This window comes from Heterodontus francisci, chromosome 36 (genome assembly GCF_036365525.1).
Source record: "Heterodontus francisci isolate sHetFra1 chromosome 36, sHetFra1.hap1, whole genome shotgun sequence".
Lineage (NCBI taxonomy): Eukaryota > Metazoa > Chordata > Chondrichthyes > Heterodontiformes > Heterodontidae > Heterodontus > Heterodontus francisci.
The window spans coordinates 36932498-37060322 of NC_090406.1; the positions used below are offsets into that span (position 1 = coordinate 36932498).

The 127825-nt window shown below is 43.5% G+C and overlaps 2 protein-coding genes across 7 annotated transcripts in view; one reads left to right on the forward strand and one right to left on the reverse strand.

The window, feature by feature from the left end:
- Positions 1–23757, forward strand: part of LOC137351752 (endophilin-A2-like) — a 151239-nt gene extending 127482 nt beyond the window's left edge. Inside the window, exons 7-11 of one of the 2 annotated variants that reach the window (XM_068016547.1) lie at positions 192–295; positions 12234–12361; positions 13470–13475; positions 16395–16445; positions 19992–23757. In XM_068016547.1, the coding sequence (XP_067872648.1) occupies positions 192–295; positions 12234–12361; positions 13470–13475; positions 16395–16445; positions 19992–20188 (486 nt within the window). In that variant the 3' untranslated portion in view covers positions 20189–23757. The remainder of the gene's footprint in view (positions 1–191; positions 296–12233; positions 12362–13469; positions 13476–16394; positions 16446–19991) is intronic. The other variant, XM_068016546.1, reaches the window with a different exon arrangement.
- Positions 23758–34233: 10476 nt separating this feature from the next.
- On the reverse strand, positions 34234–118328 carry mpnd (MPN domain containing). Of its 5 annotated transcripts, none has more exons than XR_010969566.1 (15): positions 117920–118328; positions 117229–117282; positions 70588–70799; positions 69524–69754; positions 68711–68867; positions 66931–67015; positions 65839–65935; positions 64871–64943; positions 57271–57347; positions 51924–52092; positions 48535–48605; positions 42006–42095; positions 40674–40766; positions 40080–40232; positions 34234–35664 (listed from the first exon to the last, which is right to left on the reverse strand). XR_010969566.1 is itself a non-coding variant. In XM_068016548.1 (14 exons), the coding sequence occupies exons 2-14, from the start codon at positions 117260–117262 to the stop codon at positions 40146–40148; spliced, it is 1476 nt and encodes a 491-aa protein (XP_067872649.1). In that variant the 5' UTR covers positions 117263–117282; positions 117920–118328; the 3' UTR covers positions 34234–40145. The 5 variants fall into 5 exon arrangements, 3 of the variants coding, with proteins under 3 accessions (XP_067872649.1, XP_067872650.1, XP_067872651.1); XR_010969565.1 differs by having other exon boundaries at positions 34234–35678; XM_068016548.1 differs by having other exon boundaries at positions 34234–40232.
- Between the last annotated feature and the right edge of the window lie 9497 nt (positions 118329–127825).

The window sequence follows — 127825 nt, forward strand, 5'->3', positions numbered from 1 at the left end:
CTGAAGCTCAGCAGAATTTATAAATGTAAAAGAGTTTAGACATGAATCAGTCTTGCCTCTGTAAATGAATATTGGACAGATGTGCCTCTCAGGATGGGAGACATTCACTTTATGGGGGATTATGTCACCTATTGATATCAAATTTCTACATACTTTAAAATAGCCTAAACCAAATATGAATTTTCTTACAGATCGAGCAGGTCAGTCAAATGTCAGCCCTGGTGGAGGCACAACTTGATTATCACAGACAAGCTGTACAAATTCTGGAGGAGCTCTCTGATAAGCTAAAAGAAAGGTAAGAAACCAAATATGTACAACCCCAGTCAGCTGTCCAATGGGATAGGGATGTTTCCCCTGATTTGGGAGCCCTTAGCCTAAATGTACGGATACATTTTTGTGGTATTGGGACCACTACGTGCAGGACATATTCTTCTCACCTGTCTGATTGTAACTTGTGCTCTGTTCACTGGCACTTTAAATATCATGCTCTAAACAGCTGTACATTTAAATGGTGGAGAGTGAACATTATGTAACACAGGTCATTACTGGTAACCATTATCAGAATCAAGTGGGCAGGAAGAGGTGGCGACTGGCAAATAATGTTTGTGGTAATTAAAATGTCATGGTACTGTTGCAATTTAAGAGCATAGAAAATTTATTTTATTAGCTAATTTATTTTTGCTTTTGAGCGATCTCTCTGGGAAAGTACCACTCTGATATCCTAAAATAAACCACTTATAAAAGGAACACTTAGGTTTAAATCACACATTTCGTAACCTTAGGATGTCCCAAAAAACTTTACAGCCAATGAAGTATTTAAGTGTAGTCACTGTTACAGGATATAACTTTTGGGATATGAAGGAATGGTGAAGCATGTTGCTAAAATGATAGCGATCAATTCTAGTCCCATTATGAGATGCTTTAAGCAGCAGTCATATCAGTGCACAAGTGGATGAAAATTGTGCCAGCCTGCCACAGACAATTGTGTTGCTAAAAGCCCAGATTTAAATACTATGGTCATTAGAATAATTTTTATATTGCATCTTAATAAGGTGTTGGGCCATTGATTTCCACCATTTAGGTTTCTTGCAGCAGCTGGAACCTCAGAAAAATTTGTCTTTCCGATGGTTGGTCTTAGCAAATCAAGCAAGAGTACTGAGGTAGCCACAGTGTTGTTCATGATCTCCCTTGAGAGCTGGTGGCCCTACAATCCCACTAAGTGGAATGTAAAAATTGCATAAATGAGTACTGAGCTTGAAGTTGTTAACTAATTAAAATTCACTTCAGGATTCGTTTTTTTTATTTTGTCTTGTGTCCAGCCAGAGGGGGGGTGTCCATTAACTGGAGGCCAGTATGTTGAATTTAGAGCACGGTGTGTTATTCTTCGGCTTTGCACAGAGTCCATTTCTATCTGATAAATACGCTGTGCTTTCTGAGATTCTCAGAATGCCTGCTGTTGGACAGTCTGGAATCTGTTTCCTTGGTAACGGATCTCTTTCTAAAAGCCTGATTCATTGCAAACATTTCATTCTGGTGGTAAGGTTGTTGGCCAGGAAAGGTTATTTCAAAAACTGGGAGGAAAATGGCACAGCTGCTCAGAGCAAGTAGCTCTAGTTTGTGTGTGATCTTTGAACGTTGAGGAAATTTCCGCATGAAGCACATCCTGGCTGTCCCATTGTGAAAGTGCCATGTGTCGGCTTTTCAAAGGAAACATCCCACAGTTCCAAATGGATGTAGTTAGAAATACAATGGTTTCACTTCAGTTTATTCCTTCCCCTCCCCCAGTGTTTGTTTTTCTTGTCTCCCTCTCCCTCTCCCTTCCTTCCTCTACATCAAACTCTGGTGAAGAGGAAGCTTTTTACTTTTGTTGGTAAGTGCAGCGATTTGCAACTTGTAGAAAATGAACAGTAGGACGGAGGCCCTTTTTTTTTGCTGTGTCTGACAGAAGCACAAGAAGTCAGATTGTAGATAGGTTTGGAGGTTTAAAGGTTTCCTCCTTTTTGTTAAGAATGTGCTGACAGCACCAGAGGTACATGTAAATTGTTGGCATCAAACTAATAATATAAACACATCATTAAGATGCCTTGGCTATTCATCAGAGCCACCTAGTGGCTAAAAGCACACCCTTATTTACTGTGTACAGGCAAGAAAACCCAAATTTGATTGCAGATCTATCTGGAGCAAGAGATATCAGCGAGAGCAGTTGTTGGTTTACTGCAACTGACTATGCTATCTCTAAGCCAGGAAACGGTCTCCCTCTCCTCATCACTATCCACCAATCCTTACTGGAAAGTGTGCATGTGGACAAGATAGGTCTTGGCTGTGATAGTCCAGTGGTAAATCAAAGCTCATTGTCTTGACTGACAAATAAGTGATCCTTGAATGAGATCCTGTAGCAGGGGGCATAGATTTAAGGTAAGGGACAGGAGGTTTAGAGGAGATTTGAGGAAAAGAATTTTCACCCAGAGGGTGGTTGCAATTTGGAATGCACTGTCTGAAGGGTTGGTAGAGGCAGGAACCCTCACAACATTTAAGAAATATTTAGATGAGCACTGTTTCTGTGCTGTATAACTCTGACTGCTGGTGCCTCTGAAATTGTATCTCAGCTGGAGTCCACCACCTTCAGAAGAAGGACAAGGGATCGAAGAGGGATGGAGAATCTTTTTTTTCTCTCTCTGGCTGAGGAGCTGTGACATCATGCCAATTCAGGTGTTCTCCAGATACTTTCGCTCATGCCCAAAGTGAAAAACTACTTCCACAGGCAAAACTACACTTCCTGTGAGCCATAATCTGACCTTTTGCCTGAAGTAATCTGGTAGCAAGCTGCAGGTTGCACAATGAATCACTTCACCAATAAGCTAAGAGCTGAAGATAATATAGATTCTGACTATAAATTCCTGACTCCTCAGAACGATGAGTAAATAATTCTTGACACTATATCTCAGGTTAAATATTGAATCAGGTTTATTAAGTAAGGTTTAAGAGAAATATGAACAAGCCGTGCAGGTTTCACTAGGTTGCAAAACTTTGCTTAATTCACTCCCCCCTGCTCTCATGCTCACACCTCTATCCTGGGATTGCTGCAGTGTTCCAGTGAGCATCAACGCAAGCTCCAGGAACAACATCTCATTTACCGATTAGGCACGCTGAAGCCCGCTGGACTGAACATTGAATTCAATAATTTCAGAGTATGATGGGTCCCCCTTTTTATGTTTATTTTTTATTTGGTTATTTTATTTTAGGTTTTTTAGTATGTTTAGTTTGTTTCTGCTGTGCCTACCCACTCTTTGTGTTTTTAAATTTTTTTTTAATGTTTGTGCTTGGAGTGCTTTGTGCTTTACTGTCTGTTCACACCCTCTCTGTACTAACGCTTTGTCTTTCAGCACACTATTAACATACCGTTTGCCTTTGTTCCATGACCTTCTGATCAGTTATTCTCTGTGACCTTGTCCTATCAACATCTTCTGTTTTGTTATCTCTTGCCCCACCCCCTGCTTTACTTAAAATATTTTACATTTCTAATATTTTTCAGTTCTGAAGAAGGGTCACTGACCTGAAATGTTAGCTGTGCTCCTCTCTGCACAGATGCTGCCAGACCTGCTGAGTATTTCCAACATTTCTTGTTTTTATTTCAGATTTCCAGCATCTGCAGTATTTTGCTTTTATATTACCTTAATTCACTCTCCCCATTTCAAAAAAAATACAGAAATCAGTCATTTTTGTAACTTAACATGTTTATGAAGAAAAGTGTTACATGTTGCATGAAACTAAAATCCTCCATTACCGTGAACCGTGCAACAGTGTACCAAGGAGGTGACTGTGAAATCAAGAAAAGGCTCCAATTATTTTCTCAAGTGGACTCTGAATATAGAGCTGTCAGTCAACACCATCAAATATCCTGGCTGAAATGTCTGCTACAACAGACTGGTCAACCAGCAAACTCAAAATATTGGCTCTGCCTCTTTCTTGTAGCCTGGACATTGATGTTAACTGTTTCTATCACCTGGGTGAACTTTGTGTCCAACACTAGTTAAGCAGTCCATCTCGACAGAGAGGTGATTCATGACCATTGAAGTGACATAGGCACATGATCCTCAAATTGTGTGCATTTCATGTACATATAGATGGGCTCCTTTTTAGCAAGTAGTAATTAAGGAGGCCACAAGCTGGCCAGCTATCATAATCCTATAAAGGTGCATTAAAAATGTAAAAATTGACAGATCTATCACAGTGCCAGCGTAACCCTGTAACCACACTTGTGACAACTTCCTTTGAGTATAAAACCCAGAAGTTGTAGCCTTGATAAATCACTTACTAGTTTTTGCAGGATTTGGTTGACTCTGTGTTTGAACACAGAAGAATTGATTAACTTTCATGTAAGCCATATCGACCCACCATAGCATATCGGAAGTTTGAGCAAGCTTGAACTAATGACCCCAGAATAGGCCATAAATGATGCAAGCAAAATGGGAAATTTGTTAAATACCACAAACATTGATTTTATAGGATGTGTTTCAGAGCATTCAGAACATTACTCAGCAATAATCTGTTCACCAATGCTCAGTTTGAGTTCCAGCTCAACTCCAGACCTCATTACAGCCTTGGTCCAAACATGGACAAAAGGCTTGAATTCCAGAGGTGAGGTGGGAGTGACTGTCCTTGACATCAAGGCAGCATTTGACCGAGTGTGGCAGCAAGGAATCCTAACGAAATTCAAGTCAATGGGAATTGGAGGGGAAACTCTCCACTGGTTGGAGTCATATCTAGCACCTAGGAAGATGGTTGTGGTTGTTGGAGCCCCAGGACATTGCTGCAGGAGTTGCTCAAGGTAGTGTCCTAAGCTCAACCATCTTCAACTGCTTCGTCAATGACCTTCATTCCAACATAAGGTCAGAAATGGGGATGTTCGCTGATTGATTGTACAATGTTCAAAACCATTTGCAGCTCCTCAGAAACTGAAGCAGTCCACGCCTGTATGCAGTGAGACCTGGACGACATTCAGGCTCGGGCTTAGTTGAGTTGAGTTGAGAGATACAGCACTGAAACAGGCCCTTCGGCCCACCGAGTCTGTGTCGACCATCAACCACCCATTTATACTAATCCTACACTAATTCCATATTCCTACCACATCCCCACCTGTCCCTATATTTCCCTACCACCTACCTATACGAGGGGCAATTTATAATGACCAATTTACCTATCAACCTGCAAGTCTTTGGCATGTGGGAGGAAACCGGAACACCTGGAGGAAACCCACGCAGACACAGGGAGAACTTGCAAACTCCACACAGGCAGTACCCAGAATTGAACCTGGGTCGCTGGAGCTGTGAGGCTGCGGTGCTAATCACTGCGCCGCTGTGCCGCCCTGATAAGTGGAAAGTGACATTCATGCCACACAAGAGTCAGGCAATGACCAACTCCAACAAAAGAGAATCTAACCATCTCCTCTTGATATTCAGCAACATTACCATCACCAAATCCCCCACCATCAACATCTTGGGGGGTTACCATTGACTAGAAACTTAACTGGACCAGCCATATAAATACTTTGGCTACAAGAGCAGGTGAGAGGTTGGGAATTCTGCAGTGAGTAACTCACCGCCTGACTCCCCAAAGCCTATCCACCATCTACAAGGCATAAGTCAGGAGTGTGATTGAATACTCTCCACTTGTCCGCCTGAGTGCAGCTCCAACAACACTCAAGAAGCTTGACAGCATCCAGGACAAAGCAGCCTGCTTGATTGGCACCCCATCCACCACCTTAAATACTCACTCCTTCCAACACTGGCACACAGTGACAGCAGTGTGTGCCATCTACAAGATGCACATCAACTTACCAAGACTACTTAAACAACACCTTCCAAACCCGCGACCTGTACCACCTAGAACAGAGGTCTGCAACCTGCTGCTCCTGAGCCGCATGCAACTCTTCAATATGTCTTAGGGCTAAAGGGATCAAGGGATACAGGGAGAAAGCGGGAACAGGGTACTGAGTTTGGATGATCAGCCATGATCGTATTGAATGGGCGGTGCAGGCTCTAAGGGCCGAATGGCCTACTCCTGCTCCTATTTTATCTGTTTCTATGTCATTTGCAGCTCCCAACCTTTTCCAGTTGCAACCATTATTGTTTCTAGTATAGCTGAGACAATAAATTATTAATATGCTTTTAGAAGCTTTTTTTATCACGTGTATCAATAGTTCAATAGTTGAAATAATTGTATGCATCTTAAGTTATAGCTGGTTTCAAAGATGACTTTGACAAAATTATAGTTTTAGAAATTGATAATTCAATGTTAGGTCTACTTTAGTTTTGATTCTTTTCTATTAATGCATAGATAAAATACATATATTTATTATATATGCAAATTATGCATTCTACCAGAGATACTTTGCAATTTGCCACGTTCAGTTTAAAAATGCCGAAAATTCATTTTGCAGCAAATTCCACAAATTTTTATTTTAAATGGCTCTTCAGGTTAAAAAAAAAAATTTGCTGACCCCTGACCATGAAGAACAAGGGCTGTAGACGCATGGGAACATCACCACCCGCAAGATCTCCTCCAAGTCCCACACCATTCTGACTTGGAACTATATCGCCATTTCTTCATTGCCACTGGGTCAAAATCCTGGAGCTTCCTCCCTAACAGTACTGTGTGTTCCTACACCACATGGACTCAGCGGTTCAAGAAGGCGGCTCACCACCACCTGCTCAAGGGCATTTAGGAATGGGCAATAAATGCTGGTCTTGTCAGTATGCACACATCCTAAGAAAAGAAAAAAAACTTGTCCAATCTAATTTTTAATGTTGACAGTTTCTGCCTCAACCACTAACTTCACAACTCTTTGTATAGAATTTTTCTCCTGTTCTCTGTTCACTGTGTGGCGCAGTGGTTAGCACTGCAGCCTCACAGCTCCAGCGACCCGGGTTCGGTTCTGGTTACTGCCTGTGTGGAGTTTGCAAGTTCTCCCTGTGACCGCGTGGGTTTCCACCGGGTGCTCCGGTTTCCTCCCAGAGCCAAAGACTTGCAGGTTGATAGGTAAATTGCCCATTGTAAATTGCCCATTGTAAATTGCCCTTAGTGTAGGTAGGTGGTAGGAGGATTGAGTGAATGTGGGATTAATGTAGGATTAGAATAAATGGGTGGTTGATGGTCGGCACAGACTCGGTGGGCTGAAGAGCCTGTTTCAGTGCTGTATCTCTCTGACTCTATAAATCTCTTGTGTTTAATCTTGTATCGATGACCTCTTGTTCTAGGCCCCTCAACTAATGGAAATAACTACTGTCTACCTTATACCATCTCAAACACTTCTATCATATTGTCTCATAATCACCATTTGTCTGACAATAAAGGCCCTATTTTCAAGTCTTTGGTATTTGTATTTCCTCGTACAAGACAGCTTCCTGGTGAATCTGCATCGTACTTTATTTAAAAGCTCCTCATCCTAACTAAAGATTTGGGTCTTTTATCATTACCTCTTATTTTTTAAATTGTATACTTGTGATAAGCCTAAAAATTCATTGCTTCTATTTTATGGCTTTATCAACTTGAGGTGCTGCTGTTAATGTCCAGTGAACCTGTACTCCCAAATGCCTCTGCTCTTCCACAACACCAGGCCTACTTCAATTCAGACTATAAGTCCTGTTTTTTGTTCAGCAGAATGTATTACCTCACACTTACAAACATTAAATTCCACCTGCCATCTTATCAATACCCTTTTGCAGCTTCCTTCAGCTTTTTGTTTTGGTATCTCCTGCAAATTTCAGCACCAGTCCCTCTTGGGTATATCCAAATACACGGTCAACAGAAGTGAACTCAGACTCCACTATCTTCTGCCGACCACTTGCAAAGTATCCCTTTGCCTCCCACTTTCTGTTTTTTTACATTCCAACCAATTTTTAATCTGGTTTTTCATCCTCTCCCCAAATTCCATATCCCTTAATCTGCTCTCATAATTTTCCATGTCTTAAAAGTCATGCACACTACATCCACTGCATTTCCCCCATCTACCATATCTGTTCTCTCTGCATAAAAAAGAGGTTTCTCAGGTCTGATTGTCCCTTTGGAATCCATGCTGGGCAACTTCTAGCTATAGTCTTTTTATCTAGATCGGTGGTAATTTCAAATTGAAGACTCTAAAATTTTTCCTTCCACAGGTGTTAAGATAGCTAACTTGTAATTACCTAGATTACCCCTCTCTGCATTTTAAAAAATTGATACTATACTTACCAACCATACCTCCAGTCCTGCGGGACACATGCACACTCAATAAAGTCCTGAAATGTAATTTTGAGGGCCTTAGCAATTTCTTGCCTCATCTTCATTATCCTAGAATTTATCCTTTCAGATGATTGCACTTAGTCTCCTTTTAGCCTTAGTAAGTTTGTAAAATTTTACTAAATTCTCTCTCGATCATTTCAGGACTCACTTCTCTGATACCCTTTTCTTTACTAAATTGCTTATTAAATACTTCTGCCATTTACAAATTGATGATCCTCTTCTCTTAGGCCTAACCTTGGTTTTAATGATTCTATTTTTTAACTGATATACTAGTAAAATAGTTGACTGTTCCTTTTGGTGCTTTTTTTTTCCTCATGCTCTCTCATGGTTTTCCTTATCCTGCTCTTAACCACTTTGCTTATTATCTCACATTCTCCTTAACATTTTCATCATTTTTATCGTCACTATAAGCCCTCCTCTTGCTCTTTAATTGGTTTCTAATTTCTTTATTTCTCTGTGGCATCCTGCAACTACTTGCCAACGTTCCGAATAAGTATAATCCAGTTTCTTTTTCTTTTCTTTAAAAACATGCCATTGTTTAACTCCAAGCAAATATAATTTGTTGCAGATGTTGGAGTTTTGGAGCTAGTGACTCATGACGCATGTGCAGTATATAGTGTTTTTGAATATATGATTACAGCTGCAATCTGTTTTTATGTAATTTAAATTAGGTTTTCTAATGTTGGAGAAGGCATGGAGAGATACTGGTTAAGGGAAGGGAGAGATTTAAAACTGGGTTTTCTTTGACAAGACCTTGATAAAGTGCAAGTTAACACTCAGTGTGATCTGGTTTTATCTTTCACATCCTTCCCATCTAGGATGTTTCATGGGTGAGTACAAGAAAGCAATGCCAGTTTTTTGGCAGTGCCATTCTGCAACATCCTTGAGATCCTTTGTTAGCTCAGTTGGAAGTGCTAGTCGGTTAGTGAGCCATTCAGCATTAGTCCCTACAGTTGAATTTCAACACTGCCTGATCTAAGCTGGGAGTTAACACGGTGCTGTATTTGGCCCTCAGTGACCCTGCGTTGGGGAATGAAAAATCAGTTCCTGTACCTGATCAGTATTCAGTGACCCCTGCAAGTGTATGAATGACAGGTGGGCAAGATCAGTTAGATCTGTGATGCCATCTGTGGAGGAATAGCCTATTAATACAAACTTGTCAGCCTCATGCACAAAGAATTTCCACTTGAGCAAGGTATAGGAAGCTGTTTGATTTATACTGGGGTATACTACTGTGCTGTAATGGAGAAGAGTAGCGGCAGATGGAAATGAAGGAATTATGCAAGTTTGGTAAATGTTGTGCAGAGTTTGAGTTAATTTGGCAGCACAGTACTGTAACTTCCTCATATTGGAAAATGAGAAGTGATGGTGTGTGGTTCAGGCCTAACAATTGGACAGTGTATTCTCAATCACTGTTGAATTTAATTTGCAGTTTGTTGCAAAGATGCATCGATGAGGCCAATGGAATTCAAGTTTCTATTGATTATATGTGCCATTGTGTTCTGACCATAGAGGAGATTGGAACAGTTATATAAATGTTGGTCATGTTCTCTGCAATTTAATTTTAATGTGCAGCTAAATTAGCAGGATTGTATGGAAAACATTTATCTTGGCATTTTGATAGTTCACTAACCTCGTTTTGTATAAGAGGGAATTTCATCGTCTTATAAACCACATCATTGTGCTGTTGACTTTCAAATTTACAAATAAAAAAAGTGAAAAATGTACTTGTTTTAACATTTGCTGTCCTGAAACAAAATACTTTTTAATAATGCAACCAGCATTCCAAATCCTACCCATTTTCCAGTAGCGGTTACTGGATGTCTGGTAAGGGCAGGATAAGACTCTTGTCTGGGGCCGCTCTCATGGTTGAATCGGCTGCAGATACTCAGTGTAGTCGTGCACATGAAGCATGGAACCATTGTGGTGGAGGGAAGTGTTGACAGTAGAGTAGGATGACATGTTGGTCGATGCAACCAGATTCCAGACCATGTTAGCACCTTCAGAACAGAAGGAGAAAATAAATTGTAAGACAAACGCTTGACAATTCTTGAGCTTGTCTGCTTAAAACCTGAGTGGAAAAATATAGGCTAATGGAAAGCTCTGCATCCTGCTGAGAAAAACTACTGCAGGGCTCAAAATTTATTGCAACACTGCAATTTTTTCCCTCACTTGCCTGTCACAATTCTTTAAGAAAAAAAAAATGTGAATGTTGGAATTGGCTTTTGTGGAGTATAAACATTGGCATGGATCTGTTGAGCTGAATGGCCTGTTTCTGTGCTGTAGATACTATGTAAAATCGACTTCACTTGTGCATGTCTGCAGCACAAACAATGTATGATTAGGGAAACCAGACGGAGCAAGGTGCTGCAGTGCAGTTTATCCTAAGAATAGAAGTGATTTACTGAGGTCACTCATACTTTTTTAACTGCAGTCAGTTTCTATTAACAGATCAGAAATATTACTATGTGCCTTGTCTGTTTGTAAACCCAGTGTTTGTTTTGAGAGCTGCTTCTGCTAAGGAATACTTTAGAAAGAATGGAAGTTGTTGGTAATTAATGGTGTGCAAAATAATGTGTACATTTAAAGTGCGTCAACTTGCCTCAGTAGGGAGGGTGCACATTTTTGGATCACAACGTGCTGGGTTCCAAGTGTACTTTAGTGTTTAAACTCGTGATCTAGATTGACACTCCTGTGGTGCCGAAGGTGTGTTGCATTGTTGGAGTTGTCAACCTTTGGATAAGAGGTCCTGTCTGCCTGTTTAGGTGTTTAAAAAGATCCCATGACACTAGTTGAAGAAAAACTAGGGGTTTTCCAGGTGTCCTGACCAACATTCATCCCCCAAACAACACTACCTGAAGCTAATTAATCATTCATTCTCATTGTTATTTTAGGGATCTTGTGCACAAATTGACTGCAGGTTTGTTGGCATAAGCCATTGCACGTCAAAGCAATTAGGTGTACGTGCAGCCTCCTGAGGTGTTTGAGAGATCTGATTAAATTCTGGTAAATTCCACGTCAAGCGTAAGATGTTGAGTATCACTTGGTCATCACTGCAATCATCTGGGTGCAAGCGTGGTGTTTAGAGATGGGAAGAAACATTTGAAGTAAATAGTAGTACACAGGGTCCATTCACAAACCTAAATAAATGTGTAGTCGTTGGAGCCTGCTGCACATTGCCTTTCATCACTTTTCTTTCAAAATGTATTTTTGGTGGTGTCTTAGTTACATGGAATATACAGCACAGAAACAGGCCATTTGGTATTTATACTCCACTTGAGTCTACGTTAAGATGGGGCTAAGAGTTTATTTCAGGATTGAAATCTTGTAGGTCTTTGTTTTAGTAAGTAGTCATGGCATCATTGATCGACTACTGACTTTAGCCTGGCCTGTTTTTTTTCCTTGCTTGGTTTATATTGAAATATTGCTCTGGATTTACTTTATACCATTTAGTCTCTCCCTCTCCCCCGCGCGCGCGCACATCTTGTTTCAAGATTAAAGTTCCCAAGTTTCTCCAACCTTGAGAGCTCAGTCCTCTGATATTGAGAGTCAGCCTTGTGGCTGTTCTTGGACTCTGTGGTCTGAATGTTTCCATTGTGACTTGGTATCAAAAGACTTAATGTTCAATTGCTTAGATTCAATGTCCTTTTAAGCCTTTTTAATAGCCAGCTGCCTAAAAGGGTATTTTGAGTATTCAGCATTCCCCTACCTTCCCCACCATCCTCTACAAGCAAGTGATAGCGTACGATGAATATATAGTTAAAAGTAATGGGATCTTACACAGCTACTTAAAATAGGTTTTCAGCACTTCACATTTATGCTACCAGCCCCACAAGTAGGGTTGGTGAAGTAAATTGATAATATATTCTAATGATTCCATTATACAATGTGGCAAGTACTAATCATCTTATTAATTGTGCACCTTATCTGATACTACAAATTGTTACACATAGGATACGGGATGCATCGGGCCGCCCCAAACGTGAATACCAGCCCAAGCCTAGAAGCAGTTACACTGAATATGGAGAGACAGACCATTCCAATGGAGGTTTTTCCTACAGCGGGTCAACAAAATCACAAGGTAAGCCTTTGCTTTTTATTTAGCTATTATTAGTGAGCCATGAGATGCCATGCACAACAGTGTGAATAGACCTTAACTAGCTAGTCAATCCTCCCACAAACTCAAACCACCACACCTCCTCTTTGTGAATCCTTTGCTTCCTTTGAGCTGGACTTCTGTAAAACAGATGAGCGTGCTGAGCAAATGGAGGATTCACACTCAGTTCCATGCAACATCAAGGTTTTCTCCAAGTTGAGTCAAGTTACAGAGGGTTGCAGCTCCCTCTGACTTAGCCTGGTACTGAACCATACAAACCAGGGAGTGCCCAATTTGATCCCCGTCTCTACCAAGATACCAGATCTCATCTTGACTGGCAATTGAGGCAATGCAATTAACCTCAGCAGTCCTAGACTAGGAAGAGAAAAGATCAACCAAAATTACTGCTCCTGATTGCTAAACAGGGATCTCCTACTGGAAAGTGTAACTGTGGATGCATAATGGGCTCAGAACCAGGCCAGGCTGTGATGCAGTCCATTGCCAAACCACTTTGCTGACATTAACAGTTTAGATTTGTGCATGAAGAACAGCCACTTGGGTAAGGTACTAGAGAGTAGCCATTGTCTGTGGAACTGTGTCCCTTTGTGTGAAGAGGGGAGTAACTTGGGAGGAAGCAAGAATTGAAGTAGGCCCTCAATCCCTAACCAAAATCAGACCAGCTGAGGGCTGCTGAATGAATTGCTTATGTGGTTTGTGGTTGGATATTGGGCTCAATACCAGTAACCAACATTTAATAAATAGGTTATCTTTGATTTTTTTCTTGGTCAGGAGTTCAGGTTTCTGTTCAGATACTGATACCTCCACTACCATATAGTTAGTCACAAAGACCAAAGAATTTGCCAGTGCTTCACAGAGTCACAGAATCGTTACAGTACAAGAAGGAGGCCGTTCAGCCCATCGTGTCTGCACCGGCTCTCCAAAACAGCAATTCGCTCACTTCTATTCCCTTGTTTTTATAAACTATCAGCACACTTAGGGTTTGACTATGACAAAGGAAAGAACTGACCAGAGCTAAACTTTAGCTGCTTTTATACTTTACTAGGACCTCAGCTGGAAAACTTAAGGTTAGGAGCTAGCAGTATTAGCACAATATAAAAGTGGCTTCTGTTTTTTTATATATGTGTCCATTGGTTTGTACTACTAACCAGCAGGAGATAGTGAAGAATGTATCTCTGGTGAACGCATCAATCAATCTTTCACTCTCTTGAACAGACTTCTTTTTCTGTTGAATCCGAATCTAGGTTAACTTTTCTTCCCTATAGAAAAAAAATTTGTTCCATCCATTGATCTAATTTCAGAGATTATTTTCCTGGTTTACTTACAATTTTTGTCTTTTAAGCTTTAACTGAGCTGTAAATTTGTGTAGGGATTTTGCAAAAATCAAATTAATGTTAGGCTGGCACAAAAATAAAATCTCATTTCCCAAGTGTCAGGTTCTGCTTCTGAGCAGGACATTGCTGCTGTGTGGTTCACTTATGCTGCACAACAGGAAGAAAGATAAATATGTAAATTACTTGAAGACTGTACTTTAACAGTTTTCCCCCACTCGATCATTTTTTTTTTAGAACCATTGAGTAACTTATCCAGAGCAGAAGGTTCTTGGTCTGTCCTGAGTTGGTGTTTGAGGCCGGTATGATGGTCACTACATATACTTTGGGCTTGATGCTGTGCAGTCAAATAGCCTGTCAGCATTTGCTATCTTGACTTACTTATTGAGAATTTTTGAGATATTGAAGCAATGGAGAAATAGATCCCCCCCCTTGGTTCTGGATCTGGGATTTTTGTAATGTGGCATAGATTTACAAATTTGCCATAGCTCTGAGCTTTTTCATGGCCATCACCTTTTACATACCCATCTTTATATGTGTTTTACTAATTTTTGCACTCTCACCTACCTCCTCCCCCCCACACTAATTTTGTCCCTCCTATTCCAAAGGCTACTAGGTTATGCTGGAATCAGCAGCCTCCTGGTTAATGTACCCTTTTTTTTATGGTGTGTGGGCTATTTGTTTAAGTGTGCAAGCCCTTTAAATTTCTTTGCACACACCGACGCACAGCTTCGAGGGAATATTGCTCCTGGTACTTTACTCAATTAACTATTCCTCGTGTGTGAACCTAAGCAGTGAGTATCAGCAAGTTAATCTGACCATGGAACTCATTACAGCTCAGCTTGCTCCTGTTTTTACCCAGAGCCTAAGTGTTCAGTGTAAAGTATTGCTTCCTCCCCCACTCCTGTTCTTACAGAATGCACTTTAAGTTTTTGTATGTTTCTACCATGACAGTTAGTAAGCCATTCTCAAGTACCTCGTAAAAATCCACAGTGCCAGAATCTTCCAACTTCATGACTTACTCAGCAACTGTATCTCTGGCTGACGTCATGGCATTGAGGAAGAACAGGCCTCTTTTCTGGCTTCCAGTTGCCAGTCTTGGTGCAATAATGCTATTGAAATGCTCTGTTACAAACCAGAGAACTTCAGGATTGGTCCCTGGCCTATCAGACAGGGTGGCACTGGTAGTGCTACATTTGGCCTCGATTCCAGAATTTGAGGGGTTAAAATAAGTCCTGGTTCACTCCGAATCGCTATCTTGTGATTCTCCTGTTGGAAATCCCTTGTTTGCTGCCTTCTAATGATGCTCAGTTGTGATGCTTTCAACTTTCAATTAGCCTGCCAGTACTTACTATAAAGGCTCTCCATTTGGCAAGGTACCAGGACTGCGGGCGCCAGTGGATCCATATATCAGCCAAAGTCAACAATTGCAAGAGCAGGAGGGAAAAAAAACAATAAAACTAACATGCATCGTTGTTATGTTTAAAAAAAAGTGTTATGTTGGGAGGAATAGCACTAATTTCAGTATAAACTATTGCCCTGATTCATCTATCCCTAAGCTAGTTGAATGAATGTGTCTTTCTTGACAATAATATTTTTTTTCATGTCACAGAATTAGCAATTTGTTTATTATATTGCATCTATATACTGCCTGTCAGTAGCAATTCAGATGATTAAATGACTAGCCATAGGAAAACAGTAAATTCTCCTAGCACTGCGTGCTGATCTAAGCCATACACAGTTGCTGTTCATCAGTGTTGTTACCAAGTCCGTTTAGTGCTTTAGTTATGATGCTCAATGTATTCAAGCCTGTACCCAGTGCTTGCGGCGCACTCTGTGTGATGCTCATTTCCTCAAATTGCTCTGGCTCCTGGTGAAAGACCTGCGTCCATCAATATCTGACCTTAGTGTTATACGGCTCAATGTGTTGCCTTCAGACACTTTTTATATTATGTTCGCTGATCACTGAATTGATAGCAAGAAAAAACTTAGGATTAGTACATAGGGGGCAATTTAGAACTTTTTTTCTACAGAAAGACCTTGAGTGTGGAAGACATTAACATATCTAGTTGTTAAAGCTCGGTTGATCCCTTTTAAAAGGGAATGCATTATCAGGTGAAAGAGCAGGGAAATGGGATTAGATAGATCACTCTGATGGAGTAACGAGCCCTGGCACAGGCCTAACTCTGCACAAGAATTTGACTTCCAAGTACTGTGCACATTTGAGGATATTTCAAAGAAAAATGTTGTGTCTCTCCAGCATACAAAAGTGGATGTCACGAGCAACCCAATATTGTATCAGAGCGTAATCTACAAAACCCCCATTCTCGCAGTTCTTGACACTAATTTTGGATCTTGGAGGAGGGAAGGTTTCTCTAATTTTGGTGGGAGTTGGAGGGGAGGATGAATGAAGAAAGTTAAGAGCAGCCCCACTGTATAGAACTTGTGATGGCCCCATGACGAGTTCGGGGTCACACAACCATGTCAGTCTGACTGCGGGAAGGTCTTGACTGCTGGGTGAGGCGGATGAGAGGGAGCTGAAAACGATGGCTGCTATCTGTTAACAAAGCTTTCATCTTCAGTCAATAATAGTGCAGTTGATTTACTAATTATAGGGAAGATTTATACATTATATTGAATTTATTTTGCATTAACTTTCCCATGAACAGCCTCCTTCCATTCAGACAAGCCCAATAGGATGCCAGCCAGCAGATCCCCCTGTGAGTAGGGTAGCTATTGCCCAATTTTTAGTTCTGATGGATAAAATGTCAGTTGTTCTGTTAAAGGAGTTATCGCAATTTAATAAGGATCAATGGTTGTATATTTAACTTTGATCAAAAACTCTAAGAGCAATAATTTAAAGGATTTTTGTTTTGTCACTGAAAGTAGCCATAATTATCTGTATATCCCTATCACCTGGTTTTAGGAAGAGCTGTTTGTCCCACTGTTTGAGAGTGTGAGGGCAATGTAGGAAAATTCTGTTTTTTATAGTGATTAGTATTGATTGTACCTCTAGCATCAGCTTCCTCTTCTGTGCCAAAATGATATTTTCCTTCTCCTGTATATCAATGGTTTCCAAACTTTCCTGCCAACATTCATAATCATGGAATGCCACAGAACTGAAACAAGTCCCCTGGGGTCCATTAAGTCTATGCTCGTGATTTTTTTTTTCACACGAACCACCAAGTCTCATCCCATTTTCCTGCTTACTCCCAATGCCCCATTAACATTTCCCTCTTTCAAGCATCTGAATAATTCCCTGTTTGTCTTAAGATGTTCAGGTGTAAAGAGGGCATACTCCCGGGCACCATTTGTCCTAAAATTTCTGAAAAATGTCAATGATCCAAAAGGTGACACTACAGCCAGTACAGAAAAAATTGGCACCAAAACTAAAGAATTAAAAAAACACTTGCAGAATTCTCAAGTTTGTCTTTGTGGATCTAAGCTCTAGTGTGTTGTCAGGGTGGAGCTGTACTTGCTCGTCCCTGCACAATATGTTGCTAATTGCATCAATCTTGGTGCCATCACTGACCACGACACTGACTGACATACAGCTTTCACATTAGGAACTCCCTGATCCCCAAAGATCTGTGACCTGCCAGTTTGAAGACTACTGCTGTACACCAGAGTCGTCATTCTGCTGAAACTCTAATAATGATTAAGAACTGTAATGTAGTGGTAATGACTGAAATATTTTTTCACAACAGAATGTTGTTGAAACAGTTTTCATCTATGACTCTATGGTTCAAATCGCTGGCACAGGCATGATGGCCTTTTGTGCTGTACTGTTCTATAACTCACTATTCAAACATTTACTTTTTCCAGTATTTACTGACGTTTTTTGAATAAGACTGTTGTATTTTACTCGTGTGATTAACTTTCTGTTATTGCCACTACATTTGTTGGAAAATGATTTCTCATTTGTGTTAAAATAATATCACTATGCTGTTATAATGATTAAAACAAACCATCAGACATTAATGTGGAGTAATCGTGACAGGCGTTGCTAGTCTTGCATGTATTGGTGATCAAGGTCTGCTGTATTTAGTCTGAAGTTGCCACATGTACATTCTGTGGCTCATCTAGAAGCTTTAATGTAGTAAAATGTCTCAAGGTTCTTCACAAAATGCGAGTGAATGAACCCTGAGGAGCAATAAGGAGAGGGAACCAATTAAAAAAAATATTCAGGATGCTTTTGAAGGTGGATAGCAATGGGTAGGAGTTCAGAGACTTGTGGCTTGATGACTATGTCTGCACGGTGGGGAAGAGATTGAAGGGGTGCTCGGTCAGCAAGAGCCTGAAGGACAGATGGAAACTGGCATGTAAGCCAGGTGGAAGCTGCAGAGGTAGGGTGCTGGTGAAGGTGAACAATCTTATAAATGAGGATTTCAAAGCTAATAGGTTAGAGCCGGTACAAGATGATGAAGAGGAGGTTGATAAATCAGTAGGATATGGTACAAGATTAGATGCAGTTAGAGGCATTTTGGATATGCCAGAGTTTCTGTAGGGTAGAACTTAGGGGAGCGATGGAACATGAAGATGATAAAGCATGAGTAAAAGTTTTAACAGTGCTGAAGGTGAGGTAGAGCTGGAGACAGATTTAAAGAAAAGGTTCCCAGTAATTTGCTCCTGTATCCTTATTCGAAGGAAGGTTCCGATGCGATTGAGGTACCTGAATGGTATCTCAGTTCTGCTGGCTGATGGCAGTAGATTTCTTTCTGTGTGTTTAGTGTTGTGGTGCATCAAGTTTGAGGAAACCAGACCACTGTCTGTATGTGGCCCATTTTATTTGTGCATCCACATTTAACCTGGTGAATCTAGTAGAATGTGGTAGAGGGATTTGAGTCACATTGGTTGATGAGAGTTTCACAGTTGATGTCATGACATGTGCTGGCTTCTGCTACACTGCAGCCAGCAAAGTGCCAGCCTGGTGTCAGACTGCCCTTTTAGCTGCATCTTGCCGGATGCAGTTTTCTCCATTCAGTAGTTCAATGCCATGCAATGCACCGTGGCACTTTTAACATGAATTCATGGTGTAACAAAAGAATTTAAATGCACTGATTTAGCAACCTTGTTCCAAATGTTCTTTTCCCTCATTAAGATTCCAACACTTTTAGAATATACTATATTCTAGTTCAACCATTTGTACTGATTTCTTGAGTGGAAGTTTGGGAGAAGTGTAAATACAGCACAGAGCAAGAGAGAATTGGTGCTCTGGATTAGTTCAGTGTCCTAAAGTCAAACCCAGCCCAGGTTTTATGGTTTTCTCCCTATGATTCAAAATTGCCAAAATGATTTTAGATAGTTTCAACCAAGCTGCCAGTGGCTTTATTTAATAGCGTGGCATTAAATTCATAGTTTGAACATGCAGTTTCAACAGTTTTTTTTTTAGGAATCCTCTACTTTTTCCCCTTTCTGCTTTTCCCTCTTGATTTTTAATTTTAGTAAGCCACTGCCCTCCTGTGACCAAGAGAGCAGGTGATTTGATCCCAGCTTTTACCAGAGCAGCTATTCAGTGACACCTTTTGATTCCCCACCCAAAGCAGCACAGCTGAGATTCGGAACGCAATGGAATGAACAGATTGAATCCATGTCACTCTTTCGGGGGTTCATAGGTGTTCCAGTATGATCTATCTTCCTGTCTCTCCACCCTTTAGCTGTAGGTGTCCTTTACACTCTAGTTGAATTTGCTGCATTGTTTTATAGTAATAATCCCACTTCCTGTTTGCTACTAAAAGTGATCTTTGGATGTTAATGAAGTATTATTGCTCCCAGTAGAGTAGTTTCTGAAGTACCCCTCCTACATCTTGTACTGTCTAAGGAGATTCTTCCCTTTCTTTCTACTGACTCGGTTGCTAAATGCAATGTCCAAAAAGGTCCCAGATTCAAACTTTAGTCTGTGATGTGTTACCTATCTCACCTGGAGCAACACCTGAGCCTTTGAATTGGTCTCAGTGCTCTTGAGTTACAGGGGGAAAGATTAGCCAGTGTTCCTGCAGCTGACCATTATCCAGTGACTCTTGCTGGAATGTGGGCCTGTATAGATTTTGGGTGAGGGTGGGATGACTATTAGCTGTGATGCTACAGTCAGATAGCCTGACACCCATTAATCTGGACATGCACCTAAATCATAGCCACTTGGGTGAGATACCAAGGGGCAGCTGATATCCTTGAACCTTACCCCAACAAGAGCCAATGCTGTCAAAAGAAGAGGGAAGGGAAAAAAGTTATTTTACTCACAGACTGCATTTTCTTGTTGTGTGTAGCACACCTAGACCAGCCATGCTGCAAGGCGCTGTATGATTTTGAGCCAGAGAATGAAGGAGAGCTTGGCTTCAAGGAAGGAGACACCATCACATTGACCAATCAGATCGACGACAACTGGTATGAAGGAATGCTGCACGGCCAATCGGGATTCTTCCCTGTCAACTATGTGGAAGTGCTGGTCCCATTACCTCAGTAAAGTTGCTGAACTGGACACCAGATACAGATGTGGAGAGAGGGAAACTTTCAACATTCCTTTTAATTTAAAACACTAGTCCACTTCCATGGGTTGTTTTTCACAGTGCAGTGTTACATTGCGTGCAATGCCATCATTTTTTTTATTTTGAATTGACAATTTTTTTTTCTGTGTTAATGTAAGATGCAGCTCCAGTTACTCTGCATGTATTGCAATATGGTTGTGAGAGGTCAGCATTTACTTCAGAGGAATCCTTTTATGTAAGCTGTCCAGTGCGAGCAAAGTGAAAGGGCTGAAATTAGACATTTGCTTTGTAGAAGGAATGGCTGTGACAGTGTTATCACTCCCAGTGTATGAGGTACCCGTCCTATACTGCTCATCAAAAAGTTAGTTTCTACTGCGCAGTTACTGCTATGGAAGCCACGTGATCTTGGGTCACGTACATCACCATTTTTACAAAGTGTTTTTATAATTTCTTTTGTTCCCAATTCACACTAACATGGGGGTTATATTGAAATAATTCACACTGTACAGGACTTGGGTGGCATAGTGGGTCAGACACCAGCCTTTCAGTTCTGGCATCTAGATTCATATTCAGCCTGAACTGATGGGGTGATTGTCTCCTCTGTCTGCAGATGGCAATCTCATTTCACAGGGCACAGGGATGGCTGGTGTGGGAATTGGGCAAATGTCACAATGGTGCAGAAGGGGACGCTGCTCTGAGGTTGGGACTGAGTTGCATAGTCAGAGCCCAGTAAATACAGCATAACCTTGCTGTGCCAGATCTCTCTGACCCACTGGGTGCCTGAAATGGAAAGTGTTCCATTCCCAGCACCAGTTACTATTCATGTAGTGACGCCAGGCAGTACAACTTAAGTCACTGAGTTTACTTACTTTGTCTAACCCACCACTGCCCTCTGTTTGCCCCATGTTTACATTAACTATCCTCTGTGCAAGATCCTAAGTTTAAGATGTGAATCAAAACAGGACTTTTGTCCCTCTCTATTTTAGACTTGACTTTTTCCAGGAAAATCCTGTCCGCTGGTTCGTGACAGACATGCATTTTCTTCCCTCAGAGGTTATGACCTTGTATAGTTAGCTGAGGAGCTTTGTGCTTCTGTTCAAATCAATCATCAACTTCCCTACAACAGGGAGAGGGGAAAACAAGCCAGGGTCCCTGCTCATGATCGCTGTCCTATTGAAGAATCTGTATTTGCATTTGATGAGATGAGGACAGAATGGGATCATGCTCTGCTTTGATACCGCCATAGACAAATAGTCCATTGACACTTATGAGTGAAAGAATAGCTCCTTGGTTGAAGCAGTTCTAGGTGCCTGGTGCCCATGGAACTTCACCCCAGTAAGAGTCAGCACTTTGAAGAGAGGATGAAATGAGGGAGGGAGTCAGGCATTTTAAAAAAAGGTTCATGAGGCATGTTCTCCACAACACATCCAGCTATCTGAAAGTTCATTTTTCTCAGTTTTAGAACCATTGAAGGTGTTTAAGTGTTAGTGGTGTGAATCCAAGTAATTTAATTTGACTTGGAAAACATATACAGTGACTACTGTTGAACTGTAGTATGTCTGCAGTTGTTAAGTGAAAGCTATAAATCTTTAGACCAACTGGTTTAAAAGTACATGTTTAAACAGTACTTCATTTCTGTGAACCACTGTTATGTAGAAGGGAAGACCCTAGTAGAGAACAGGTGTTGAATCCAATAAAAGGAGGAGCAGCTTAAACTTCCCATCTGCCAACCTTTGTTCATGCTCTGTCTCTGGAGGCATCCTGTAGCATAAATGAGTTGGTGTACACGCTAGTGGAGGAAGCACTGTAATTTAAATGAACGAGCATACATGTCTTTCGAGATACAGGATGTGCCTGTGAGATGGTTTTGTCCCCTGCCTCTGCAACCAAAACACTGGTGGATAGAAATGCCTGGACGCAGGTCGCTCAGGCCACTATTTAGTCTTGCTCATGGGTGAGCTGAACTCTCAGCCCCCATCTCTCATCCATCCTCCAACCTAAACAGGCTACGGTCAGATTGCTGGCCTGTAAAACCTTATGTTGAGGTTCGAAGTTGTCTGCAGCTAAATTGTTAGTCACGTTCATAACTTTTGAACAATTTGCACATTGAAGCTGGTGCTATGAATGTCATCCTATGGTGTAAACACAGCAGATCTGAAATGGCCCTGATCTGCAATATAAATGAGGCACAATTCAATCTTTCGGGGAAGTGGAGATAGTGAGCAAGGGGTTCCTGTTGCACACTCATTGACTTCCCTGAGTCCTTATCACATTGCTGCTGCATGGATCCAAAAAAAGGATGTGCACAATAACAATTTTCAAATCCTGGCATCCTTCACCCTCTCCCCTCTTTTGGCAAGCACACAGATAACTGGAATGAATTTAGTTTTCTGAGAGACTTGAATCGTCCTCACTATTATTTTCTAAGGTCTAACTTTGGCTCTCTGTTTAATGAAGAGCAAGTTCAAGCTTTAAGTAATTGTTCCTGTTTTGACCTCCACGATGTTGAATGATAACCTGGTACAACACGTGCAGCATGTATCTGGCAGGTATCATGCTGTAGCACTCCCATATTGACACTAGCTCTTTAACACTAATCATGATGTACCATGTATCTGTCTAGTACTTTTTGATAGTGTTGTCAACTCATCGTGAAAATTAGAAGATTGTGACCATACCTGTACTAATGCTTTATGAATTTTGATCTATCTTTTGATAATTATAACTCAAAATATGTATCTTTTTTACTGTTTAATCCTGCATGTAGATTTATGTTTAGTATAGTTATAAACTATGTAGTGTTTTGTTCAGATTATGTAAAGAATAAACAAATAGCAGGTGATAACTGAGCTGGGATTTGCATAAATCTAAAGTTTTTTTTTTGAGTGGGTTTGTTTCAAAACAAAATGTCAAATATGAAATAATTTTTAATTCCTTACAAGGCAGTATGGCTTAGTTTGTGTCAGCTTTGGATAGTAGCATTCTTGTCTTTGGGTCCCCACTCCAGGACTTGAGCACTTAATCTCAGCTAACATTCCAGTGCAGGACTGAAGGAGTGCTATATTGTTGGAAATGCCATCTTTCAGATGAATCGTTATATCAAGGTCTCATGTGCCTGCTCCGGTAGACATAAAAGATCACGTAGCACAGTTTAAAGAAAGACAAGTTTTCCAGTGTCATGCTTAACATTCCCCACCTCAACTAATGTCACTTAAAGCAGAAAACAGAAGATCTCATTTGCTGTATGCGGTTGGCCTCTGTGACTGCATTTCAGAAGTAATTTTTCTATGAAGCATTTTGGGACATCATAAAGATGTGATGAAGTACTAAGAAAATGTAAGTTCCTTGTAAGAGGTTGGGTTATTTGCTGTTAGACACTTGTCCCATGTTCTAAACAGATGAGGTTCTGTTTAAAATCATGGAGTGCAGTTTGGTCTGCACTGAGAGCTGGTGAGAAGGGGTTTTAAAGGTTAATTTCTATCTAAAGTCTAGTTTTTTTTCTTCAATTTAGAAATTAACTAAAAATTACTCATTAAGTTCAGAGTTTTATTCCAGCCTTAAAAAAAAAAGGGGGTATACAAGCTCTCTGGAAGCAACTGCAGCTAGTTACTTACGTAGCTGACTTAAATTGGTTTTCAGAAGCTTGAATCAGTTGTTTTTCAGAAAGTATTGTCATGCAGACCCCCAACTGCCAAGAATGAGGCATATTAATTTTGTCATATGAACATTGATTTTAAACTGTTGCTGGAGTGAAGAAATGACTTGTTAAAGAGATCACCAAACCTTTGACTGGAGGGCATTTGCATACTAAGAGATGGTGCTTGTGGAGACAAAAGACTATTCCCTGGTCCAATTGACCCAAATGGATTTTGATCACCAGACATTGAAGGTGTAAGGAAGGATATTACAGGGGCTAAGATGACATCCACAAAGCCAAGACTGGTTAAACCAGCTGCTCACATGACTAACTGGCTGGTCCAGGTTTTTTGAACTAGCCACAGGACAGTTTGATAGAATTCAGAAGGCAGTGTGCAACTGAAGCTGGAACAAGAAAGCCTGTCTCTCCTGGCTTTCTCTCTTTCACTTTCTTCCAAGCCACCGGACCCACGGAAGACGTAAACCTCAAGAGAGAAAAGACTCCGACATCGAAACAAGTTGAAGCGTGAACTGGGCCCCAACCAACAGCAGGATTTAATGGCTACCAAAGACTCCACGTTGAACTCAAAGGAAGTACTGTAATTATAATCCCGATATTGCCTCGAACTTTTTCCCTTTATTCTTTTCTACTTTTTCTGTCTCTATCTGCGTGTGCCTTTATCGTGTATGCATGCTAGTGTGGTCACGTCACATATTGGTAGTCGTTAACTGCATTAGAGTTTAAGATTAATAAACTTTTACCTTGTTTAAATCGAAGGAAACCTGTCTGATTTCTTTGCCTTATAATTGGAGCAGTGAACAAGGATTCACTGAGAGGGAGCTAAAACCACGGTGTTTCTAAAATTAAACCCTGTTACGGTTAAACCAGGCAAAGGCTGAGAGGGAAACCCTAGACCCCTTCTCACCTGGTCGTAACAGTATAAAAGCAGGCTTCCTCAGTGCTGCTTTGAGTGCTCAGAGTGTAAAGTGGGAGTTTGGTGAGGGAGGTGCTCCTTTTTCTACCTTTTTTCAGCCTCCAGTAGCTGACTCTTTCTTCAGTACAGGGGAAGAAGCTGATTGGTGAGCAACTGCTAAGTTATTCTACTTGTTCTAATTGTAATAAATAGTTTTTAAAGTTACGGTATGGCAGGTCAGCTCGGCCAAGTGGAATGCACATCCTGCGGTATGTGGGAAGTCATGGACGCACCACATATCCTAGACGAACACATCTGCAGGAAGTGTCACCAGCTGCAGAAGCTTGAGTTCCGGGTTTCAGAACCCGAGCGGCAGTTTGAGTCACTGTTGTGCATCGCAAGGTGGAGGACTACGTGGATAGCATGTTTAGGGAGGTGGTCACACCGCAGGTTAGGAGCATGCAGGCAGAGGGGGAATGGGTGACCACCAAGCAGTCTAAGAGAACCAGGCAGCTCGTGCAGGAGTCCCCTAGTCTATCTTGCTTGCAAATCGGTTTTTCATTTTGGATACTGGTGAGAGTGATGATTCCTCAGGGGAGTGCAGCCAGAGCAAATTCTGTGGTACCATGGGTGGATCAGTTGCACAGGAGGAGAGGAAGAAGCGTGGAAGAGCAATAGTGATCGGGGATTTGATTGTCGGGATCAGACAGGCATTTCTGTGGCAGTAAGCGTGACTCCAGGATGGTGTGTTGCCTCCCTGGTGTCAAGGATGTCACTGAGTGGCTGCAGGACATCCTTCCGGGGGAGAGTGAACAGCCAGATGTTGTGGTCCACATTGATACCAATGACATAGATAGGAAGAGGGATGAAGTCCTGAAAGCAGATTTTAGGGAGTTAGGAAGGAAATAAAAATGCAGGACTTCAAGAGCAGTAATCTCGAGATTACTCCCAGTGCTATGTGCTACTGAGTATAGGAATAGGAGGATTGATTGTTTGAACACGTGGCTGGAGAATTGGTGTCAGAGGGAGGGCATCAGATTTCTGAGGCATTGGGACCAGTTCTCGGGTAAGTGGGACCGGTACAAGATGGGCTACACCTTAACAGGACCGGGACTAATATCCTCGCAGAGAGATTAGCTAGTGCTCTTGGGGAGGGTTTGAACTAGCTTGTCAGGGGGATGGGAACCTAAGGCGTAGCTCAAATTGGAAGGAAGTAAAGCTTGCAACCGGAAGTAGAAAAGTGGCAGGCGAAACAAAGGTGAGTATCAACTAGGCTTAGAATGCAGAGTAATGTCAAGAAGACAAGGTTAGGGCACTCTGACTGAATGCATGCAGCATTCACAAAGTAGATGATTTAAAGGCACAAAGAGGTAAATGGGTATGATCTAATTGCCATTACGGAAATATGGCCACAGGATGACCAAGACTGGGAACTGAATATTCAAGAATATTTGACATTTAGGAAGGACAGGCAAAAAGGAAAAGGAGGTGGTGTAGCGCTGATAAGGGATGGGATCAGTAACTTAGGAAGGGAGGACCTCAGATTGGAACAGCAAAACTTGGAATCTGTTTGGGTGGAGCTAAGAAACTGCAAGGGGCAGCAAACATTGGTAGGAGTTATTTATAGGCCATTAAGCAGTAGTGGTAGTGTGGGGTAGAATATTAATCAGGAGATTAGAGAAGCCTGTGTGGAGTTTGCAAGTTCTCCCTGTGTCTGCTTGGGTTTCCTCCCACATGCCAAAGACTTGCAGGTTGATAGGTAAATTGGCCATTAGCAATTGCCCCTAGTATAGGTAGGTGGTAGGGAAACATAGGGACAGATGGGGATGTGGTAGGAATATCGAATCAGTGTAGGATTAGTATAAATGGGTGGTTGATGGTCGGCACAGACTCGGTGGGCCGAAGGGCCTGTTTCAGTGCTGTATCGCTAAAACAAGGACCTGGGGACTTGTCAGCCCGCAGCTCCATCAGTTTGGTCAGTACTGCTTCCGCAGCAATTGTAATTTCACCAAGTTCCTCCCTTCCATCTCCTGATTTACAGCTATTACTGGAATGTTTTTTGTATCCTCTTTGGTGAAGATAGAAGCAAAATATTTGTTAATTTCATCTGTTTCCTTATTATCTATACTAACTCCCCATTCTCACTCTCTAGAGGACCAATCACTTTACCTACTCTTTTCCTTTTTAAATACCTGTAGAAACACTTTTTTACATTTCTAGCTAGCTTCCTCTCATACTCGAATTTCTTTCTCCTGATTAATCTTTTAGTCATTGGTTAGAATATAAGGAATGGCAGACAATCATCTGACCTGCCACTCATCTTTGCGCAACTATTTGCCTTTTCCTTACGTTTGATGCTTTCTTTAACTTCTTTTGTTAACAACGGATGGCGAGTCCTCCCCTTAGAACTTTTCTTTATAGTAGGAATATACCTATCCTGAGTATTCTGAAATATCCGCTTGAATGGCTGCCACTGCTTCTGTATTGATGTACCTCCTAGCTTAGTAACCCAGTTCACTTCAGCTAGCTCAGCTTTCATGACCACATGGTTGCCCTTATTTAAGTTTAAAATACTAGTCTTAGACCCACTCTTCTCTCTTTAAAACTGGATGTAAAATTCATGATGTGCTTCCCATAGTTGAATAGCTTGCAGCATGTGCAAGATGTGAGTGTGAAGCTTCCAGCAATGCTAAGCATCTGAGGGTGAGGTGAAGCATATGAATGTGAGGTTTGAGTCATGATTGATATAGTCATATTGTATTCGCTGCTACCTAGAGGTGCCTTTACTCTGAGGTCATTAATTAATCCTGTCACATTACATCATACCAAGTCTAATATAACCTGCTCTGTGGTTGGTTCCAGAATGTGCTGCTCTAAGAAACTATTTCAAATGCATTCTGTGAACTCCTTATCCAGGCTACTATTGCCAATCTGATTTTCCAGTTTATATGTAGATTAAAATCACCCATGATTACTGCCGTCCCTTTTATCACAAGCACCAAATATTTCTTCTTGTATACTTTGTCCTACATTATGGTTAACTGTTAGGGGGCCTGTAGACCACTCTCACTAGTGACTTCTTTCCCCTACCATTCCTCATCTCCACCCAAACCGATTCTACATCCTGATGATCTGAACCAAAGTCATCTCTAACTATTGCACCGATGCCATCCATGATTAAGAGTGCTACCCCTCCACCTTTACCTAGTTTCCTATTCTTCTTGAACGTCATATACCCCTCAATATTCAGGACCTAATCCTTGTCATCCTGCAGCCACATCTCTGTAATGGCTATCAGATCATAGTTATTTACTTCAATGTGCGCTATCAGTTCATCTACTTTGTTATGAATGCTACATGCATTCATATACAGAGCCTTTAGTTTTGTCTTTTTGTTACGTTTGTCTTGACTGTTGGTGTGTTATTAGGTTTTTTCTCTGTCCCTTCCTGCCATTGTCTGACCTTCATTTCCCATATTACTATTCTGCTCTCTTGGTTTGCTACATCTAACCCAGGCTTGATCTCTCATTCCTCCCCCCCCCCCCCCTTTTAGTTTAAAGCCCTGTCTACTTCCTTAGTTATACAGCTTGCTAGAACACTGGTCCCAGCACGGCTCAGATGCAGACCATCCCAATGGTACAGGCCCCATTTTCCCCAGTACTTGTGCCAGTGCCCCATGAGCTGAAACCCACTTCTCCCACACCAGTCTTTGAGCCATGTATTCATGTCACTAATCTTATGTGCTCTCTGCCGATTTTTTTTTATTCATTTGTGGGATATGGGCGTCGCTGACAAGGCCAGCATTTATTGCCCATCCCTAACTGCCCTTGAGAAGGTGGTGGTGAGCTGCCAATTGGCATGTGGCTCAGGTAATAATCCAGAGATTGTTACCCTTGAGGTTCTACTCTTCAAGTTGGTGCCTAGCTCCTCATCCCATCCAGTAGCTCCATCAGTTTAAGTTGTTAAACTTCTTTCCTAGTCCTACCTATGTTGTTGGTACCTACATGGACCACAGCAACTGGATGCTTCCCCTCCCACTCCATGTTCCTGTACAGCCCTCAGCAGATGTCCCGAACCCTGGCACCGGGTAGGCAACACAACCTTCTGAACTCTCACTCTCGGCTGCACAGAAGTGTCAATCCGCCTCACTATACTATCCTCCACTACATTTCTTTTTGCTCCCCCCATGAATGGCTTCCTGCATCACAGTGCCATGACCAGTCTGCTCATCCACCTTGCAGACCTCACTTTCGTCCACACAGGTTGAGAGCACCTCAAACCTGTTTGACAATTACAAAGCCTGAGGCTCCTAAACTACTGTCTGCTCAGTTCCTTTACCTACCTCACTCACAGTCACATTCTTCTGTCGCTCACTGCTGACCAAAACAGATGACCCTGTTCCAAGAGGTGTGAAAATCTTCTGGAATAAAATGTCCAGGTATGCCTCCCCCTCCCTTATGTGGCGCAGTGTTTGCAGTTCAGCTTCCAGATGAATAATCCTGATCCAGAATTCCTCTAGCTGCTTACGCTTTAGTGGCGCAATCGGTTAGCGCGTGGTACTTATACAACTTTCTGCAGACGTGTTTGCCCTGGATCGCCTCGGCATCCAAAAGCTCCCACGTATCACAGCTGCAGCCATAACACCTGTCCTTCCATTATTACTTATGCTATTAGTTAATTCATTTTAATTACTTAGTCACTTTCTTAATTAACTCTCACTGTTTCCCAATATTCTAAGCTTAATTAGTAATACCAAATAAAAACCTTATAATTTCTAAAATTACCTGAGTTTTGAAAGATAAATGATAAAACACTCACCAACCAATCACCTACCTTGGAGTCAAAAGACGAAGACTCACCAGCTGCTGGAGGCTAAAAAAGATAGGAAAAGGAGACCCTCTTGCCCCTTCTGCACTAAATTCCCACGTGCACCAAATTCCAGCTTCACTCTGGCAATGTCTCTGACTCAGGCAAGTATCTCATCTCGCTGCGTCCAGTTAAGAACGGGTCTGCTTTATATACAGATTCTGATGACTCACCAGCTCAGCTTCTGCTACAATAATTAGCACCTATTGAACCTAATTACTTTCAACTGATTGACAGATAACTGCCACTGCTGGCTACTTCTTGTTTAACTAGGCTATTTCCCTAACCAAGAGATTTTAAAGCCTCTTAATCTAAAATTTAAGCTTGACAAACTTACCAGAACTTACCACGTGCATCAATTTTCAGCTTCATTCTGGCAACGTCTCTCACTCAGGCAAATGTATCTTCTCACTGGGTTCCCTCACTCACAATAGTGGGGAAAATACTGGAATGTATTCTAAAGGATGTGATAAATGGGCACTTGGATAATAATGATCTGATTAGGCATTGTCAACGTGGATTTATGAATAGAAAATCATGTTTTACAAACCTGGAGTTTTTTGAGGATGTTAATAACATTGATAAAGGGGAGTTGATGGATGTAGTATACTTGGATTTTCAGAAGGGTTTTAATAAAGTCTCCCACAGGAGGTTGATTAGCAAAATTAAAGCATATGGGATAGGAGTTAATATACTGGCACAGATTAAGGATTGGTTAACATGCAGAAAACAGGTCATTCTTGCGTTGGCAGGCTGTGATGCATGGGGAACTGCAAGGATCAGTACTTGGGGTCCCAGCTGCTTACAATATATATCAATGACTTGGATGTGGGGACTAAATGTAATCTTTCCAAGTTCGTGGATGACACAAAATTGGGTGGGAATGTGTGTTGTGAGGAAGATGCAAAGTGGCTTCAAGGGGATTTGGACAGACTTGGTGGGCAAGAACATGGCAGATGGAATATGATGTGGAAAAATGTGAGGTTATCCACTTTGGGAGGAGGAATAGATGAGCAGAGTGTTTCATAAATGGTAAGAGATTAGAAAGTGTAGATGTACAAAGGGACCTGGGTGTTCTTGTCAATAAGTCACTGAAAGCTAACATGCAGGTGCAGCAAGGAATTACGAAGGTGAATGATATGTTGGCCTTTACCACTAGAGGATTTGAGTACAGGAGTAGCGAAGTCTTGCTTCAATTGTATAGAACCTTGGTTAGACCGCATCTGGAGTGATGTCTGTAGTTTTGGTCCCCTTACCTTAGGAAGGATATTATTGCCATAGAGGGAGTGCAACGAAGGTTCACCACACTTGTTCCCGGGATGTCCTGTGAAGAGAGATTGGGGAAACTGGGCCTGTATTCTCTAGAGTTTCGAAGAATGAGAGATAATCTCATTGAAAGCTACAAAATACTTACAGGGATTAGACAGGGTAGGTGTAGGTAAGATGTTTCCCCTGGTTGGGGAGTCTAGAACCAGGGGACACAATTTCAAAGTAAGGGGAAGCCACTTAGGACGGAGATGAGGAGAAATGTTTTTACTCAGAGGGTTGTGAAACTCAGTCATTGAGTGTAAAGCAGAGATTGACACATTTCTAAATACCAATGACATAAAGGGAGATGAGGATAGTGTGGGAAAAGGCATTAAAGTGGGTGTTAAGCCATGATCGTATTGAATGGCCTACTCCTGCTCCTAAGTTCCTGGATTTCTCACCTGCTTTAATGGTGAGAATGAAAGTATCTGGAGCAAATTTAAATGGTAACACCTGATTCAAACAAGAGGCCTTCAGACCAGGTGGAAATAAATAAAAACTCATGTTCTTGATCATATTGCATTGGCCCAATTTTGATGACTGTGCTCAGGGGCCCCATAGTTGCTCAGTTCTACATTACACAACACCTTAAGATGTAACGGTACCAGTGAAAGCACAGATCCTAAAGAACAGTAAACTCAATTAGCCAACTTAAAGTTGTTTTGAGTGGTTGATGTATATATGAAATAGCCTGCTGTTGCCTTGTAATACAGTCAAAGATCACTCATAATCACTAAATACAGATAAGGAAGGCAATATTCAATTTTCCAGAAAACCATTCTAAAGAGGGTTATGCACCTGAAAGGCTAACCGGTCTATTCTCTTTTCAGGTGCTGAATGATCTGCTATGTATGTCCAGCACTTCTGTTTTCAATTCTGATTTCCAGCAATGCCAATTTTTTTTTTCTGCAGAAAGATCAAGCTGCTTGCTCCCTCCCTCATATTGGCAGCATCCAACTGCATCTTAAATAATTCAAGATTTTTTTATTTCCGCTTCCCTACTGGGTAGTTTGTTGCTCATGTTGATCACTCTGTGTTAAGCGTTGCCATCAGCCTTTTGGCAGTTTGTATCTGTGCCCTTTCCACATTCAGTTTGAAGTTACTTTCTCGATTTGCTTTTTTTTCTTTCTTCACCTGAGATGTTTTTAAAACTGAAGAGCCCAAATTAATCCATTCTACCCTCTAAACTCAATTCTCTTTTCTGCCCTAGCTTATTTCTGCTAAGAACTGGAATGCGACTATTTTCTGTCAGACCTTTCCAACCCCAGGAAGAAGCTGTTAACTGACTTTTTTTCACCAAAGCTGTCCCAGGGTGAGACTCTGCTGTACGGGAATCAAGTGTGGGTAATTGCAGTCCAGTTCCTGGCACATGATGATGTGTAAAATTCCTCCTAATTTAGCATAAAATTAGCAATTTTATTCACCGCCAGAATGGATTGTCTTCTATAATAAGTACTGTTCTCCTGAGGTTGTGGATCAGACAGAGCCAACCCAGTATATGTCCAACTTACAAAAAGCTTAACACTGACACAGTGCATCAAAGGTGGAAAACTGTTATTGCCCCTGTTCTATCATCCCTGGTAAGTACTTTGCCACTGAGCTGCTCTAAGACTGCAGAATTGTGGTACTTGGGTAACAATTTGCACTACAGGCATTCATTAGGTATGTATTGAATTTGACAATTTGTCAGGCAGGATTGAACAGTTTCACTGCTATCTTGATGCAAGTGGAGCATTACAAATCCTGATTTTGTTACAGATTAAATATTTGCAATTTTCCTGAATCTGCTGGGGACCTACAGTAACTCTATCCAAGCCACTGATCCAACAATGGAGAAACAAAGCCGCACTTTTTTTCTCAATCACATCTTTTGCAGTTGTGATTCAATAAGAGCATTGAAGACAGGCCCAAATCTGCACACTTTTAATCCATCTATTAGTCATTTGTTATTACCAGAACTTGGAAATTGCCAATATTTAAGCAGTCTAGAGTCCCACATGTCAAAGCTTTGAGCTTAAATGGCTGTAGCTTGCTGGTTGGTCTCCTGGAGCAATCTAATCAACTGCATTATCTTGCTGTTCTCAAACCATAGTCTTCAGAGAATTCCGATGCCAGTAACACCCACGAGTCAAAGACTAGTTTTTTCCTGGTTGGAAAAAACAGATTTATTTTTGTCTGTGGCCAGCAGTATAATTATTGTAGTTTGTGACTTCACTCTGTGTATGTCATTTTTTTCACCCACTTCTGGAACTCTTCTCAATTGATGTGAAATCCATTTTTAATATGCATTCAACACTGCAACTGTAGTGTTACAATTCATGCTGTTGTCACACGTTAAATATCTTCCATCTTCTGCATCTGTTGATAGTTCTTCATTTACACTATCCCAATGCCCATTCTATGTGTGAGGAGGCAGTGGTGTGGGATGTCTATTTGACCATGAGTAGCATCACAGTGAATACCCTCTCTTGAAGGTCCAAAATTACCTTCTCCTGTTTTTCATTGGGAATATGTCTTTGTCTGTACTAATGCCTTTCTGATGAAATTGCAGCCATGAACTCAGATTTTATTGCTGGATTAATTACAGAAAAAGTGCACTAATCTTTTAACGATTTCAGCCCCACCTATCCACATTTCTGTTTTTCCCAGACAGGGACCTGTTGCATATTTAGGCCTGCAATCTGGGGCACTGCCCTCATTGTCCAGTTAACTCAGTACAAACCAGCTATCCTGAGCTCTTCGAGGTCACTTTCACCCTGGGCAGTTCATTTACCAACCAGGCCATCAATTAGAAACTGCAAATGGAGCAGCAGTTATAAGACTCCATTTTAAGATCAATTACGTAGAAGTTCAAACCTTCCACATATGGGAAAGCTGGAACACATCAGGATCTCTTTTTGCACGTACTGCTGGCTGGAATGTCGGGCTACAGTAAGCTCCCATTAGGTTCCAGGAATCAGGAAAGACAGCTGGAAAAAATTACTAACTGGGAGAGAGTAAACTGGATTAAATCCAAATTTCCAATTCACAGGGAAAAATAATTTAATAAGCTTTTATGTAAGCTCTTAGTCACTGTTGCTGCCCCTCTAGTCTTGTCCAAGTTGTTGTTGTATATGGGTCGACCACAGTGAGGGAGTTTCCTGATCTCTCAGGGTATCAGACTGGGAAATGCACTTAAATACAGTCCTCAGGAAGCATCTTAAAACAAATTCAGTTGAACAAACATTAGATTTTCAAAACCATTTTATTAGTGAAAACTAAAACTTAAAAATTATATTTTAGATTTTAAAAAAAGTGTCTACATCTGGGTTTCTCAACATAATTGCAATTCATAAAACAGTTTATGAATATTTACAGCACTTTTACATTAAATTCACTTGGTCTATTCAGTAACAAGAAGCCACATATCCTGTTTCGGCCATGACTTGAAAAGATGATCTTTAAATAGGCCTGTTGCTCCTTTGAAGACACTGCACAGTACAGTAATGGGTGTGATGCACCCAGTGTTGAGCCACAATCTTAATAACCTCTTCTGTGCTCATGAAGGTGAAGGAGCTTAGTGTCAGCATTAATCAATTCCAGGTTCGGTACATTTATGGATCGTTGAAGTGTAAAGCTTCTACTCTTTTCCAACAAAGTGCCTCAACCTCCTAACACCTTTTACTGCACCAATGTTTTCGTATCAGCCTCTGGTGGTCTGACTGAGATCGCCTGACTAGTGCCACTAACTGGTTGTTCTGTACACTGGGCCCTTACACATTAACTGCCCCAAACTCATTTCACAGGGACCCCTCACTGGCCAGTTGCCACAGCAGAAATTTCATCCCAACAGTCTTGGTTGAGTGTTAAATATCATGTGCATGTATGAAAGAGACATCTCAGGTATCATTTGCCTCCAATTTACTATTCCATAAACAGCCTCTGCACAATCTGAGGATTGTAGGTAGCTCTTTTGGTATTTTATTTCTCATGAACATCAGCCATTTAGGACCAATTAAACAAACACTTGTAGAGTTTAACTATACTGTTGATTATTAAAGCAACATCCAGGCTACCTTAAATTCTAATGAAAGGTCACACACCTGAAACAACTCTGTTTCTCACTCCGCAGATGCTGCCTGACATGAGTATTTCCACTATTTTGTTTTTATTTCAGATTTACAGTAACTGTAGTATTTTGCTTTTGTACCTTAAATTATTGTTGGACTACTAGTCAAAAGCTAGACAACTGCCAACTCTCACTGAACTTCAGATCCATATATATAGGTTTCATCCAAGTTACCATGCATCAGTGCTGAGCCTGATCCTGTCCTCGCCCATTGTCAAACTTTGCAGTATGAATATCTGGATAGTGATGCTGACTGCTTTCTCCTAGTCTCCCTACCTATTCCAGAGATGTGGGCCAATTGTAGTATCTCTACTACCCTGTCCCAGCTGCGATCAGCTAGCACAGTACAAACTAGGGATTGACTATTCTCCAGTTTATTCATTATGGTATTGGAAAAAGCTGGAAGAAGTGTCTTCAGTCAGGCACCTGACTCCGAACATTGGTCTCAGTGCTGGGTGGCTTTGAAACTTGAGAATGAACACTCGCAACTCCAGATCTCATACTTGGAACACTGAGGGATGTGCAATGATGGAATTCTCCATCACAAAAGGCAGAGACAGCAGGGGAGCAGAAATGGACAGTCAAAATGCGAATCTGAGTGGCTCATTTAGCAGTTCACAACCTATAGAACATATACTCCAGGAAGAAAATCAAACAGAATTAAGTAGAAAAATAAAACTTATTGAAAATATAACAAAATAAGTTCTGTTATGAAAAGCCAACCCAAATTTGTTTGTACAATGTCTGTTCTGATTAACTTGAGACTGTTGGGAGCCACGTTCATCCCAATGAAATCCAAAGATAGAAGTTTGCTTTTTTTCTGGAAATATTTCCCCATTCCACAAATGCCTGCAGCCACTCTAGTGCCTGGCCTCTGACTCTTCCTCCCCTCTAAATCTAGGCAGTAAGTATTAGAAAGCCAATTGCTGATGCGTGGCAACAAATACTGTCCTAATTGCCTGACCTCCACACACAAATGTTCCAGCAGGGGTCAGGATAGGAAGTGGGAATCCTGGCTGGTTTTCCCTCTTCCTTACTCAGCGAGACTAGCTGTAGCAGCCTTACTGTTTCTCTCTCTTCCCACACTGCCCCCCCCCAGCTAAAATCTATTAACATGAATAAGTAAATCAAACACTAGGTTTGTATGATGCAGACATCTGAAATGATTGAGAAATAGAACTTTTTTCCCTTAAAAACTGGTGACTCTTTAAAGTGCTACAAGAAAAATTCATATAAAAATATAATCACTAATGCCCAGAACCATGTGTAATCACAACACACAATACAGACAGACAAGAATTCCAGTAATTGAAGCATTTTTCAGGTTTATGTTCCACAGTCCCCGAAAGGTGGCTGTAAGTTGGTCTATTAAACACAGTTGACAAGGACTGAAAATCAGAACTTTCACTAGGATTCAGGTTAAGCATAATGGATGGAAGGGTCTGCAAAGTTTTCAAGCAGCGAGCAAATCCCACTAGGGTCCTTTACATTAAGTCAGAGGGTGCACTGCTAAGGACAGGAGTATTATACCATGTAAAACACATTATTCTGCTGCTAAAATACCACTGTGTCCCCCTTTTAAAGGTCACAAAGTGCAATTGCTATACATTAGAGGTCAATTAGAGGCTAAATGCTCTTAACAGCTCCTCAGATCAATGAGAGATCATTAGTGACATGTTAAAGTCAAATTAAGCTATTTTCTGTTGGTGCAACAGTTTATAGATTGAAAGTGATTCTTTTTTTCAAATACTCTCCTGCAACTTTCAAATGTCACAGATGGTTGTCTGGAGAAGCCATTTTTAACTGTGCAACACTAGTTGTTACAGGCTTTCTCACTGCTGGTGGGGAAAATCTGAAGTTGAATTACCAGCGTCACACAATCAGGTAAATATCTGAACAAGCACTCCCAACACAGAGCCTTGCCTGCTGGGGCAACTCAGGCACACTTCATGCATAACTGTTTTCTCCATTCATGAGGGCATATTACTTTGATTCCAAGCACCTTTATTGCTACCAATATGAGCAGTAGGCCTAGTGACAGCATGAACAGTGATAAAGGAAATAAAAGGGTCACTAATTCCAAGTGAATCTCTACATTTCAGTTGAAGGCCATGCCCTGATCTCAGGGCCTGTTGACCCACAAGGGTGTTGTTCTTGTGCAAACATGTGATGTATTTGTACCAAATTCTCCTTTGTGCTATGTTTACCATGGGTGTTAACCAGTTAAACTTCCCACATTTAGATAGCGTACAAGGAATTTTGGTAATACTGTGTTAAGCATTTGCAGAAGACCATCAACAATTTGAAATCTATCCCACACGGAACAGCAGCAGCCTTACTGGCAAAAGTGGCTTCACTCAGGTAAGCAACTGCCATATTCTCTGTCCCCATAACATGTTCATACTGGGGAGCTCCTCCCTGTGCTATGTCAGGTAATGGCTTATACACCTTTGGTAAACCTCAAGTACTGCAGCATGACTGATACAAGGACCTGCATCTGCTCATGAAAAGCTGTAGACCTCCTCCTAATGTCAGGGAAATGTCTGTAAACACGTTTGTAAAAACAAATTTGCACTGCTGGTGTGCATAGGTGACATGATCAGCCAGCCCTCGCTTAGCCAGGTAAAATGGCAACAGTGCTCTACTCATTTGCTGGCAGAAATGCTTTGTTTTTTTGGAAACCCGCCTTGTGAAAGCTGTCAGGGCCTCTGGGCAAAACAGCGTAATATAATCGTGATATCACATTTGCTAAAAAAAGATTGCTAGAACTACAGCCACGGGCAAACACAAGCACCCGGATGCAGCAGTGTCATCTAGTGGCCAAAGTAAATGCTTCTGTTGGTGCCAAACACTATTTCTTGGTATTCATATGTTTCTATGGGACTGTGGAATTCTATAGCCCAAGCAACCTATAACTTATAGCACACTAGCATCAGAGAGTACACAGTGTGTGATGGGGAAAGTTTTACTTTACAAGGAATATTGTTGGGGGCGTGATGAATCATCACAGTTAACAGCTGGAGTAGAGCAAGTGGACTGCAATCTGTTCAAGAACTCAGACTGCAATAGGTAAGAGCTTCTGCAGCACATGAGTATGATTTGAACTGGTTAATAAGTCATCTTGAAAAGATCACAGTAATGTCTGAGGCCACTGCTATTTTAGATGCAATCATTTCTGGTTTAACCCTGAACTGTCCCAGATATTCCTTCTGCCCCTACTCCTCAGAAGGCATTAACTCCCGTGCCAGGCACTTGCCCGTACGCAGGAGCGGGACCTGTAGCTGGACTTCCCACTTTCCAGCCCCGGGGATGCGGAGGCCAATTTGCTCCATCCTGGGTAAGATCAGCAACAGATCTGGATGGAGCCTGGAATCCTCTGGTTTCTACAGCTATAGAACACAAAGTGGTTCATTTATTAACCAACTGATGACAATGACCTGTTGATATCCAACCAGAGATTGGAATTACAAAGTTGACAGGATAGTGTTTTGTTCATCAGGAGGAGGATTTGCTGAACATTTGTAAAACCTTCAGGATTTTTTTTCTGCAGGCTGTCAGTGGGTGAGGTTTTTAGTTTTTAAAAGCACCTCCCAATTATTATTTTTAAAAGAACCATCTAATGGCTCATGACAGTAAAGCCCTGAATGACTTACAAATCACTCGTATCTGGCTCACCAGAATTAGTCACCTTATTTGAGCTTGGAATTGCTGTATTTAGGTTCTTGTCTAACTAGGTATGAGAATGAGACAAAAGTATGGCCCCCAGCTCTATGGATGTGAATTTTTTTTTTACTAGCTCTACTGTAGGCTAAGTAGAATCTTGGTTAAAGGAATGCGTCGATGCTGACTATGCATAGTGTGTGTCTCAAATTCCCTGCAGGTTGAGCTCCTGCCTTGAAACCCCAAACATGGCACCTGTTAAGTATGACTCCTGCCAGCTGCTCATCGGAAGGGGGGAGTGCATATTGGTTCTATAGTTGTAATAGGGGGCTTTCATCTGCTCATTGCATGCTGGGATAGTGCCACCTAAATTATATCCCTTGTTTTCTATCACAGGACAGCAAGAAGAAAGGGAATCATGTTAAATTTCCACTAACAGCAGTGTTCAGCTGAGTACTTCATGGGTGTGAACACCAAGGCACAGGAAGCATCTGGTGTGCTGGGAATCAGAGAAATGGGAAGGCAGGTTCTAAATACACCTCTTCCCCAGGTTCTGTTATGAATGTGCTTTAGGCAGATTCCAAATCAATGCAACAAGACCGCATGGAGTTAGAAAGTTTACATTCTCTAGGAGGGGTGAGCGGTGGTGATAGGGTTGCATATGTTGGGGTTCCCAGCAACATAGATTGCTGGTATTTTTACAGTTTCAACACTTGGAGGTCCCCAACACAGCTATGCACATGTGCAAAGGAGCAGAAGTGAGACTATCTGCCAGCTATTCTTACGGTGGCAGACCAATGAAACTCAGGTTAAACCCCTGTAGATGTCTAACTTTGTACTTAAACAATTAAAAAACACATGACTCCTCATCAGAAACACTTCAAGTTTTGTGGCAATCCTGTCATTTCTCCCCCTCATTAACCAATACTGTGCAGCTATCTCCTTGCAGCTTTTAATTTTGTTACTGTGGCCCTGTTTCCAACCTCCAATAGCATACTTTTAATTAGGGTTCTGGCCTTTCTGTTTATGTCAACAACAGGATTCCAGCTCATCCTGCAAGCTTGTGAAAGTCAAGACACGGAGATGGCGCATGAGAGAAAAAAAAAAGAGTTAAATAAATCACTCCCGCAACATTCTTCAATTCATTACTTGAATGTAGTGTCTCTGAAGGTCTCAATATTTAACATTTTGAATTCCCGATGGCATTTTATCATGAAGCTCGGCACCAACAGTCTACAAATTGAAACTGGTGTCAACATTCAGCCACTTTGAGGCAAATTTGTTTCTGTTTCTACCACAAAAACTATTCAAAACAGAAAACACTAAATAATCACATTCCGATTACCCTGATCTCTTCTGAATAATTTCCACATTCACCTTTTTCAGTTCTTTTTTCCAGCTTTGTTCCTTTTCCAGAGATGCTAAGAATCCAGCTGAAGTTAACTAACTGCAGGCACCCAGCTGGTTAAAAATGTGTTCCAGAACTTTTACAAAGGTTTGGTCCTTAGGTGTTTTATTGGCCAGGGATCCCTTCAATACAAAGAAATAAAAAAAAAGTGGTTAAGTTAATAAATAACCATGTCAGCAAATCGCAGTAACTGGTTGAATTTCCTTATGCCTCTGCGAAGCATCCTGGGAGACACTGAAGGTTCTGTATAAATACAAGCTGTTATTGTTGGTGCATACAAACAGATTAGAGTTACCTACATGCCAAAGCTCAACAATGGGCAGTCAAAGTATTTGGCAATAGGAAACATGTCTTCAGGAAAGCTTTGCAATTGCACACAGCTTGTGCCTGAGAATGCTTACTGATGATCTCCATTAATGAAAAATCTCATCACCCCATTCTTCAATCCGCATTTCCTGTATGTTGCTGGTCTGAGGTGCACATGGAAACCAAAACACACTAAAATAAACTATCTGGGATCCTCAAATACAAATAAGAACATTCGGGGAGAAAAGCCGACTTACTTTAACTTTATCTAAATATGTCATCTCCTCATTCCATTTGTCTTTGAACTTCACAATGTCTGGAGCTGCTTTGTAATATTCCAAAAGTAACATCTGCAAAGGGAATTCCAACAAAACCTATAGATTATTAAAATCATCACGTCTGTCCCATTTTCCACCACCTTCCTCACTTTGAACAGACTCGAAGAGAGGTTTCAATTTAAGATGTGTCCACACCTACCTGTGATGTTTTCAGCATTGCCCCATTAATGTGACAGCCTGTGACATTGGAAAACTTTTAACAACTGCTCTGAGTTTGCATGCACTTGCAGATTCTGGTCACTGGGTGGGACTAGAGGGCATTATTGAAATGTTCCTGAAAGCTCGGGAAACAACACTGGATTTTTCCCTCCAGATCTTTTCCCCTTTGGCAGGTGTTATTTGTTAAAACTTTAGAATTTTATACTATATATGTTAATGATATTTTTCTCCTTTAGGTTTTTCCTCTTCAATCCTCAATGTTTGACTCCAATCGGGAGGTTCCCAATAGTGAGTCTTGTCTGCCTCCCAACGCCCAAGGGCCTCACAGCTCCAGCGACCCGGGTTCGGTTCTGGGTACTGCCTGTGTGGAGTTTGCAAGTTCTCCCTGTGACTGCATGGGTTTCCGCCAGGTGCTCCGGTTTCCTCCCACAGCCAACGACTTGCAGGTTGGTAGGTAAATTGGCCATTATAAATTGCCCCTAGTGTAGGTAGGTTGTAGGAGAACTGTGGGGATGTGATAGGGAATATGGGATTAATGTAGGATTAGTATAAATGGGTGGTCGATGGTCGGCACAGACTCGGTGGGCCGAAGGGCCTGTTTCAGTGCTGTATCTCTCTATGACCCATAATTTGTTGCCATTTGTGTTCAGAAGAGTATCTCTTATACAAGGAGAAGGACATGGAGCAGGCAATGGGAAAGAAGGGACAGGGCGGGAAGCAGACCAAAAGGAGAAATTATTTTTAAGGAGGCTCCTGAAGGATGAGCTTCATGCTGAAGTGCTTTAGTTCAGGGCAGTCACTGCATGATAGGCCCCTGAAACTGACACTCACTTTCTAGAGACACAATGGGAGAAACTGGGATGGAAGTGGGCAGGAGTTAGAAACAAAATCATAAAACCACTTTAGTGTTTTAAGCCGCAATGTCATCTGAGCCCCAACAGTGTTCAGCTTGTAACAGACTACCAGGAATCCAATTCCAGTGGGTCATGCTACAGCTTGCAGTGCATAGGCGGGAATACTGAAGAGCATACATCAACGTTCAAAGGTATATTTTCAGTATGTGAAGCCTGGTAGTCATAAAATTAGAAGTACCATTTCATGTAGGACGTCAGAGGTTAGAAACGTATCCTGCACGTAGGTCATCTCTACCTCCATGGGAACACCATAATCGTTGGGCTTTTGCTAGAAGAGATGAAAATAGATTAAAAGCAGAGATGACAGCAAAGCAGAAACAAATGGAGATGATATGGACTCATCAGCAATAAGATGGCCAAACTTTCAGCCCACCTCTACAGCACCAATGCTGCAGGTCAAGTACTCTATCATGTTACAACATCCCTGCTAATTTCTAAACCCAGTGTCCACCCACAATTCACTGCCCAACTTTGGAATCAGAGGCAGAGAACTTCCACACCTGCCCGAAGTGGGCACGAGGTCAGCGCAGCCCCTGTTCTGCCAACCAGTTCCTGCAGACGTGAGGCCTGAACTTAATCCAGGCTCAAGTACATACCATTGGCGAGCTGTGTATCCTAAATGGACACCCGCTATAGTTCACTGATGGTGGGAGTTTTGCATTGGATTTCATTTTGCATATTTAAGCAGTCTCAAGTACATTTCAGACATGCAGGCTGCTTGCCTGAATATTGCATCAGGCAGACTTTAGGCATCAGAGGTGGGGCTGAAGGTCACTCCTGCCCAGCTCGCAGCTGAATGTGCAAGTGCAAAACAGGCAACCATGAGTTGAATTTCTACCTCATAGAATTTTATAGGACTACGGAATAGAAAGAACTGATATTAATATCTCATGTTCATGTCCTTTGGATGTCCCAAAGTGCTTCACAGCCAATGGAGTACTTTGGAAGTGTGGTCACTGTTGTTTAGTAGGCACACAGTAAGATCCCACAAACAGCAAGGAAATAAATGAAATCTGTTTTGGTGGTATTGTCCCAGAGATAAAATGATCCAAATCATGCAATGGGACTTGAAGCTTAACCTTCTGATCTCTGATCCAAGTTGACACTCAAATGAGACTATTTGGCCGTGTGCTGGCTCTCTCAGATATCCGTTATTCCCATTACCCACACTTAGTTTTATCTTTTTCAAATATTGATCAACAACACATTTTAAAGCTATTATAGTGTCTACTTTCACCATTGTCTCTGGTAGGTCATCCCTTGTCCCAATAACCCTCTGCATTAAAAACAATTTCTCCTAACCTTTGTTCTTAATTATAAACCTTCTAATCAGCACTGACAATAGTTTTCCCTATTTATATAATCAAAACTCCCTAAATAATTTTGAACATTATCTCTTGTTAATCCTTTTGTTCCAATGGTTTCTCCAGATTCTGTGGTAACACCTTAGTAAATTTCTTCTGTAGCTTCTTTTATTATTTGTTTTTGGATGTGGGTGATTCTGGCCAGCTAGTTAAGGATTGTCCACCCCTATTTGCCCTGAGAGCATTAAGGGTCAACTACTTAGTGTGGGACTAAAGTCACATCTAGGCCAGACCAGGAAGAGGCAGCAGGTTCTCTTCTGTGAAGGACATCAGTGAACCTGTTGAGATTTTACAACAATCCACCAACTTACATGGTCATTTTCTGGTGCCAGATTTATTGAATTTGATTATAAAGCACCTAATCCAGGCTGACACCTCTGTGCTGTTCTGAGCAAGTGTTGTGTTGTCAGATGTGGCGTCTTTAAGGTGAGACATTAAACCAAAGCTCCATCTGTCCCCTCAAGTGAAATGTAAAAAATCCCATGGTACCAATACAGGAGGAGCAGCGTCCTGGCTAATACTTATCCTTCGGCCAATATCACAAACATTTGATCTGGTCATTATCATATTGCAGTTTGGACCTTTCTGTACATAAATTGGCAGTCACATTTCCTAAGTTCAACAGTGACTACACTTCAAAATACTTAGCTCTTTAGGATGTCCTGAGATCATGCAAGGTGCTATAGAAATGCAAGTTCTTTTAAGAATCCATATAAAAAAGTATCCACTACATTTCCTTTTGCAGTATAATCTCCTATTTCCTAAAAAGTATTACATTTTTCATGCATGACTTTCCTTTTACACATCCATATTTGATTAGAGTCCCAGAGGTAGGGAAAATGTACCTGGTGATAAATGACACACCTGAGACACAGGCAGTGGAGTGTGAGAACAGGATTGTGGGTGGTTTTCTAAAGCATTTTAAATGAATCAAATGAAGATTAGTTTAATAGTGCTGATTAATAATAATGTGGTGCTGCACATTTCCACTTTAAATCATCAGAAACCTACAGAAAATCTGCTTTTGCAAATGATTAACAAAAGAAAAAGCACTTTCTTTGTGCTTAAAAGATCCAATCATACAGTGCTGTCTTGCCATTGGATTTTTGAGGTGTCAAATATCTCTATGTGGATATTCTGGTCTCTAAAGTACTAATTACAGAAAATTAACTGACATATTAAAGTTTTTCTACTGTTTTACTATGTACGGTGCAGTTAGAGTACAAGGAAAGAGGCTTTACCAGGGTAAGGTGTGCGGGGTACAGCACAATCGGAAGTAATGGCACACTAGAATTAGCAGCAGCACACATGCGCACGTAAAAATACTTGAATCCCCAATAGCTTCAGATCAAATGGAGTCCCTGGAGGTCAAGTTGACAGAAGATCTCAAAGGTTTATTACAGCTAGATTATATACAGTAGAGCTAACTATTTAGAGAACCTTATTCTGGGTGTTACAGATGCAGAGTGACTCAGGCTTGTAGTCACATGACTGCATACTAGCACATAGCTCAGAAAGGGACATCACTCTTAAAGTCAATCACACAATATCCCTTTTCTTTCCAAAGATAAGTCTCGTATGCTAAAAGTAAAAATACATAAAATTAGATATCAAAATTATTTACACATGGATAGAGATTATGAACTTTACAAATATAGAGGCTCAAAGGTCCATATATTGTCTTGGTGTTTTGACAATTCTTGCTCGGGAGTTTGCGTCTCATCTGTTGCGGTTCTTTCTGAAGTTTCTCCCTCTCTGCATTCAGTTTCTGTTCTTCTGCCTTCAGCCTGCTAAAATACTCTGTTGCTCTTCTCAAGATGACCACCTTTGGGGCCTTGTCATTCTTGGAAACTTCCGGCACCACATCTCAAAAAACCAACAGACAATGCTTCAACTCATTTCTCCTCTGCCTCTTCAGGACATTGCATGTCCTTTGCTTCTCCTTATCCTCCGTGTCTGAAGGCTTGGGGCTCAAAGTCGAGGACTTGTTGGGGAAGAGTACTTGGTCTCATGGAGATACCTGTCCATTCTGCCTCGTTGTAGTACTGGGGTTCTCTAGAGAGATGTGAAGGCTCAGCATAGTTGTGCTGTAGCTGGGTTTCCAGATTGTGCCATTTGATGCTGGCCAGAGTCTGCAAGCAGGTTCCGGTCCTTGGGGATTTCTCCTTGGCACTGCTCTCGTGGATAGTTATGATGTCGAGGTCCTTACACTCTGGTAGACCTGCCACTGCTGGTCTGCTCATGTCTACCAAGTAGAATACTTGTAGTTTCCATGCCAACTTGCCATAGCTGCACTGCATTGTCAGTGTGCCACTGCAAGGGATGGGTGACACATTGTATGCAGATAACTTTGCATTTATTAGTTGTATTATTGACTACCAACGATTCCAGTATACATCCTTCAGGATTCGGACTGGTAGGATATTTGCACTCGCGCTGGTGTTGATCTTAATCCTGAAAGCGTGTTTGCCAGGTTTCTTTGGGCACGTGATGATCATAGTGGCGAAAGCTTCCAGTTGCTTGACTTCATTAATATGTGTCAGGTTCACAATGTGGAACGCTTGCTCGTCCTCTGACTTGAGAATTACTTCTCCGAGTCTTGTCTCAGGTCTGTTTCGCTGTGGACTTTGTGTATCGGCTTGCTTTTACGCAGGTCTCTGGAGCTCTCCTTGCTGCTGTTGCCCTGTTTCTGCGTCTCTCATCTGTTTGTCTGCACCCTACTGTGATTTCTAGCTGCATCTTCGGAGCCAGATTTCTTGCATAGGCGGGCCCAGTGTCCTTTTGCACTGCACGCCTTACACAGGTCTTGAAATGCAGGACAACATCTTGCTGGCTCTTTTCGACCTGGTTATGGTGTTGATATTGTTGGCTGCACCTAATGCTTGCAGGTGCTGTTGTCCAGTACAATGGCTTCATATTTCCTGCAATCTTCCAGTAGTGCATCAATGCTGTGACCTTTCTTCTTCCCCAATAGGTCTTTCTGAAACACTTCAGTGGATGTTGATACAATCACCAATTCCATTATTCAGTCTGACAGCTCAGCTTCTGAAAAGTCGCATTCATTTCCCTTACTACAGTATCTGCTGACGAACTGGTCTATTGATTCCTGTGGCTGTTGCCTGTAGGAGATTAATTCCAGGCAGTGAATTCTGAAATTCACTTTTAATCGGAGTCGATCTTCCAGCACTTTCCATATCTTTGCGGGATCTTTCTGGTCCTCTTCAGACAAGCCAGAGGTATTGATTATGTGTAATCCCTCATTTCCAACTGCTATTAGTATTTTTACAGCCTGTTTTTCTGGTTCTGCAATTACTTGGTCTGTAAAGCATAACTGCATTCTTTGTTTGAACAGTTGGAACTCGGATAGGATATCCATGGCTTTCTGGGAAATATGGTATCATCTTTCTGCTGTTCACTTGCTTTAAGACTTGGTTCTGTGACACTGTACTGCTTTCACTTTTAAAAACTCTCTTGGCTGCTTTGATTGACGGGAGCAGATGTTTAGCAGTGCTTGTCTGTTTATCTAGCTTCCAGCACTCTAGTCTGTCTGTTTACAGTGCAATAGGCATTTCAAGTGCTCTTTTTTCTCTGCTAGAGTTTTTTTTATACAGCCGTCCAATAGGCAATTCTTCATACTTGAGTGGATTTATGGTGTTTGTTTAAACTCTGTATGAGTGAATGAAAAGTCTTCACACTTGAGTGGTTTGATGATTTTTTTAAAGCTTTAGCTACAAGAATGGAGGATTCATGCGCTTTTTGTGCCATAGAAAAGTTATGGCAAAGAAAAAGGCCATTCAGCCCATCATGTCTGTGCTGGCTGAAAAAGCTAGCCGCCCAATCTAATCCCACCTTCCAAAACCTGGTCCATAGCCTTGCAGGTTACAGCACTTCAGGTGCAGGTCCAGGTACTTTTTAAAATGAGTTGAGGGTTTCTGCCTCCACCACCGATCTGGGCAGTGAATTTCAGACACTCACCTCCCTCTGATCCTTCTACCAATCACCTTAACTCTGTGCCCCCTGGTAACTGACCTCTCCGCTAGGGGAAACAGGTTCTTCCTGTCAACTCTATTTAGGCCCCACATAATTCTGTACACCTCAATTAAGTCACCCCTCAGCCTCCTGGAAACAACCCTAACCTATCCAATCTTTCCTCATAGCTGCAATTTTGCAGCCCTGGCAACATTCTAGTAAATCTCCTCTGTACTCTCTCCAGAGCAATTATGTCCTTCCTGTAATGTGATGACCAGAACTGTACGCAATACTCCAGCTGTGGCCTAACCAGCGTTTTATACAGTTCCAGCATTACATCCCTGCTTTTGTATTCTATACCTTGGCCAATAAAGGAAAGCATGCCATATGCCTTCTTCACCACTTTATTCAACTGTCCTTCCACCTTCAGGGACCTGTGGATATGCACTCCAAGGTCTCTCACTTCTTCTACCCATCTCAATATCTTTGGGTGCCGACTTCCATCAGCCTGGGAGGGGAGCCTTTGAAAACAATTGATGAGCTTGAGATAGGGATTGGGTTTTCCCTGTTCTTGTTTCTTTTACTGAGCCTTTAAAAAAAAAAAATCAGTTTTGCAAGCATCTCAAAGCTTTCTTTTTTAAGAATGGAGATTCCTGGACCATCGGGTCAATGACTCACCCAATCGTAGTGATTGATTTACAGCCTGTCGTTCAGTGCTCTGTCGTCGACAACTTGAGGTAAATGTTTTCTTCTTTCACAGTTTGGGCCAGTATTTTCTTTTTAAACTTTCTCTCTTTTAGCTGTGGGTAGGTAGTTCTTAAAAGCTGTTTTCCCTGTGGTCTTCAATTTAGATTTGGTCTTCTCACCACAGCTGCCACCATGTAATGAGTTCCTTTTATGTTGTCTGATGCAACATTAAGGAGATGCGTGGAGTCCAGTTGGTTGAAGATCTCAAACAGGTTTATTACAGCTAGACTATTATATACTGTACAGAGCTAACTATTTACAGAACCTTACTCTGGGTATTACAGATACAGAGGGACTCAGGCTTGTAGTCACATGACTGCGTCCTGGTACGTAGCTCATTAGTATACTAAGATCTTAAAAGCAATCACAAAACAGTAGGAAATGGGATCAGTCGCACCATTATTCCTACATTAACGCGAGCCGGGTTCAGATTCTAAAAGAATCAAGGCCCATCTTCAGAGGACTTCATCAACTATGATTCCAGCATATAGACAGGTTACAGGTGCAATACAGTGCTCGCAGGATAGCTTGCTGACTCCATCAGCTACAGTCGAATGTTGCGATGTTACCAAGGATCCTGAAAATAGCCATCCCACTTGAAAACATGATGGGGGTAGGATCACTTACCTCTGGAGGAGGCAGAACCCAGAATGGAGTAATTTTTGATTCCAAGTTGGTGCTTCCATGATGATAAGGCCCTTAAGTAAAGAGAGAGTCAGTTAGAATGTTTTCCCCTGCCTTGGAGATTGGTGTTAACAAATACAAGACGACAGAGATGCTTTCGATTAGCACAAACAGCATCGCCTGTCCAGCGTGGTTTTGAGCTCCAAGGAATGACTGCAGCTGCCACTGTGGTCACCTCAATACAGCCCCGGGGCTTGTAGTCCACTTGCAGTCCGCCCTCTCTTCTTACGACCTTGAGCTTTTAATACCCCTTTGCCCTGATTTTTAGATTTCTAGTTTGTTCTGCCTCGTCCTAATTTTACTTGCGCTTAGTGCTGTCCTGCCAACTAGAGTTTTCCAAACAATTTTCCTTCCCCCTCCTCTGAAGACACAGATTCTTTCCGGGTTTCAAATTTCATGGCTGACAGCTCCCCCGGCACCAACTTTCTCCAGTAGATATTTCTCATGTGTGTGCCTAGACATCAAATGTCAATGTCCTATACAACCATAAGAGTCATCACAGCCCAGCCTGAACCAACATCCATAGATGCACTTTCTAGCATGGGTCACAGGATAGTGATCAGGAACAGGTATCCTGCCTGACTTTCCCTCACCACTCCTAGGGAACTGTGGCCAATTGTGACTCCCCAACTGCCACCCTTGACAGAGCTGAACTAACTTGACAGAACCACAGGAATGAAGGTGGGACCTTTTCTGCTCTGTATGGTTCAGTATGACACTGATTCATAGAATGATTACAGCAGAGGAGACCATTCGGCCTTTCGTGCCTGTGCTGGCTCTCTGGAAGAGCAACTTCCCCGATCCTTTCCCTGAAGCCCTGCAAATTTTTTCTCCAGAGAATTTCCAATTCTCTTTTGAAGGCCATAATTGAATCTGTCTCCAGCACACACTCAGGCAGTGCATTCCAGGTTCTAACCACTTGTGTTAAAAAAAAAAATTCCACATCGCCATTGGTTCTTTTGCTATTCACCTTAAATAAGTGTCCTCTGGTTCTCAGCCCTTTTGCCAATGGGAACATTTTCTCTCTATCTGCTCTGTCTCGACCCCTCATGATTTTGAACACCTCTATCAAATCACCTCTTGACCTTCTCTAAGGAGAACAAACCCAGCTTCTCCAATCTATCCATGCAACTGAAGTAATCCTTGGAACCATTCTTCTAAGTTTTTTCTGCACTTTCTCTAATGCCTTCATATCCTTCCTGGTGTGGCACCCAGAATTCGACACAATATTCCAGTTAAGACCAAAGCAGTGTTTTTCTCAGGGTTCATCATAACCTCCTTGTTTTTTTCACTCTATGACTCTATTTATAAAGCCAAGGATCCCATATGCCTTTTTAGCCACTTTCTCAACCTCTCTGTTCCTGCACCCCCTTTAGAATTGTGTCCTTTATTTTACATTGCCTTTCCTCATTCTTCCTACCAAAATAGAACCAGAGAAAAATTACGGCACAGAAGGAGGCCATTCAGCCCATCGTGTTCGTGCCATCTGAAAATACTAGCTGCCCAATCTAATCCCACCTTCCAGCACCTGATCCATAGCCTTGCAGGTTACAGCACTTCAAGTGCATGTCCAAGTACCTTTTAAAAGAACTGAAGGTTTCTGCCTCCACCACGGTTCCTGGCAGTGAATTCCAGACATCCACTAACCTCTGGGTGAAAAAGTTTTCCTCATGTCCCCTCTAAACCTTCTATCAATCACCTTAAACCTGTGCCCCCTGGTAATTGACCTCTGCACTAAGGGAAACAGGTCTTTCCTGTCTACTTAATCTAGGCCCCTCATAATTTTGTACACCTCAATTAAATCACCCTCAGCCTCCTCTGTTCTAAGGAAAACAACCCTAGCCTATCCAATCTCGCCTCATAGCTGCAACTTTCAAGCATTTTCAATTTTCAAGTATCACTTCAAGCTCCTTCGCATTAAATTTCATCTTCTATGTGTCTGCCCATCCCACCAGCCTGTCTATGTCATCTTGAAGTCCATCACCATCCTTCTCACAGTTCACAATAATTCCAAGTTTTGTGTCATCAGCAAATTATGAAATTGTGCCCTGCACACCCACGTCTAGGCCATTAAGATACATCAAGAAAAGCAGTGGTCCTAACACTGACCCTTGGGGAACCCCAGTGTATACCTTGCTCGAGTCTGAAAAACAACCATTCACCACCACGCTCTGTTTCCTGTCACTCAGCCAACTTCGTATCCATGCTGCCACTGTCCTTTTTATTCCACGGGCTTCAACTTTGCTGGCAAGCCTGTTATGTGGCACTTTGTCAAATGCCTTTTGGAAATCCATATACACTACATCAACCCTCTCTGTTACCTCATCGAAAAACTCAAGCAAGTTTGTTAAACACGATTTGCCTTCAACAAATCCGTGCTGGCTTTCCCTAATTAATTCACATTTGTCCAAATGACTTAATTTTGTCCTGGATTATTGTTTCTAAAAGCTCTCTCACCACTGAGGTTAAACTGACTGGCTATAGTTGCTGGTTTTATCTTTACATCTTCTTTGAACAAGGATATAACATTGGCAATTTTCCAGTCTTCTGGCACCACCCCTGTATCTAAGGAGGATTGTAAGATTGTGGCCATGCCTCCGCAATCTCCTCCCTTAGTTCCCTCAGTAACCTCAGATGTATCCCATATGGTCCTGGTGACTTACCAACTTTAAGTACAGCCAGCTTTTCTAAAACCTCTTCTTTATCAATTTCATGCCCATCCAGCGTCTCAACTACCACCTCTTTCACTACGACTTTGGCAGCATCTTCTTCCTTGGTAAAGACAGATGCAAAGTACTCATTTAGTACCTCAGCCATGCCCTCTGCCTCCATGCGGAGATCTCTTTATGGTCCTTAATCGATCCCACCCTTTTTACTATTTATATGCCTATACAGCAGTCCATTTAACCACAAAGACACAATAAAGATTGAATAATAAGTTAAAGAATGAGGCAACAAATTGCTTTAAATCATTGGTATTCAGGCTTTTCATCTCTGTGGGCTGCACAGATGGAGTCTCAGGACCTAGTACAAAGTTTACATCCACACTCTTACTGATACAAACAGATCTTGGTGCTATGATTTATGATTTATCCACTAGTGAAGCAACAGCACTTTCCAAATGTCCCAAACAATTCAAACAGAACAAACCAGTACTAGAGAGATATAAGCCCAAAAAGGACCGAATTGTCTCAGCTAGACTGCCAGGACTTCAGGGACATATAAGACCATAGACTGAAGTTTGTAAATGCCCCAGTTTTACCACATTACAACATTAATCGTCTGCCTCCTTAATGCAGAGCTCAGAGCCTTATGCACAATGAATTTCTTACCACAGACAAGCGCTAGACAGGGCTGGAAACTGTTGGTGGTTCCCTGTAGTTTCAGCTGATAGTCCATCTGAGAATCAATGTCTTGCAGAGAGGGCAGAGCATATGTGTATGGGTGACTGTGGTACCATCCAACCAACGACAACCCCCGCAGGAACAGGTTCTGGCAAATCTGTGGAAGAGAAATTGTGTTCAGTTCAGGGATGATACAAAGTCAGGTGCAGCTACATTGCACAAACCGGCTCAAGACCAGCATATGTTTGAGTGTGCAGATACCGGACAAGTGCTGTGTTGCATTTTTGTACTGAAGGCCTATTCCAGGTCCCAGGACATGCACATTGACGCTTTCACAGACGTGCCATGTGTAAAGGAGGTTGAAATGCATTTGCATTTGAAGGGACACCAAGGAGAAACAATCAGAAAGTTGCTTCTGCTACGCCTGACAGTAATAATGTGTGTATTTATAGACAGTCCTTTAGGTTACAAAAACACGTTGCATTTATAGAGCGCATTTAACATAGTAAAATGTTCCAACGCACTTCACAGGAACATTATCAAACAAAATTTGACATCGAGCCACTTAAGGTGATATTAGGACAGATGACTAAAAACTTGTTTAAAGAAGTAGATTTTAAGGAGCGTCTTAAAGGAGGAGAGATAGGTAGAGAAGTGGAGAAGTTTAGGGAGGGAATTCCAGAGCTTGGGGCCTAGGCAACTGAAGGCACGGCCACCAATGGAGGAGCGATTAAAATCATCAAGGCACAAGAGGCCAAAATTGGAGGAATGCAGATATCTCGGAGGGTTGTAGGGCTGGAGGAGGTTACAGAGATAGGGAGGGGATGAGGCCATGGAGGGATTTGAAAACAAGGATGAGAATTTTAAAATTGGGGTGTGGCTGGACTGGGAGCCAGTGTAGGTCAGTGAACACAGGGGCGATGAGTGAATGGTGCAAATTGGGATACAGGCAGCAGAATTTTGGATGAGCTCAGGTTTACAGAGGGTAAAAGATGTGAGTCCAGCCAAGAGAACATTAGAATAGTCAAGTCTAGAGATGTCAAAAGCATGGATAAGGGTTTCAGCAGCAAATGAGCAAATGTTGGAGGTGAAACTGGGCGGTGTTGGTGATGGAGCAAATATGTGATCGGAAGCTCATCCTGGGGTCAAATTTGACACCAAGGTTGTGACCTTCTGGTTCGACCTTAGACAGTTGCCAGGGAGAGGATGGAGTCAGTGGCTAGGAAACAGAATTTGTTGCAGGATCCAAAGACAATGGTTTCAATCTTCCCAATAATTAGTTGGAGGAAATTTTCTGCTCACCCAGTACTGGATGGCAGACAAGCAGTGTGACAATTGGAAGGATTGAGAGATGTAGTGGTGAGGTACATGTGGAACCTGACGTGCCTTCGGATGATGTCGCCAAGAAGCAGCATATAGGTGAGAAACAGAAGGGGGCTAAGGATAGACCCTTTTAGGACTCCAGAGGTAATGATGCAGCAGCGGAAGAGAAGTGGGTGATTCTTTGTCTATGACTGGATAGATGAAGAATAGAACCAGGTGAGAGCAGCCCCACCCAGCTGGACGACAGTAGAGAGGCATTGGAGGAGGATTGTGCCGTCAACCATGTCAAAGGCTGCAGATAGGTTGAGAAGGATGAGGAGGGATAGTTTACCTTTGTCACAGTCACATAGGATGTCATTTGTGATTTTGATCAGAGCCATTTCTGTACCGTGACAGTGGCGGAAACCTGACTGAAGGAAATGGTGGGCATGGATTTGGGAGAAGCCAGCACATTCAAGGACTTAAGAGGAAAGGGATGTTGGATATGGGGTGATAGTTTGCAAGGACAGAGGGTGCCAAGAGTGGGTTGTTTTTTTTTATATAAAAGAGGGGTGATGATGGCAGATTTGAAGGAAAACGGGTCAGTAGCTGAGGAGAGAGAATCATTAACAATATTAGCTTACATGGAAGTCAGGAACAGAAGTTGGGTGGTCAGTAGTGTAGTGGGAATAGGGTTGTGGGGGTGCCGTGAACCAGATGAGCTTGGAGAGGTTAGGTTAGATTAGAACTCTTATATTAGCTTGAGACTAATATAAGAGACAATCCCTGGCAATGTTCCAATTCAGAAACCAGTTTGAGGCAGACTCCTGTAGCCAGGGACTAAAGATGGAGGTAGTTAGCAGAGATTGAGTTGCTATGTACGTCGTTTTTAAACGTGGAATTAAAAAAGTTGAAAATAGTGTCAGGGAACCGTATTTATTTTCTCCTCGGATTAAAACAGTGTGCCTTTAAGACTCAGTTTAAAAACAGTGTGCCTTTAAAAACTATGAGGCACAGTGTGCCAGCAGCTGCACCTGCTCCTAGGCCACAGCAGGAGAGCGAGGTCACATGCTGTACTGTAACAGTTTAACTGTGTAAAAACTGACTAAAACCAGTTTTGAGACTCACCAGCGAAGAGTGCTACTGAAGAAAAAAGCTGTCTATTTCTCTCAGCAAAAATTCTACAAGGAGCTACAGGCTAAGTTAATTGCCTAAGGAGGAAAAAACCCTTTGAAGAGACCATTTGTATTGCTGAAGTAAAGTTTCGACTGAGAGACTGTTGGTTTTAAAATTCAAGTAGACCTATTGCTGTGCTCATCATTGAAAGAATTGTTTGATGCCTGCTGCAGCCAAAGTGTTTGAATGCCTATCTACTAAGAGACTATTTCATCAAATCCGCATGGAGACTTCGAGTAGCATTTGATTATTTTCACATTAGAGTACCTCACCCATCAGAACGTAACCCACAAAGATTTATATGCCAGTTATTTATTTATTCTTAAGAAACAGCTAATTTTTTCAACAACATTCTTTTTAAAAAACGGTTAACCATGATTTTTGAGTGTATGTGTGTTAATGGGGGAGTTAGGTTAATTTAAGTTATAAGGTCTTTAGACACAGGTTTATCTTAATAGTGTTTAAGATTTAGTGTTTAATAAATAGTTAATTTGTTATTGTCTAAAGATACCTGGTTTGGTCTGTTTTATTCTGGGGGTTACTAGCATGTTTAATTTGTCTGTTTTCCGGTTGAGTGAGAAAACTTTAATAATATACTGCGACCTGTGGAGTGATGGGACTGAATTGACATCGCGTTGCTCCCGCCTCGGTTGTAACGATAGGAATGATATCCGACACCTTGCTTTATCAGATTCTAGTAGGTCTGACATGGACTGTCTCCTCCTCACTGGAGGATAGACCTGAAACTCTCAACTGAACGTATAGTGAAGGCAGACAGTCATGAAGCAAAAGCGACCTTTAGTCTACAGCTCTCTATGATCAACATTCTGTCTAAATAATAAATCCAGGAAATTTGCTGTGGATTGCTACAAAGCCTGACAGTTTTAGTTAAACAGTAGGTTATGTCACGCACTATAGTAACTGGTTCAACAAGGTTGACATTAGTAAAAACGGAAAGTGCTGGAAATACCCAGCAGGTCAGGCAGCATCTGTAAAGAGCAAACCAGAATTAGCATTTCAGGTCAGTGACCTGTCATCATAACTGGGAAAAGTTTGAGATGTAACAGGTTTTAAGTACAGAGGCAGGGAAAGGGGGAGAGAAGAGCAAAGATGGTAGGTCTGTGATAGGGTGGCTATCAGGAAAGATTAAAAGGGATGATGATGCAAGGCAAAAGATGATAATGGGACAAGTAAAGAAACAAAAGATGAATCTAAAGCAGGTGTAAATGGGAAAGCAAAATCATCAGCAGCTGCCATCCAAAAAAAGAATGGGGACAGAGGTTAGGATCTGAAATTATTGAACTCAATGTTCAGTTCGGAAGGCTGAAAAGTGGCAAACTGAAAGATGAGGTGCTGTTCCTGGAACTTCCGTTGAGCTTCATTGGAACAGTGTTGGAAGCCAAGGATACAGAGATCAGAGTGGGAGTGAGGTAGAGAATTAAAATAAAAGGAAACCAGAAGCTCGGGGTCATGCTTGCGAATTGGCAGAGGTGTTCTGCAAAGAGGTCACCCTATCTGCGTTTAGTCACCCCAATGCAAAGGAGACCGCATCGTGAGCGGCAAGTTGAAAGTATAATTAATTTGCTGTTTCACCTGGAAGAAATGTTTGGACATCTCCTGCGCTTGCACGGGAAGGTGCTGTGGAAAGAGGACAAGGTGTTGGGGGTGATCAAGGAGTGGAACCATGTGTCACGGAGTGAACGGCCCCTTTGGAAGGCTGATCGGGGAAGATGTGTTTAGTAGTGTTATCATGCTGGAGGTGGGGCTACCTGTGGACGATGATCCAATGAATGTGGAGGCTGATGAAGTGAAAAATGAGTACAAGGGGCACCCTATTGTGGTTCCGGGAGGGTGGGGAAGGGGTGAGAGCAGAAGTGCGGAAGATAGAACAAACACGGCCAAGGGCCCGGTTAACCACTGTGGAGGAAAAAAAGATACATCAGACGAACTCCCGATAGAAGGTGACGTTGTCCAAGCAGATATGACGGACAGAGAAACTGGGAGAATGGAATAAAGTCTTTACAGGAAGTAGGGCAGGAAGAAGTGTAGTCTAGGTAGCTGTGAGAGTCAGTGTACTTATTGTGAATATTGGTTGATAGCCTATCTCCAGAAATAGAGACAAAGAAGTCGAGAAAGGGGAGGGAAGGGTCAGACGTGGACCATATGCAGGCAAGGAAAGGGTAATAATTGGAAGCAAAAGTTGATGAAATTTGCTAGATTGGGGCAAGAACAGGAAATGGCACCAATACAGTCATCAAGATATCAGAAAGAGAGGGGACAGAGGGACCCGAGTAGAACTGGATCAAAGAAAGCCCCACATATCCCACAAAAAGGCAGGCATAGCTAGGAACTATATGGGTTCCCATAGCAACAGCTTTTATTTGGAGGGAGTGAGTGGGATCAAAGGTGAAGTTGTTCAATTTTGCTTTTGACTTTGGTAAGATAGTTCCCTTGATATTGAGGAAAAGGAGGGGAGTCGCCTAAAGTGGAACAGAGAGCAATTCACAAATTGGTCAGAAAAAAAAAACAATTACTGTGGAATAGAAACATAGAAAATAGGAGCAGAAGTAGGCCATTCGGCCCTTCAGCCCTGCTCCGCCATTCAAAAAAGATCATGGCTGATCGTCTAATTCAGTACCCTGTTCCCACAGATAGACGTGCTAGTGGAAGGGGACAGATTTGGGCTCAACTGTATTGTATCTTGAAGTCAGGTAGCTTGCCAACACTTTATCTACCCCACAAATTAATAATGGCCCTTGGGTGATCTAACATTGAGCTGTATCTCAGTCAAAAAGCTAAGATCCTCAGGAGTGGAGGAAAGGAGGAGAAATTTGGGGAAAACAATGGTAAGCTTTACCTCCTCTTCAACCGCAGAGGCAGACTCCTTGTCGGAAAGCCGGATTCGACATGGAAAAGCTCGGAGAATTGTCAGCACTGTCAAAACAGACAGAACAGTCAGCGGGGAACTGTACTGTAAACAAGGGTGGAACAAGATATTACAGATCGCACATAACAGTAAGGAGGCAAAATGACTGGAGCATCTATTCAAATCGGGATTCTCAGAGATTTGGGCGTTCTTACCAAGGCGTCAACACACTTTCAGCAAAACAGTGAAGAGACAGAAAGAGGGAAGGACAAAGAACGGGGGAGTGAGAGAATGAAGGGAGCAAAAGAAAGGCAGAGGACGCAAGGGAATAGCGCAGCTTTTTTTAAATCATTACACAAAAAACAAATGGTATTTATTGAACTGTGGATGTGACCAAACTCTTACTCTGTGTCTTCATTCACTATGAAATAAAGCAGCTTAGTGATTCATATTAAACTTTGCTTTATTAAATATTTGCTCAATTCACCTATGAGGAGACTGCTGCATTTGTGTGAAAGACATGAATATCTGTGTTTGAAATAAGGTGGCATTTTTGTTGTATGCAGAGGTTACACTATTCTGCAAGTAGATTTATGGCTGTGAGACAAAATTCCAATAAAAATAAGGTGCTTAAAAAATGAGTGTGAGAGCAATTAAAGCTACTGAATCTGTAAAGTTATCCGGCAAGACTGGAATATGTACCACCCAGTCTTTTGGAAAAGGCCATGAGCTTAAATAAAGGCATAAAAATGATAATAGTAGGTCGATGTCATATACATGGATTTTCATAGGGCCTTCAGTAAATTACCACATGGTAGATTCAAGACCAAGGTTACAGCGTGTGGAGTCTGAATGGAGAGCAAATTGGCCAAATAATAGAAAGCAGAGAGTAGGAATGAAGAGTAGTTTTTTACTGAACAAATGGTTGGAGCTGCAGGCTGACAAGTCCCCGGGTCCTGATGGACTTCATCCTAGGATGTTAAAAGAAGTGGCTAGCGAGATAGTTGATGCGTTAGTTTTAATTTTCAAAAATTCCCTAGATTCGGGGAAGGCTTTGTTAGATTGGAAAATATTCAAAAAGGGAGGGAGACAGAAAGCAGGAAACTACAGGCCAGTTAGCTTAACATCTGTTTTAGGGAAAATGCTAGAAGCTATTATTAAAGACATTAAAGCAGGGCATTTAGAAAAATTCAAGCTAATCAGGCAGAGTCAACATGGTTTTGTGAAAGGGAAATCATGTTTAACCAATTTATTGGAATTCTTTGAGGGAGTTATATGTGCTGTGGATAAAGGAGAACCAGTGGATGTATTGTACTTAGATTTCCAGAAGGCATTTAATAAGGTGCCACATCAAAGGTTATTGCAGAAAATAAAAGTTGGTGTAGAGGGTAACATATGGCATGGATAAAAGATTAGCAAGCTAACAGGAAACAGAAAATAGGCATAAATGGGATATTTTCAGGTTGGCAAGATGTAACGAGTGGTGCGCCACAGGGATCTGTGCTGGGGCCTCAGCTTTTTACAATTTATATAAATGACTTAGAGGAAGGGACCGAAGGTATGGTTGCTAAATTTGCTAATGATGACGCAAAGATAGATAGGAAAGTAACTTGTGAAGAGGATATAAGGGGGCTACAAAGGGATATAGATAGGTTAAGTGATGGGCAAAGACCTGGCAAATGGAGTATAAAATGGGAAATTGTCCACCTTGGCATGAAGAATAACAAAGAAGCAGATTATCTAAATGGTGAGAGATTGCAGAGCTCGGGAGATGTAGAAGGATCTGGGTGTCCTCATGCATGAATCGCAAAAGTATGCAGGTACAGCACGTAATTAGGAAAGCTAATAGAATGTTATTGGTTATCGTGAGGGGAATTGAATACAAAACTAGGGAGGTTATGCTTCAGCTGTACAGGGCACTGGTGAGACCACATCTGGAGTACTGTGTACAGTACTGGTCTCCTTATTTAAGGAAGGATGTAAATGCTTTGGAGGCAGTACAGAGAAGGCTTACAAGACTAATCCCTGGAATGGGCAGGCTGTCTTATGAGGAAAGATTGGACAGGTTTGGCTTATATCTGTTGGAATTTAGAAGAGTAAGAGGCGACTTGATTGAAATGTACAAGATCCTGAGGGGTCTTGACAGGGTGGATGTGGAAAGGATGTTTCCCTTGTGGGAGAATCTAGAACTAGGGGTCCCTGTTTAAAAATAAGGGGTCGCCCATTTAAGACAGAGATGAGGAGAATTTTTTTCTCTTAGAATTCTCTTCCTCAAAAGGCGGTGGAAGCAGAGTCTTTGAATATTTTTAAGGCAGAGGTAGATAGATTCTTGATAAACAAGGGGGTGGAAGGTTATCAGGGGTAGGTAGAAATGTGGAGTAATCAGTTCAGCCATCAACATCTTAAATGGCGGAATAGGCTCGAAGGGCCAAGTGGCCTACGCCTGCTCCTAGTTCGTATGTTGGTAGTTATTCAGATTGGAGCAAGGTAAAATGCGGTGCTCCATAAGGACTACAGTTATCCATAATTTACATTCATGATTTGGATTTAGGAATAAGTAACTGAATATCAAAATTTGCATATGATACCAACTGGGGCTATAGCTAACCTGAGGAAGAATGGAACATATTATGAGAAGATTTGGCAAACTTGCAAGCTGGGCAGTTAAGTTGCAAACAAACTTTAATATCAATCAAAGTAGGGTGATGCACTTTGGCAGGAAAGATAGAAAAGGATAGAAGAGCAGAAAGGAATCTAGGGATATCAGTGAACAAATCATTAAAAGCAACATCACAAGTCAGCAAAGCAATTAAAAATGTGAACAAAACACTGGGATTTATTTCTAGTAGTATAACATTCAAAAGTAATGAAGTTATGTTAAACTTGTACAGGAGCTTGGTCAGGCCACCTGGAGTACTGTGCACAGCTCTGGTCTCCATACTATAAAAAGGACATAGAAACCCTGGAGAAAGGGCTGTATGTACCATCTACAAGATGCATTGCAGCAACTCACCAAGGCTCCTTCGACAGCACCTTCCAAACCAACTACCTCTACCACCTAGGGCAGCAGTTGCATAGCAACACCACCACCTGCAAGTTCCCCTCCAAGCCACAGACCATCCTGACTTGGAACTGTAACGCCATTCCTTCACTGTCTCTGGGTCAAAATCGTGGAACTCCCTCCCTAACATCACTGTGGGTGTACCTACACCCGAAGGACTGCAGTGGTTCAAGAAGGCAGCTCACCACCACCTTCTCAAGGGCAATTAGGGATGGGCAAAAAGTGCTGGCCTAGCCAGCGATACCCACATCCGCCGAACAAATAACAAAATAAAGTGCAAAAAAGATTTACAAGGATGGTACCAGAACAGAGATTACAACTATCGGAAAGAGTGGAACAGGTTGGGACTTTTTTTTCTTTAGAACAGAGAAGACTTAGAGGTGACCTGTTAGGTCTTTAAAATTATGAATGGGTTGGATAGAGTAGATGTGGAAAGAATATGGACAGAATCGAAAACTAGGGCCCATAAATACAAGATAATGACTCATAAATCCAATTAAGAAATAAAGATAAATTTCTTCACTAAGAAAGTAGAACTTTTTTTTTATTCATTCATGGGATGTGGGCGTCAAATGGACCCCAAATGGACTGCAGTGGTTCAAGAAGGCAGCTCACCACCACCTTCTCAAAGGCAACTGGGATGGGCAATAAATGCTGGCCTGGCCAGCGTCGCCCACATCTCATGAATGAATAAAAAAAAAAAATTTGGGGTAGGTATACCCACAGTGTTGTTAGGAAAGTAGTTCCAGGATTTTGACCCAGCGACAGTGAAGGAACAGCGATACAGTTCCAAGTCAGGATGGTGTGTGACTTGGAGGGGAACTTGCAGGTGGTGGTGTTCCCAGGTATTTGCTGCTCTTGTCCTTCTAGTTGGTAGAGGACGCAGGTTTGGAAGGTGCTGTCTAAGCAGCCTTGGTGCATTGCTGCAGTGCATCTTGGTACACACTGCTGCCACTGTGCGTCGGTGGTGGAGGGAGTGAATGTTTGTGGATGGGTTGCCAATCAAGCGGGCTGCTTTGTCCTGGATGGTGTCGAGCTTCGAGTGTTGTTGGAGCTGCACCCATCCAGGCAAGAGGAGAGTATTCCATCACACTCCTAACTTGTGCCTTGTAGATGGTGGACAGGCTTTGGGGAGTCAGGAGGTGAGTTACTCGTCTCAGGATTCCTAGCCTCTGACCTGCTCTTGTAGCCACGGTATTTATATGGCTACTCCAGTTCAGTTTCTGGTCAATGGTAGCCCCTAGGATGTTGATAGTGGGGGATTCAGCGATGGTAATGCCGTTGAATGTCAAGGGGAGATGGTTAGATTCTCTCTTGTTGGAGATGGTCATTGCCTGACACTTGTGTGGCGCCAATATTACTTGCCACTTATCAGCCCAAGCATGGATATTGTCCAGGTCTTGCTGCATTTCTACACGGACTGCTTCAGTATCTGAGGAGTCACGAATGGTGCTGAACATTGTGCAATCATCAGCGAATATCCCCACTTCTGACCTTCTGAGTGAAGGAAGGTCGTTGATGAAGCAGCTGAAGATGGTTGGTTCTAGGACACTACCCTGAGGTACTCCTGCAGTGATGCCTGGAGCTCAGATGATTGACCTCCAACAACCACAACCATCTTCCTTTGCTCTAGGTATGACTCCAGCCCGTAGAGGGTTTTCCCTCTGATTCCCATTGACCTCAGTGTTGCTAGGGCTCCTTGATGCCATACTCGGTTAAATGCTGCCTTGATGTCAAGCGCAGTCACTCTCACCTCACCTCTTAAGTTCAGCTCTTTTGTCCATGTCTGAACCAAGGCTGTAATGAGGTCAGGAGCTGAGTGGCCCTGGCAGAACCCAAACTGAGCGCCACTGAGCAGGTTATTGCTAAGTAAGTGCTGCTTAATGGCACTGTTGATGAGACCTTCCATCACTTTACTGATGATTGAGAGTAGGCTGATGGGGCAGTAATTGGCCGGGTTGGACTTGTCCTGCTTTTTGTGTACAGGACATACCTGGGCAATTTTCTTCATTGCAGGGTAGATGCCAGTGTTGTAGTTGTACTGGAACAGCTTGGCTAGGGGCGCGGCAAGTTCTGGAGCACAGGTCTTCAGTACTATTGCCGGAATATTGTCAGGGCCCGTAGCTTTTGCAGTATCCAGAGCCTTCAGTCGTTTCTTGATATCACGCGGAGTGAATCGAATTGGCTGAAGTCTGGCATCTGTGACGCTGGGGACTTCAGGAGGAGGCCGAGATGGATCATCAACTTGGCACTTCTGGCTGAAGATTGTTGCAAATGCTTCAGCCTTATCTTTCGCACTGATGTGCTGGGCTCCCCCATCATTGAGGATGGGGATATTTGTGGAGCCATCTCCTCCAGTTAGTTTTATATTTAATTTTAGAGATACAGCACTGAAACAGGCCCTTCGGCCCACCCAGTCTGTGCCGACCAACAACCACCCATTTATACTCACCCTGCAGCAATCCCATATTCCCTACCACCTACTTACACTAGGGGCAATTTACAATGGCCAATTTACCCATCACCTGCAAGTCTTTGGCTGTGGGAGGAAACTGGAGCACCCGGCGAAAACCCACACGGTTGCAGGGAGAACTTGCAAACACCGCACAGGCAGTACCCAGAATTGAACCCGGGTCCCTGGAACTGTGAGGCTGCGGTGCTAACCACTGCGTCACTGTGCTGTTGTTTAACAAGTTTTTCAATTGTCCACCACCATTCACGGCTGGGTGTGGCAGGACTGCAGAGCTTAGATCTGATCCGTTGGTTATGGGACCGCTTAGCTCTATCGCATGCTGCTTACGCAGTTTGGCATGCAGATAGTCCTGTCGTGTAGCTTCACCAGGTTGACACCTCATTTTGAGGTATGCCTGGTGCTGCTCATGGCATGCCCTCCTGCACTCTTCATTGAACCAGGGTTGGTCTCCTGGCTTGATGGGGGGATATGCCGGGCCATGAGGTTACAGATTGTGGTTGAGTACAATTCTGCTGCTGCTGATGGCCCACAGCGCCTCGTGGATCCCAGTTTTGCATTGCTAGATCTGTTCGAAATCTATCCCATTTAGCACGGAGATAGTGCCACACAACACGATGGACGGTATCCTCAATGTGAAGGCGGGACTTTGTCTCCACAAGGACTGTGCGGTGGTCACTCCTACCAATACAGTCATGGACAGAAGCATCTGCGGCAGGCAGATTGGTGAGGAATAGGTCAAGTATGTTTTTCCCTCGTGTTGGTTCCCCCACCACCTGCCGCATATCCAGTCTAGCAGCTATGTCCTTCAGGACTCGGCCAGCTCGGTCAGTCGTGGTGCTACCAAGCCACTCTTGGTGATGGACATTGAAGTCCCCCACCCAGAGTACATTTTGTGCCCTTGCCACCCTCAGTGCTTCCTCCAAGTGGTGTTCAACATGGTGGAGTACTGACTCATCAGCTGAGAGAGGGCAGTAGGTGGTAATCAGTAGGTTACCTTGCCCATGTTTGACCAGATGCCATGAGACTTCATGGGGTCCGGTGTCAATGTTGAGGACTCCCAAAGCAACGCCCTCCCTACTGTATACCACTGTGCCACCACCTCAGCTGGGTCTATCCTGCCGGTGGGACAGGACATACCCGGGGATGGTGATGGCAGTGTTTGGGACATTGTCTGTAAGGTATGATACCGTGAGTATGACTATGTCAGGCTGTTGCTTGACTAGTCTGTGGGACAGCTCTCCCAACTTTGGCACAAGCCCCCAGATGTTAGTAAGGAGGAGTTTGCAGGGTCGACAGGGCTGGGTTTGCCATTGTCGTTTCCGGTGCCTAGGTCGATGCCGGGTGGTCCATTCGGTTTCATTCCTTTTTATTGACTTCGTAGCGGTTAGGTACAACTGAGTGGCTTGCTAGGCCATTTCAGAGGGCATCTAAGAATTAACCACATTGCTGTGGGTCTGGAGTCACATGTAGGCCAGACCAGGTAAGGGCAGCAGATTTCCTTCCCTAAAGGACTTTAATGAACCAGATGGGTTTTTACAACAATCGACAATGGTTTCATTAGACTAGTTTTAATTCCAGATTTATTAATTAAATTCAAATTCCACCTTCTGCTGTGGTGGGATTCGAACCCATGTCCCCAGAGAAATACACTGGGTCTCTGGGTTACTAGTCCAGTGATAATACCACTACGCCATCGCCTACACTTCCTTGTTACCACAGGAAGTGGCTGAGGCAAACAGCTTAGATGCTTTCAAAAGGAAACTAGAGGAGTACAGGAGAAAACGCAATAGAAAGATATGCTGAAAAGCTAAGGTAGATGGAAGGAGGTTCATTGAGCATAAACATCAGCACAGACTAATTGGGTCAAAACAGCTGTCTCTATGTAACTCTAAGTAAACCATTCAAAAGACAATTAAATGGATTAATGTAATAATTTGATCATGAAATGTGTTTCATTTTGTTTTTACACCCAAGTATTTTCTCTATACAACACCATACCTACAAATAATAATGTATCTATACAGAAATTATATGCATATGAATTATGAGATACTTACACTGTGTGCTTGTGTCCCACCTCCCTCCAAGGTAGCCCACCACCTCACTGGTGGTCAGGTGGCAATGAAAATCCTGAAGGACAAAAAGAAACTTTCAGAAATATGAATAACGAACAATGAGTTCAGCACTGCTGAACACCCAAGTGTGCCTGTTCAATTCAATTAGCATTACAGAGTAAAACCTATTTGTATCACTTTCAATTTCTGTTCTAAAATTATGGTGGAGAACATTCAAAATTAATCTCTCCATCATAAACTTTTCTTTTCTCTCTTATCTACTGGTCATTGCTCTTTTGAACCTTCCTCTTTTGTTCCTCATAAGCTGTGGCCACAGCAACAACTTGCATTCATATTCTATCTCCTCACGTACAGGAATATTCAGAGTGTTTTACAAAGGGGAAGACGCGTGCTAAGCAGGAGAGGGATGGATTAAGAAACAGTACTCAAGGATTTCAAGAGGCTTTTGAAGAGAATGAGGAAGAAGTAATAAAGTGAATGTTTTAGGGACAGTTGCTGTAGTGATCGGCAGATTAATCTCTGATGGTAAAGTGAAGGGAGGATGGATGGGCAGTAACTCAGTCAGCAGTCCAGCGTATGGCTAGAGCATGTAACTAGAGAAGATTATTCAGATAAGATGGACCAAGACCATTGAGGAATTTGCAGAGATAGGCTGTTCTATGCACATTCTCTTCTTTGAATCCTCACTCTTATTAATTCATTGCACCAGCTCCTACTCTAACTCATTCCTTCACAGAACCACAAAATGTTAAATGCCGATAAAGTTTGTGGGAAGAAAAGCACCCTTTTTGTTGGCTGGTTAGAGACCAGCATTGGTTGAGACTTGAGGACTGAATGCCTAGTAGTCCTCGGTCAGGGAATAATGGGTAGAGCAGGTTAAGGCAGGGGCTGAGAGAAGAAGTATAAAACATTTATTCCAAGTGTTTACATCCAGTCAGTTGAACACCTACCACCAGCAGCAGCACGTTGCTTGATATCGCAACATTAAAGGGCTGGAATTTGTTCACAGATGTGAATGATGTCAGTTCAACGAGTGTATGAGGATCCCTGCAGCAAGAGGAGAGAAACAAGTTAGTACATCACTCAGAGCATTCACAGTAGCGGCACTCGATTTCAGTGGAACAGTGAAGAACAAATATTAGCTTAGACACTGGGAAGATCTCCCCTGCTCTTGTATGTTCACTTAAGAGGCAGATGGGGCCTCGGTTTAAAGTTGCATCCAAAAGACAGGTGAGGGTGGACTAGATGTCCATGTCCTTTCTGCAGCATGGACATCTCTCATCAGTATGAGCACAAAGCAGAATAAATGATTTAAATTATTAATTCTAGGCGTTCCCAACGGATCAGAAATTAGGGTTTATGTCTCTCAGCTACGTAGATTAGGAAGCTCACAGGTTCTCAGTTTGCACTGCATTTGCTAATCTCAGACAGGGCAGTGGCACGGACTCTAGAACTGGATACAACACACCTGGATTATGGAAAGGAGAATTTACCAGAATTCCTGCTTCCCAATGCTGTTCTCGCCTTATGCTGGGAAGTGTATGTATGGACATCAAGTGAACACAGGAAATAGGAGACGCTTGGCTATGATGCTGTCCAAAAAGGCAACCTTCCCTCTTGTCTGTCTGCCCCACCCTCTATTCCACCTTTTGCAGCAGTATTTTCTGCAGCCTCAGCAGCTCCCATTCTAACCTCTTTTATGTTTCTCTACCTCCCCTCCCACACTTAAAAGGCTTTCCCAAAACTCATCTCTTTGGCTGAGCTACTGTCACCTCATCTAACCTTCCCGAAAGGTTCCATGCCCACTCCATTCCTCCTCTGTGCAGCACCTTGGGGTGTTTATCAATGTTGAAGGCACTATATAAATGCATCAACACACAGGAATAATGATCATTTGGGTAAGATCAGGAGGCAGCATGGAACTGTACTCTAGAGAGTCAAGCCTTCAGGATATAAATATAAATTATGCCATTAATTTAATTATCTAATCAACTGAAAACCAGATAAAAATCAGATCATGAACAGGTTAAATAAACACCTACCTCCCTGAGTCTCTGCTCCCAATCGCAGAATATTGAACAGGGCCTAAGTCTTTATTGGCAGTTTTCTTTATGCTGTGCCCATTGCCTTAAGGGTGAGAAAGCAGAACACAGTTAAGACAAAAAGTACAAATAGTGTTTTAATAACATATCGTTACATAGTCTCGAGATCACTGTTTGCATTCCACCCACCATGATAACAAGGCAGCATCAATGCCTCTAGAGAGATTAAGAGCCACTTCACCAGCTGGTTTCCCGCCTCAGACATAGAGTGATGTTGGATAGCATTTCCACTGGGCCTTCACTGGAGGTGGTCAGTGAAGGGTCAAACTGAAGGAGAAAGGGACAGCCTGTGCCACATACTTACGCCCAACAGGTGCCAAGGCTGCCAAGAATGCAAAGGGCCCAGCTCAACAGGGTCTGATCAATCCCGCCAAGCTTTCTGACACCCCCTCCATCAGAAAGCATTTGATGGAAGCAAAATTCTCCTAAAACAAAGAAAAAATTCTGGACGTACACAGCAAGTCTTGCAGCATTGATCAGCTCATGTTTTGGATGGGATATTTTCATCTGTTTGTATTATGTGCCAAAATATTAATCTTAACAAAAGCTGGCTGGCCTCCTGGCTACTTCCAGCATTCTCTTTTTACCTCTGCGCTGTAATAGATATTTGTAAGTGTAAGCCAAGGATTCCACAATTAGATGTTAATGCCACAATGTATTTTCAATGCCTGCTTCAAATCCAACCATTCAGGACGATGGTCCAGGTACCACAGAGATACTAATCCCCTCAGATCCACTTCTTGTCTTCTGGTCTTAATCCCAGAGGACAGAAGAAACTGTAACACATAGATCATTACAGTTTCCGCTGCTAGTGACAAAAAGATCCACTGCAATGCTGTCGAGCCCATTACTCCAACACAAACATGTGAATTCAGCAACTGTGGGACACTGATGGTCACAGTGAGTGGTGTATGGCCACTGACCATATTTGGAAAGCTGTCTAAGTTTGCAAATGACATCAAATTGAAGGGCATTGAAACAATAGAAAACAGACAAACCAAATCGACAGGGATCAGGATAATTTGGGAAGAAGAGCTAATGTGCAGCAAAAGGGACTTAATGCGGATATAGAGGTAATGAGACAAGGAAAGGAAATTAAGCAGTAACAATATAAACCAAATGGTTCGAGGTTACATGACACCATAGGGATGGAATCTGGCTGTACTGGTGGACAGCTCACCAAAATCAATAGCACAGTACGTGACAGTAAGGAAAACAAACCAGATCTTGGGACGTTCACATCCAGAGACAGAGTACAAATACCTGGAAGTGATAATGGGCCCAATTTTAACTCGCTCAAATGCTATTCACTTACACAGAGTTAAAACTGGGCCCAATGAGTCTGTACAAAGCACTGGCATGGCCACTCTGACAGTAATGTATACAATTCTGGTCACTATAGTACAGTAAGGAGACTCAATCACTGGAGCTGTGTGGCAGGCAGACTTCAGCTGTTTTGTGCAACCCTTCTCCAATACCACAGACCAAGAGGGGAGGTGGGAATATACCCCCAACTGTTCCAGCCAAAAGATGATCCAAAGCTGATACGATAGAGTAGCCACTCCTCCCCTCACCTCCTTTAAATATGTTAAACGGTTTCATAAGTATTTACTGTAAAAATGAGTCAGTGTGACAGTCTGTGCTCCTGTCAAAGGAAAACATGCAACAATTACACCAAAAGGTAAAATTCTGCATAACAATAATGAAAGAGATGTGGTACCCGTCATGCTAGTCTCTCGAGAGCTTTTAGCTTGCAGTTTCCTGCTTTTTTCTTCCACCTTCTTGACCTGATTAACCGATTTAGGGATCTTTCTGCCACGGTTTTTAAAGTCTTCCTCTTCAGGAATTTCCTCATCTTCTCCTTCACTGGCCAAATTCTGAGGGGAAAATGAAACCGTTAAGTGACTGCTTCATCCACTAAGTGAGGTAGGCCAGGCAGTTCCAGGTTCAATTTGCAGTCTCTGATCTCAGCTGGCCTCACACGCCCACATGCCAGCACAAGAGTCACTCAACAGTAATAGCAGGCGCCCTGGAGGATTTTTCTCCTTCCTAGGCCAGGCATACTGAGGTCAGCTGAGATCAGAGACTGCCTTACTGGGTGCCGAGTTTAAATCCAGAACAAGGTGATGGGATGAGTCTTGTCTGTCTGCTGGCAGTGCACACCATCCAATAAAAAATTCCACCTGAAACAGTTATGTGTCTCCTCGCCCCACAGGTGCTGACTGACGCTGGCCGAGTGCTACCAGCATTTTCTGTCTGCGTATTTAATTTTTAAAAATTTATTAATTGTACTTTGGGCTTACTGCGGTCTCCACAATTCTAGCTAACAGCCCTATAGAACATGGAGGAACAGGGCTGGAGATTGCACAAACTCACCAGACTCTTACAACCAGTGGGCAGAAAATTTTCATTCCATTTAAGTTTGAGGTGGGCTTGAATCCCCTCCCCTCGCCACCAGTCCCAGAAAATGAAACTCCAGTGTCTAAACCCTGCAGCGTTTTCTGTTGAACTGGGTTACAATTGTGGACCGTACCATTTCCACAGCCTGCAGTGGCGGCTGCTGCTTCCTCAGCCACATGGTCTTGTACTGATCCAGCTTTTGTCCCTTGTACTTCACAGAGGCCCAGCCACAGCCAGATTTCTTGGCTGGATTGACTAGTTTTTTGCAGTGTGTGGCCCAGGCACTGGGAGAGTTGAAAACCTGGCTCGTTTCTTGCCATCTGATCTTCCCGTCAGGCAACAGGTCCCCCACAAACGTCTTCCCCTATGAAAAACAGGGTGGAAAATATCAATACATAACAGGTCATTGACACAACACAAAAACTTTTAAGGCATTTGATGAGTCACATGAATTTTTTAGATGGCTGATAAAGTTAAGAGACTTTCAACTAAATAAAAAGGAAATATTGTTGCCCTCATGAAGTGTATGAACTGGTATAGAAATGAGCCATAAGTTTGGACTCTAGGTTATGCTGAACTACACTATATTACAAATTGCCTCAGTGTCCCTGGAATAGGGATGAGTAAAATAGCAAACAACTTCCACCAGCAGCTCTTCTGCTGGAAAGTGGATGCTAGAAAGAACAGAGTAGGGCTTCGCTGTGATACCCACCATGGTCAAATAGCCCACTGGCATTGTCCTGTGCTGGGTTGCGCTGCCCTTGAAGCCCAGGCAACATAGTCCTGTTTGCACTTGTTGCTATTTGTCCTATTGGAGGATTTTCTGCCTGGAGGTTTGAAAACGGCCCTTGCTGGTGCTGTTTCCTCATTGGTAGATAAGTCCTAGATCAGAAAACAAGGATCTAATGGCATCGACCACTCACACAAATTGATGAGATTATGGAATCAAACTTTAGACACGACTCCTGAGGCTCCGAGATACACACCCAAGTGATCCACAAAACCAGAAGCCTCAGACACTCCAATTCCAGGCTCAGACATGGAAATGAAGCCTGTGTGAGGTATCAGAGGGTCGCCAAGCTTGTGGAAATGTACCCCAAGAGCCAAGATCTTCACGAACCAGGGAGAAAACTTGCAAGGGAGGGGGATTGGTGCGGTGTTGGCAAAAGGTAGGTTTATTTCAGTGAGAATCCTTACTAAATAGTGAATGGAGAGCAGGCCTTCTCCTGGCTGGATGACTCTGTCTTTGAGCAGCACCCGCAGTGTAATCCCACGGCGAGTGAGCAAGGTCCCCCGGGGACTGTGCATTTTTACAGCAGTCCCATTCTCCGCCTCTTCCAGGTTCACGTCCACTTCATCCTCCTCATCCTCAACTCCCTCTTCCACTGCAGGTGATGAGGGATCAGAAGCTAAGGGCAAACACATTGGAAAAAAAGTTAACGGTGATCAGACCTCAGCGTTGGTAGATAACTGCATCACCCAGTGTGGTACTGAGCCATTAAGACCAGGTAAGTCGCAATTTTGATTGCTGGTCTGTACTGGGTTAGCTGATTTCAGCTGTGCCAGCAAATGGATCTTGCAACTAGCCTCGGTGCCTTCGGGACAATGAGAGAGAAAGGAACGTATCCAGTTAGACCGCTACAAATCTCTTCCTAGTGGCCTCATCTGGAGAGTGTGTGGGGGTGAAGACTGTATTAGACTCGGCTGTGTTGGTCCCATGATTGAATAACCTGCCAAAGAATGGCCACTTAAAAGACGTACCAGAAGGCAGCCAGAGCCCCGTAACCCCGCACAGGTCAGCGTCTGTGGAGCCCCGTAACCCCGCACAGGTCAGCGTCTGTGGAGCCCCGTAACCCCGCACAGGTCAGCGTCTGTGGAGCCCCGTAACCCCGCACAGGTCAGCGTCTGTGGAGCCCCGTAGCCCCGCACAGGTCAGCGTCTGTGGAGCCCCGTAACCCTGCACAGGTCAGCGTCTGTGGAGCCCCGTAGCCCCGCACAGGTCAGCGTCTGTGGAGCCCCGTAACCCCGCACAGGTCAGCGTCTGTGGAGCCCCGTAACCCCGCACAGGTCAGCGTCTGTGGAGCCCCGTAACCCCGCACAGGTCAGCGTCTGTGGAGCCCCGTAACCCCGCACAGGTCAGCGTCTGTGGAGCCCCGTAGCCCCGCACAGGTCAGCGTCTGTGGAGCCCCGTAGCCCCGCACAGGTCAGCGTCTGTGGAGCCCCGTAGCCCCGCACAGGTCAGCGTCTGTGGAGCCCCGTAGCCCCGCACAGGTCAGCGTCTGTGGAGCCCCGTAGCCCCGCACAGGTCAGCGTCTGTGGAGCCCCGTAGCCCCGCACAGGTCAGCGTCTGTGGAGCCCCGTAGCCCCGCACAGGTCAGCGTCTGTGGAGCCCCGTAGCCCCGCACAGGTCAGCGTCTGTGGAGCCCCGTAGCCCCGCACAGGTCAGCGTCTGTGGAGCCCCGTAACCCCGCACAGGTCAGTGTCTTTGTGAAAGGAGAAGAAAACATAGGACAGGGAAAAAATAAAGAAAAGTTCACCACTATGATGAATTCAATTTCTGCATTTCAGTCAATACCGGAGAGAACACTGTTACTGACTTAAAGCAAGATGACATTTTCTTAGCATTCCTACAGGTATAAACGAAATCTCTCAACTGGTCAGCAATTTGCAAAATAAACATTCAGATACTTTACAGAACTATGAATTAACCACTTCCTGTATGAAACCAACTGTTGCTGCAGTTCAATTTCAGAACCTCTGTCTCTGGATAAGGAGTTTGTGGATTGTGAACTTTAGGCTGACACTCCAGTACAAGTAGTAAGAGAATGCTGCATTTCTGGTGACACTCTCCTTTCAACAAGAGGTAAAATTAAGGCTATGTCTCATTCATTTCTGTGCTCGCTGACCTACATTGTATCTGTGTCCAGCAATGCCTCGATTTTAAAATTCTCATGCTAGTGGTCAAATCTCTCCATGGCCTCACCCTGCCTCATCTTTAACCTCCTCCAGCCCGACAAATCCCCAGCCTCCCACCCTCGCCCAAGATCGCTGTGGCCCTTCAATTCTAGCCTCTTATGTATCTCTGATTTTCATCACTTGGAGATTGGCAGCAAAGCTTTCATCTGTTTAGGCCCCCAGGCTCTGTAATCCCATCCCCAAACCACTCCGCCTCTCTCTCTCCTCCACTGTTGTCAGCTGTGGCTCTGTTGGTAGCACTCCCGCTTCTCAGTCAAAAAGGTTGTAGGCTCAAGTCCCACTCCAAACACTGGGGCACTAAATCTAGGCTGCCACTTCCAATGAAACTTTAAACCAAAGTCTCATCTGCCTTCTCAGGTGGGCCTAAAGAAAATCCCATGGCACTATTCAGACAAATAGCAGGGGAGTTCTCCCATGTATCCTGACCAATATTTATCTCTCAACCAACATCACTAAATCATCATCATCATGTTGCCGTTAGAGGGATCTTGCGGTGTGCAAATTGATTGCCACATTTCCTACACTAGAGAAGTGCTTCATTAAGTGGAAAAGTGCTTTGGGAATTTGAGGTCGTCAAATCCTCTATAGAAATCCAAGTTCTTTCTTTCTCTTTGAAATATGTCAATGCAAATTACTGGATATTTTGCACATTGTACAGCAGATAGAACACAAATCTTGATGGTGCAACAACAACCTATCATTATGGGCACATCTTAATCTCCAAATCCCATAGAGCTATCCAATGCAATGTGAAACTGTTGGGGATGTTTCACAGGATGTTGAAAGGGATGCTCAACTTAACTGGCACCAGCATTGTTACAGTACTGGTATGTAGTTAGAAAACTAAAGCTCCTTTAATGGAATAGGAACATAGGAACAGGAGGAGGCCATTTAGCCTCTCAAGCCTGTTCTGCTATTCAACGAGATTATGGCTGATCTGCAACCTAACTCCCTATACCTGCCTTTGTCCCTTATCCCTCAATACCTCTGGCTAACAAATATCTACCGATCTCAATCAATATTTATAAAATTAATAATTGATCTAACATTAATTCCTGTTTGCGGAAGAATGTAGAGGTGTTTCCTAATTTCACTCCTAAAAGGTCCAGCTCTAATTTTTAGACTATGCCCCCGAGTCCGAGACTCTCCAATGAGTGGAAATAGTTTCTCTCTCTCTACCCTATCGCTTAATATCTCTCTATCTACCCTATCGCTACCCTTAATATCTTGAAAACTTTGAACAAATCTCGTTGCCACAGGATACAACCAACTTCAATATTCTCATTGCTGTAGGATGCAGCCATTCAGGACCGAGGACACGAGATACAATGTTGCCGACTGACATTTGAAACTAGCTGAAAAACTGGCTTTTGAGACACAGTTAACAGATACACACACAGACTATCTGCCAGGATATACTGAAGGAAACAAGAGCTCTCTTTCGGTTTATTTAAACCCTATTTATTATACTCTCAGAATTCTGATGTCAAGCCAGATCAATTTCTTAAAAGAAAATAACCAAATTCGTTTAACTACTGAACTATAATTGCTGAAATTCATTGCTGGAAAAGAAGGGCATCAATTCAACTGCTGAATTAGACTACGTACTGTTCTACTGTTGAAGAACCTTTTTTCCCCCCATCGCACGGCTGAGAGAACTTCAAGCAACCTTGGACTGCTCCACATTGGAAGATTTCACTTTGTCAGGAGTGTAAATATGCAAGCTCACTAATTTTTCTATTTTAAATGTTGTTTATATCATAGTAGTGTTTTAAGAATTTAGTTTTTCTAATTAAACAGTTAATTTGTTGATCTAAAGACACCTGGTTTGGTTAGCCTCATTCGGGGGTTTACAGATGGTACAATTTGGCTAGGTCTTTCTCTAATTTGGAAAGTTTAAAATGATACATTAGGCAATCTGTGGAGGGATGAGACTGAATCAACAGTGCGTTTCTCCCACCACAATCAGAATCATATATTTTGATTGGGGGCTTTGTCTTGAGCGGTCGGTCGTAACATAGTAATTGGGAATTAATTGGAAATGAGGATAGCCTGTGAAACACAAGGATATCACAGCCATTCTAAATGGGTTCAGCCAGGTGGTGGAGAGAGGGTTACATATAAACACAGGAATTAGGAGCAGGAGTAGACCACTCGGCCCCTCGATCCTGCTCCGCCAATCAACAAGATCATGGCTGATCTAATTGTAACCTCGACTCCACATTCCCGCCTACCCCCAATGACCTTTCACCCCCTTGCTTATCAAGAATCTATCGACTTCAAAAATATTCAATGATGTTGCTTCCACTGCCTTTTGAGGAAGAGAATTCCAAAAACACACGACCCTCAGAGAAAAAAATTCTCATCTCTGTTTTAAATAGGCAATCCCTTTTTTTAAAAACAGTGACCCCTAGTTCTAGATTCTCCCACAAGAGGAAACATCCTTTCCACATCCACCCTGTCAAGACCCCTCAGGACCTTATATGTTTCAATCAAGTCGACTCTTACTCTTCTAAACTCCAGTGGATACAAGCCTAGCCAGGGCTATGAATGGCCTCAGCAGTTCTGGGCTAGAATAGGGGAAAATCAGCCAGTGCTCATGATCATTATCTAGCAACACCCATTGGGAAAGGGCTTGTGCATGCAGGTAATGTATCTGGGGTGGGGAGACAAGGTAGAAAACCCAGTAAATGGTAGGATACTGAGACGTATAGAGGAAACAAGGGACCTTGGAGTGCATGTCCATAGATCCCTGAAGGTACAGGACAGGTAGAAAAGATAGATAACGTCACTGAGGGGAGGGCATACAGGTTAGTTTCCTTTATTATCTGCGGCATGGCACAATTTATGGGCGGCGCAGTGGTTAGCACCACAGCCTCACAGCTCCAGCGACCCAGGTTCAATTCTGGGTACTGCCTGTGTGGAGTTTGCAAGTTCTCCCTGTGTCTGCGTGGGTTTTCACTGGGTGCTCCAGTTTCCTCCCACCACCAAAAACTTGCAGGTTGATAGGTAAATTGGCCATTATAAATTGCCCCTAGTATAGGTAGGTGGTAGGGAAATATAGGGACAGGTGGGGATATGGTAGGAATGTAGGATTAGTATAAATGGGTGGTTGATGGTCGGCACAGACTCGGTGAGCCAAAGGGCCTGTTTCAGTGCTGTATCTCTAAATAAAAATTTAAAAAAATAAAAAATAAAAAGAGCAGGAACTGTATAAAACAGAGTTCTGGGCACCACATTACAGGAAGGATGTGATCACAGTAGAGGGTACAGAGGAGATTTAAGAGGATGTTGCCAGGATTGGACAATTTTAATTATGAGGAAAGATTGGATAGGCTGGGGTTGTTTTCTTTGGAAAAGAGAAGGCTGACGAGCGTTTTAATTAAAATTAAGACATAAAATTATGAGGGGGTCTATCTTTGGCCCCCTATTTCTCATCTATATGCTGCCCCTCAGCAACATTATCCAAAAATCACACAGCATTAATTCACATAAATGCTGATGACACCCAGATCTGCCTCACCACTGCCTCTCTCGACTCCTCCGCTGTTGTAAAATTATCAGACTGCTTATCCGATACCCGGTACTGGGTGAGCTAAAATTTCCTCCAATTAAATATTGGACAGACTGAAGCCATTGTTTTCGGTCCCGCTTCAAACTCCATTCCCTAGCAACTAACCCCATCCCTCTCCCTGGTAACAGTCTGAGATTAATCCAGTCTGTTTGCAACGTTGCTGTCACATTTGACCCCGAGATGAACTTCCGACCTCATATTCATGTCATCATGATGACCTCCTACTTCCACCTCCCTAACACCGCCCAGTCTCAGCTCATCTGCTGCTGAAATTCTCATTCATGGACTTCATTAGTTCTAGAATTGACTACTCCAATGCACTCCTGGCTGTTTTCCCACATTCTATTCTCCATAAACTTTGAGGTCATCGAAAATTCTGCTGCTTATGTCTTAACTTGCGACAAGTCCCTATCACTGCTGAGCTTGCTGACTAACATTGGCTCTTGGTCAAGCAATGACTGAATTTTAAAATTCTCATCGTTGTTTTCAAATCCCTCCAGGGCCTCACCCCGCTTTATCTCTACGATCTCCTCCAGCCCCACAACCCTCCAAGATATCTCCACTTCTGTGCATCGCTAATTTTAATCGCTCCATCATTGATGGCCTTGCCTTCAGTTGCCTAGGCCCCAAGCTCTGGAATGCCCTCCCAACATCTCTCCGCCTCCTTTTAAGAGACTCCTTAAAACCTACCTCTTTGCCCAAGCTTTTGGTCATCTGACCTAATATCTCCTTTTATGGCTCGGTGTCATAGTTTGTTTTATAACGTTCCTGTGTTGGGGAACGCATCAGGGCATTTTATCACCTTAACGGCGTTAGGTAAATATAAGTTTTTGTTGTCTAGAGTGAATAGGGAAAACCTATTTCCCTGAGCAGAGAGGTCAATAACCAGGAAGCATATACTTAAAGTAATTGACAAAAGGATTAGAGGGGAGTTGAGGAGAAATCTTTTCACCCAGAGGGTGGTTGGGGTCTGGAACTCACTGCCCAAATGGCAGTAAAGGCAGAAACCCTCAAATGCATTAAAATGTACTTGGATATGCACTTGAAGTGCCATAACCTACAGGACTATGGACCAGGAGCTCGAAAGTGGGAATAAGCTGGATAGCTTTTTCGGCTGATACAGACACAATGGGCAGAATGTACTCCTCCTGTGCTGCAAATTATTTATGTTTCTAAGTAGGTGAGCTTGTGACCAGGCTCACTTTTTATGTTGTCCGAGTCCAAGAACACAGTTCACAAGTGAAGAACAATCATTTCAAAGAGCACCAGGGGCCTTGTGCGCCTCTGGAACTGTAACCTAGCCTGAGTCACTGCCTTCAGGAAATGAAGGGAGAAAGTTGAATGAATCTAGTCTTAGATTTACTCAGCTCATGATCTTGCTTCTGAATCAGAAGCCTCTCGCCTGAGTGCATAATCTAGGCTGACATTCTAGGACAGTAATGAAGGAGGACTATATTGTCAGAGGTGCCAATTTTCAGATAAGACATTAAACAGAAAACTCGTCTATTTGATAGGAATTCAAAGTTGTAATGGGAAGTGGTAAGGCTGATGGAAGGATAGGATCCGATGGACCAATAGTCCTTCATCTGAACTAATCTCAAGTATACTTAAAGTGCAACCTATTATAGCATTGTATTCACCCATTCAATAAACAAACAGATAATCAATAGGCTTTAATACACATTTGGGATTTATAATCATGAGTGCATTCTGCAAATTGAGTTTAATAATCTGGCCAGATTGAAACCTCTTCAAAAAACCACAGAACCAAACAAGAAAATGTTCCACCAACTCCACTTCCTTGACATCAAGTAACCCTTCATAGTCAGGTGGCAGCCGTGGCTCAGTCAGTAGTACTCCTGTAAATGAGGTAAAAGGTTGTGGGTTCAAGTCCTACTCAGAGACTTGAGCACAAAAATCAAGTTTGATGCTCCAATGCAATACCAAGATAGTGCTGCACTTTGGATTAAACTGAGACCCTGTCTGCCCTCTCAGGTGGATGTAAAAGATTCCATGACACTATTTTGAAGAAGAGCAGGGGAGTTATCCTCAGTGTCATGGCCAATACTTATCCCTCAATCAACATCACAAAGACAAATTACCTGGTCATTATCACATTGCTATTGCTGTGTGCCGACTGGCTGCTGCATTTCCTACATTACAACAGTGACTAAACTTCAAACGTACTTCATTGGCTGTAAAGCACTTTGTGACATCCTGAGGTTGTGAGAGGTGCTATATAAATGCAAGTCTTCTAAAATATATAGTGCAAAAAGTGCCCTACCTGCTCCAGCAGGAATGTAAGTAGTTAAAGCATTGAGAATTTTTTTTTTTGAAGTACAGCACCAAAACAATGATAGTTTGCACCACTTCAAAACTATTTCAGTTTTTTAAGGCAGTTGATTTCCCCTTTTTTACTGACCTACTGGAATAAATGAGCACAGATGGAGGAGAACTTCCTGTGCTTATGCATTCTAAACGATTTGTCTAGAATTAACTAACCTTGCAGCTGTGTGTTCTGAATAAACTGAATTCTAAAAAGCTTCAAAATAAAACATCCCCACAAAATAAAAAAAACCCCAGTCCTTTGACAAAAGGAAGTTAATCAAAGGAATGGGTTTCAAATTTAATCTGTTGTACACAAGCTCAGAACGATTAAGAGAGACATTGTCTGGAATAATAAAAGCCCAGGACACAAACACCACTGCCTGCACCGCAACCGAACTTGATTAAAACGGAAAGCCCGCCCACCCCAGCACACATTCATTGGCCGCCCAGAACAGTTACAGCCCGCAGCCCGGCGCGTTGATTGGTTGAGGACGCTGTCAATCTGGTACTCGCCCTCAGAACCATCAGGTTAGGATGCGCCCTGCGTCTTCCCTTTGTAACAAACTGGGGAGACACTTAACTCATCTTGGTTTCACTTTTAAATTGTGAGTGGGAAAGGAAAACCTTAAGACAACAAATCCCAAAAGCTAAAAACACAAACCACGCAGAGGATGGCGGCCCTGAAAGAAGTAAGAGTAAGAATTAAAATTAATTCTAATGATTAATATTGCAGATACAGTAAGACTTACCCATTCCTGTCAGAGGCTTCTTTCTTTGGTTTTGTACTTGAGCAGGTTGCTCCCCCTCTTTGGAGCTTTAGCTTTGGTGAAATGTGAGGGAGACAGCCTGTGAGCAGTGAGTGTGAGGGGATTTGCACTGAAAGAGCTGATTTGTTGCTCAGAGAGAGCCAGAGACAGCCAGGCAGTGGGAGGATGTTCAGCAATCTGCCACTGTATCACGTGAACACACAGCAAACACCCCACGTGTCTCATTCATCTCACAAACACACTGGAGCCTGTCGCTCCACACACTCAGCAGACAGCACTGGCCTCCAGTTGCCAAAGTGCAACAATGCCTTAATGCACAAAAGCAAAATACTGCGGATGCTGGAAATACTCAGCAGGTGTGGCAGCGCTGGTCTGGGAGAGAGAAACAGAGTTAACGGGATAAATTTTCCCGGGTCATTCGCGATCCTGCCGTCAGCCTCAATTCCGGGTCGGGAACCCGGTAGTAGCCGTGGCGGGACGTCTGCCGCGATCTTCCCGGAGTCAGCCAATTAAGAAGCCTTCAGGAGCCCCGTCCAATTAGGGACGGTGGCCAGGTTCCAACATTGGGAGATTTTTTATTCTTTCATGGCATGTAGACTGTTGTCTGGAAAGGAAGAATGTGCAGCGTTATGGGGAGAAGGCGCGGGAATAGCGTTAAGTGAATTGCTCAGTCGGAGAGCTGGTGCAGACACGATGAACCAAATGGCCTCCTCCTGTGCTGTAACAATTCTGTGATGTGAGCGTCACTGGCAGGCTAGCATTTGTTGTCCATCTCTAATTGCCTTTGAACTGAGTAGCCATTTCAGTGGGCAGTTAATAGTCAACCACATTGCTGTGGGTCTGGAGTCCCATGTCGGCCAGACCAGGTAAGGTTGGCAGATTTCCTTCCCTAAAGGCAATGAGTGAAGCAAATGGGTTTTTATGACAATCGATGATAGTTTCATGGCACCATTTCTGAGACTAGCTTTCAATTCCAGATTTTTATTAATTAATTGAATTTAACCAGTAGGGCCGCTGGCCACCTTCGCAATGTGGGCGCTGCTGAGGACCCAGCAACAGAAGCACAGCAGCGCCACGGAGGTACCTTCAGTTGGAGGGGAGCAGCTGCCAGTGCAACAGGTACAACATTAGCAGAGACATCAGTTGCCAAGAAGTGGCTGCAATAGCAGTCTTTCTGCTTGGGGAGACCTGAGCATTGTGATTTACTGCTGGCAAATTATTAGAGGCCTTAAAAGTTTCACATCAGCACGTTGGTGGGGCTGAGCGGGGGTGTTGGCTGGTGGTGTGGGCCTGTGCACCATCAGAAAAATTTCAATCCATTGCCAGAATAGGGAATGGTTCCCCCATTAAGTACCCTAATTGGCTATCCACCACTGCTGGACAGGCAGCTGTTGCCGCTGGGAGCCCGTCTCCGGGAAAAGCACACACAGCAGGAAGGTGTCACAGACCTGGCCTGATGCGACTCCACTGAAATTTTCACTTTCCCAGCCTCCCCAACCACCTTCGTGGGGCTGGGGGAGTTCAGCCCAATGTTTCAGGTTGATGACCTTTCATCAGAGCTGAGAAAAGTTAGGTGTAATATCTGCCCTTTTACCTCCTCTCTCCTCACCATCCAAGGCCCCAAACATTCCTTCCAGGTGAAGCAGCGATTTACTTGTACTTCCTTCAATTTAGTATACTGTATTCGCTGCTCACAATGCAGTTGCCTCAATGTTGGAGAGACCAAATGCAGATTGGATGATCGCTTTGCGGAACACCTCCGCTCAGTCTGAAAGCATAACCCCGAGCTTCCGGTTGTTTGCCATTTCAACACCACCCCTTCCCCCACCCCCTGCTCTCATGCCAACATTTCTGTCTTTGGCCTGTTCCAGTGAACATCAGCGCAAGCTCGAGGAGCAACACCTGATCTTTCGATTAGGCACTCTACAGCCTTGCAGACTGAATGTTGAGTTCAGTAACTTGAGTGCATGATTCTGGCCTTTTTAAATTTTATTTTTTAACCATGTGCCTGTTTTTCATGTAGACAGGGCTGCTTATTATTCTGCTATTAACAGTTTCTCTGGGCTAATGCTTTGTCTTTCACCACAAGCATTAACACACTTTTTGCCTTTGTCCCAGGACAGCTTTGTTATGTAATCTCTCCTGCCCTCTGCCCTATCACGCACCTTCCCTTTTGTTCTCTTCCCCACCAACTGCACCACCCCCCCCACTCCCTTCACTTGCTTAAAATCTAATTCTTTTCTAACCTTTGCCAGTTCTGATGAAAGGTCATAGACCTGAAACATTAACTCTGCTTCTCTGTCCGCAGATGCTGCCTGACCTGCTGAGTATTTCCAACACTTTCTGTTATTATTTCAGATTTCCAGCATCTGCAGCATTTTGCTTTTATTTCAGTGTTTAATTCATTGCCACTTCTCTTCCAGGAATGCCTACCTTGAAGAAGTTCTGCTCTTCTCTCCGATGGGATTTCCGTTTGTCTCTTTTACCTTATTCACCTTCATTGCTTTCTGTTTCCCTCCTGGTATTTGATAAGCTGTCGACCAAAACTCGTTTTCACAGCCAAATCTCCTTCCTCAGTGGCTGTCTCCTGCTCCGACTTATTCCACATGGATTCAAACAAATGTTCCATCCTTCATGTTTTGAATCCACCCAGGATTACAGGTATCTCCGAGAAATACAGCATTCCTCGGACTGCTGTTCTCGCCGCATCCTGAGATCCACTGGCCACCTTCGCAATGTGGGCGCTGCTGAGGGCCCAGCAATAGAAGCACAGCAGTGCCATGGAGGTGCCTTTAGTTGGAGGCGGGCAGCAGCCATTGCAGCAGGTACAACATTAGCGGAGACATCAGTTGCCAAGAAGTGGCTGCAGTAGCAGTCCTTCTGCTTGGGGAGACCTGTGCACTGCACAGCCACATGTACACACTGGACCTCTCTCTCCAGAAGTACCACCTCACCTTAGCTCAAAGCTGCTCTACTCTGCAGTTTCATTTCATCCTTTGTCTTATCCAGCACATAAACAAAAAACTTTTTCTCTTCTTTTCAAGTGTTAAGGAATGCAAGCTCCAGCAGCTCATGGGTACCAACGCCCCTCCAGATCCTTCTTCCCCTTCACCTTCCTCTGACCCCATCCCTTCTCCTAATCTGACCCCTTGCCGTGTATTCACAATACCCTCTGACCTTCCCATCTCTGACGCTGAACAATCTGTACTTAACAAAGGACTCAGTTTTATCCCCTTACAGCCCCACATCAATGAATTTCACGCTTGGCATGACGTTGAGTTCTTCTTCTGTCGTCTTCGCCTCCGGGCTCACTTCTTTGACCAAGAGTCTTCCCCCGACCAGTGGACCCTTTCACCTGTCTCCAGTACTCCACCTCCACCTGGGCCCCGCCCTCTGGCCTGTTACTCACTCTTGATCTTTTCATTGAGAACTGTCGGCATGACATCGGCTGTCTCAATTTCTCCGCTTCCCTTACTCACTCTAACCTGTCTCCCTCTGAACTTGCCGCACTCCGTTCTCTCAGGTCTAACCCCAACATTGTCATCAAACCTGCTGACAAGGGTGGTGCTGTTGTTGTCTGGTATACCGACCTCTACCTTGCAGAGGCTGAGCGCCGACTCTCAACATCAAGCCACGATCTCCAGAACTGTCGCTGACCTCATCTCCTTCGGAGATCTTCCCTCCACAGCTTCCCACCTCATAGTCCCAGAACTACGGACAGCCCACTTCTACCTCCTACCCAAAATCCACAAACAGGACTGTCCTGGTAGACCCATCGTTTCAGCCTGTTCCTGCCTCACTGAACTTATTTCTTCCTATCTTGACTCTATCTTTTCTCCCTGGTCCAGTCTCTTCCCAACTACATCCGTGACTGTTTGGATACCCTACGTCATTTTGACAATTTCCAGTTTCCTGGCCCTATGCCTCCTTTTCACTATGGGTGTCCAATCTTTCTATACTTCCATCCCCCACCAGGACGGTTTGAGGGCTCTCCGCTTCTTCCTTGAACAGAGGCCCAACCAGTCCCCATCCACCACCACCCTCCTCTGCCTGGCTGAACTTGTTCTCACATTGAACAACTTCTCCTCCAACTCCATTCACTTCCTTCAAATAAAAGGTGTTGCTATGGGTACCAGCGTGTGTCCTGATTATGCCTGTCTTTTTGTGGGATATGTCGAACATTCCTTGTTCCAGTCCTAATCAGGCCCCCTCGCTCACCTCTTTTTCCGGCACATTAATGACTGTATCGGTGCCGCTTCCTGCTCTCGCCCCAAACTGGAAAACTTAATCAACTTCGCTTCCAATTTCCACCCTTCTCTCACCTTTATATGGTCTATTTCCGACAATTCCCTTCCCTTCCTCAACTTCTCTGACTCAATTTCTGGGGATAGGCTGTCCACTAATATTCATTACAAGTCCACCGACTCCCCCAGCTACCTTGACTACACTTCCTCACACCCTGTTTCCTGTAAGGACTCTATCCCATTCTCCCAGTTTCTCCATCTCCGCGCATCTGTTCCGATGATGCTACCTTCCACAACAGCACATCTGACATGTCTTCCTTTTTCCTCAACAGAGGACTCCACCCCCACTGTGGTTGACAGGGCCCTCAACCGTCCAACCCATTTCCCACACTTCTGCCCTCACCCGTTCCCCTCCCTCCCAGAACGACGACAGGGCTCCCCTTGTCCTCATTTGCCACCCCACCAGCCTCCACATCCAAAGGATCATCCTCTGCCATTTCTGCCACCTCCAGCGTGATGCCACTACCAAACGCATCTTCCCCTCCCCTGTCAGCATTCCAAAGGGATCCTTCCTTCCGCGGCACCCTAGTCCATTCCTCCATTAACCCCAACACCTCATCCCCTTCCCACGGCATCTACCTATGCAATCGCAGGAGGTGTAATACCTGCCCTTTTACCTCCTCTCTCCTCACTATCCAAGGCCGCAAACACTCCTTCCAGGTGAAGCAGCGATTTACTTGTACTTCCTTCAATTTAGTATACTGTATTTGCTGCTCACAATGTGTCCGCCTCTATATTGGGGAGATCAAACACAGACTGGGTGACCGCTTTGAGGAACACCTCCGCTCAGTCTGAAAGCATGACCCCGAGCTTCCAGTCGTTTGCTATTTCAACACCCCTCCCGCTCTCATGCCAACATTTCTGTCTGTGGCCTGCTCCAGTGTTCCAGTGAACATCAAAGCAAGCTTGAAGAGCAACACTTGATCTTTCGATTAGGCACTCTACAGCCTTGCAGACTGAATGTTGAGTTCAATAACATCAGTGCATGACCCTGGCCTTTTTTAATTTTATTTTTTAACCATGTCCCTGTTATTCATGTAGACAGAGCTGTTCATTATTCTACTATTAACACTCTCTCTGAACTAATGCTTTGTCTTTCACCACAAGCATTAATGCACTTTTTGCCTTTGTCCCAGGACAGCTTTGTTATTTAATCTCTCCTGCCCTCTGCCCTATCACACACCTTCCCTTTTGTTGTCTTCCCCACCAACTGCACCCCCCGCCCCTTCACTTGCTTAAAATCTAATTCTTTTCTAACCTTTGCCAGTTCTGATGAAAGGTCACAGACCTGAAACGTTAACTCTGCTTATCTCTCCACAGATGCTGCCAGACCTGCTGAGTATTTCCAGCACTTTCTGTTTTTATTTGGGAAAAGCTAGGGTTGTGTCATGCAGGCCACCACCTGCCAAGAATGGTTTTGTCATATGAACATTGATTTTGAACTGTTGCTGGAGACAGGAAATGACTTGTTGAACAGATCAGCCGTGGCTGCAAAAAACATTTGCATACTAACAGACGGTGCTTGTGCAGGCAAAGGACCATTCCCTGACATTCAAACCACAGTGGATGTTGATCACCAGACAGTGAGGGGGTGGGGAGGCGCATTCCAGGACCTGCTGGGGTGATGCAATCCACGGGGGGGGGGGGGGGGGGGAGGGGTGGGGGAGCAGGATGAGTTGGACCAGCTGGTCACATGCCTAACTGTTGCAGGGTTTTTTGAACTAGCCACAGAGAGTTTGAACTCAGAAAGACTGTTTGCTCCTGGACTTAGAAGATCTCTCCTGTCTGCTCACATCTGTTTCTCGCAAGTCTCTGAATCCATTGAAGACACATGAATCCCAAGGAAGAAAAGTCTCCTACAGCGAACAAGATTTAAGAAGAATACTGGGCCCCAACAAAAAGCAAGATCTACCTACAATCAAAGACTCTACAGTGAGCTTGAAGAACCGTAACAAAAACTCTTCAGATATTGCCTCTAGCTTTTTCACTATTTCTTCTGCTCTGTTCTCTGTCTATCTGCATGTGTGTATCGCGTATGCATGCTAGCATGGGCGCGTCATGTATCTGTAGGCATTAACTGAAATAGAGTGAACTATACAGTAAATGGAAAAGTCCTGGGGAAAATTGATGTCCAGAGAGATTTGGGTGTTCAGGTCCACTGTTCCCTGAAGGTGGCAACGCAGGTAAATAGAGTGGTCAAGAAGGCATACGGCATGCTTTCCTTCATCGGACGGGGCATTGAGTACAAGAGTTGGCAGGTCATGTTACAGTTGTATAGGACTTTGGTTCGGCCACATTTGGAATACTGCGTACAGTTCTGGTCGCCACATTATCAAAAGGATGTGGATGCTTTGGAGAGGGTGCAGAGGAGGTTCACCAGGATGTTGCCTGGTATGGAGGGCGCTAGCTATGAAGAGAGGTTGAGTAGATTAGGATTATTTTCATTAGAAAGACGGAGGTTGAGGGGGGACCTGATTGAGGTGTACAAAATCATGAGAGGTATAGACAGGGTGGACAGCAAGAGGCTTTTTCCCAGAGTGGGGGTTTCAATTACTAGAGGACACGAGTTCAAAGTGAAAGGGGAAATGTTTAGGGGGGATATGCGTGGAAAGTTCTTTACGCAGAGGGTGGTGGGCACCTGGAACGCGTTGCCAGCGGAGGTGGTAGACGCGGGCACGATGGAGTCTTTTAAGATGTATCTAGACAGATACATGAATGGGCAGGAAGAAAAGAGATACAGAACCTTAGAAAATAGGCGACATGTTTAGAGAGAGGATCTGGATCGGCGCAGGCTTGGAGGGCCGAAGGGCCTGTTCCTGTGCTGTAATTATCTTTGTTCTTTGTTAGAGTTGAAGTTTAATAAATTTCAACCTTTCTTCTTTAAACCTAAGAAAACCTGTTTGTGCTGGTTTCTTTGCCTTATAATTGGAAAGCGGTGAATAAGGATTCACCAAGGGGGAGCTAAAAAAAACGGTGAGTTTAAAATTAAACCCTGTTACAGGAAGACCAGGTGAAGGCTGAGAGGAACCCTAGACCCCTTTCTCACCTGGTCGTAACAGTTGTAATAGGTTTTAAGCAAGTGAAAGTGGGGAGGTTGGGAAAAAGAACAAAGGGGAAGGTCTGTGATGGGGGGAAGGCAGGAGAGATTAAATGGCAAAAGGGAGTGATAATGAGACAAGTAAAGAAACAAAAGATATGTCTAGAGGAGGTGTGAATGGCAGCATCATGCATAGCTGCTGTCCAAAAGTGAAAAAAAAGACAAAAACAAGTAAGGAAAACCAAAACCAGCAAAGAAAATGGAAACAAATGGTACAGAGTTTACAGTCTAAAGTTATTGAACTTGATGTTGTTGATCACGCATGGAGAGGTGGGGAGGGAGCAAGGCAGGGCAAAAACAGCCAGGGATGTGGAGGTCCTGCCGAATGTGACAGCGGGTCCTCTATCATTTTTTTTCTTCAGTTTCTTGCCCAATTGACAGGCTGGCCAACTGCCAGGTGTGAAAACCAGCGGCAGGAAGTCATAGCCAGGGACTATTTGAGGACAGTCATCGACAATTAGGAGGAGGGAAGGCCAGGGATCGGTGCTTGGAGATAAATAGAAAGGTAATTAGGAGAAGGGAAAGCTGAAGATTGGTGCTAGGAGGAGGAGAGAGAGAGACAGTCAGGAAGAAAAAAGGCTGGAGATCAGTGTTTGGGTTGGGGTGGGGCAGTTGGCCACAATTGTGGCATAGAGCAGACATCGGGACTGGAGGGAGGAGATCTACAATCACGCTGGGGAGAGAGAGAGAGAGGGCCACCATCAGCAAAGAGGAAGCTGAAGACTTCTTTCAGGGGTTGGGGAGAGGTTGGGGTGCACTCCTATTACAAGGAATGCTATAGAAGGCACATACCTTCTTGAGTTGGCAGCTCCAACCCTCTCCTGCCTGCCATGGGAGGGTGGTGGTGGGGTAATATCAAGCCCTCTGTATCTGTCTCTTCCTCGAAACCCAAGTGATCATCACCTATTTACAGTAGTTGGGAATATTTGAAGAGAATTTTTATTGTATATGTAAAATATATTAATTTATATGAGAAGAATTTTTGCCCGGCAGCGAGTTTTTATAATCTGGAATGCAACTCCTGACAGGATGGTCAGCACAAATTCAATAGTAACTTCAAAAGGGAATTGGAGATACACTTCAGAAGGAAGTGCAGAGCGATGGAGTTTGAGATTAATTGGATAGCTCATTCAAAGGGCTGGTATGGGAACAATGGGCTGAATGGCCTCCTTCTGTGCTGTGCAATACTATGATTTTATGATTCTATTATATATACCAATAATTTTTCCTAACTATTGTAAATGGTGTAATGGTTACTTGGGTTTTCACATATTTCACACTTGTCCTATGGTTATAAAAATTAAACCAAGATAGATGTTTCTCTCACATTTATTGCAAAATAGCATTAATACTAATAAGGTCCGTGACTGAAGTGAATAGATTGTTATGCTCACTCTCACAAAAATGTGGCCTGCTGCAAATTACCAGACGTATGGTCTCACGTACAATTACAAGTGCAAATTAATTTCTATGCTTATCAGAAAAGGCTGAACAGACTGGGGCTCTTTTCTGTAGAAAAGAGAAGGCTGAGGGGTGACCATATTGCGCTCTTGAAAATAATGAAAGGGTTTGATGGCATAGACATACAGAAAATGATTCCACTGTAGGGTGAATCCAAAACTACATGCCAAAAACATAAGATAGTCATTAATAAATCCAAAAGGGAATTCAGGAGAAAATTCTTTATCCAGAGAGTGTAAGGATATGGAATTTGCTACCACAAGGAATGGTTGAGATGGATATCATTTAAGTTGAAGCTAGATAAGCACTTGAGGGAGAAAGGAATAGAAGGACATGGGGATAAGAGAAGTGAGCGGAGGCTCATGTGTAGCATAAAGGCTAACATAGACTAGTTGGGCTCAATGGCCTGTTTATGTGCTGTGGATTTGATATAACTCAATGTAATATATAAATCATCAAAAACAGGATATATGGAATTCATTTTCTGTGGTTCATTGACTAGTTATAAGATAGACTTTGTAAATCTAAAACCAGTGGCTGGATAGTACGATGGGATCATGGTAGTCCTAATGTTTGCTTTACTAAATTTTCAGATTTTCACTCTTCCCTTGGAGAATAGTGTAAGGTAGTGTAAGTATTCTCAGGCTGATTAACAGTCTGACAGGCTGCAACGTAAACAATCTTTCCATGGCCATAAACATCTTTATATTAGCAAATAAGATATTTAATCATATACATAAGTAGGGTTTTATGGGCTCCCACAACCCATACAGTGACAGGGAGGTGGGCACCCACACCCACTGGACGCAAATATCCCATTGCATATCAATCCAGAATTCAGAACCTGGTCTTCTCTCATCAGGACTGTCTGGAGTGGGGTTTGAAACTGCACCTTCTGACTCAGAGGTAGGAATACTAGCACTAAGCCAAAGACTTGCTCCCAGGGTAATAGTTAATTGAAAACCACATCATACTATACAGAGGTACGTGAAAAATGCACTTCTGCTTTTAAAATCAGATTTTGGGTGCTTAAGGCTGAGTTGGGTGCAATGTGCCTGACACTTGTTGTCTACACACACACACACACACATAAATAATGATCAATTGGATAAGATACCAGCACTGGTAGCGCCATGCCTAGGAAGGATCGGTGCCTGAAGGAGATGGGGGGAATAATATTGGAGGGATGAGAAGCAAAATGGGAAGGCAAATTTCCTCTGAGGGTTGATTATCAAATTGTAACCCTACTTACTAAGAACTTAATGATTTTTACTGCATTGAGGAAATCCTTCCCCATGACTGCATCAGGTTATGTGGCATTGGGGAATGCAGGAAGTAGCCGCAACAAACCGACAGATACTGTTTGTGACAGATTTTTGTTGCTGGATATTCTGGCTCTTCTAATAATCAGATGCTAGACAACTCAAGATTCATCATTAAATGCTGGTAATTCTTTTTTATGCAAAGATAAAGGTATTTTTTCTTTCTGTGGTATGGTTGCACCAGCACTAGGTCAAGAGAAGTTTTTATGAGTGATGTCTAAGCAGTGTGTATTGGCAGGATATTCGACCATGGTGGATCATTTCAATACAACCCCACGTGTCCTTACCCAGTGTCTAGCCCACACGTTTTCCAGTGACAGTTACTAAATAGTCATCAGGAGTGGAAATTCTGGTTAATTATTCTCCTCTGTAGCTTAGGGATGCAGAGGTCAATTGTAATTCCATAAATTGCCACAGCTAAGGTGAGATAAATCTGCCCAGACTAGGCATTGTACTAGCTTTGTATGGCTCAATGTTATAATGGGTATTGCACTTCACAACTGAGAAATCAGGGGAACTGCAGATCAATTGTTTGTGATTCAAAACTTGAACAAAATCTAAGTAGCAGAAATGGTTAAACATACACGATTATAGGTCAATAAAATATTGACTTCTGAATTGGTGAATGTAACAAATTCTTCAATTTTAATCAACATGGCTTGCCATATAGGCCATTTATCCTAGTAACATGCTTCAGAGCACTCTATATATAGAGAGAAAAGCGAGCTAGGGAGGTGAATCAAAAAGCCACTTGAACAGGTATGGCTTAAGAAGATTTTTGAAGGAAGGAAGAGATGTGGCTCATAAGAATTCTGAGCATCTTACGTTTAGGGATCCCCTATTCTACCCAATATCTAACATCAATCATTTAGTGTGATTTGGACGGGATGTTTATGTCTTTCGCACATATCCCCACGTGGCTGTCTAGTCTTTTTTGAAGGAGGATCGAGAAGATACCTGGTGAGACAAGGCCAGATATCATGAAGCTGCTTTATTTCACAGCTAGTGAACATACAGCACGATTGTTGCTCTGACTCACTTAATTTAACCAATTCAAAGCAGCACTTCCAGTGGATTGGAACATAAAAACAGTTAATGGAATGCTATAATAAAATCAAAATACTGCAGATGCTGGAAATCTGAAATCAAAACAGAAAGTGCTGGAATTACTCAACAGATCAGGCAGCATCTGTGGAGAGAGAAACAGAGTTAATGTTTCAGGTCCGTGACCTTTCATCAGAATTCAATGGAATGCTATGTTTGATGGCAAGAGGTTTCAGAAATAAAAGTTGCGATATAATGGTCACACTATAAAAGCGGAGTAAGACCACATTTGGAGTACTGTGCACGGTTTTGGGCTCCACACTCTAGGATGTTGAGTCGATAGAGAGGATAGGGCACAGATTCATTTGGATGCTGCTTCGTATGAGGAAATATAAATATGAAGACTTGAAAGATTGGGTCTGTTTTTATTTGCATAGAGGAGATTACAGGATGATTTGATGAAGGTATTTAAAATTATGAAGGGATGGGACAGGCTAGATAGAAACAGAAACAAAATACTGCAGATGCTGGAGACCGGAAATGTTCTGTCAATAGAACAGACCGTTTCCAATGGTTGAGGATTATGGAAATTAGATTAAATGTATGAGACGGAGAGAAGGAGAATATTTTTGTCCCGAAGAGGAGATCATGATAACATTTAAGAATGGGTTAGAGAGATGGTTGAAATTAAGGGGAATAAAAGGATATGGGAACAGTGTGGGCACATGGGATTATGTGGAAGATAAAGACCCAAATGGACTGGTCAGGGCAGGTGGCATCAGCTTTAATTTCTATGTTAGTGAAGGGGTTAGGGAGACAGTTCTGTACTATTGGGCCAGACAGGCCGCAGGCCCCTGCCATCAGCAAATTCAAACCTGTCGACATTGATCCCAAAGTTGTTGACTTTATATAAATAACTCTCATGGGAACCAGGATGTTCACATGCAAATGCAGCCCAGAAAAATTATTTGTTCATTTCATAATTGCATGTGGCCTCGTGCGACACAGATATTGGCAGGGGATCCTATTTAAACTTCATGTTGGCTGCCAAGACATTATTAAAAGAAATACAGAATTGCTTATCTTTAACACAGCAAAACAAGGGTTGCAGTGTACAGGCAACTACTGATTGCAAATAGACACAAGGTCATTCTACAAGGGGGAGGAGTGTTCGATAATGCTCATTTGTAAAGTAGTGCAAATCCTGCCATTTCTTGTATCCACCCGGACATCAGTCGTTACAATTTATATGTTCTCTTCCTTTTCCTGAGGGGTTCAAGGTCACTGACTGCCTTCCCGTACCCCACCCATGTGTTCGCTGTACCTTAGGCTGTTGGCTAGATATTTGATCACAGGGAGGGAGGGAGGGGGCATCACAGCTGGGGCTGATCCTATCACACGATGCCCATGCATGTTTTCCAGCAGCTGTCATTGCAAAGCAACCCAAAGCAGGATCTGGATTAATTTCCCCACCCCCCCGTCCCACCCCACACACCCTGCCAAACTACCCCCCACTGCCAACCACCAGCCCAGTTGTAGCACCCAACCTGCTATCACAGCTAGATCAGCAAACTCTGCACAGAACAGGGATAGAAGCAGGCACTCTGTACGACATGGCTCAGTGCCATACCTGATCATGCCTACAATTTATTTTGTACAGCAACTTGTTTTTAATATTAACCCTTTCTTTCTTTTGGGCCTCCTTATCTCGAGAGACAATGGATACGCGCCTGGTGGTGGTCAGTGGTTTGTGAAGTAGCGCCTGGAGTGGCTATAAAGGCCAATTCTGGAGTGACAGGCTCTTCCACAGGTGCTGCAGAGAAATTTGTTTGTCGGGGCTGTTGCACAGTTGGCTCTCCCCTTGCGCCTCTGTCTTTTTTCCTGCCAACTACTAAGTCTCTTCGACTCGCCACAATTTAGCCCTGTCTTTATGGCTGCCCGCCAGCTCTGGCGAATGCTGGCAACTGACTCCCACGACTTGTGATCAATGTCACACGATTTCATGTCGCGTTTGCAGACGTCTTTATAGCGGAGACATGGATGGCCGGTGGGTCTGATACCAGTGGCGAGCTCGCTGTACAATGTGTCTTTGGGGATCCTGCCATCTTCCATGCGGCTCACATGGCCAAGCCATCTCAAGCGCCGCTGACTCAGTAGTGTGTATAAGCTGGGGGTGTTGGCCGCTTCAAGGACTTCTGTGTTGGAGATATAGTCCTGCCACCTGATGCCAAGTATTCTCCGAAGGCAGCGAAGGTGGAATGAATTGAGACGTCGCTCTTGGCTGGCATACGTTGTCCAGGCCTCGCTGCCGTAGAGCAAGGTACTGAGGACACAGGCCTGATACACTCGGACTTTTGTGTTCCGTGTCAGTGCGCCATTTTCCCACACTCTCTTGGCCAGTCTGGACATAGCAGTGGAAGCCTTACCCATGCGCTTGTTGATTTCTGCATCTAGAGACAGGTTACTGGTGATAGTTGAGCCTAGGTAGGTGAACTCTTGCACCACTTCCAGAGCGTGGTCGCCAATATTGATGGATGGAGCATTTCTGACATCCTGCCCCATGATGTTCGTTTTCTTGAGGCTGATGATTAGGCCAGATTCATTGCAGGCAGACGCAAACCTGTCGATGAGACTCTGCAGGCACTCTTCAGTGTGAGATGTTAAAGCAGCATCGTCAGCAAAGAGGAGTTCTCTGATGAGGACTTTCCGTACTTTGGACTTCGCTCTTAGACGGGCAAGGTTGAACAACCTGCCCCCTGATCTTGTGTGGAGGAAAATTCCTTCTTCAGAGGATTTGAACGCATGTGAAAGCAGCAGGGAGAAGAAAATCCCAAAAAGTGTGGGTGCGAGAACACAGCCCTGTTTCACACCACTCAGGATAGGAAAGGGCTCTGATGAGGAGCCACCATGTTGAATTGTGCCTTTCATATTGTCATGGAATGAGGTGATGATACTTAGTAGCTTTGGTGGACATCCGATCTTTTCTAGTAGTCTGAAGAGACCACGTCTGCTGACGAGGTCAAAGGCTTTGGTGAGATCAATGAAAGCAATGTAGAGGGGCATCTGTTGTTCACGGCATTTCTCCTGTATCTGACGAAGGGAGAACAGCATGTCAATGGTCGATCTCTCTGCACGAAAGCCACACTGTGCCTCAGGGTAGACGCGCTCGGCCAGCTTCTGGAGCCTGTTCAGAGCGACTCGAGCAAAGACTTTCCCCACTATGCTGAGCAGGGAGATTCCACGGTAGTTGTTGCAGTCACCGCGGTCACCTTTGTTTTTATAGAGGGTGATGATGTTGGCATCGCGCATGTCCTGGGGTACTGCTCCCTCGTCCCAGCACAGGCATAGCAGTTCATGTAGTGCTGAGAGTATAGCAGGCTTGGCACTCTTGATTATTTCAGGGGTAATGCTGTCCTTCCCAGGGGCTTTTCCGCTGGCTAGGGAATCAATGGCATCACTGAGTTCCGATTTGGTTGGCTGTATGTCCAGCTCATCCATGACTGGTAGAGGCTGGGCTGCATTGAGGGCAGTCTCAGTGACAGCATTCTCCCTGGAGTACAGTTCTAGGTAGTGCTCAACCCAGCGGTCCATCTGTTTGCGTTGGTCAGTGATTATGTCCCCCGATTTAGATTTGAGGGGGGCGATCTTCTTGATGGTTGGCCCAAGAGCTCTCTTCATGCCATCATACATTCCTCTGATGTTTCCGGTGTCTGAGGCCAGCTGAATATGACTGCATAGGTGTTGCCAGTAGTCGTTTGCGCAACGCCTAGCTGTTCTTTGTGTAGTGCTTCTGGCTGCTTTAAGTGCTGCGGATGTTAAATCGCTGGGGGCTTTCTTGTAGTTCAACAGTGCACCATGAATGAGTTTATTTGTTCAATGGCAGCTGTTCAAAAAGGAAAATAAGAAGGACTTGCATTTATATAGCGCCTTTCATGACCTTAGGACGTCCCAAAGCGCTTTACAGCTAATGAAGTGCTTCTGAAGTGTAGTCGCTATTGTGATGTGGGGAACACAACAGCCAATTTATACACAGCAAGATCCCACAAAATGCAATATGATAATCTGTATTTTTGATGTTGATTGAAGGAGAACTAACCTGCATTTTTTTTGAGATAATACCATGGGATTTTTAATGTCCATTAGATGGGCCTTGATTTAATGTTTCATCCGAATGATTGCACCTGTGACAGTGCAGCTCTCCCTCAGTTTTGGCACTGGGAGTGTCAGCCTTGATTTTTGTGCTCAAGTCTCTGGAGTGGGACTTGAACCCGGAACCTTCCTGACTCAGAGACAAGAATGTTCACACTGAGCCATATTCAGGAACTGCATTATACCACCTAATTCCCTGGTTGAATCTAAGACATGTCCATGTCCATCTCAGTGTTTGAACTTGTACAACAACAACTTATATTTATATAGTACCCTAACATAATAAAACGTCCCAAGGCGCTTTACAGGAGCCTTATAAAATGAAGTATGACACTGATCCACAAAAAGAGTTATTAGGACAGATAACCAAAAGCTTGGTCAAAGACATAAGTTTTAAGGAGTGTCTTAAAGAGGAAAGTGAGGTGGAGAGGCAGAGAGGTGTAGGGAGGATATTCCAGAGCTTGGGGCCGAGGCAACTGAAGGTAATGTGATTAAAATCAGGGATGCCCATGAGGCCAGAATTAGAGGAGCGCAGATATCTCAAAGGGTTGTGGGACTGGAGGAGATTAGAGAGATTGAGAGGGGCGATTTGAAAACAAAGATGAGAATTTTAAAATCAAGATGTTGCTTGACCAGGAACCAATGTAGGTCAGCGAGCACAGAGATGATAGGGGAACGAGACTTGGTGCAAGTTAAGACACAGGCAGCAGCGTTCTGAATGACCTCAAGTTTACGGACAGTAGAATGTGGGGAGACCAGCCACGAGTGCAGGGGAATAATCAAGTCTAGAGTTAATGAAGGCATGAATGAGGGTTTCAGCAGCAAATGAGCTGAGACGGGAAGGAGTCAGGCACTGTTGTGGAGATAAAAATAGGTGGTCTTAGTGATGACACAAATATGAGGTGAGAAGCTCATCTCGGGGTCAAATGTGACACTAAGGTTGCGAACAGACTGGCTTAATCTCAGATGTTGCCAGTGAGAGGGATGGAGTCGGTAGCTAGGGAACAGAGTTTGGAGCGGGGACCCACTCTTCCCAATAATTAATTGGAGGAAATTTCTGCTCATCCCGTACTGGATGTTGGATAAGCAGTTTGATAATTTAACAACAGTGGAGGACTCGAGAGCTGAGTGTTGTCAGCTTACATGTGAAAACTAACGCTGTGCTTTCGGATGATGTCACTGAGAGGCAGCATGTAGATGAGAAATAGGAGGGGGCCAAGGATAGATCCTTGGGGGACAGCAGAGGTAATGGTGCAGGAGTGGGAAGAAATTGAATTGTAATTGGAAAACTGTCACTGGAGCCGGATTTCAACCACCTTCAGCTTCCACCTCCAAAGTAGATAGTATGAGCCGGGAGGACACAGCACAAATAGAGTTTTAGATTTTTTAAAAATGACAGAGTTAAGTAACCAAAAAGTAATTGTCAAAAAATAGGAAAAAGATAGAAAGGCAGAGATGGAGAGATAGAAATGGAACAAAGAGACACAGGGAGGGAGAAAGTCACAGATAGAGAGCATTAGAAATAGAGAGGGAGAGAGAGCACGAGACGGAGAACAATATGCAGAGAGAGCTATAGAGAAATAGTGAGATGGGCAGAGACAGAGAGCGAAACATAGAGTGAAGGGAAAAATGGTGAGAGTATAAAGACAGAGACATGGAGAGACAGCAGAAAGAGATATAGGAGACAGGTAGATAGAGACAGCCAGGAAGCGTATCAGCAAATTTCTGTTTTCCCACCAACTTTGGTGGATTCCCTGGAGAAACTGCAGAAAGGGTTGTTGTTAGCCATTTACGCCATTTACCCGGAGTTCCATTCTCCTGCTGAAAAACACCCACGGAAAAGCCAGGCAACAGGGACGGGGAGAGACAAAGAAAGGGATAGGGAAAGAGACAGACAGACAGACAAAGAGAGAGGAAAAGAGAGAGAAAGACAGACGATCGGGGAAGAAAGAGAGTGATAGAGGGGTAGGAAGTGAAAGGGACAGAGGGACAGGGAAAGAGAGAGAGGGACACAGAGACAGACAGCAGGTCCGGGAAAGAAAGTGACAGGCGGAGGGCCAGGGAGAGAGACAGACAGACAGGGAGAGGGAAAGAAAGGGAGACATAGAGGTCCAAGAAAATGAGAAAGAGAGACAGAAGGACGGGGGTGGTACCAGGTGATTGGAGGGTGGCAAATGTTGTGCCCCTGTTCAAGAAAGGGAATAGGAACAACCCTGGGAATTACAGGCCAGTTAGTCTTACTTCGGTGGTAGGCAAGTTGATGGAAAAGGTGCTGAGGGATAGGATTTCTGAGCATCTGGAAAGACACTGCTTGATTCGGGACAGTCAGCACGGTTTTGTGAGGGGTAGGTCTTGCCTCACAAGCCTGATTGAATTCTTTGAGCAGGTGACCAAGCAAGTGGATGAGGGTAAACCAGTGGATGTGGTGTACATGGATTTTAGTAAGGCATTTGATAAGGTCCCCCATGGTAGACTTATGGAGAAAGTCAGGAGGCATGGGATAGTGGGGAATGTGGCCAGTTGGATTAAGAATTGGCTAACTGATAGAAGGCAGAGAGTGGTCTTAGATGGTAAATACTCAGCCTGGAGCCCAGTTACCAGTGGCGTGCCGCAGGGATCAGTTCTGGGTCCTCTCCTGTTTGTGATTTTTATTAACGACTTGGATGAGGAAGTCGAAGGGTGGGTCAGTAAATTTGCAGATGATACAAAGGTTGGTGGAGTTGTGGATACCGAGGAGGGTTATTGTCGTCTGCAAAGGGACTTGGATAGGTTGCAGTGCTGGGCTGAAAAGTGGCAGATGGAGTTTAACCCTGAAAAGTGTGAGGTCGTCCATTTTGGAAGGACAAACATGAATGCAAAATACTGGGTTAACGGTAGGGTTCTTGGGCATGTGGAGGAGCAGAGAGACCTTGGGGTCTATGTGCATAGATCATTGAAAGTTGCAACTCAAGTGGATAGGGCTGTGAAGAAGGCATATGGGGTGTTAGCGTTCATTAGCAGAGGGATTGAATTTAAGAGCCGTGAGGTGATGATGCAGCTGTACAGGACCTTGGTAAGGCCTCATTTGGAGTACTGTGTGCAGTTCTGGTCGCCTCATTTTAGGAAGGATGTGGAAGCCTTGGAGAGGGTGCAGAGGAGATTTACCAGGATGTTGCCTGGAATGGAGAATAAGTCTTACGAGGAAAGGCTGAACATTCTAGGCCTCTTCTCATTAGAAAGGAGAAGGATGAGGGGTGACATGATAGAGGTTTATAAGATGATCAGGGGAATAGATAGGGTAGACAGTCAGAAACTTTTTCCCCGGGTGGAGCAAAGCGTTACAAGGGGTCATAAATTTAAGGTGAAGGGTGGGAGATATAAGGGGGATGTCAGGGGAAGGTTCTTTACCCAGAGAGTGGTCGAGGCATGGAATGCCTTGCCCGGGGAAGTTGTTGAGTCAGAAACTTTAGAGACTTTCAAAAGGCTTTTGGATAGGTATATGGATAAAGGAGAATGATGGGGTATAGATTAAATTGTCCTTGACAGAGGACAAAGGATCGGCACAACATTGTGGGCCGAAGGGCCTGTTCTGTGCTGTATGTTCTATGTTCTATGTTCTATGACAGGGAGAGAGACAGACAGACAGAAGGAGAATGGGAAAGTGGAGAATAGAGGAAAAAAAGGAAAACAGCCACACAATCAACTCACACAGTTCCCAGACAAAGCCACTCCCAAACATTGTCAAGAACAATGTCTGCATATACAATAACTTTAACGCTACCATCATTTTAATCAAGATCCATGCAGCTGTACAGGATAGCTGTGAAGGTTCAAAAAGGGGACAGACTAATTTGGGAAGCACCATAGTACAGGAATATCTTTGTGATTTTTCACCTAGGTTAATTGCAGCAGTGTCCTGAAGATTAAACTTTCATTTCTGGAAATTCCAGGGCTAACTGGGTGGCGTGGTGATCACCTGAATGAGTGATTGGGTGAGTTGGGTAAGAAGTGGAGTAGCTAATGGACTTTGGAAGATTGAGGTAAAGGGAAGCCAATTAAGGGTAGGGTTTGTAGTTTGTGTGTTTGGGAAGCTGAGGAACAAGAGAGAAAGACAGCAAGGTGGGGAAGGGAGGCAAGGAAAATAAAAATTAGCGAGCAAAAAGTGTGAGTGACAGGATGGCGAGCCTTTAAGTAAAGGAAAAGCCATTCAACTGATGCTTAGGTCGCGCTAGTCCGAAAATGACTGAAAAACTCAACTTTAATTTCTGAAGTTCGTAACTGAAATGATCATAATGTTGTAAATGTGTTTAATGATAAATTAATCCCACGTTTTTCAAAATTCCCAATCTCGGAAGCTAAGCAGGGTCCAGCCTGGTTCGTATGTGGATAGGAGAACATCTGGGACTACTAGATGCAATCGGCTTTCTTTGCCAGCAGAGGCTGCTCTCAGCTCTGCACATTCACACTACCTTCAATCACTAACCATTTTTTCTGCTCATTCCTGCACTCTCTTTGGTGTACATTATCCTGCTGGCAGTCAAAGGGAAGGGGGTCGGAGAGAGTGAAAGAAAAACAGAAAAAAAGAAGCTAGGAAAAAAGCACAGACAAAGCAGGAAATCTTTAAAGAGAACCAAAGCAGACCATCGTCTATTGTCACACTGAAAGTACCCAAACTTATCTGATCTTGGAAGTTCAGCAGTCAGGAATATTTAATACTTATTTGGGACACTACCACAGCTACAGTTGGCTTATCTAGTCAGCAAAGGCTGATAGCTGTTCTGCACATCGATGTTGCCTTCAGTCAGCATTCCTTTTGCTAATTACTTGTGTGTGCAGGCACTCTCTCTCACTTGCTCTCTCGTGCATTCTTTTCACGTGGCCTTGCTTTCCTCAGCTTATTTCCTCCTGGGCCGACCTGCTCATCAAATTGGGAGCATGCACTGTTCGTATTCATGTGCAAAAAGTCTATTTTGTTAAATACTCCTATGATTTATCTCCCAGATTACTCGCAGCAGTGCCCTGGAAATTCCTGGAAACTCCAGGGCAATCTGGGAGGGTTGGTAACCCTACTATCATACCCATAGGGTAAATCCAAACTAAAGGTAGCTTCAGCCAGCAGTGTCACTGGGTGTGGTTGCTTTTGATCTGATGCCAAAGTTGAATGCCAGTACATTTAGTAAGCTGCATGCAATCAGACATTAACGTCTAGTCAAGGCAACGTCTGCCTTAAATAGATTATATTGTCATTTCCATTTCCCAGCCAAGAGAAGGTGAGGCCAATTGAACTGTGCCAATAGCAGTCCCAGCTGACATCACCTAACTTGCCACACATCGAGGATCAAATTTACAACCTTTTTGGACGTAAAGCTGAGGGCCCCGATTGGTGTTAATTGTATATTAAGTGTATTTAATTGTATGCAAATTGTGGGCATTAACTGGGAATTCACTTGTGTCCCTATAAATAAGAAACATAGAAAATAGGAGCAGGAGTAGGCCATTCAGCCCTTTGGGCGTGCTCTGCCATTCAATAAAGATCATGGCTGATTGTCTAATTCAGTACCCTGTTCCCGCTTTCTCCCCATATCCCTTGATCCGTTTGGCATTAAGAAATATATCTATCTCCTTCTTGAATACATTTAATGACTTGGCCTCCACTGCCTTCTGCAGTAGAGAATTCCACAGGTTCACCACCCTCTGAGTGAAGAAATTTCTCCTCATCTCGGTTCTAAATGGCTTACCCCCTATCCTGAGACTGTGACCCCTGGTTCTGGACTCCCCAGCCATCAGGAACATCCTCCCTCCATCTAGCCTGTCTAGTTCTGTTGGAATTTTATAGGTTTCTATGAGATCCCCTCTCATTCTTCTAAACTCTAGTGAATATAGGCCTAGTCCCCCCAATCTCTCCTCATACGTCAATCTTGCCACGCCAGGAATCAGCCTAGTAAACCTTCTTTGTACTCCCTCCATGGCAAGAACATCCTTCCTCAGATAAGGAGACCAAAACTGCACACAGTACTCCAGATGTGGTCTCACCAAGGCCCTGTATAACTGCAGTAAGACATCCTTGCTCCTGTACGCAAATCCTCTTGCAATGAAGGCCAACATGCCATTCGCCTTCTTAACTGCTTGCTGCACCTGAATGCTTATGTTCAGCGACTGGTGTACAAGGACACCCAGGTCTTGTTGTACCTCCCCCTTTCCCAATCAATCACCATTCAGATACTAATCTGCCTTTCTATTTTTACAACCAAAGTGGATAACCTCACATTCATCCACGTTATACTGCATCTGCCATGCATTTGCCCACTCACCCAACTTGTCCAAATCACATTGGAGCCTCTTTGCATCCTCCTCACAGCTCACAGTCCCCCCCAGCTTTGTGTCGTCAATATTACATTTAGTTCCCTCACCCAAGTCATTAATATATATTGTGAATAGCTGGGGCCCAAGCACTGATCCCTGCAGTGCCCTGCCCCACTAGTCACTGCCTGCCACCCGGAAAAAGACCCATTTATTCCTACTCTCTGTTAATTGTTAATTGAGGCCCTTAAGTAAGCAATTAATGCTCAATTATGGGCCTCATCCTGCTGCCGCCGCAATTATCTGAGCAGCGGGCAGGCCTGTCACCGCATGGGAAGAAAAACTGTGCAGGTTGCTGGCCGGTTCGGGGTGGGGAGGTGGGAGGTGGAGACCCTCGTTAAAAAGCACTTAGTGCCTGAATGTGGGTCCCAGCATTGGGAAGTTTGGGGGGGGGGGGCTCGGTGAGAGCCTCCCCCCTTGCCCTTACTCCTGAACCCTCTACACCCACTCCCCCAAGACCCCACTCTGCCAGACCCCACCCGCCCTGACCTACGTGTGGCCTTGGGTTCAGCACTGCTCCTAGGCCTCAGGTGAGTGCTTTACTGGCAGCAGCCACCGCTGTGAAATGCCTCTGATTGGCCGGCAGCTCTCAGAGGGTGGGACTTCCATCGCTAGGATCTTTGATCCTGTGGCAGGCCCATCGCTGTCCAATTAAGTGCCTAATTGGCACTTGATTCAACAGGTCTCCCACAGAAGGGGTGATGCTGGGTTCATGGCGGCGCTTGCGCCAGAGAGTGAGACCCCTGTTGCCCGAATAAAATCCCCACCATAAAGCCAATTATGGCATAGAAGGAGGCCATTCGGTCCATCCAAGCTGTGCCAGCTCTCTGTGGAGTAATCCAATCAGTCCCACTCTACTGCTTGATCCCCATAGCCCTATAGGTTTATTTTCTTCAAGTGTTCATTCAACTTCCTTTTGAAATCATTAATTGTCTCCGGTTCCACCACACTCGTGGGCAGTGGAAGGCTTTCAAAAGGCTTTTGATAAGGTTTCCATGTATGAGGTTAGTGTGCAAAGTTAAAACACATGGGATTGGGGGTAATATACTGGCATGGATTGAGAATTGGTTGACAGACAAGAAACAGAGAGTTGGATTAAATGGGTCTTTTTCTGGGTGGCAGGCAGTGACTAGTGGGGCACCGCAGGGATCAGTGCTTGGGCCCCAGCTATTCACAATATATATTAATGACTTGGGTGAGGGAACTAAATGTAATATTTCCAAGTTTGTAGACGACACAAAGCTGGGGGGGACTGTGAGCTGTGAGGAGGATGCAAAGAGGCTCCGATGTGATTTGGACAAGTTGGGTGAGTGGGCAAATGCATGGCAGATGCAGTATAACGTGGATAAATGGGAGGTTATCCACTTTGGTTGTAAAAATAGAAAGGCAGATTAGTATCTGAATGGTGATTGATTGGGAAAGGGGGAGGTACAACAAGACCTGGGTGTCCTTGTACACCAGTCACTGAACATAAGCATTCAGGTGCAGCAAGCAGTTAAGAAGGCGAATGGCATGTTGGCCTTCATTGCAAGAGGATTTGCGTACAGGAGCAAGGATGTCTTACTGCAGTTATACAGGGCCTTGGTGAGACCACATCTGGAGTATTGTGTGCAGTTTTGGTCTCCTTATCTGAGGAAGGATGTTCTTGCCATGGAGGGAGTACAAAGAAGGTTTACTAGGCTGATTCCTGGCGTGGCAAGATTGACGTATGAGGAGAGATTGGGTGGACTAGGCCTATATTCACTAGAGTTTAGAAGAATGAGAGGGGATCTCATAGAAACCTATAAAATTCCAACAGAACTAGACAGGCTAGATGGAGGGAGGATGTTCCTGATAGCTGGGGAGTCCAGAACCAGGGATCACAGTCTCAGGATATGGGGTATGCCATTTAGAACCGAGATGAGAAATTTCTTCACTCAGAGGGTGGTGAACCTGTGGAATTCTCTACCTCAGAAGGCAGTGGAGGCCAAGTCATTAAATATATTCAAGAAGGAGATTGGTATATTTCTTAATGCCAAAAGGATCAAGGGATATGGGGAGAAAGCGGGAACAGGGTACTGAATTAGACGATCAGTCATGATTAATTCTGAATGGCGGAGCAGGCCCGAAGGGCCTTCTCCTGCTCCTATTCTCTATGTTTCTATGTGAGTTGCAGGTCATTACTATACCCTGTATAAAAATGTTCTTCCTCACTTTCCCCCTGCATATCTTGCCCCAAACCTTCAATCTGTGTCCCCTAGTCCTTGTACCATCAGTTAATGGAAACAATTTTTCGTTGTCTAACTTTTCTAAGCCTGTCATGATCTTGTACACCTCTATCAAATCTCCACTCAATCTCCTTTGCTCCAAGGAGAACAGCCCCAGCTTTTCCAACTTAACTTTGTAACTAAAATCCCCCAGCCCCAGAACGATTCTGGTAAAACTCCTCTGCACCTTCTCAAGGACCCTCATGTTTTTCCTGACGGTGTGATGACCAGAACTTTTTTTTTAAATTCATTCATGGGATGTGGGCGTCTCTGGCCAGGCCAGCATTTATTGCCCATCCCTAATTGCCCTCAAGAAGGTGGTGGTGAGCTTCCTTCTTGAACCGCTGCAGTCTGTTTGGGGTAGGTACACCCACAGTACTGTTAGGAAGGGAGTTCCAGGATTTTGACCCAGCGACAGTGAAGGAACGGCGATATAGTTCCAAATCAGGATGTTGTGTGACTTGGAGGGGAACTTGCAGGTGGTGGTGTTCCCATGTATTTGCTGCCCTTGCCCTCTTGTTGGTAAAGGTCGTGGGTTTGGAATGTGCTGTCTAAGGAGCCTTGGTGCATTGCTGCAGTGCATCTTGTAGATGGTACACACTGCTGCCACTGTGCGTTGGTGGTAGAGGGAGTGAATGTTTGTAGATGGGGTGTCAATCAAGCAGGCTGCTTTGTCCTGGATGGTGTCGAGCTTCTTTAGTGTTGTTGGAGCTGCACCCATCCAGGCAAGTGGAAAGTATTCCATCACACTCCTGACTTGTGCCTTGTAGATGGTGGACAGGCTTTGGGGAGTCAGGAGGTGAGTTACTCACCTCAGGATTCCTAGCCTCTGACCGGCTCTTGTAGCCACAGTATTTATATGGCTTCTCCAGTTCAGTTTCTGGTCAATGGTAGCCCCTGGGATGTTGATAGTGGGGGATTCAGCGATGGTAATGCTGTTGAATGTCAAGGGGAAATGGTTAGATTCTCTCTTGTTGGAGATGGTCATTGCCTGGCACTTGTGTGGCGCGAATGTTACTTGCCACTTATCAGCCCAAGCCTGGATATTGTCCAGGTCTTGCTGCATTTCTACACGGACTGCTTCAGTATCTGAGGAGTCACGAATGGTGCTGAACATTATGCAATCATCAGCGAACATTCCCACTTCTGACCTTATGATTGAAGGAAGGTCATTGATGAAGCAGCTGAAGATGGTTGGGCCTAGGACACTACCCTGAGGAACTCCTGCAATGATGTCCTGGAGCTCAGATGATTGACCTCCAACAACCACAACCATCTTCCATTGCGCTAGGTATGACTCCAGCCAGCGGAGGGTTTTCCCCCTGATTCTCATTGACCTCTGTTTTGTTAGGGCTCCTTGATGTCATACTCGGTCAAATGCTGCCTTGATGTCAAGGGCAGTCACTCTCACCTCACCTCTTGAGTTCAGCTCTTTTGTCCATGTTTGAACCAAGGCTGTAATGAGGTCAGGAGCTGAGTGGCCCTGGCGGAACCCAAACTGAGCGTCACTGAGCAGGCTAAGCAAGTGCCGCTTGATGGCACTGTTGATGACACCTTCCATCATTTTACTGATGATCGAGAGTAGGCTGATGGGGCAGAAATTGGCCAGGTTGGACTTGTCCTGCTTTTTGTGTACAGGACATACCTGGGCAATTTTCCACATTGCAGGGTAGATGCCAGTGTTGTAGCTGTACTGGAACAGCTTGGCTAGGGGCGCGGCAAGTTCTGGAGCACAGGTCTTCAGTACTATTGCTGGAATATTGTCAGGGCCCATAGCTTTTGCAGTATCCAGTGCCTTCAGTTGTTTCTTGATATCATGCGGAGTGAATCGAATTGGCTGAAGACTGGCATCTGTGATGCTGGGGACTTCAGGAGGAGGCAGAGATGGATCATCAACTCGGCACTTCTGGTTGAAGATTTTTGCAAAAGCTTCAGCCTTATCTTTCTCACTGATGTGCTGGGCTCCACCATCATTGAGGATGGGGATATTTGTGGAGCCACCTCCTCCAGTTAGTTGTTTAATTGTCCACCACCATTCACGGCTGGATGTGGCAGGATTGCAGAGCTTAGATCTGATCCGTTGGTTATGGGATCGCTTAGCTCTGTCTATCGCATGCTGCTTACGCAGTTTGACACGCAGATAGTCCTGTCTTGTAGCTTCACCAGGTTGACACCTCATTTTGAGGTATGCCTGGTGCTGCTCCTGGCATGCCCTCCTGCACTCTTCATTGAACCAGGGTTGGTCTCCTGGCTTGATGGTAATGGTAGAGTGGGGGATATGCTGGGCTATGAGGTTACAGATTGTGGTTGAGTACAATTCTGCTGCTGCTGATGGCCCACAGCGCCTCATGGATGCCCAGTTTTGTATTGCTAGATCTGTTCGAAATCTATCCCATTTAGCATGGTCATAGTACCACACTACACGATGGAGGGTATCCTCAATGTGAAGGTGGGACATCATCTCCACAAGGACTTTGCAGTGGTCACTCCTACCAATACAGTCATGGACAGAAGCATCTGCGGCAGGCAGATTGGTGAGGACGAGGTCAAGTATGTTTTTCCCTCGTGTTGGTTCCCCCACCACCTGCCGCAGACCCAGTCTAGCAGCTATGTCCTTTAGGACTCGGCCAGCTCGGTCAGTAGTGGTGCTACCGAGCCACTCTTGGTGATAGACATTGAAGTCCCCCACCCAGAGTACATTTTGTGCCCTTGCCACCCTCAATGCTTACTCCAAGTGGTGTTCAACATGGAGGAGTTCTGAGTCATCAGCTGAGGGATGTCGGTAGGTGGTAATCAGTAGGAGGTTACCTTGCCCATGTTTGACCTGATGCCATGAGACTTCATTGGGTCCGGAGTCGATGTTGAGGACTGCCAGGGCAACTCCCTCCCTACTGTATACCACTGTGCCACCACCTCTGGTGGGTCTGTCCTGCCGGTGGGACAAGACATACCTGGGGATGGTCATGGCAGTGTCTGGGACATTGTCTGTAAGGTATGATTCCGTGAGTATGACTATGTCAGGCTGTTACTTGACTAGTCTGTGGGACAGCTCTCCCAACTTTGGCACAAGCCCCCAGATGTTAGTAACGAGGACTTTGCAGGGTCGACAGGGCTGGGTTTGCCGTTGTCGTTTCCGGTGCCTAGGTCGATGCCAGGTGGTCCGTCCAGTTTCATTCCTTTTTATTGCCTTCGTAGCAGTCAGGTAGAACTGAGTGGCTTGCTCGGCCATTTCAGAGGGCATGTAAGAGTCAACCACATTGCTGTGGGTCTGGAGTCACATGTAGGCCAGACCAGGTAAGGACAGCAGTTTTCCTTCCCTAAAGGACATTAGTGAACCAGGTGGGTTTTTACAACAATCGACAATGGTTTCATGGCCATCATTAATTCCAGATTTATTAATTAAATTCAAATTCCACCTTCTTCTGTGGTGGGATTCGAACCCATGTCCCCAGAGAAATACCCTGGGTCTCTGGGTTACTACTCCAGTGATAATACCACTACACCACAGCCTAACTGGATGCAATACTATAGTTGGGGCCAAACCAGAACTTTATAAAGGTTCAGCATAACTTCCCCGCTTTTGTATTCTATGCCTCTATTTCTGAAGCCCAAGATGCCTTATGCTTTTCTAACCACTCTCTCAACATGTCCTGCCACCTTCAAAGATCGATACACATGCACCCCCCCAGGTCCCTCTGTTCCTGCACACTCTTTAAAACTGTGCCATTAAGTCTATATTGCCTCTGTGGGGGCAGATCAAAAGTAAGCTAATCAGCTAACAAACTAACTGTGAAGTTGTGGAGCCAATTTATAAAAAATAACAAGCAGAAGCTAACAGGACAGCTGCAGATAGCTTAATAGTGGCCTATTGTTTAATAATCAGCCTAACAGTTCAAGGAGGGGGGATGTGAAACTAGTGAAATAAAATGCAAATATAAAATGCTGGGATGAATGAACCAATCATGCACTGATAACAGAAGTCTGCAAACCACTCAGAAACAAGGGGGGAGGGGCGTTACTAGTTTTGTTTGAATAACTATAAGAAAGGCTTGCTGTAGTGACCAGATGTTCTTTCTTTTGTTTTGTTCTTTTGCATGTTCTTTTGTTTTGCTTTTTGTTCCTTTTGTATCCTTGCAATGTAACAACCATATACTGCAATAAAGTTTCTAAAAGTTACGGTCGGACTTCGTCTCTCTTTGTAACTGATGGGATCTAATACTATCCCTTCTGCCAAAATGCATCACCTCACACTTGGCTATATAAAATTCCATCTGCCACTTCTCTGCTCCTGTTGCAGGTGGTTCGTATCATCCTCACTGTTTGCCACTCCTCCAAGTTTGGTATCATCAGCAAATTTTGAAATTCTACTCTATATTCCAAGATCCAACTCACTTATATATAGCAAAAAAAGCAGTGGTCCTAGCACTGACATTTGGGGAACAGCACTGTCTACCATCCTCCAGTCTGAACAACAATTATTTACCATGACTCACTGTTTTCTGTCCTTAAGCCAAATTTTTTTTATCCAATTGGACACTGACCCTCTTATTCTATGAGCCTCAATTTTGTTAGCCAGCCTTTTATGTGGTGCATTATCAAACACTTTCTTAAAATCTATATAGAAAACATCCACCACATTCCCTTAGCAACCTTCTCTGTTACTTTATCGTAAAAATCAATTAGATTAGTCAAGCATGACCTGCCCTTTACAAATCCATGCTGGCTTTCCTTAATTAACTGAAATCTCTCCAAGTCCTTGTTGATTTTTTTCCCTGATTATTGTTTCTAAAACCTTATCCACCACTGACGTAAACTGACCGGCCCATTTCTAGGACTGTCCTTACACCCTTTTCTGAATAAGGATGTCACATTTGCCACTCTCCAAACCGCTGGCACCTCCCCCATTTCTAGGGAAGAATGGAAGATTATGGCAAGCCCTTCCACTATCTCCATTCCCACTTCCTTTAGCAACCTGGGATACGAACCATCCAAACCAGATGACTTATCTAGCCTAAGTATAGACAGCCTTTCCAATATCTCCTCTCTCTCAATTTACACCCTTTCCATTGCCTCTACTCTCTCCGCTTCTACTGATATTTTGTCAGATTCCTCTTCCTTAGTAAACACCGATACAAAGTAGTCATTAAGTATTCTAGGCTTGTCCTGTGTCTCTAAGCATATTTATTTATTTAGAGATACAGCGCTGAAACAGGCCCTTCAGCCCACCGAGTCTGTGCTGACCATCAACCACCCATTTATACTAATCCTACATTAACCCTCTCACATCCCCTTCCCTAAATTCCCCTACCACCTACCTATTCTAGGGGAAATTTATAATGGCCAATTTACCTATTAACCTGCAAGTCTTTGGCTGTGGGAGGAAAGCGGAGCACCCGGTGAAAACCCACGCGGTCACAGGGAGAACTTGCAAACTCCGCACAGGCAGTACCCAGAACCGAACCCGGGTCGCTGGAGCTGTGAGACTGCAGTGCTAACCATATATTACACTCTTTGTCCCTACTAGGCTCCACTCCACCTCTTACTACCCACTTACTATTTACATGCTGGTAGAAAACTTTTGGGTTCTATTTTATGTTGACAGATGTTTGGGTTCCATTTTACATGGTAATGTGTATCTGTAAATAAATATGTAGAAAAGTGTGTAAAGACTGGCTCCAGTTCTATCCTTCACCACCTAACCTTCTGGAGTATAATAGTAGGTATTGTATTCATACACTGAGCCATCTCTCCTTGTTAAGTAACAAAAATTACAAGAGATCAAAAATAAAAAGGTTAAAAATTTGAATAGACAAAACATAGCCTAAAGTGATTGACACTCTGTGCGTCAGCAATGATGCATCCAAAAAGATTAGAACTCATCCCTTTGTATGAGTGAGGTTATAAATATTAAGACAAGAAAACAAGCATGTGAGCCTACAGAAAGCCTGTCAAGCATTTGTTTTGACTCATTGTCCTGCAGGTATTCTGGCTCTCACAGATGTTTTTCTCGGAACTCTGCACTTGGATTTAACTCTATGTGGGGTAGCACTCAGCCATCGTATTCAGCAGGCTCCCAAGTCAATTTCTGGTCTGAGCTGGGGTGGCATTACATTGAATTCAGTAGTCCTGATAAGGGTGAGGGGGTCAGTGTTGGGGGCATTGGGGAATTGAGCCAATGTTCCTGCTCCTGATTGCTATCTAGTGATTCCTGTGGGTGTTAGGTGAGGCCAGGATCAGGTGTGGCTCTGAAGCCTCCTCTTCCGTCCATCTAAAAGTGCCTGTGAGGTAATAAAGGGCGGATAGAGATTGTGGAGTGTGTACATGCAAAAGAGGGAAGAAAATTGATAAGTTTATTTTAAAGAATAATTTGGATCAGTTGTTAATTCATGTGGAAATCATACAGAATATTGAGAAACCCCCAAAAGTTGTTACAGAACCCAGAGGCTTCCCAGTAGATCCTTTCGGTATGCTACTGCAAAGGAGCTGGTTGTGAGGTAATGCACACTAAACCAATGAAAAGAAAACAATTGTGGGCAAAAATGTGGTCAGGAATCAGCAGTTTCTTTATCTCCTAGGGACCACCCATGAGTACTGTGTCAAGTTCTGGTCACTGAGGATTGAGGATGAGAGACTAGCAGAGTGGGAACATGAGATTGAACCTCATGAACATGAACATTGAACATGAACTTGAATTATGAGGAAAGAGCGGGACCTGGTCTAAATGCAGCTCAGACTAATGGTATGAGAATCTCTTCTGTCTGTGGACTGTGAGCAATGAATCAGTTTGATCCATTCAGATGAGATATTAAACTGAAGCCCTGTCTCGCTTCCGGGTGGGTGTAAAGGATGCTATTGCACTATTTGAAGAACAGGTTTGTCCTTGCAGTGTTCTTGCCAATATTTGCCTCTTGAGCAATATAACTAAAAACAAATCATTTTGTCATTTGTCTCATTTCTGTTAGTGAGACCTTGCTGCATTGATGCTGTGTACATGGACTTGCAAAAGATATTTGATAAAGTACTACATAATAGACTTACTAACACAATTAAAGGCCATTGGGTTAAAGGGACAGTGGGAGCATGGATACTATTGGCTAAAGGACAGAAAACAAAGAGTAGTGATGAATGTTAGTTTCTCAGACTGGTGCGAGTATACTGTGGTGTTTCCCCATGGTTAATATTAGAACCACTGCTCTTTTTGATCTATTAATGAACTGGACTAATTATACAGGGTAAAATTTCAAAGTTTGCAGATGACAGAAAACTTGGAAATGTAACAAACAATGTGGTAATGGACTTCAGGCCGTTATAGATAGACTGGTGAAATGGACGGACACGTGGCAGATGAAGTGTAATGCAGAGAAGTATAAAATGATACATTTTGGTAGGAAGAATGAGGGGAGGCAATATAAACTAAATGGTACAATTATAAATTGGGTGCAAGAACAGAGAGTGACTTGGGGGTGTATGCATTCAATTCTTTGAAAGTGACAGAACAAATTGAGAAGGCTGCTAAAAATGTTTATGGAAGCCTTGGCTTTTTTTAACAGAGGTATGGAATACAAAAGCAAGGAAGTTATGCTAAACATTTATAGAACACTGGTTAGGCCTCAGCTGGAGTATTGCATTCAATTCTGGGGACTCCACTTCAGGAAGAATGTCAAGGCCTTAGAGAGGGTGCAGAAGAGAATGGTCCCAGGGATGAGGGACTTCAATTATGTGGAGAAGCTTGGTTGTTCTCCATAGAGCAGAGAAGATTAAGAGGAGATTTGATAGAGGTGTTCAAAATCATGAAGGGTTTTGATAGACTAAACAAGGAGAAGCTATTTCCAGTGTCAAAAGGGTCAGTAACCAAAGGACGCAGATTTCAAGTGATTGACAAAGAAACCAGAGGTGACATATAGAAACATTTTTTAACATGAGTTGTTATGATCTGGAATACACTGCCTGGAAAGGGGGTAGAAGCAGATTCAATAGTAACTTTCAAAAGGAAACTGGTCAATTACTTAAAGAAAAAAAATTACAGGGTTATGGGGAAAGAGCAGGGTAGTGGGACAAGCAAGCCTGGTGTTTATTACCCATACCCTAGTTTACCATGAGAAGGTGCCTTATTGAGTGGGATTTCTAAATTATCAAGGATTTAAATATGGTTAATGTATTTAATGGATAATGTAGAAGTCAAGGAGTTGTCATCTAGTGAGTATAAGTTTAAAATCAACACTAAAGAACAAAATAAGAAGTTAGGAGATTTCAACAACAACTTATATTTATATAACACCTTTAACATAATAAAATGTCCCAAGGTGCTTCATGGGAGCATTATAAAACAAAAGTATGACAACGAGCCACAAAAGGAGATATTAGGTCAGATGATCAAAAGCTTGGTCAAAGCAGTAGTTTTTAAGGAATGTCTTAAAGGAGGAAAGCGAGGTGGAGAGCGAGGTGGGTATTCCAAAACTTGGGCTTAGGCAACTGAAGGCGCAGCCACCAATAGTGGAGCAATTAAATCAGGGATGCACGAGAGGCCAGAATTAAATGAGTGCAGATATCTCAAAGGGTTGTGGGGCTGGAGGAAATTACAGAGATAGGGAGGGGCGAGGCCATGGACGGATTTGAAAACGAGGATGAGAATTTTAAAATCAAGACCTTGCTTGACCGGGAGCCAATGTAAGTTTGCAAGCACATTTTCTTTTACAGTAGGTTGTTGGGACATGGATTGTCCTGCCATCATCCAAAATTGCTTTTAATGGAGAAATGGGGAAATATTTGAAAAAGAAAAAATTCAAAGGATCTGTGGAAAGTGCTGAGCAATGACACAAAGTGGATAACTGTTTCAGAGAGCTAATGCCGACACAGTTGCTTTCTTCAATGCTGTAAAATTTTTTCGGTTCTCTTTCTCTCTCTTGCTTTCTTTCAAAATATGCACAGATGTTCCTTCACATTGTTCATGGTGAATCAGAGGATATATCTTTTAGTTTAAATATACCATACAATGCCCTGGTGCATCATGACATGCCCATGTCCATATCAGCGTTTGGACTAGTGACTGACTGATAAACAGAGACTGCTGCTACATTTCAGCCGGCTTTTAAAAGGCTGCTTCCACCTCCAAAGTGGAAGACACAACACAACAAAACACAAATAAACAGTTTCAAAGTTATCTTCAGATTTTGAAAAAGTGGTTATTAGCCAAACAGTAATCGTCAAAAAATAGGATAGAGAGAAAAACAGAGAGGGAGAGATAGAAATGGAACAAAAACACACAAGGAGGAAGAGAGTCACGGTCATGCTGGGCCCCCACCTGCCAAGAATGAAGCATATTTATTTTGCCATATGGACATTAAATTTCAAATTGTTGCTGGGAAGAGAGAAGGCCTGTTACAAGGGCTGCCAGACACTTGAATGGAGGACATTTGCATACCAATAGAGACAAGAGAGGTTATTCCCTTATCCACTTAACCTAAAATGAACTTTGATCACCAGGTATTTTGTGTAAGAAGAGACATTCCAGGGTCTGCTAGGATAAGAGAATCCACAAACACAGAAGTGGTTAAACCAGTTGGTCATGTGACTAAGCTGCTGGCCAACTTGGGAGTTTTTTTAATTGTGCACAGACAGTTTTTGAACTCAGAGAGACTGTTTGCTCCTGGACTGAGAAGACCTCTCCTGTTTGCTCCCATCTTTTTCTCACAAGCCTCTGGATCCTCTGAACGCACATGAACTCAAGAGAGAAAAAGTCTCCTACATCGAACAAGGTTTAAGAAGAATACTGGGCCCCAACGAAAAGCAAGATCTACCTACAATCAAGGACTCTACAGCAAGCTCGAAGAACAGTAACCAAAACCATCTTCAGATATTGCCTCAAACCTGTCCATTTTATTTCTTCTGCTCTGTTCTGTCTCTATCTGCATGTATGTATCACTTATGCATACTAACGTGGACACATCGCGTATCCGTAGGCGTTAACCGAATTAAAGTTTAAGTTTAATAAAGTTCAACCTTTCTTCTTTAAACCTAAGAAAACCTGTTTGGCTGGTTTCTTTGCCTTACAATTGGAAAGCAGTGAACAAGGATTCATCAAGGGGGAGCGAAAAATACGGTGTGTTTAAAATTAAACCCTTATAAAACCAGTTGAAAGATGAGAGGGAATCCTAGACCCCTTTCTCACCTGGTCGAAACAGTCACAGATAGAGATCAATAGAAATAGAAAGAAACAGGGAATGAGTCCGACAGGGAGAGAGTGACAGAGACTAATATGAAGAGAGAGAAGCAGTGAGAAGGAGAGAGAAGCAGTGAGAAGGAGATGGGAAAAAAGACAGAAGAGAGAAATATAGGGTGGATTCTTGTCTACTTGGACTCTGCCAGAATGGCGGGACTATTTTTGGGTTGGGAACCATATCTTCTCACGGTCAAGTGAGGAGCGGTTGAAGGACTTCCTTCTTTTCTCTCTCCTTGTTTGACCACAACAGGTTTAATTCTTTCTTAAAGTGGATATACTGGCCAATTCAGTAGGTGTTTGATGACTTGCTGTGATCATAACAAGAACTAATAGGACAGTTTTTCTTGAGTTTAACAAAGAAAGAGGTTACTTAACTGTACTTACACCAAAATAATTAAAATAATAAACTACGCGCCAACTTACACACACACACAAAATAGAGGTTTATATACACACACAAATAGATTAGAGTTCGGAAGGGTAGATTGGTTGAGTTAGTGTCCTTAGAAAAAAAAAGCGATACAGTCTGTAGAGTTTGGTGATTTGGCTGGCATCTAGCTGAATTTAGTGGTCCTGAGGCTTTAAGTTTGAAGAGATAGATGACGGATTCGATGGGTCTCCTGGAGACAGTGATGCGAATGATTTCCTCCAACAGGATTTCTGATATTAGCTGGCGTATGCAAAGGTGGTCAGTCAACAGGCAGGATTTGAAGCTTGCAAGCTGGAATGGAGAGAGAGAGGGAGAGGGAACCCCACTTGGGTCTGCATGTGTCAGAGTCCAGATGCTTCTCCTTGTTGCTGCGGGGAAACACAAGCTCAAAACCACAGATGGGGAGGGGCTTGTCACACGACAGTCACTCAGTGATTCAAGCATAGTAGTTAGCAGTATTTCTTCTTGTTAAAAGAAAAAGAACACACAGTTCCCATAAACTTCCTGGGTCTTGGTTCTTGCTGGGATAAGCAAACATTTTGTTTCCCTCCTCACAAACCTTGCAATATAGGATACAGTGTAACAAATTAGGTGACCATCTTAAGCTGCTAGCCAAGACATCTTTTATCTGTTCTTTTTAAAATTTCTTCAAGAAAATATAAATTCAGATCTCTAGTCAGTGGATTAAAGAAAATTATCATTCAACAAAACAAGTTGGCATGATATCCAGAACAATGGCTCCCCACGGATTAGGGAGTGCAGGCGGGTTGAGGCATCCGTTCTGTCAAAGGAAAGGTTTCTAATTCAAGGGACTATGGCATGCGTTACAAGGGCTCACCAGCACTTGGACTTTTGAGGCTGTAGCAACCACAAGAATGGAAAGGAGACCTGGGAAGTCTGCTCCCTGGGCATCTCACTCTTATCTGGAGGTCCTGCTGAGGGTCTGCAGTGAGGTGATCTCTCCCAAGGACAGGAGAAAGAGGACAACTTCTCCAAACAAGCAGGAGTGGATGGGAGTTGACTACGAAAGACTGCAGCAGAAGTGTGGTCCCTCCAACCTGGAGTCAGTGCACCAAGAGGATCCAGGACCTCAGGAGGGCAGGCCTAGCATTTTCAGGTGCCAAGCCCGACTCTCTGACTTTCCCAGCATTCTCCTGCACAGCACTCCTTAGGTCAACACACCATGCAGCTGCACTCATTCCTCTCTCTCCAACACCTCAGATCCCCATCCTAACAGCCACATCACACACACTCACCCTCAATCGATAGCCCTCTTGCACCTACGCCTCACAGTGAACCTCCAAAAATTGTATCCTTCCCTCCTCTCCACAGAAGCCATTATGAACACTGACACCTCTCTCTTTGCAGGATAGGCACCTTGTTGGCCATTAGCCACTGGGAGATCTTGTTCCAGGAAGCTGCAGATGTCAGCAGCAACCTGTTGTGAGAGGCCGAGCCTCCTGAGGCACTGGTGCTCAGACATGTCAAGAGAGCTAGTACTGGGCTGTAGGTCCTGTGTTGGGGTCCAGCTGAATATTGGTGTCCATCCCCCCCCTGTCCTGTGGAGGGGCATGTGGCTAAGGAGAAGGCAGCTGGTGCTGCTGGTGAAGCTGCTGCTTCCTATTGCTGCTGGAGCTGTTGGCAGTGGTGTGGCTTCTGTTCTTGCCCCTCAGCAGAGGTGGACAGTGGAGCTCCATAAGTTGCTCCCATGCCAGGCTGAAGGCTAGCAGCAGGAAAATGCAATTGAAGGTGAGTGAATTTTAAACAGGTGAAGTGCCTTCCAAGAAGTTGGCAATCACCTGTCAAGCTGTGTTTGTACTCTGAGAAGTACTTTGAACAGCAGTCCTCAATAGCCTTGGCTGCAGCTCTTCACTGCAACTGATCAAAGCCTTCCCAGCTTGTCAAAGAAGCTCTTCCTGCTGTGTACTCATCTCGGTGACCCTGGTGAGTTACAGACACGGCGTGAAACCCATACGCTGTTGGGAAAGAAGGAATCCAGGATTAAAAAGGATCTTCATTACTTTTTTAATTGGCTCAATTGCTTTCCCAACAGGCCCAAGTGTGTTTCCCATTGGACTGGGAACCCACCTAGGGGAAAGCCAGAAAGAGGGTGGGATGACGTCAGGATTCGACCCAACATCAATTTCAGGGGATTTACCACCCTGCATGCACTGGAACCTGCCACCACTTGGCTGGGAAAATTCTGCTCATCAAGTAAAAGGGAGAAATGGTGACAGACAGATAAAGACGCATGAAGAGAGAGAGAGAGAGCAGAAAGGGAGATAGAGAGAGACACGTAGATAGAGACAGACAGGAAGAATATCTGCAGGATTCCTGGTCTCCGGCCATAACTTCAGTGGAAACCCTGGAGAAACAGTACAAACGGATGCTTCGGCCATTTCCCAAAGGTTTCATTCATCCCCACGGAAGTTCCAGACAATAGAGACAGGGTGGGGGAGGGGAGAGAGAGAGACGGAGAAACAGGGAAAGAAAGATGGACAGATAGAAAGAGAATAGCAAAGTAGAGAATAGAGGAAAAAGGAAAACTGCAACAGATTGCTGGAAAATCTTCAGAGCTGCTCTTACTTCACTGGCCTTACTTCATTGAAAGTGTGACTGAAGCTGTAGTTGCACACATTGCCAATCTGGAATGGCGGGAAAAGTTCCGTGGAATTTTCTGGCCAATGTCACTCAAAAGTGAAAGTACATCTGGAAGAGAGGTTAATCTCAAAAGGTCATTCTGAGTAATTCAGACTTTAACAATGTTAACAATATCTTTGACACTAGTGTTGGAATCTGGCCAATACATCAACTCACACAGTTCCCAGACAATGCCACTCCCAAACCTTGTCAAAACAATGTCTGCATGTACAATAGCTTTAATGCTACCATCATTTTAATCAAAACCCATACAGCAGTACAAGATAGCTGTGAAGGTTCAAAAAGGAGGCAAATTAATTTGGGAAGCACCAAAGTACAGGAATATCTTTGTGATTTTTCACCAAGGCTGCTCGCAGCAGTGCCCTGGAGATTAAACTTTCATTTCTGGAAACTCTGGGGCTAACAGGGTGGGATGGTGATCATCTGAATGAGTAATTGGGTGACTTGGGTAAGAAATGGTGAAGCTAATGGACTTTGGAAAGTTGAGGTAAATGGAAGGCAATTAAGGGTAGGGTTTATAGTTCATGTGTTTGGGAGACTGAAGAGGGAAAGACAGCAAGGTGGGGACAGGAGGCAAGGAAAATAAAAAGAAATACAGGCTAGCAAAAAGAGCAACACGATGGCAAGCCTTTAAGTAAAGGAAAAGCCATTCAACTGATGCTTAGGTCACACTAGTCTGAAAACGCCTGAAAAACTCAACTCTAATTTTTGTATCTAATAAATGGAATGATCACAATATTGTAAATGTTGTTAAGTGATGAATTAATCCAATAATTTTTCTAAAACACCCAGAAGCTAAGCAGGGTCCGGCCTGGTTAGTATGTGGATAGAACATCTGGGAATACGAGATGCAGTCGGCTTTTTTTTGCCAGCAGAGGCTGCTCTCAGCTCTGCACATTCACACTGCTTTCAATCACTAACCTTTTTGTTGCTCGCTCCTGCACTCTCTCTTCATCTTCTTTGCTGTACATTATCCTGCTGGCAGACAAAGGGAAGGGGGTAACGAGACAGAGCAAAAGAAAAACAGAAGACAAAAGTAAGCTACGAAGAAGCCGACACAAAGCAAGAAACCTTTAAAGTAAAAAGAACTAAAGCAGGCCATTGCCTGCTGTCACACTGCTTGGGAAGTACCCAAACCCATCTGAGCTTGGAAGCTAAGCAGTCAGGAATGTTTATTTCTTGTTTGGGAGACTACCCCAGGTGCAGTAGGCTTATCTAGTCAGCAAAGGCTGCTAGCTCTTCTGCACATTGATGCTGCCTTTAGTCAGCAGTCTTTTTGCTGATAGATCATGCACTCTCTTGCGTAATCTGCCATGCTCGCTATCTCTCTCACAGATGTTAACCATGGAGCGGAGTCAACTCCCCCTTGTCCACAGCTACAGTTACTGGCTTAGTACAAAGAGGGGGAACTCAGTCCTTTCTTTAACTATCAATTTACTTTATTCACGTTGTTGTACAATGTAAGAATAAGGCTTATACACTTAGTTAGACAAAAACCTACAACTCCCCTGAGTTATACAGTTGATAACAAAACTAGCTAGAATTCATAAGCACACCCACTAGGTTCCTCTGACCTTTCCCTGTCCTAGTCACAGAATGCAAAGGATATTACCCAAAAAAGGGAGAGTTAACGCTGGCCAGGCGTTCCGTTCTCTCTCTCTCTTCTACGTCGTCGCCGCGTCACTCACGCAGGGTCTTCCGCTTCCACAATGGTTGATCTCCAGAGTTTTCGCTGGCTCTATGCCCAAAAAGCTCTATTCTTATCCTGTTGCTTATCTCTCCAAATCTGAGGCCCAAAGACCCCGGTATCACACCGTGTCCAAATAAGGCCCTTTTCCTGGGTCCTGTTCTTTGTCTTGTCCCATAAAGTAATTAGTTCCATGCGTTGCTCTTATCCATGTGCATAAAGCCCATTTTGTTTAATACCCCTATGATTTATCTCCCATGTTACTCGCAGCAGTATCCAGGAGATGAATCTTTAATTCCTGGAAACTCCAGTGCAATCCAGGAAGTTGGTAACGTTACTACTGCACCCATAATGTAAATCCAAACTAAAGGGAGCTTCAGCCAGCAGTGTCACTGGGTGTGGTTCCTTTCAAATTGTACCAAAGTTGAATGCCAATACATTTGGTAAGCTGCATGCAATCAGACCTTACCACCTGCTGAAAGCAATGTCTGCCTTCAATAGATTATATTGTCATTCCCCTTTCCCAGCCAACAGAAGAAGAGGTCATCTGAACCATGTCAATGTGGTCCCAGCGGAGATCACCTAACTCAACATACATCGAGGATCAAACTTAGGACCTTGTTGGCTGTAAAACTCAGAACCATGGCGGGTATTGTATTCACACACTGAGTCATCAGGGAAAGCTCAGGAGCAAGATGCCCTATAATCAGATGTCATAATCCCATCCATTTCTCCAAAGTAGCGCAATGTAGGACCATTCTCTAGTAATATACTAACCATTTCTGTTTTCCCATGTATATTTCCCCTGGTTAATACCTTTACAGATCTGTTTATAAAAACTCTCTTACATGTTAAGAAAAATGAGGGTTTTGCTCTCCACAGCTCGGTAAGGTCACCTACATTTCCTGCCTACAACTAGACCGTGAGCAGGATATGAGTGAAGTAAGGAACAAATCAGGGCTTGAGTTCTGGTATTTCCTTTATTGTTTATAGGAAAAAAAAGTCACTGGAACCTTAATAACTTGGGGGTGTAAGGAAATGGAACATCTCCTGGCAGGTGGGAAAATTTGCATAAATTGGATAGGCTTATATATTGGGTGTTAATTGTATTTAGTTGAAGGGTTTTAATTGACACACCTGTGCTCATATATATAGGAGCTGGCTGAAAGAATGCTTGTTGGAGGTGCATGGCATGTAATGTGTGTCTCTGCAAATAAAAGCTAATCAGTGAATAAAGACCTTACTTCAGTATTCTACCCCTTAATTCAACCAACCACAGGTCTTTAGCAATTGCAAGAGGTAATAAGTGCCCCCTTCTGATAAACCGTAACAAAAAATACCAAAACTTTAAAGGAAGCTTAACAGTTCAAATTAAAGTGACATTTCCGGGGTTGGTGATGTACTTTAGTTCCTCCGGTGCCCACCCATCGCAGAAGGCCTCAAGTGTACCAGTGGACACTGTGTGCTCCTTCTCCAGGATCGCTGAGTTCAGACATAACCGAAGAAGAGAGACAGACCGTCAGACAAAATAATTCCATCAACCTCCCATTGCCTGGACCTGGAGCTGGCCACCTTGGCCAGATCCAGGAGCAGTCCTACAAGGAGGTCTTCTGATCTGCCTGCTCCCCACTGCATGGGGTGGCCAAAGATCAGGACTGTGGGATTGAAGTGCAGTCAGAAATTGAGCAGCAGCCCCTTCAGATAACGGAAGAGGGGCTGCAACCTTTGAACTCTATATATAAATGAAACACAGACTTCTCCAGGCCACAGAAGTTACAGGCGATTTGGGAGTCCGTGAATTGACTTAGATATTTATTGCATGGGACTGTCCCATGCAACACCCTCCACACCAAATCCCTACATAAGTTTTCTACACTTCACTGCCAGCCTATCTGAGTTTTGACAGGTTTGTTATCTCTCCCATACTCCTGGACAGAATCAATGGTAGGCTTGTTGTCTAGTTGGCATTCTTTCTCTCCTCTGTAGCCTCGAACTTCTCTCTCTCTCTCTCATTCAAAAGTAACAAAATTGAAAGGGGATAAAAAAACAAAAAGGTTAAAAATTTGAATAGAGGAAACATAGCATAAAGTGACTGACACTGTGTGCGTCAGCAAAGATGCACCCAAAAAGAATAGAATAAACCCTTTGTGTGAACAAGAAACTCGGTTATAAATATTAAGACTCAAGAAAACAAGCATGTGAGCCTGCAGAAAGGTGGATTAGCATAAAACCTGTCATGCATTTCCAGTAATGTTGTGACTCATTGTACCTGCATGTATTCCGGCTCGCACAGATGTTTTTCTCAGAACTCTGCATTTGGATTTAACTCTATGTGGGGTAGCATTCAGCCATCGTATTCAGCAGGCTCCCAAGTTAATTTCTGGTCCTGGCAGTCCTGGCAAGGGTGTGGGGGTCAGTGTTGGGGGTATTGGGGAATTGAGCCACTGTTCCTGCTCCTGATTGCTATCTAGTGATTCCTGTGGGACATGTTTGGGTGTTAGGTGAGGCCAGGATCAGGGGTTGCTCTGAAGCCTCCTCCACCCTCCTACTATAAGCACCTTTGAGGTAATGGAGGGCTGATAGAGATTGTGGAGTGTGTACTTTCTATAGAAGAGGGAAGAAAATGGAGAAGTTTATTTCCAAAAATAACTTGGATCGATTGTCAATTCATGTGGAAATCCTGCAGAATATCAAGAAACCCCCAAAGGCTGTTTCAGAACCTGGGGGCTTCCCAGTAGATCCTTTCAGTATGTCACTGTAAAGGATCTGGTTGTAAGTTAATGCACACTAAACCAATGAAAAGAAAAAATTTGTGAGCAAAAGCATGATCTGAAATCAGCAGTTTCTTTATCTCCTCGGGACCACACTTGAGTACTGGGCCTAGCTTTGGTCACTGTGGACTGGGCAGAGAGAAGACAGGAGACTGAACCTACTGGTTAAATTTGAATATGAGGAAAGAGCGGGGCCTGGTCGAAATCCAGCTCATACTAAGGAGATGAGAATCTCCTATGTCTTTTGACTGTGGAAAACGAATCAGTTTGATCCATTCAGATGAGATATTAAACTGAGGCCCTGTCTCGCTTCCAGGTGGGTGTAAAGGATTCTGTTGCACTATTTAAAAAAGCAGGTTAGTTCTTGCCAACATTTGCCTCTAACGCAATACAATTAAAAACAGATCACTTTGTCATTTGTCTCAGTTGCGGTTAGAAAAGTGAGACCTTGCTGTATTAATGTTTTATACTTAGACTTTCAAAAGACATTTCATAAAGTACTACATAATAGACATAAAATTAAAGGTTATGGGGTGAAAGGGGCAGTCGGAGCATGGATGCAATATTGGACAAGGGAAAGAAAATAGAGTAGTGGTGAATGGTAGTTTCTCATTCTGTAGGGAATATACTGTGGTGTTTCCCTGTGGTTAATATTAGGACCACCGCTCTTTTTGATATATTATTGAACTGGACCAATGTACAGGGTAAAATTTCTAAATTTGCAGATGACATGAAACCTGAAAGTGTAGCAAACAATTTGGATTGTTTTGTCCCAGATGATATTCAGCTGCTTGAGTGTTGTTGGAGCTGTGCTCATCCAAGCATGTGGAGAGCATTCCATCACATTCCTGACTTGTACCTCGTAGAGAAGGTTAAGACTTTTGAATAGGAATAATCTGTTTCTATTTATTGGTCAATGGGTTAACCTCTAGTGCGCATAAACATAAGATCAGCAACAAAGAACAAGACATGAGGTTGGAAGTTTTTTTTTGCAGTAGGTTGTTAGGATATGGCATTGTCCTGCCAGGAACAGTGGTGAAAGCAAAATGTAAAGTTGCTTTTAATGGGGAAATGGGTAAATAAATGTAACAGGGTCTGTGGAAAGTGCTGAGCAATGCCACAAAGTGGATAGCTCTGTTGGAGAGCTATTGCAAATATAATTGCTTTCTATAATGTAAAATTTTACTGTTCTCTTTCTCTCCCTCGCTCTCTTTCAATATATGAACAGGTGTTCCTTCAGTGAATATACGGGGGTTTTATAACAATGGTAGTGTTATCAACAAACTTCTGGGGAAAGTGTTACAGGAAGTAGATGCGGCACTTGAAGAAAGAAAGACCTGCATTTATATAGCGTCATTGACAACTGTAGTATAAGGGTTTGAAAGGATTAATATTGAGAAAGTGTAAAGGATACCTCCTGCCATGATAATGTAAGAGATCACATGTGAGAGAGAGACTTGGAGGGAGATGCAGCATGGCTTCAGAGGAGTCATATAGACTGGTGTAAAACTATACATAGTTATAATGTAATAAAGAGTTATGTTCAAAATACTGAAGACTCAGGAATCTCTCTAAGCTAGACTAGCTAAGTATATTAATTTGACAGCCTACAAACCAAACATACTACAATGACCTCTGGGCATCCCAAAACCCTTTACAGGCAATAAATTACTTTCTGAAGTGCAGTCACTGTTGTAATATAGGAAACATGGCAGCCAATTTGCACACAGAAAACTCCCAAAAACTGCAATGCGATAATGACCTATATTAGTGATTTTGATTGAGGGACATACATTAACCAGGACACAGGGGAGATCTACCCTGCAGTTCTTTGAGAAAGTGTCATGGGATCATTAGTGTCCACCTGAGAGCAGATGGGGTTTTGGTTTAATGTCTCATCCAAAAGATGGCACCTCCAACAGTGCAGCACGCCCTCAATACTGGCATCGGGAATAACAGCCTAGATTTTTGTGCACAAGTCTCTGGGACTTAAACCCCGACCTTCAGACTCAGAGATGAGAGTGCTCACGCTGAGCCATGGCTGAGTCATTTTCAGAAGATTTAATATATCGTATAGTTCATGAGTCAGAGAATATATGGTTTTATGACAATTATGGTGTTGTCAAAATACTGATGGGGAAAATGTTACAGGAAGTAAGTGTGACATGAAGAAAGATTTGCATTTATTAGTGCCTTTCACAACCTGAGGGTGTCCCACCGCCCCTTAGGGACAATGACGTACTTTTGAAGCTATCAATTAGTCCTATTCCCCTGCTCTTTCCCCATAGCCCTTAAAATATTTCCTTTCCAGTTATATATCTGATTCCCTTTTGAAAGTTATTATTGAATCTGCTTCCACCAACTTTACATGCAGTGCATTCCAGATCATAATGAATAACTGCTCGTTTACAGAAAACGCCTCATCGTCCCCCTGATTCTTTTGTTAATTGTGCAGTTGTCCAAAGGCTGCAACAGGACTTTAAAGTAGTAGTGTGACCTGACACAACAACAACAAATTATATTTATACTGTTATGTACAGGAGAGAGATGATAGGGATGGCTCCCCCTTTTTCACCTCTCGACTGACTGAAGACAGCTTTTTTTTTTTGAAAAGAAGTGTTTTAGCTCCCGAGTGCTTTAATTGTCAGGAACAGACAAATGACAGGTTTTCTTGTAAATTTCAAAAGAAAGATGAATACTTATTGTTCAACATCTGAATATATGCAACTACACCTACTCTCACACTCATACAGATACATAAACACACTCAAGAAAAGATTGCAATTATAAAAGTAGCATGCGTTTAGGTCTTATGATTTCAAGAGTTCTCTTTACACTTGCTTTTCCCCGCGGTGAAGACTTGAAATAATGCAGGTCTGTAATCCTTTTTGGTCCACTGAAGAAAAGCTCTGAAGGTTAAGGAGGATGGATTCACTGTTGTTTTATGTTCACAGTAGCAGATTTCTCTTGTTATGCTCCAGTCAAGGTCCAATGGTGAAGCCCTCGTATGGTTCCTTAGGTGGAGAGTTCAGGGCCAACTCCAGTCTCTGCTTACATGTGGTTTGAAATTGGTGGTCTTAGGAAGGGTCTTTTCTCTTCATTAGCATAGATGTTTTTCTATCCCTGTCTGCCCAGAATATGCCTTATTAAAACCCTTTACCAGAAACCTAGTTTCTGTCATGTGACCAGAGCATCTCTTTCTATTGTCCTCATAAATAGTTTCTGCTGGTTAGGCCATTGTCAGACAATGGAGTCCGGGTATCATGCATCCATATATCATCTTGATTACATAGAGCTTATCACACCCATTTTCTGGATGTCAAGTTTGGAGTCGAAGAGTCTGCGACAGTATTGTGAACCTGAAATGCAGCCATTACCAAAGGATAGGTCATTTGCACTTTAATAACTTCGCCAAGACTTGTCCAGACATGAAAATTAACTCAGGGTTCTTGCAGTTCCAGGTGTATTGGCAGGAAAGAAAAGGTCACGTGACCTCTCAACTCCATTTTGTTTAACAAAAAAGTGTCTGTTCCGTTTCAGGTTTATACTTCATAAGTTCATATTTATAGTTCATAAGTTAATATTGGATGAGCGTGAGAATTTAGCAACTTTAACATAATAAAACATCCCAAGGCACTTCACAGGACCATCATAAAACAATGTATGACACTGAGCCCCATAAGGAGGTATTACGTCAGATGATCAAAAGCTTGGTCAAACAGGTAGGTTTTAAGGTGTGTCTTAAAGGAGGAAAACAGCTAGACAGGCAGAGAGGTGTAGGAAGGGTATTCCAGAATTTAGGGCCCAGGCAACTGAAGGTGCAGCCACCAATTAAGGAGTGATTAAAATTGGGAATGCTCAAGAGGCCAGAATTGGAGGAGCACAGATATCTTGGAAGGTTGCAGGGCTGGAGGAGATTACAGAGGTAAGGAAACAAGGATGAGAATTTTAAAATCAAAACCTTGCTTGACTGGGAACCAATCTAGGTCAGTGAGCATGGCGATGATAGGTGATCGGGACTTGGTGCGAGTTAAAACAAGGGCAGCAGAGTTTTGTATGATCTCAAATTTACGGAGATTATAATGTGGGAGACTAGCCAGGAGTCTGTTGGAGTAGCCAAGCTTAGAGGTAACGATGACATGAATGAGGGTTTCAGCAGCAGATAAGCTGAGACAAGGGTGAAGTCGGGTGATGTTACAGAGGTGGAAATAGACAGTCTTAGTGATGCAGCGAATATGAGGTCAGAAGCTCATCTCAGGTTCACATGTGACACCAAGGTTGTGAATGGACTGGATTATTTGTTGTGGGGAGAGAGATGGAGTTGGTTGCTAGGGAATGGAGTTTGGAGTGGGGACTGAAAATGATAGCTTCAGTCTTCCCAATATTTAATTGGAGGAAATTTCTGCTCATCCAATACTGGATGTTTAATAAGCAGTCTGATAATTTAGCAACAGTGGAGGAGTTGAGAGAGGTGGTGGTGAGGTAGAGCTGGGTGTCATCAGCATGCATTTTAAAACTAGTGCTGTGCTTTCGGATGATGTTGCCAAGGGGCAGCATGTAGATGAGAAATAGGAGGGACCAAGGATAGATCCTTGGGAAACACCAGAGGTAATGGTGTGGGAGCAGGAAGATTCACAAATGATTCACAAGAACATAAAAAATAAAGGTGGGAGTAGATCATATGGCCCATCAAGCCTTCTCTGCCATTCAATACGATCATGGCTGATCTTTGGGCTTTAACTCCACTTTCCCGCTCACTCTCCATATCCCTGGATTCCCTGACAGACCAAAAATCTGTGTATCCCAGCCTTAAATGTATTCAACGTGGAGCAACCACAACTCTTTGAGTGAAGTAATTTCTGCTCATCTCAGTCCTAAATGATTGGTCCCTTATCCTGAGACTGTGCCCCCATGTTTTAGATTCCCCAAACAATGGAAACAATCTCTCAGCATCTACCCTATCAAGCCCCTTCGAAATCCTGTATGGCTATGGCATTGACGATGAAACTCAGCAACGCCTCCAGTGTAACAGCGCAACCTTCGGTCATCTGAGGAAAAGAGTGTTTGATGACAAAGACCTCAAACCTGGTACCAAGCTCATGGTCTACAGGGCCGGAGTGTTACCTGCCCTCCTGTATGTGTTGGAAACATGGACACTGTAAAGCAGACAAAGCCCTGGAGAGATATCACCAGTGGTGCCTCTGCAAGATCCTGCAAGCTCAGTGGCTGACAGGCCCTCCAATATCAGTGTCCTCTCTCAGGCCAACATCCCCAGTATCGAGACACTGGTCATGACTAGTCAGTTATGTTGGACAGGCCACATCATCTGCATGCCTGATACAAGACTTACAAAACAAGCTTTCTACTCCGAGCTCCGTCACGGCAAGAGGCTACTAGGAGGGCAGAGGAAACGCTACAAGGTTGTCCTTAAAGCATCCCTGAAAAAAATGTGACATCTCCATTGATTCGTGGGAATCTCTTGTCCGAGACTACCCAAAATGGAGAAGAAGCATCTGCGATGGTGCCAGCCAGTTCGAACAACGTCGACATGCCCAGGCAGCGACCAAGTGCAAACAGTGGAAGGAGCATTCAGAAATTCGAGCATCTCATTCACTCGCCTCACCAAACACCACCTGACCCACCTGTGACAGAGTGTGCAGATCCAGAATTGGACTATTCAGTCACCTAAGGACCCACAACCCTGGAGTGGAAGAAAGTCATCCTCATTCCTAAGAAGAGGAGATGGCTATGATTAGATAGATAAGAATGGAACCAGGTGAGAGCAGTTCCACCCATCTAACAACAGTGGAGAGGCTTTGGAGGAGGATGGTGTGGTCATCCGTGTCAAAGGCTGCAGACAGGCCAAAATGGACAAGGAGGGAAGGTTTACCTTTGTCACAGTCACACAGGATGTCATTTGTGACTTTGATAAGAGTTGTTTTGGTTCTGTGGCAGGGCAGAATCCTGATTGGAGGGATTCAAAAATGGAGTTCCAGGAAAGATGGGAATGGATTTGGGAGATGACAACACATTCAAGGACCTTGGCGAGGAAAGGGAGGTTGGAGATGGGATGGTAGTTTGCAAAGATGATGGGATCAACGGTTGTTTTTTTGAGGAGAGGGCTGATGACAGCAGATTTAAAGGAGAGATACAACACCTGAAAAGATAGAACCTTTAACAGTATCAGCTAACATGGGGACCAGGAGAGAAAGTTGAGTGGTCAGCAGTTTAGTGGGAATTGGATCAAGGGAGCAGGAGGGGTGGGGGGGGGGGGGTGGGGGTTCTCATGGACAAGGTGAGCTCAGAGAAAGCATAAGGGGAGATGGGAGCCAGTAGTGTAGATATAATGTTACTAGACTAGTAGTCCAGGATAAAGGCCTGCTCGAGTCTGCAAACAAAAAACCCGACCCGAGCCCGACAGAACCACCTCCGACCCAGCCCGAGTCCTTCCATTTTTTCCCGCGCCCGACCCGACCCCACCCGACCATCAGTTAACTTACCTTCCGTTTTTTCACTTTCTTGCTGATCTGCACAAGCTTAAAATAACTGTAACAAAACCACCTTTCTAGCGCAAAAATTAAACTAACATTGGAGCCACTTACCTGTGATAGAGCGTGTCCGACCTGGCCCGAACCCGAATGCTGGACCCAGAAGTGCAACCCGATCCGACCTGAACCCGACACATGTCGTCGGGTCCCATTGGGTTCGGGTCGGATAGCAGGCCTTTAGTCCAGAAGCCTGGTCTAATGCTCCAGCGATGTGAGTTCAGATCCCACCGTGGCAGCTGGGGAATTTAAATTTAATTAATAAATCTAGAATAAAATGCTTGTCTCATTAACAATAATCATGAAACTACCAGATTATCATAAACTAATGCCTTTCAGGGGAGGAAATCTGCTGTCCTTACCTGGTCTGGCCTACATGTGACTCCAGACCCACAGCAATGTCGTTGACTTTTAACTGCCCTCTGAAATGGGCTAGCAAGCCACTCAGGTTCAAGGCCAATTAGGGATGGGAAATAAATGCTGACCTTGACTGTGACCTCACATCCCAAAAGCGA

Bases quoted from the DNA above. Each gene is read 5' to 3' on its own strand.
- mpnd (XM_068016548.1), bottom strand. From the start codon at position 117,262: ATGAAGAGAGAGTGCAGGAGCGAGCAACAAAAAG. The intron at 52,093-57,270 runs GTAAAGCTTACC...TCTCTTCCACAG, and splicing joins CCTCTGCGGTTGAAGAGGAG to ATTTGCCAGAACCTGTTCCT. The intron at 42,096-48,534 runs GTAAGTGATCCT...CATCTCTTCTAG, and splicing joins GGGTTCTGCCTCCTCCAGAG to CAAAAGCCCAACGATTATGG.